This window comes from Trematomus bernacchii, unplaced genomic scaffold, assembly GCF_902827165.1.
Source record: "Trematomus bernacchii unplaced genomic scaffold, fTreBer1.1, whole genome shotgun sequence".
NCBI classification, from domain to species: Eukaryota; Metazoa; Chordata; class Actinopteri; order Perciformes; family Nototheniidae; genus Trematomus; species Trematomus bernacchii.
The window spans coordinates 619,916-764,094 of NW_022987602.1; the positions used below are offsets into that span (position 1 = coordinate 619,916).

Sequence of the window (144,179 nt, forward strand, 5' to 3'; positions counted from 1 at the left end):
ATTTTTTCCGGCTGTGTATTTTTAAATTCTAGCGCACTCGAGCTGGTTTCTCCAAAATGACCTACCCCACCTTTAAGTCTCAATAAAGGAAATAAAAGATAGTTTGTTTTAAGCTTAATCTATAAGAGGGACTAATAACACATGCAATACTAACCCATTCTACAAATTTAACCTATACTAGAGTATTCTCGTTTCTTTTAAACAATAAGTACATGCAACTAAGTCTGAAAACACTCTGTTATGAGCCTCCTAGTTGTGATTCTATGTTTTAGTTCTTAATGATGAAATCATTTATCCAATACGGAAAGAACTACAAAGAATGATAAAGACTATCTCTTGCAGTTAAATGTAAATTGAAAACGAATTAATACATATAGAATCAATAGCTACCGTTTGTATTTCCTTAAAATTTAAAATGCTACAAAACTAGCTAATTTTACTACAGGGTCAGCACTGTGGTCTAAACTGTGGCCAAATGATTACAAATATTTCAAAAATGTGTGGGTGAATAAAGATAACTACTGTTACAACATATATCCAGTAAAACACGATGTATCCACATCCCTTTAATATAATATTCATATCTAGAGTAACAACTGAAAAACGTAAAGGAATAGTTCAACATTCTGTAAAAACAAACGTATATTGACGAGAGTTAGCTAAGAGGGTTTATACCACTCACATGTCTGTAGAAGAAAATATGCTAGCGGTACCAGCTAGTTAGCTTAGCTGAGCAGAAAGACTGGACGCAGCGAGAAAAAGTTCAACTCATATCATCCTATAATTTCTATATAAATATATGTGGATTGTAGATGGATACAATTAACAAGATGTTAGTTGGTAAGATTAAAAGGTGATTTTGGTGAAATGTTTTAGCAACACAGCCAGGCTAGCCGTTGCCCCCTGCTTTCAGTCATGTGTTAAGCTAAGCTAATTGCTAAGAATGAAATAGTATGTCCAAAATATGCAAAAAAAGACATAGGATTGTATGATGCCATTTTCCGAAAAAACAACATAGTAAAGTATGATGGAAATTTCCATAAAAAACTAAATAATATATGGAAAGAAAATACATAGTATAGTATGTGGCTCAGTGGTTTAGTGCGCTGATCTTCAGAGCACTGGTTCAATCCCCACTGCAGTCAGCATGTTGCTGTGTCCTTGGGCAAGACACTTCACCCCAAATTGCTCCTGTGGGGACTGACCACAGTAGGCTACTAAGTAAGTTGCTTTGGGTAAAAGCGCCTAACAAGTGACATGTAATGTTATGTATAGTAGGCCCTATGTCGAAAATATCAGAATAAAGGACATAGTATAGTATGTCGAAAATATGCATCACAGTCATCATAGTTTCTTGACGAGCATCATCAGGACATCTCTCTTTGTCCAACCAGCTGAAGTTACCTCCCTGCCAACCGATGTGACCTACATTGTGATCTGTGACTCATCATGCTGGAGTGTGTGTCTTCTTTTTTTTTAATGTTCCAGCAAGAAGCTTAAACCCACTTTGATGAGCTGTGTCTCAGGCTTAACACACACACAACCAGACATCCTCCCTCAGTGGCTCAGAACAGATGAAGCAATGGAAGATAACTCTAAACGAAGAAACAATTAGAAGTTGGTTCACTACAACAATAATCTAGAATTGTATCAGTAGTATGTTTTCTTTGTGACATTAATGCAACACATGCGGACACTTTGTCACAGCCGTAAGGAAGGTGCAAAAATCCCTGAACCCAGCATGTGGACCAACGTAAACATTATGGTCTGTTAATATTCTCCCACCATCCTCAGCTTCAGAAGTCTGTCGGGCTACGTCATGTTGGTCCCACCTGCAGTGTGTCCCTTAGACTGCACTGACTCTGAGGAAACCACTGTTTCTGAGTGACAGGCGCACACACACACACACACACACACACACACACACACACACACACACACACACACACACACACACACACACACACACACACACACACACCACACACACACAGCTGCTGCTGCAGATATACAGGATGCATGGAGGGGTGGGGGTGCAAGAGGTTGCATTGTGATCAATAGCATGAATTCCGCTTCACAGATTTTACATCTAAAATGCAGTATTTTGTTGTTTCCTGGAGATAAATGGCACACAAACACACACGCGCGCGCATTCTACAGCATTGTTTTCAGTGCATGGTGCTGCACAGAATAGGCCTGTCATGCTCGGAAAATAAGAAATCAGTGTAATACATCCCTTAATTATAGGGAGTCAGAGGATGAGGGTGCAGGTGAGGATAGATGGAGCATTTATTCCGCAGCTCACCCTTCAGTTGTCTCCCATATGGAGGCTGTGGAGTCCGCCCTATCAGTGCAGGCTGCTGGGGAGCACACTTGGGGGTCTGAGCCGGGAGAAAGTCCTGGTCCTGGGCTCCGGGTCCGGTGAGAAGCCTCTGTGAGACGCCGAGCATCCTGCACACTGCTCCGGCTATGCGTCCTATTGTCTCCGCATCGCTCTGTCCTCTAGGAGGGGAGGAGAGGTGAGGGGAGGCGCGGAGGAGAGGAGTGCCTCTGCCAGGAGTGAGGCGAGCAGGGGGTGGGGGGAGATCAGCCCTCCCCCTCTCCGTTCTGGCCAATCGCCGCGCTGCTCCGCCGGGAGCCGCCGCTGCTCGCTGTCTCCGTACAGACTATGCTGCGTTCAGGGCCAGTCGGAAATATAATACAAATGCAGATAAATGGAGAGTTAGGGTGCACTTTAAAATATAACATAGCAGATTTGTTCTATCCTGTTCAATCTGTGTTAAAACATCATGTTGGCTCACACCATTTCTGTCAAGCAACATATGCTATTTTTGTGTTTTATATGTTATAATCATTATTAATGTTTCATTCATTTAATGTCCATGTGTTGGGATTCTTGTTAACACTTTTTACTTTATAATTATATATACGTATATATTTAAAACAATACACAGAACACAGAAGATGGTGAATACCTAAATGTATGTATTTACAAAATCACAATTACCTCCAACTTTTGCACTGCTTTTTTCATTATTCATATATTCCTTTTTGAATTGGGTTGATAACTTAAAGACCTCCAAGGGAAGGGTGCTAGGGGGTGTGGTTTGGAAAAAAGAAGCTCCCTAGTAGTCCTGTAATAAAAAATATATACCAAAAAGATTGATGTAGGGGTGTCAGCTAAATAAATGCTACTCTGGTATAGGTGTTATTGTCCTGCCATTAACCATCATTAGGTTACTTTGATATACAAAAGACCTCTACAAAATGTTAAATTTCATAGTTGAATTGACATCCATAGAAAAAATACAAATATTCCAATTCTTCTAGCTTTTCCCCCCAAAGCAATAACCTTGACGAGATGCAGCTTGACCCACTTTGTTCTATATATTAATAATGTACGTGTTCATGCATATGGAAGTAATAGCCATTGTTATGCTGATGATCGAGTAGTGTAGAGTAGTAGTAGCATTAGTAATTACTAAGTATTTTACTTGATGAATCACTTTATTTCAAGCAATATAATAATGAATAACAAATAATAACAAACTCCCCTACTTTATCTTTTTATCTTAATTGCCTTATTTAAAAACGATCTACGTTGAAAAATAAGTCTCCAACCTCAATATAACCTGTCACAGATTCATTTTTTTATTGAATCCAAAATCACTTCTTGACTCTTATTTGAATTTAGTTTTAGTATGCCTCATAAATCCAATACAAGGGGGGCATCTTTGAAGTACAAGAGGAGTCCCCCATCCAATATAAGAACAAAAAAAATGTCATCTGTTAATCATCGCTGTCCTCTCATGACTGTGGGTGTCTCTAACAAAACATGAAACAGTATTTATTCCTGTGGCTCACAACACTGCAGCAAATTAATAGTGATGTTATCTTTCTTTATTAGTTATTTTGTGTGAGATTTACATTAAATGGCCAGAGTTTCGATCAGAAATGTGCTGAAATTGTCATTCAGTATTATTCTGGTTATAAGTGGCGCATCACCCATGACTGGTAGAAAGCAGCCCTCTGGTTACCGGGAGGTTGCATTACAGGGTGAAAATAGGAGGTGCTGTCCCCAGAGGCTGTTTCTGATCCCTCCACCAACACCCATCACATGGCTAATAAGTGTCCTCTTTGCAACGATTACCCTCCTACAGCGAGAACATAACTGTGGGGGCCACCAGGGGCCAGAGAAATAAGAACATATTATTTTTTCACACCATATGATGAGAAAGAAAAATGCTGGGCTGCTTTTACTGTATTGCACTGACTCCATAATTACCAGGACTGATGGAAGCCTGTGAGGGACATGTCCAGTCAGCCCGCCTCCACTTGATTTAACTGAAGCTGTGATCACTTCATCAGTTAGTGAGGTTACTGTGACAGAACCCCTCATTACTAATGAAGTACTAGAAGCGCCTGTAAGCCTATTTAAAGAGGCCCTATTATGCTTTTGATGGTTTTCCCTCTCCTGTGTTGTGTTATATGTTATATGTAGGTTTGAGTGGATGTAAATGGTCTGCAAAGGCTCAAATCCCCCCAAAATTCCCTCCAGAGGGAGTTTCTCTCCTTTGCTTACTTCCATGACATAGTGACATCATTATGTAACACTTGCGCTTCCAATTGCTAGGACTCAAACACATTGTACCCTTTTAGAGAGAACATCTCTAAAAGGTTGACCAATCACAACAGAGCTGGCCAGCTAACCAATCAGAGCAGACTGGGCTCTGGTTTCAGACAGAGGGTGAAAAGAGGTGCTGCAGCACAGGCAGTATGAGAAAGATAAAGAGCTTTTTGAACATTAAAGCATGGAGACATGTCCCAGTAGAGACACTACACACAAATATGAACCTGAAAATAACCACAATATGTCCTCTCTGAGGAATAAAAACTAAATGAGTCAGGTTCCAGAAAAAGGATTTTATTCTAAAGGAATGCTAGAGTAAAGTGAGGTCATTAAAAAGGAATAAAAACATTCAGTATGTCCACTTTAAAATAGTACATTTTTAAAACAGTTAAAAAAATATTTTGGACAGAAAGAAAAAGGAATGGGCACTTGTTTTTCTCATTAGCTAGGAAAATAAAAAACCTACAAGAGATAGTGGCATAGGAACATTAAAACAAACACTATCAGTGCAATAAGGATCAACTGTGAGTACACGCTAGCCTGTGCTTGTGGTGTAAGTTGGTATAGTGCAAATATCTCCACAAACATTAAAAGGACTTATACAAACAGGTAAAGGGACAGGTCTTTAGTGTGGAGGTGCTGCGCCAGGTTCTGAATGCGACACAGGCGCACGTTGTGAGCGTCCCCGGCGCTGTACACTCTGAAGATGTGATAGCGCTCCTTCTCTTTCAGTGCGAAGTCCAGCTCGTTGGCGGAGAGGTTGATGAACGACTTCTCTTTCTTTATAGTCGACTTCACCTCCACGTACACCACCACCGGGCCCCCTTCAGGTCCGAACGTGAGCTTGAAGTCGTAGGGCGTCCCGCTCTCTCCGCTGTCGTTGCACCACAGGATGTGTGCGGGGCGCCCGGGGTCCGCGCTGTCTCTCCAGTGGCACAGGAAGGAGTTGACCAGCTGCTCCCCCCACTCTCCGATGGCTGACGCGTCCACCGGGTCTTCAGATAACACCACCTACGGGAGCAGAGCACAGTTTAGAAAATCAGGTCAACAGTGAGTGTGTGTGTGTGTGTGTGTGAGTGTGAGTAAAGAGGGTTGGTGTTGGGGGGCTGGGTGAGTATGAGTGGGGATGCAATATTATTTGATGACAACCATTTTTCATCTACCCTGTTGTTCTTTAACTGCTGATTTATTATTAGTGTTTCAAATACATTTCTTTATGTCTGACATTTCTTTTCTTTTTTCTTTCTATTGACTATATTCTATCTTATTTTTGGGAGGAAGTGAAATGTTGTGACATGTTGAAATGTTGGATGCAGTGTATTCAAAGCCTACTCATTCAGGAAAAGTCTAATCTAGTGTTTTAAACACTAAAAGGTGAATAAGCAGCACGTGTAACGTGCACATGAAGTGGATTATTGATTTAGATTAAGAGTGGACTATGCAGAAAAGCCTGCCACGGAGTTTTGGAGATTATATCATTTAGTTTGACTATTTTTAAGGAACTATATACTGCAAACACACCTTCACTCACGTGGGACTGACTGGTCATTTGAACTGTTGAATATATGATTTTGTTCTGCATTTAAAGAGATGTGTTTGCTCAAATGTGTGAAATGAGAAACAGTGAACTGGTTAAGAGGGGCATGTGCTTTAAGGTTCCCCTTTAGGGACCCTTTGTAGGGGTTTTGTCTAACCACTACAAGTGTATATACTGACGGTGGTGGGTCTCTGGCAGGTGAGCTCCATGTCCTCCAGGGTGGCATGAGGAGGCTGCAGTTTGTTCCAGAGGGGGAAGTCCAGGTTCAGAGGGGGACGCTGGGACTCTGCAGCCCCCTGGAACATGCTGGGGAGCACCACAGCGTCAGGGACAGCACTTATGGAGTCCATTTAGAGAGGAAAGAGGAAAAAGAACAAGGAGACATTTGGGATTAACAGCAGAAATCAACATTAGTTTTCTATGTAAATGCTTTGGGACGAGGGTAAGAGGCCTACAGGCTGTTTGGAGCAGGCTGCTGGTTGGCTGTCTCAGCAGGCGGTGCAGATTGAAGACTTGGTGCTGGTCTGGGAGCAGCCAGGCTTGCCTCACTCTGCTGGCTGCGCTCTGTAGGTGACAGACGACACCAAATGGAAGACTTGAGCACAGGACAGGCAGAATGAAGCTGAGCAGATACACCCACACCTCCCACAAACAACCACCCTCATATATTACATCACTCTTTGGCTCTTTAACTTGTGGATCTTGCAAGCATTCTTCCTCTTCAGCTCCACACACAGTGTTCAATGTTAATCTTTTTCATGTTTGGGGAGGGTCCTTTGACTCTTTGTAGAGGAATACAAATATGTGTATCAAATGTTTATTAGTTACCTATACACTTAATCAAATGATCTTTTATAGAAAAGTGAGTGAGAGTTGTGTGTTTTTATTTCTTGAAAATGTCCAATGTTGTGGTTTGTAACAACTAAAAACACATGATCGTAAAGATGTATTAACCCCTGTAGGGAACACCATGGGTAACTGACCGATGGAGCATGTGGGCAGCTTGACCCAAGGCTGCACTATTAATCCAAGTGTCCGCAATATGGACTAGTGCAATATACCAATATTTGGTAAGGGAAAAAACATGTGAACATTTAATTCTGTTATTTATTGTCTACAAATGATATTCTAAAGACTTAATAGAAATATCCTTTTCCGGTTTTTGAACAATAATGTTTAAAAAAAATGTAAGTTCCCTATACTAAATAAATATATATAAAATATAACAATTGCAATATTAGTCAAAATATACAATTAGTTCATTGTTCCATATTGTGTCGCCCTGCCTGAACCCAGTCTAATGGATTGATAAAATGAAAAATATTAACATATAACCCAATATGCAATTCATAGCTTATTACTTTGTAACTTTTGTAATAACCAATAACAAAAAATGCAACCCACCCAAGATCATTCTCACCAGTTTGATTTTGATCTCGTTATGATGTGATTTAAATCCTTGCCTTTAGATCAGACAGAGTAGGATCCATTATAAATAGTGCAGCCTTTATGTAAAACATTCTTCTGTGATGATTATATGAGCAGGGTTTCCCAAGTCACTTGAAACAGTATGCATGCTGCCAGTAAGAGACAGAAGGTGTTGGGTGTTTCACCTGAAGGTGGGAGTGTGTTGGGGGTCCCAGCAGCAGGGTGAGGGTGGCCTGATGGGCTGAGGACCCTCTGGGGGCCGGGCTGGTCTGACAGTCTGCTGATGCTCCTCTGGGACTGGTTGTCCTCGTAGCTGCTGGGACTCTTGGGGGGGCCATGGCTGCTTCCTCTGTCCAGTTCTGGGTCCCTGTCTTTAGGCCCAGCGGGAGGGGGCCACATCTTCATGACTGCATCCACCACACCGTTGTCTGTCTGACCTGTTGGTACATACAGGACATTAGAAATGTACGTTCCCATTTGAAAGAATGCCTAAACAAGCATGCTTCTCCCAGTACCAGTGCGGCTGCCTCCAGTGCTCTGTAAAGATGCTCTAGGGGGCCAGCAAGCCAGCGTTGGCTCCCCATCCTCCTGTGGGGGGCGAGGGGGCTCCTCTGTGGAACTCATGGAGGAGTAACTCCTTGATGGCACTGTAAAAACAACATTTTTAGGGCATTAAAACCTAAGGAGTATAAGACTAGAAGAAAGTTGTAAAGCACCGATCATATTAGCCTGGTTCAGTGCCGTAAAGAAGTCCTTTGATCATATTAATCCCTGTGTGTGTGTGTGTGTGTGTGTGTGTGTGTGTGTGTGTGTGTGTGTGTGTGTGTGTGTGTGTGTGTGTGTGTGTGTGTGCTCTTTGCTGCAGCGAGGGATCTGCTTCCCTCGCTCTTTGAGCCCTGGCAACAGCTGCTCTTTTATGTCACCGCACACAACAGTGAATAAACCTGAATTAGCATATGTGACGGCAGTTATCTATCTCTGAGTGTGTGTGTGTGTGTGTGTGTGTGTGTGTGTGTGTGTGTGTGTGTGTGTGTGTGTGTGTGTTTGGGCAGGGCTGCGACTGAGGAGAGACACACTTTGAATGTTATGAAATGATAATGGGAATTGGGACGCGTGTCACAGAGAGAATTGCAGATGTGAGATTTGACTAACAGAGACAGAGAGGAAGTCTTGTTGGGATTCATCTCATGCTCCAGATATAGCACAGAGCAGCATGATGTTCTGCACCACACTTATGTATTCTCCTCTTTATCTTCAGAACATTGTCAACACTTAATAATGGTCTGTATATATAAATGGGAAATTGAACTCCAACAAAACAATAATCGCCTGTAAATTAAATACATTAATGGATATTTCTGCTTCTACTGAAGACATTAATCTTTAAAATCTCACCCATAACGTTTATATTTCACTCTAATAGATTTGCAGTGTAGTATTGAAAGCTTGATATTTCTTATTTCTCTGTGGCAAAGAACCCCTTCATTATATACATGCTTTAATGTTCAAAAAGCTCTTTATCTTTCTCATACTGCAGCACCTCTTTTCACCCTCTGTCTGAAACCAGAGCCCAGTCTGCTCTGATTGGTTAGCTGGCCGGCTCTGTTTTGATTTGTCAACTGCTAAGAGATGTCCCACCCCTTAACCTATCACGTTCAATGTGTTGGAGGCTCGCTAGCCAATAAAACCCTAGTGTTACATAGTGATGTGATGAGAGAAAGTCCCTCTGGAGGGAACACAGGGACTTTAGCCTTTGTAGACCGTTTACATGCACTAAAACCTACGCATATAACACACTACAGGAGAGGGAAAACCACAAAAAGCATAAAAGGATTAGCATAAGAATGAACTTGTAATTTGTAATAGAATATTATTTTGTTTATCCTTCCTTGCTTTTAGTGCAGTGATGGCTATATTGTGAGTGTACCTCTTTCCAGGATAATCTCTGGTTTGGGGGGCTCGGGCACCTCCCACAGCTCCTCCTCACTGGGCAGCTCTCTGATGTCCTCCTTGGCCAAGTATCTCTTCAGAGATCTTTCGTCCTGCAGACACAAACACAATAATGACTGACACTCTCCAGCAACATTTGTATCTTATCTTGATGTAGGACATATCACTGTTTTTGTATTGAAGTCTTTCTTAATGCTGTATAAGAAGAGATATATAAAGCATCACACTTTGATAGTGACTTTTAGTCAGACATACACAAACTGAGGATTAACATGCAGTACGGATCCAGTCAGGATTTACTAAAAGATCTGCTGAGTAAGGATCAGAGCTGAGCAGATTTGGGTTTCTCGTCTCAGATTCTCTTGCCAATAAACGAATTGGCAGATGTTCCCAACCCTGATGCTTCAGAGACATCTCTGACCTGATAAACATCTGCTGCCATTAACTGTTTGATCAATTCCCTGGAAAAATATAAGCAGATATATTGAGTTAAGAGGAAGATCTGGACGCCAGTTCCCCTATATACTCAAGAGTATCAGGAATGCATGATTCAGAATCTTATCCAATATCAGTCAGAAATGCCAGTTTATTTACTTTGGTTAATCCAGACACACTGTTTTATATCTAGAATGTATTATTGATTTTATATTGCAACCCAGTTCTGCTGCTGCACAAAACAACACACATAAGATATTCCACACTGCTGATGTACCGCTCTACAGAGATGAGAGCAAATGGCCATGTAATGTAAACGTTACTCCCTCCAGGGAAATGGCCGATTTTTCTAGCTACAGTCAGCTCTGTGGTGCTAGGAGTGTGTGTGTGTGTGTGTGTGTGTGTGTGTGTGTGTGTGTGTGTGTGTGTGTGTGTGTGTGTGTGTGTGTGTGTGTGTGTGTGTGACAGGAAAGATGACAGGATGAAAGGCCGTGAGCAAGCGAGGAGCAACATCACTGGCTGTGGATTAGTGATCAATGTGAGGAGGGATCATTTATCACTCACATCGAGAGAGGTTATCAGGCCGCTCAGGAAATGCATCAGCTCTTTTCTGTGGCTGCTCTCTGTGCAGAACAGTTTCACCAGCTCCCTGAAACACACACACACACACACACACACACACACACACACACACACACACACACACACACACACACACACACACACACACACACACACACACACACACACACACACACACACACACACACACACACACACACACACACACACACACACACACACACACACACACACACACACACACACACACACACACACACACACACACACACACACACACACACACACACAGGAATACATATAAATTATCAGACTTATTCCCCCTTCTACGTTTCTCTTATTTTCCTACGATACTGTTATGATTGGCTGTGAATAAGTAAATATGAAGGACAGACCATCTATTTCTATGTATTTATTTATGTTGAGAAAGGGGCCGGTAATATATACGATTATTCTCTTCTCCCTGCTCCTTTCGGGTATGGTGTGTTTATAGAGACATCATTGTTATACATTAATTGTGTATACCATGAACGGAACAAATCAAAATGAAATGAAATGAAAGACTGGGTAACATTTACAAACTAACTTTGTATAGTCTTTACTTCAGTCCAGGATTTCTGCTGATACTCCTAACTGTCAATTTCATGCATAGAAAGAAACGACCCAGTGTCCAAGGGCTAAGTCAGAAGCTAAAGACAATACAGATTTTTATATTGAAAAAAAAAGAAAAAATGATGAATCACATCTGAAAGATATATACCCGATTTGCTTAATAAGGTTTGTTTGACTGTCTCTGTCATATTTTATCAGCGTTTGTATTGTTTCCATATTGAATGTATTATCATATACTAGTGCCAGCAGGACTTTTGGTACTTAAAGTGGACCTATCATGCTATATTTAAATGATATATTGTAGGGCCATACCTATATAAGGTATATTTATACGTTTCTGTTTTCAAAATACCAAACAGATCATGCATTTTAGCCATGCCTCATTTCGCTCTATGTGCTGTTTGCTGTCTACGGGTCTGATTCTGCTGACCACGCCCCCCTGCAGGAGAGGGGAGACGTGCTCTGATCAGCTGCTGGGCTGTCAGAAGAGGGGGAGAAAAAGAGATCTCCATCCTCCGTGTTTTATTATATAGAGTCGTTATTCATTTGTTTTAAAGCTCAATAAATAAACAAAGAAGACCTTTGACCGGCACTTTTCTAATTTTAGAAAATAGAGAGGGTTGTGTTTTCTGACACTTGGTGAGTTCCCTGGAACACCGGGGACACATATTCATGTATAAAAGACGTACAAAAGTGCATTTTGCATGATAGGTCCCCTTTAATAAAAGACAAAACTTGTCTCTATCTTAATTTCTTATTGGTCAAATATTGTTTTCTAAGCATTTTACTAATAAAATACATTTCATTTTAGTTAAGAACTTATTTAAAGAAAAGTGAAACGATTGTGAATCACATCGAAAATGTAAATGCCAACTTTTACATTTTTAAAATAAAGGTTGATTCAGCGCAACTGTACAAACACTTTGACCTTTACCCCAAACATATGCAGAGAACCTAACAGGAATAAGCATTGTATCTGTGTATAGTTGTTGGGAAATGTACAATTATATGTAAATACGTTGTAAGTATGTCAGAAGTGTGAATATTGTGAATATTGATGTGCTTATATTGATGTGGGAAAGTGCATTTGTTAGGGAGAGTTGGCATTTCTTTCCACACACACCTGCAGATGTCCAGCTTGGCTGAGAGGTGATCTTTCTGGATGTAGAGCTCCTTCTCGTCCTTCAGCAGACAGATCACATCCACCAGCTCCACCACCGGCTCCTCACTGTCAACCACATCCAGCTGGTAGAGGATGTACAGCTTGCCCACCTGTGGACAGGAAGGCAGGGTTGGGAGGGTTACTGTGTTTAAGTCATCTAACCTTATTACTTTCTGTGGATTCATAAATGGAGTTTAATACATGAATTGAAAAGCAAACACTGTTTTTTATTTTTTTTACAAAAGTAGCCTAAATGAAAACAAAAAGGAAATACAGGAAGTACGCTTACCAATTTTGTAGGGGATTACAAGCATGGGTAAGCATGTGCATCATAATAAATCGTATAACACACTACAGGAAGGGTTTACCGAATAAAAAGCATAATAGGGCTCCTTTTAGTAAACAAACCACATATGGAACCACCTCCAGGTGTTACAGCTCTAAAGCTAGGTGTGACTTTCTCACCTGTCCAAAGGAAAGTCTCTTGATTTTCTGTCCAATGTTGTTGGCGATCAGATCTGGGTAGAGTTCAGCCAGCTCGTCGTGGTGGTACAGGAACCTCTGGATGTAGGGTATCACAAAGTGCACCATGGACTGCATGGGCGGGCAGGGTCTCAGGTTCTCCGTCTGAGGCTCAGTCGTCACACACTGGGACAGCAGACGGATCCCACAGATCTCCAGAAACAAAAGTCGGTCCATCTCGTTGAATTTAAATGTGGTGTTAGCTCTTTCACCTGGAACTGTCTGACCTGGGAGGCAAACAAATACAACACAAGTCTTATTCTCCAGTCTGGGTTTGGTGAAATGTCATGAAGTACAATGCTAACATTGACAAATATACTCTGAACAGTACCAAACTTCCCAGCCTTGGTCCCGGGAGCCATCTTCTTCTCTGCTGGAGGCAGGTTGAGCAGACAGACCTGCTTGTGAGGTTTGAAGATCTTTTCCACCTCTCGGTTGTCAGCAATCATGGGTTTGCATGCCAGGCTCACCCAGCTGTTATCCTTGGTGGGGAAGACCCTTTTATCGGAAACCATACCTGAACACGGGTGGAAAGGACAACCACTGTCAGTTGAAGGCATTAGTCTCTAGAGTCTTTTCCAGATGACATCTACTCCTCCAGAATCATCGCAGGTGCACGGTTATGAGTTGTTGAATGCCTTTATTTCCTTATGATATTATTTTTCAATATTTGAGAAATATTTAAGGTCAGAAACTTCTACCCAACCATTATCTTGGTAATGACGATGTTAACATACCGTTTAAGTTTATGAATATGTATAGGTATCAATGTTAATGTCAGCCACGGACTAACAAGCAGAGAATGCTTCACCAGAGAATCCTGACTAGTTGTTCACAACTCATAACCCAAAAGGGTAATCAAAAATGATTTAGCTTATGCTTTTAAGTTGAACATACTATAAGCTGATTGAACCATATGGGCCATTTTAGGTCTATGATTTCTAAGCAGATTTATGGATGTTTCGGGTTAGGTTAGGGTTACACCTCATGCAGTGTCTTTGCCTCACCATCTGCATCCTCACTTACACACAGTTTGAAAGCCAGTATATACTCAGGCCAATACAATGACACATATCAACAACGGTACAGGGGTGGATTTGCAACATGAACGTGTATGCATTACTCACCCTTCAACGTGGAGCAGTACCTATCATTGAGCTGGGACTGAGGGGTGTTTTCCGGGTCACTAGACACTTGAATTTTACACTTCTGAGCTGTTAAAAGCAGAAAGATATTATATTATATTTCATTATGAGCTGCAGACAGTTGGGGCATTAAGAGTAAATACATGTGTGAGTCATACAGTGCGAGTCACTGGACAGAGACAGAGATATTTAAAAGTCCTTACCAAGTCTGGCATAGAGCACTGACACATCCTGTAGCACCTCAGCAGTTGGGATGGGAGATGATGAACAGATCACTTCCAACAGACCCACATACTGCTTCATGTTGGGACTGAGATCCACATTCAGCAGCTGAACATAAGATATGTCATCAAAGATGATGAAGGTGTATTTTGGTCTTAAATTTGGTTCTGGTGTTTTATTAAACTAGCATAAAAAACATTTTCCCCTTAAACTCCCAAAACCCTGCAATTACCATATGAATGTCTGAAAAACGAAATAGTACACAAACTCTAGTAATATCATTATAAGCTAAACAGCTACACAGGATATTGTTTGTTTATAACAAATATATTGTCGTTACGCTTTTATTACACTTAATATTTTGAGAACTGACTTAAACTTTGATACAAACATAATTTTTTATTTCTTCGTGATCAATTTGATACATTTTTGTTTTCTTTGCACATTTTTTTCTGCCTTTTTCTATTAAAATATAGAAAGATGATCATATTATAATAAATACATTTTACAACTCTTTTGTGCAATCTTAGGAGGCTAATCTCACTACACAGTTTTCTTAATATTATTTAAACATAAATAGGCCTATATAATATAATATAAAAAAATATATAAATAATATATAGCATATTTTTTTCACATGAGCTGATGTTACCCAGAGCCTTCACATCAAATTATGGGTATAGTATATAGTTAGTAAACATAAAAGACTTAAATCACATAAAATTCCCTGGTTCTCTGCAAATAGGGCGCTGAAAACCAGTGGAGTCAACAAACATTCTATACATAGGTACATGATGTGAGTTTACCCTGGTGAAGAAGGGTTTCATGCCCTCCAGCGGGTTGTAGAAGGGTCCCAGGACGTTGGGCTGCTGCACAGGGCTGTCTGGCCCCTGAGTCAGCGGTCTGTAGCGTTGGAACATCCCTGTGGGGTCACTCCAGCACACATCCTTCAGGTGGTAGAAACGCCCGGAACACCAGCCATCATTTCGCCTGGGGACGCAATTTAATGTATGGTTTCAGATGACAAAATGTTGGCATTAACCTGATAAAGTACGACGAAACAACTGAGGATTTACTTGTTGTGTTCCATAAATACAGCGGGGTTGTGCTGGAACAGCTCCTTCAGCTTGTTCGGGTTACAGTTCTCATGCAGATAGGTGTAGACGTTGTGGATGTGCTCCACAGTTGAAGTGAAATCCGCCCCCTCCAAATCCTGGCCATCCTCCTGATCTTTGACACACCATTTCTTCAGGTAGTTTATCAGATCATCCTCTGAGATGCTTTGTCTCATTCCTAAAAGAGAGGAAAAGACAGATATTTTACTAGGTAACTTTCTCAATATAACCAATTATAGGATAAACAAAAATGTGATGATGAACACATTTTTACCGAGAGTTCTGCTGAACTCGCTGGGGTCCATTTCCACATAACAGACGTGGGTGCCCAGCAGGCGGATGATCTCAGGTGAGGCCAAGTAGACGGAGTTTGGACGGAGGTACTTTCTGTCTTTCTGGTCTCCTTCCAGCGGGCGATAGGCTGGAACCCATTCGAGGTTACACAGGAAGTGGTAGAAGGAGGACTTGGTGCTTTTGACTGGGTGTCCGTCACTGTCTAGAACCTGAGCTTTGACGTACTGAGAGTAGCGGTGTCTAGAAGAAAAGTGATTGTAAGTCAAATCTGAAGTAGAATAATACATAACTCTCCAATCACATTCAGCAAACGATGAAAATGTACATGATAAAGAGGTCATGTCACTCCTGATCCTATGACTACAATGCATGGATTATAGCCTCTTGTGTTGTAGTTCAGTGATCTTGGTGTCACTTGTGACAATACAACAAAGTGGCAGGACTATGTGACCTACTGTACATTCCTGTGCAGATCAAAGAGCCCTCAGCAGCATCAGAGTTAAATGCACTGAGAAATCCTTATCTGCGCTTCAACTTGTGTCTAACTAACCAGTGTAATAGATGGCTCAACATGGCTTACAGAGCTGTTTTAAAAAAGTGTATTTTATTTTATACAGTGTTACCTTTTAAGTAAAAGTAGGAATTAAGATGATGGATGTATAGATCTTTTTTTTAACAATACAAGGTTCTTTCAATTTCAAAATAGTTACAAATAATGTTGCTGTAATGTTTGCAGCTTATTTCTCCCTTCTAGCCCTTCTAGTCTCAGTGCTGGGACGAACACCTGAAAGGCCCTATTTTCTTACAACCAGTCTTCTTAAATATATCTAATGACATGTTGGGGAATATTTAGTCATTCTGGCTTATTTTCAGGCAAAACAGTCACATTTTCGTAAAAAAGAGTTGCATCTAAAATCAAACACCTTGGAAAAAAAGCTGTGAAACCTGCAGCTCTGTTTTGAAAGAGAAACCCAGCCAGGAATAAACAGCAACAGAAATGATCTTTTATAAAGTCACTATACAGAAGCCCTCTGTTTAGCACTACAGCCCTACTATTGCAAAAACAGTGTTCATCCAAAAAAAAAGGTTGAATAGAAGGGTCTCACAGCCTCATTCATCTCTAACTTCTGTACTTGCACTGTTTACCAGTATGAGTATGCAAGCTTGGTTGACCTCCTTATCTGAATTGCTGTCCTCTACTCACACACATCTATACTAGTAACTCACAAGAGGGGACAGAGGTGAGAGCAACTCAATTAAGAGAACGCAATCCCCAGACTGATGTCTCTCTCAATGTCAAACAACTGATGTGTGACATTTCACGGTATAACAATGTCTCCACTTCACGTTACTGTGGTTTTCAGAAAGGATGAAATGTTTTCAAATAAAAAGGGCTTGGAGCATCTGCACAAAAACAGCAACGCTAAGAAATAAGACACAGGGTAAAGCACTTTTCTTTTTCCTCATTGAAACAATTGAAAAAAGACACCTGGCTCAGAAAATGGCACTATGTGGACACAGGCCACTAGTCCTAGCAGGATTTATGGGGATTATCACCTGACTAAAGCCAAAGCCATTATCTCTAGCCATTAGGTGTCCTAAAACAAACTACCTGCTTTTCAAATGGGACACTTGACAGAACAAACATAAAGGACTATAGCAGTGAGGGTGTCTTCTGTGTGTGTGTTCTGTGTGTGTGTGTGTGTGTGTTCTGTGTGTGTGTGTGTGTGTTCTGTGTGTGTGTGTGTGTTACCCTGTATCCCAGTTTGTCGCCAGCAGCTTCATCAGGGCCATCCTCTGCTGCAGCAGGAGGTGTTCGGGCAGCTGGGCGGAAGCCAGGGCATAAAACTCCTCACAGGGGTAGTCATCGAGCACAAAGCCCTCTCCTGGCTTCTGGTGCCACATTGCACTTTCCACAGACCATGGACTGGAAGCCTGGTTTGGGGGGGTTAAGAGAGGAGAGTTTATCATCATTTGAAATGAATATGAAGTATTACAGTTAATTCCCCATGACACCAGGATAATAAAAACATATTTTATGAAGGATAAGTCACACAATGACAGAGGTATCGTGACAAATCCACATGCTATCCCTGCTTGCTGTAGCCTGGGCTAAAAGAGGCAGCAGGAATGTTCGATGGGTCCCATCAGTCACCTGCTTTCCCTGCTCATCCTGAAAGCAGCCATTGTCTCTCTAGTCCTAGTGTGACTCACAATGATTCATATCTTCATCCTTTAATCTGTTTCACCATGACGAGTAACAGTTGGTGTCTGTGCAACCAGTAAATATTGTGTCCTTTCGCAACACATGCATTGTCCTTTATCATCTGCTCTCACAGGTGGGGCTGTCAGGACCTCGGCCTGCTCTTTTTGAGCCAGTATCATCGCATTTCTGCAGCATGAGTGGATTTTGATTCCTAAATTGGTGAGATAATAGTTCAGGGATGTCCTCCTCACCAGTTCTTTAGCAGTGAGGGTTTGTCGCTCTTTGCGGATGATGAGACCGTCTCGGATCCCCAGTGTGCTGAACAGCTCTCTCCAGCCTGCTACATCGCCGTCTGTCTGCACATAGCAGGGGCTCAGCAACACCCAATCACAGCCTGGTGGAGCAGAAGTAGACGGATAAACAGGAGGACAAAGAAGGGACTACTTTATAGGACACATGGCACATAGGAGACAAAATAGATGGGAAATAAATATGAAAAAGCATTGCAATGTTTATTTTTTTATACCAGTTAATCTTCAAATGAGGCTAACGAAGGGTAATAAATCAAATCTCACATAAAATCACACAAAATATAACATATTGGATTTACTTAATCGACTTATATAATGGTTTAGGGCTAAAATACATTTCTGACCTCCTGCAACATTATGAACTATCCAGAACTCTCAGGCCTTCTGGGAAGGGTCTGCTTTCTGTCAGTGATAACTAAACATGGAGAAGCAGCATTAAGTTCCAACTGTATTTAGTAAGATCAACTAAACTCTACCTTGTATTTTCAACTTTACTGAAACATGAAGAAACAAGTGTGATCAGCTGAGATAGCATCTTAAAGGTCCCCTATTGTTTTTCATCAATATATTATAGGTCTCAGATATATACAAAACATGTCTCCGAAGTGTTTGGCTCCAAATACCAAACAGATCATTGTAACGTCCCATAATCCCCTCTGTTTCAGCCCTGTTTCCAAAGTGCTGATTCTCTGTCTGTTACTTTAGATGAAAATAAGGAGCCCCTCCCCACGCCCCTCTGAGAGATATTTGGTTACAAAGAACACAATGGTGCTCTAGGAGGAGATTCAGGTGATAAGGGGGGGGGGGGGTTACCTTGGTTGGTTATTGGCTAATGGTTACACAAGCCAACAAATCATTATATCATAAGGTGGCCAAAATCTGATCAGCTCATTTTCAGTTTTTATTAGGGATGTATTAGCTGCTTCACACACGTTGCATACCGCAATTTTATTGTCATTTTCGGATACCTTAAAATACTGCCAGACTGGTGAAGCCATTTTGGCGAGCTTGTTTTGCCGTGCACAGAGAAAAGTGTCATGTATTTTTACGTCATGTGATCGGCTCTCCTGATCAGCTCTCCTGATCGGCCTTTATAGAGAGCACCGATCGATCGGCAGAGAGTGAATATCGGCTGATCACGATCGGCGGCCGATCGATTGGAGCATCCCTAGTTTTTATATAAATGGATCAGGACAAAAAGTGAGAGAATCTTTTTTCCTGAAACTTTCAGAATCTCTTCTGTAGGGGACACATGTTTATGTATAAAAGACATGAAAAAGTGGATTTTGCATAATAGGTCCCCTTTAAATGTCTGTTATACAATAAACTCTCTTCAATCCTCCAAGGGATATAATGCTCTCTTTGACCCTAACAATAGAAGCAGACCCTCACAAAAACGTTCCTCATGAAAACCACTCAACAAACAGGTAATGTCCACATTTCCGAGGAAGAAAAGGCAGCTAGGAACAGTAAGGAACAAGTCTTTTAGCTCGCTTTCTCGGGCCAAGACGAATACAGAACAATAGCTGGAGAAGTACACGCTTCATGCTCTGTTGCCTCCACCTGTGTCAGTATTAAGAACTTTCTCCTTACCAGGCAGGTTCTTGGGCAGGTTGATGTTTCCGTACTCTTCAGAGAAGTGCACCCTCTCATTGGCGGGGCACAGCAGACCCTTGGTGGTGAGGACGGGTACTGCAGTGTCTGAGTACTCCTGGCTGGAGGTGGAATGCAGCTTGATGAAAACCAGGTAACTCACCACCACTGCTTCAGGCTTTGACTGGTGAAGAACAATGAAATAAAGAGGGGGAGATAGAAAGAAACAGAAATTAGATTTGAGCCTAAAGATCCTTGTTTTTAAAGCATAAAACTTGTTATGTAAACTGAGCATAAAATAATTATTGTGACAGTTATTTTATACAGTATGGTACCTTCCATTTGTTGCTCTGTATGGTAGGGTAGATGTGCTGCTCCAGTAGCTGTTGAGGCTCCAGGTCGTGAACTCCAAGTCTTCTGAGCAGCTCCCGGACCTGCTGGCTCTCCAGAGGCTCCACACAGCTCAGCAGAGAGGGGTGGACCACATTTACATCCTTGTACAGTGCAGACAGAGGTCCTATGAAAAGACAACAAATGAGAGGAAAGCTTGTTAAACAACACCACAGACATTGCCGTATTTGTTGATTATTTTACAGCAGATTTATGAGAAGCATATAACTGCGTTTTATCATTTTGTGGAAGACTTTTTGAGTAATGATATGCAGTCTCATTTTCATCTGGCTTTGGAAAATGAAGTGCTTGTTGTGCTCGTGCTGATGCTTCTTGGGTTTTAAAGTGATTGATTTTTTCCCTATTAAGGGCTGAAATTATGTCACTAATTGAATTCATGAAACGTTACTGTTGTTAATCAATAACTGCCGGGAACACCATTAATTAGATAAATTGCACACCCATTAAGTTATTGGGCTCACAAGAGACAGATTAAGATACATTGATTAGATTCAATGCTAGACATTTTTACATTTCCACAGGCCAGGAAGGAGTCCCTATGAAGAGTCGACAAACGCCCACCTCATTTTGAATATATTAGTTCTTTAAAGTGGACCTATCATGCTATATTTAAATGATATATTGTAGGGCCATACCTATATAAGGTATATTTATACGTTTCTGTTTTCAAAATACCAAACAGATCATGCATTTTAGCCATGCCTCATTTCGCTCTATTTGCTGTTCTCCAGCCCTGTTTTTGCAGGGGGCTGATTCTGTGAGCTGCATCTGACCACGCCCCCCTGCAGGAGAGGGGAGCGTGCTCTGAACAGCTGCTGGGCTGTCAGAAGAGGGGGGAGATCTCCGTCCTCCGTGTTTTATTATAGCCTATTATTATATTGAGTCGTTATTCATTTGTTTTAAAGCTCAATAAATAACAAAGAAGACCTTTGACCGGCACTTTTCTAATTTTGTCCGGAAGATTTAAACTTTAACGGACATCTTGACCGGCGAAAGAAAACCTAACTGAAACTCTGCCGCACGGTCCCCTCGTTCCTTGGAAGAGGCGTAGAGGTGGGTGTTTGTCATCTGCTGGTGGACTAACCGGAGAGAATTACAGTGCTTGCCTCGACGGGGAGGGATTGCATTGAATTACAGCAGCAGGAGCAAACGCTTGCCTCGGGGAGGGAGAAAAAAAGCCACAGCGGAGAATAAACAGAAGGGTAACCATGGTAACCATGCGCGGGAAGTCTTCTTCGCTGCTTTTGTGGCAGACTACAGCGCCACTTACAGGCCTGGCATATGTACTACAGCGTCTCCAGCGCTTTCGAGCGGCAATGGCCGGCCGTGGCCCAACCCCACATTCCCCTGATAGGTGGAGAGTTGGCCCAATAGCCGTAGCGCCACCGTCCTGACGTCAGTGAAATGTTCAAATCTGGATCAGTTTTTATCAGATCCGTTGCAGCCCCTTTTTTAGAGATTTGGGTATGGAGGAAAATAGAGAGGGTTGTGTTTTCTGACACTTGGTGAGTTCCCTGGAACACCGGGGACACATATTCATGTATAAAAGACGTACAAAAGTGCATTTTGCATGATCGGTCCCCTTTAACTAAAGAGGTCCTATAATGCTTTTTGGTGTTCCCTCTCCTGTAGTGTGTTGTATAGGATTGTGTGTAAATGGTCTTCAAAGGCTCAAATCCCTGTGTTCCCTCCTTTTGAAGATGAGGACACATAACAACCTATAATGATCTGTCCTTTCATCCCACTGCTCTGCAGTCACGGACATCATTTTTCACACTGAATTCTTTATCATGCACATAAATATATGTAAAGCCACTCATTGACACATGTACTGCACGTTGCCAAGAATACATTTGTTTTCAAAAAGATTTTTATCGAGGGATAAGAAGAATTCTGTATCCTGATTAAAGAAGCCAGGTTTCCTATTTAAAAGATGACTGCAGTAAGCCAACTATAACTTTGTCTTTGCTTTTTGTTTTTTCTGAAAATATTAGTTTAAAAACTAATCCAATTTGAATATTGATAATTTGTTATCATTGAATAACATGTCACATATTGTCCTTGCCTCTTAAAAGTGGGATTTATGGCACTGTAGATCTATGGGCGTTGGACTGGTTGACATAAGAAAAACAGGCAGTGTGAAGATGTCCCTGTTTTTCCATATTTGTTAGACTAAATGAATCATTGATTATTTATTGACATTAAATGGTCAGTTAATAACAGAAAATATAACTGTATATGCCACATCTGTTCAGTAACTTCACCTGATTTTTTAAGTCCATAATAAGCACTATAAGCTGTTTATAAATACACAGAGCCACTTAAAATACACGACTATTAAAGCAGCATTGTGCAGCGGCAGGATGCTTACATCAGCGTGTGAAAATCAATTATTCATGCTTGGCATTCTAAACCTGTGCTTTGGGTACTGTTTTTAAATGTGATGACGCACAACACGGCCTCCGCTTCAGCGTGTTCTGAACTGAGGGGGTTGTACGTCTGCTTATTCTTAGAGACGTGAGAGTCTTAACAACCGGCTCTATTTATAGAACTTCTCAGACACTGGGGAAATATTTTACCTATTTAACAGCCAGAATAACAATGTCAGTTTATCACAAGAGAATAATAAGGTGTCATTTGTATTAATCTGTCGTATTCACACCTTCATTTTTCAGTTTCTTCAAGTTTAGTTCTTCACTGCTAAGGTTTATGAGCACAGATGGAAAGTGTTACATGTGCACCTCTCCCCATCGCCAAGGTGATAGATATTTATCTATTTTTGTTTTTCATCGGTTAGCCACATTTCTGTAAATTGAATACCTGTGAAACTGTACCGCACTATATCTGACTGCTTTTCCTGCTCTATCTGTTTTTTCTTGTTGTTGGCATGGCTGATTTAGCACTGTGTCATCAGTAGGCCCATGCACAGTGATTTATTATTTGCAGGTGCTGGGTAATAATAATCTGCACAGAAATATACTACACACTCACCTGTCTTGTTCAAAATTCACTTTAAATTCTACACGCACCTATATACTGTGTACTCGGCCTATTTTAATTATCCAGAGATCTCAGCTAATAGTTTATTGGAAAGCCAATGTCCCTCACTTGAAAAATAAAACAGTATATTTAAACGTTTACACACTTACACAAGTATATAGAAGTGTACCCACACACTTAACTTTATCAAGGATAGACCATGTGATTTGTCATATTGTCATGTTGAATAGAAGCAGTGTATCTTTTTTTGCGTTTTGGATTTAGCATTATGCCAAATTCAAACTTAAAGCAATCTAATCAAATGCTTTCAGAAACAGAGAACACCTGTTCATGTTTATGAGGCTAAATGAGTTGCCCTTGCCAGATGGAGCAATGGAAAGGGGGTTCCTGCCAAATTAGCATCTGAGATTTAAAATATCACTGTGAAAACTAACTATTATTAACTGTGGTAACATATTCATATACGTTTAAAAAAGAACTGCATTTTAATATAATTTACCAGTCTGAGCTTGACCTTTCTTTTTTTTGGTTTTGGTTTCCTCCATTGGAAAGAACACTCCTTCTCCACTTAGTGCAACCACACGTCCGTCAGCAAGGGGGATTATGGGTAAATCCCTGAGGGTTTTCAGGATGGAGTCTGCCTCTCCGTAGCCATGCTCCAGAGCTCGGTAGTTGCAAACCAGCAGCTTGGCAAGCTGATGCAGGTCACCGTCTAAAAGAAAGGGGGTTGGTGCCAGAAAAACGTATACATTTTACATCGCATTAAATAGTTTGGATGTTTTATTTAAAATGACAAAATGAATGGGTGTATGTATGTAACAAACGCACATCTACAGTACAAAACCATACACATTAAGTAAAAAGCAACAAGCGGTTGAGCTACAGTACTTAATTGTCGCTCCATTATGGTGGATATGTATCTACACTAACAAGTTCAATAGAGTGGTGCAGGGATTAAGTATTTTTTCAGCCCAACTCTTAAGAAATCATCAAAAATAAGATCTGTGGTAAACACACGTTTGTGATATCTTTATATTTTGTTGAGCAGGATCATCTCCAAATATTAACACCACTTTTATAACTGAAGAAGCATTAATGCAATCGAAAGAAGTAAATAGCTAATGATAGGCTATAGACAAACTATTTAACAGTTGCATGACATATTACATTCTGTCAGAAGTTATAACTCGGTTTGCTCTGCTATCATTTGAAGTGACATGGATTGACTTTCCATCACACACACCTGAATGGGTGCCTTCCATCAGCAGCTTGGCCATGGCTGTGGTTACCGAGGTAACATCAGATCCCCGAAGGTATCGGACTCCCAGGTGAGTGAGCAGGGAGGCGGGGGGGGCAGGGCTCAGACCCGGGTGAAGATAGGAGAGAGACAGATGCTTTTCCAGCTCGTCTCCACCAATCACGTCGCGGATCACAGCGTCCTGACAGACGGCCACTTGGGACGGCAGCTTGTACACAATCGTACCATCTGGGGAGGAATCATGGAGGGGAACATTCACAGGGTTAGAGACGATGAGTTCAAAGGCTAGTATACCAACGCAGAGATCACAGCATTGATAGAATATTTATTGTTTTGCCTTGTTTATGCTTTTTTTTGTGATTTTAAAATGTCAGAAGCTGCATTTGAAAGTAATACCTGAGCTGAGTGTAGGCAGGAAAGCCTTGCCCTTCAGCATTTGAATAATCTGCCCGGCGACAGGCTTGAAGAAATCCATCACCTCATCAGGCAGGGGGACAAACTGCAGGAACTGGCAGAGGCCCTTGAGACCTTTAAACTCTGGGTGGTCCTGGAAAAAAGAAGCACAATAACCAACCACTAATGAGTGATATTACTATTTATTAGTTTTTTCATTTTTCACAGTTGAGACACAAAATCTAACTTTGCCTAATCCTCTTTAAATCTTAAGATGTTTTTTCTTTTAAACAATAATGTTGATTGTTGCTTGTTCATAAGTTAGAAAGAAAATGTCAATATCTAACACCTCGTAAGATTTCAACTCGAATCATCAAGTGCTGGGTTCCATTAAACAGCCTATGGAAATACTGAATGAACAAAAGCATGCTGAATTTATTTAATCGCAAATCATTTCAACCATCAATATTTTGTCTTTTATTATATATAATGTAACTGTATTAATATACTCAAGTATATCCAGCTTTCCTAAAAGGGATCATTTCAGTGGTATTTCATCTTATTTGATCTTTTAGTGACATTTCCCAAAGCCCTGTAGATATAGCTTGTTCTTACAGTGAAGACATCCATGGCCTTCAGGAAGAGTTGTGGTATCTCAGATCGGAGCCACTGGTTCCACGAGCTGTCTCTGTCCACATCTTCACGAGAGGAAGGGATGTCAAAGTCCCCTGAAGAAAAGTACCATGAAGAAGAGTTCCAAATGAGTGTTAGATGTATTCTTCTTTATACAAACTGTGTGTCCATTAAAGCTTTATAAATCATACTCCAGTCTCACCTTGGATGATGAAACGGAAGCCGAAACTGCGCAGGGGCAGGTAAGCAAACACAGGTTGTTTCTGCGGCTGACACACAATGTCACCCTCTGTGATGTTGTTGTCGAGCTGGAAAGCCAGAGCAAGCTCGGTGGAGTCAACATTTTCTTTGATCTGAAGGAGAAACAGATCAAAGATTAAATTAAATGCTAATAAAATAAGCTATCATAAGCTGAGAAGGGGCTATACCTTTGTTTTCTAATTGTCTGTGCCTTATACTGTAGATTGTATTTGTGCTTTTGTTTGTGCTTTTGTGTCCGTTTTGTGTTTTTAGGTTAGTATAATGTGCTTTGAATTGGGAATATGTGCTTTAATATGTGCTGTAATTGTGCTTTACTGTGCTATTATTGGGCTCGTGTGTGGGAGAGAAACTCTCTCAGGGAACCTTTTACATTTACATGCACAACAACCTATAGAACACACTACAGGAAAGGGACAACTCCAGAAAGCAGAAGGGGACCCCTTTAAATAAATTAAGATAACAGTTGAATAGTAAGACAATGATAAGATAAAGAGTCATTAGAGTCTTACGTTGCAAGATAAAAGAGATGAAGCCCTCAGATAACATATAGTACTATAGACATATAAGTGACATTATTGCCAACATTGAAAAATATAACGGGAAAAGGAGGATATATGAGAGTATTGAAGGAGATAAATAAATTAAATGGAATGAGATAAATAAATACAAAATACAAATTGAGCATTACACACTCAGCCTACAAAGAAGCATAACTCAGAAATTGATATTGATGCCTGGAAAATGGCTGCTGGAAAGCTAAAGTACAGAATGTCTCAACAGATTTTCTCTCACTCAGCTGCATTTCTACTCTTTACATAACCTGACTGCCGGTAATAGGTAGCTGCCTCTGGGAAACCAAAGAAAAAAGGTAACTGAAGAAGAAAGAGAGGTAGGGTTTATAGCGTTGTTTCAGACTGACAGATCATTAACATCGTTTTCTGTCACACTGCATGACTTTTTTGTCATATATTCCCAAATTGATGTGGTAACATCAACCAAAGCCTGTCTAATGAGTGAGCTTCACGACATGGGGCAGGAAGGGAAATCATTTGACTGAGCGGAATGAGGAACAGTCCTTTCCTCCTAGAAAGAATAAATGTCCTTGAAAATGAAGCAAGAGAATGAGATTTGAACAAAGTGTGTCTGCTTACCTTCTTGGGCTGCACCACAGTTTTGACCACAAGCCAGCGCTCAATTCCCTCCGTGTGCTCCACCTCTAACATGTTGTGACTCAGGTCCTTCCGAGTCATTGTCACAAAGCGCTTCTCACTCTGCAGGTGGGGAAGGTATAGAAAAAAAGGGATTTTTTAAGACTTTCAACAATGACGTTTGTTTTGCATATATGTGAACAAATGAGTAAGTGTAGGCTACCTGGTTGTAGATGGAGATGGAGCGCAGGCGGTGCAGAAAGAGCAGCAGGGAGGGGTGCACGTCATGAAACAGGTTCCTGGTCTGATGGCTCTCGGAGCGCAGAGGAAGGCAGATCTTCGTGGTCCAGCTGATCACAGAACAACACACAGAGGTAGAACTAGTCGTTAGAAAATATCAATGCAGCCTTTATTAGGCATTCTGTTTATTCTGAAGCTCAATTAGACCCTCTCTAGAGGATTTTAGAAACGTAAAAGGAAATAAATATTGGCAATATATACTTTATTTTGAAAATGATTTTAAAGCTGCACCTTAACAATGGATCAGATGAATTGTAGTTCCACTCAGTTCTTTTAAAAAAGTAATATTTTTAAACGTATGGTTTAACGGCCCACATCTTCAACTGACTTAACAAATTGTAAGACAGAAAAAGTACGCGACTAGCTTGTAAAAATATGGGAACATTTAACATTTAAAGAGGCAGATATTTCACTGTACATTAACGGTATATAATCATGTTTAACACAAGAGTTATGGTTCTCAGCCATCGCACAAATGAACAAGTTGTAGCATTGTCACACAGATGCTATGGAAGGAATGCCTATTCATTTATTAACTTGCTGTATTGTTCATGTTTGTACTACTGTTTTTTAAAAGTTTTTAAATGTGATAGAGCACAGGGTTCTTTTTTTATTTATTAAGATTTTCCTGATGTCTGTGTTGTTTTAAAACGTGTGTCTAAATGGATCCCTCGTATTTTATCTGCAAACCAAATCCACCTACAGGTACAAATGTATATCGTGAACCTCTTGTGTGACACTATTCATCAGACATTGGAAAGAAACTTGTTTTCTTATATGGATGAACTGTTTTATAAGGACGTATACATTTAAATATCTTGCAAGAGACATTTGAGTCAACATTCCGTCATTTATAGTGGAAATGTTTTCTTCTTGATTTTCTCTACTCTTTTTTGAATGTTGTCTGAATCCTGTGCTTTAAGTCTTTTTTGAGTCATCAGATTATGTTCAGAACATTGCACACAATCTAGTCTGTGTGTGAAGGCGTTTGAGAGAGAAAGGGACAGAGAGATGGAGAAAGGGAGGGAAAGGGAAGGTTGAAAGTAAGCTTTGCGATATCACATGCTGTGCTGTATTGTTCACAAACACACTTCGTCAAGTTCTCATGAACAAAATGAACACTATTTTGTATATTTCTAAAATCAAATGTGATTCTGTTAAATTAATTAATTTGCTTAAAAGACCATTAATTTGTTAGACCATTCACTATTTTTCTATTTTTCATAGACAACCAATTTCAACTATGTTTTTCCTTCCATAATTAAGAAGTTTGAGTAAGATTGATTGGCATTATGGATGACATTTTTAAGTAGATGAAATAATTTCAATATTAAAATATGATGTTTTTGTTATGAATACACCTGTATCAGAGAACACACTTTGAAAAGCACAGGGGTAAATACAAAAAATGGCTGAGTTCCATTAAGCATCTGCGGTTTCAGGGTCCTAGTATTGTGCATCCTGGCTCACCATCTCCCCTTCATGTTTGTATTGGGACGCTCGAATAGAAAAGAGCCATCCATAATGTCCTTACTTACACTTCTTGCTACAATGACCAATCAAAATGTCTGCTACGACGACACACTGTTTCTCTATCTTCCAACCTGTGCTGATTGCCCAGCAGCTGTGTGTCCAGAGGCCTCTCCTCTTCCATCCAGTGGGGGAGGATGTATCCCATGGGGCCGCAGGACTTGTCGAAGCGCAGGTGGAAGCCATTGGAATGAATCTCTGGGCAATCCGTCACTTTAAACACTGATTTGAAGCCGATGCCCTTTTGACCTGTGATGAGTAGGGCAACCAAGATCATGTTAAAACAAAGTCCCATTTACTATTCTGGTCTCCTTCAAGGCACCACATACGTACTCACCTATGTATCCATATTTGTGTTTGCCCTTGGTGCTGCGACCCACATCACAGATGGCTTTGATGTTCCCGTCCTGGAAGCCGGTCTCGTTGTTGAGCACGGTGATGCAGTCTCTCTCCACCACAAAGGCAAGCGCTGGAACAACACCGACCTCTGATGGGTAACTGTTATCATCAGCATTCTGAAAAACACAAATAAATAACTCAATTAGACCTCATTTCAATTATTGATTTACCCTGAAGAGCCAATTTCAGGGTGAATATAGCGGATTTTTACTTTTACAGCATATAACATGTGACGTGATTATTGCCAAGTAGGTTTACTCATAGAAGGATGGAATAAAAAAATAAAACAATTAATAAAGAGATAATATTTAACATCAAAAAAGAAAGAGAAATATATAAACTGAACATAAATATATATTTTTAAAGTACAGTGAATATATGACAAATACAGTTGATTAGATTTTAAAGTTGAGGGTTGTGCAGATTTTAAGAGGTAGTGTTATAATGAATACAATATAAAGGACCATAAAGGAAAAATGTACTTCTAATCAGTTTCAGTTGTAATATAATTCTTTACTTATGCAGGGATGCAAACTCATCAGGTATGAAAAAGGTGACAAGGATCCGAGCCCCCCGACCCCACGGAATATCGGCTTTAAAATGAGGAATAACAGATTATTTTAGCAGTCAGAACAACTAAAGCAGTTAATAATAACAGAAACGCCAAAGAGTCACATCTAATAGAAATGTATCAAAGCATTTCTTTTAATTGTGTAGCAGTCAGTTTATAATGTTGGCAGCACTGTTGAGCATTTTGAAAATGTATTTTCATGCCTCTGTGCAAGGCTTAGTCTTTCTATCTTTATAGCCACTGGTGTAAAGTAACTTCAGTAAGTTCATAAACTCAAGTACTATACTTGTACTTTATTTAAGTATTTCAATGTTTTGCTACTTTGTTCTTCTACACCACTACAGTTCAGAGGTAAATGGTGTACTTTTACTCCACTACATGTATTTAATACCTTTAGTTACTTTACAGATGTGGATGAATGATGTGAAATATAATCAAGTGTTAAATCAGACTTTAGTTCCACCTGGAGTAAATCCACAAGCTACCCTGCAGTATACAAAGTCATTCAAACTAGCTGCACCTTTATCAGCTTTGAGAACACTTTCATGATCAATCATTATAAAACATATCATATATATTATTCTGAAATGGACCAATCTGCACAATGACTACTTTTACTTTTGGTACTCTAACTATATTTTGATGAGAATACTTTTACTTGAGGAACATTTTGAATGCAGTACTTTTACTGTAACAGAGTATTCCTACACTCTGGTACTTCTACTTTTACTCAAGTACAAGACCTGAGTACTTCTACTTTTACTCAAGTACAAGATCTGAGTACTTCTACTTTTAATTAAGTACAAGATCTGAGTACTTCTACTTTTACTCAAGTACAAGATCTATACTTATACCACCTCCGTTTATAGCCTATGAAAAAAACTATTAGAAAACGAAGGCTAAAGCTAACGTTAACAGATAGTGACAATGTATGCTAGTTAGCTAGCTCAACGATAATATTGCGACAGAAAAACTTTTCAGTGCACATCACGCTCTGCCGCTCCGACAGGGAGCTCTGCTCTGAACACCTGAACGGCCCGTTCTAACAGCTGTTCACCAGCGGTCCAGTCTGTGCCACAGTGACTCCGGACCGCACAGTTAATATTAACGAACACACCCGTAGGTAATGTAGCTGCTGAAGTTAGACCCTCATCCCGGAGCAGCAGAGCCTTATTATACATCCATGAGCAGAGCCGACAGGCAGGAAGACTCGAGCACACAGCTCGCGCTTCATTATATAAAAAAAGAACACCATGCGTGTCATGATGGCACATAACAGCTCGCGGCCGCAGATTACTCCGGGTTCCAGACCCCCCCCATACCCCAAAAATATTTTTATTGCAGATCTACATGAATCACACAAACGACCTATTTTGGATTCAAAACGGCGAATTTCGCCGAAAGGTGACAAGTTTGCATCTCCGTTATGTATTTTAAGCTTTTATGACAATATTTAGCTTGATTTCCCCCAGGATAAATAAAGAATTTTGACTCTTATTTCATATCTATAAATTATCAAAAATATTAAAGATGCAGAATTATCTTTTAGGGTGTAAAAACTAAAAACTCCACCTGAATGAGTTCCAGGACAAAGTGTGTGTCCTTGCTGTAGAGTTCTGTAGAGAGGCGGTCTAAGCTGCGACCCAGCCGCTCCGAAGCGACCTGCATCAGCTTCTGGCCTTCGGCGTTCAACTCTACACCGATACCAAACTCACTCTTCCTGTGCGGCAAAACAAGAGACAGAGGGAGAAAGAATAGATCAGCCATAGTTTTAAGAAGCTATATTTGGCAGAACAAAATCCGGACATATTTATGTTAATTGTAAAAGGAGACATTATGAGAACAAACCTGATGTCCTCAATGAGAGCTCTTTTGAGATCTGATGTGGTTTCTGATTGGCTGCCGGCAGCATCCTTTTCATTGGAATCAGACATTTCTGACTGCTGCTCCTCCTCTCCTCCTTCAGCCTCACTGCTGACGCCTGATATCTCTCCATTAGGCAGGGAGGCCAACTCATACATCTCCTCATCATCCTCCTCCTCAACCACTAGGTCTTCCTCGCCATTGACTAGGGGACAACATTGAGCAGATACAAAATGAAAAAAGGGAATAGAAAACGACTTTCTTTTCAGGGAGCATTTTCTTTCCTTGGAACCTAAACTTTCAATCTGTAATCACCTTGTTGTGTGCTCTGGTTGAGAGTGGAGGAGGCGAAGCTGTTGTCCATTACGTTGTCCTCTAGATACTCATCTTCACTCATATTCAGAGCTGACAGACTGCCGCTCTCAGAATCTGTCAAATTACACTGAAGACAAGGCAAAATCAAATTAGAAGCTAAACCAATAACAGTAATGATTTTTTACATGAAAATACATGTATCTCACAAAAGGATAAACCTGGCAAAATAAGACAAAAATAAAAATCTCATTCTAAAATGCATCCCTCACTGTGTTGCCTAGCAAATAACATCTTGGTGCTATTGTGCTATTCGAAAGATATACTGTATACTGTAAAGTAGGTAATGAGCCAAATCATCCCTTTTCAATGCAAATGAGCCTTTTTGAAAAAACAGTCAGATTTGCAAAGATCAGAGCAAAAAGCCACACTCATTTACAGTGACATTATTAACGTCTTCAAAGAGTTAGGGTATGAAGCTCATCTAAGAGTGGTGGCTCAAACTTGTTTCTTTTGGGATGCATCCGGTCACTGCATTGACACAGTGAAAGGATGCAATCAGCTTTGTCATGTAAGAGAAATGGATAAAGCTCCACTACATTTCATTTATAGAAATGCTAGAGATAAGTTCAATAAGTTAAAATAAAGAAATTAGATAAGATAGAAATCATTATATAATTGAATTCATATTATTAAGTAAAAGAAGATATGAACTGTTGATGAAGTATCTGGCACAAGGGAATAAAAGTAGCCCATTGACTTAGGTGCATATTATTTCTAACAAATTAATTTCTGTAAATAGTTCTAGGTCCTGATTCAGAATGATTAAGCTGATATGGAAAAACTATTGATATAATATGAATGAAAGTTGACTGGGTTAACGCAACTCCCAGATTACTGTTTTATTCAATTGATGCTGCTGATCAGAAATAAAACAATCCAACTTTGGGATCAAATAATTTTTCTCCGGAGAGAGAACAGTGTATGTTCATAATGAACAATATATGTACAAGGTTCATACATTTTATCAGCAGGACTACACTGATATTTATATCTTTCGGTCTAAACATGATCAAAATATTGATTTTACAATTTTCTTTTCTGACCTTGGCGTGTTTCAGCGGTGCTGTGTACGAGTTTTGGCTCTGTTGTGGGTTCAGTTTTTTCTGATAGTCTTTGACCCAGTCCGTGATGCCCAGGAGGATCCCGAGCCGATGCAGACAGTTCATGTGGCTCGGGTCAGACTGGGCCACAGTGATCAGGATCTGTTTGGACTTGGCCTGGCCCAACACCCGAGAAAAAGGCTCCAAAAACACCTGCAAGTCAATATCACACAAGAACACTCATTATTTCTTAATCTGAGAAATAACGCTTCTTACATCATCGTTTCGGGGAACATGTCCAAAGAAATTGCTGAAACTATGTTGTAACAGCAATTACAACAATTGGGTTGCAATAAGATGAGAGCTTTATGGCCTGAGTCTAATGGTAAGAAGATTGTTTGGACACATAAATCACCAATAAGCCAGGAGGCTGCTGTATCTATGTGACCAGTTTACTGTAAGAGTTTGTACTGAACCACATCCTCAGCAATTTAGGTTAGCAGAAATAATTTACTGGCTAGAGCTGCCCACTCTTTTTGACAAGGACACGCTTAAATGTTTTTGTTTATTAAAAGCTGTGCTCCATCTCACACCACAAAACACTTCCACTGTCCCTCTAGTCCCTCAGGATGTACCAATAAGAGGCTCAGGTGCAGAAACATTACGGCTGGCAGGAGGATCAGCACTGTTGTTGCAAATAAACATACATTTCTATCTCTTCTTGAGCCTACTTAAGGAGCCATGGGAGGAATTTAACAACATCCATTTGGACTGTTTGCTTTCACCATCTTTACTCTATAATCCAAACAATACTTCAATGTAACCTTCTCCAGAAACAACATAAAGTATATCACATGATCCTAAAATCTACATGGACAATGCAGTGTGACTGACCTGCTGCAAAAGAGCCCGGCAGGTTCTAGTAGGGATTCGTGTCAAACATGCCAAGAAGAATTTGGCCACTCTGCTGTAACACGACACGTTCTCTTCAGCCTGGGACAAATCTAAGAAACACAAACCTTATCTTAGTAATGATGACTCAATCATGCTGCATTAAGCACATTCAAAAAGACTTGAGGGAATTAAAAGTGAACCTTCTTGTGCCACAGCTGCTGCCAGGGAGCTCTGCATGTGATTGGCCAGGAGGGCTGTGGGAGCGTTGACGATGCCGTCAGCTACTACCATGGACACGAGGTGGCCGGCTGTGCCCACAGGGTCAAGGTTCATGGCGGCGCTGGAGAAATGCTTGTCTCCTGTGTGAGTGGTGATCCTGAGGAGCAAACCTGGTGTGACCTCTAACGCTGCTAGGCCTGTATTAGCTGTGTGGAAAGTAAAACAGTGGTTACTTGACAATCAAAAAACAAAGACATTTCAATTGTCATGTAATTCAATTTTCAGTGTGATGAACACTGGACATACAATTTCAATGTACATTTATCAAGAAAGCCCATGCACCAGAGTTTCCGTTAGCCGGTAATTACCGGACTATGACCGGTAAAATATGCTGAAGACCGGCAAATCTAAATCTCTCCGGTCAAAATAATTTCCCCTTAGCACAATACCGCATCAGTTGCGCCACTTATGTGACAGACAAGAAGAGTCAATACGCTACATGCACAGTCACTTCCTTTTTAATGTCTGACATTTAATGTGGAGAAAGAGATTTATCCTCCTGAAGGGGACATTTTGACCCCTCGTGTAAACAAATGCTTAATGCTGCGCTATACTTTTCCCGCCACACCCCCATTGCCAAGGAACGCTTATAGGTGTCCTTTGATACGCAGGCAGTCATATCATTAGCTAGAACTAGCTAGATCTGATCGATATGGACATATACGCGAGTGAAGTATAACCGGACGCGAGAGAGAGAGAGATCAGAGAGCAGATCAGCTGCTGCTGAAGGAGACACGCAGCTCTGCATGATCACAGCTCCGCCCGCTGTGACGGACCGGTGAGCGGAGCAAAACACACACTTCAAGTTAGACCTAACACACTTCGCTAGTTTATCTACCTCTGGAACATGGCGAATACAGTCGCTGTTGTATCTGTGTCTGTATCATGTTGTTGTGAATGTGGACGGAGCAGATACAACGTTAGCTTAGCCTGATCGATCCGATCTCCATTCAGAAAACACGCATTTTAAAAGGTTTTTCGCCTGCCGTCTGTCTGCACACTTGTCAAAGCATTAGTTCATGGTTTTTACTAACCATTATCAGTATTTTGTTACTTCGGCATCATTTTGAAACATGTATTACAATTAAATCACGGTCAAATATGTTCATTTTGTTGTAGTTGGTTTCTACCACAGTATAGAGGGAGGGAAAGATTATTATTATTATTTATTATGCCCGTGTTATTATCCAAAGTTACTGTACACTTTTGAATAATGTAGTTAATCTACTATAATTAGTTTGTTTAATATAGAGTCATTATGAATTTGTTTTAAAGCTCAATAAATAACAAAGAAGACCTTTGACCGGCACTTTTCTCATTTTGTGAGGAAGATTTCAACTTTAACGAACATGTTGACTGGCAAAAAAAAATTCAAATGGAAACTCTGCCATGCACAAACTCCTACCTGCGTTTCTTTCGATGAAATCTCTGAGGGAGCCATGAAGGGGTTTGAAGATCAGATCCCACTGGCTCCACTCACTCAGGTCCTCCAGCAGAGGGCAGGACAGCAGGCTGGCCAGGGCCTGGGCCTTGGACATCTCCCCGAGACGCCCCACTGCCTCACAGCCAGCTTCAGGACTGCTTACAGAACAGATGTGGGAGACAAGAGAAACCTTGATGTACATGCTACAAAAATCACATTCGAAATTGTGTTTTTTGGCAAATGGAAGCAATTTGTTTCAACAGGTGGCTAAATTAATCATGGTCTCTGCTGATAGTGCCGCTTTACACTGCTAACCTGGAATGGCTGTGTTTGGCAAACAGGGCCGACTCGTAGTAGACCTGGCTCAGTCCTCCTCCAGCTAATGCTCTCTGCCGCTGCACCAGGTCGGCCAGCATCTGCAGAGAGCCGTAGCCCAGCTCCCGGCTGTCCCTCAGCCTGTAGTGGGATCTCAGAGCTGACTCAATGTGGTAGAGCTGGGAAACAGAAAGGTGAAATATATTAATGTTCCTATCAATTACTAGAACATTGTACAGGGAAACAGACAAGACAATTATAACACAGACGGAGAAAGTGCTTTGTTTTTAGTAAATACAAGTGGATATGAATGTTTATACCATGGAGAAAATTATAGCCAAATTAATGTTAAAAAAATATGTTTGTTAAAAGGTTGTTCCAATTAATACAGGCCGATTAATACAGACAAATGAAGATGTATGTCCTTATGATGTCCAGAAGAGACATGAATGAATGTGTCCAAGGTGAAGCAAGTGTAATTCTGTTAGCATCTTCCCATGTACTTTGTGTTAAGTCTGCAAACAAAAAAGAAATGACTCACTGCATCTGGATCAGAAGGGTCAAAGTCCCCACACTGTGAGATGAACTCGAACATGTCTTGTCTGCTGGGTCTGAAACCACTGCCTGCAAGATCCATGCCGCTACTGCCCAGAATCAGAGTAGACCCCAGTGTTTCCTGCAGCAGCTGCACACAACCATAGACAAAACAACGGCATGATTGTGTAGAATATCAATGTATATGTATTTAGATCTTTGCTAAAAAAAAAGCCTTCTATTAATCTATTTCACAGAACCTGAGCCAAACAACCAGAAAAAAGATTTAATGGAGGAAAAAACGTGTACCTGAATGTGTTTAACCAGGAACTCCAGAAAGTTGCCTTGCTGTAAAGAGAGGAAATCCTTGACCTGGAAATGTTTGATCAACTTCCTCTCCAAAGCAGCCATGCTGGCCAAAGTGGTGGCTGTGCTCTGAGAGGACAGGCTGTCTTTAAGGAACTGCTTCACTTTGTCTGAAAGACACAGGACATAAAGTTCTAGTAATCGTAGACATGATCAGATTAGGTGATATGTGTGTGGTAGAAACACTAAATACTGCATTATACCTTCGCTGGGGAGGTATGTGGTGGTGTGGTTCTCATGATCTTTAGTTTGTTCTGTGGTGTTGGAAGTCTTATCTTTGGGCACCAGGTCCTGTGGGACAGCCAGAGAGCCTCCACAGATGGCCAGCTGAAACAGAGCCTTGGCCAGCCGGTTACATGACACCTGCAGCAGGAAGCTCTGGATGTGCTGGATTGGAAATCATACAAAGGTTTGAGTTACAGACGTGGTAATTAATCATTGCGTGAGAACAAGGTGTTCTCTGGTACCTCACCTCTAATTCAAATGTAATTGTTGTAAATGTGTAAACAGAGAAAAAAAAAATAACTTATATAAATTAGGTAATTAGCTAATGTCTGCCTGTAGGGTTGGTGCAGGAATGAGTCCTACAACCAGGAAATGAGTAATCATTTTACCACTTCCGGTACCCTTGTCTGAAACTCTTTTTTTCACACATTTTCACATTTTGTTCGACGTCATTAAAATAGGTAAGTTAATACCCCACCCTTGGATGGCCAAAGCTTCTATTTGTCTTAAAAACAGCAGATGCTAACAAGTGACTAAACGTCATCACACTGAACATTAGGCAAGGCAAGGCACATTTATTTATATAGCACCTTTCAACACAAGGCAATTCAAAGTGCTTTACAAAAATGAAAGACATTAAGAGCCTTAAAGGTGGGGTAGGTAATTTTGGAGAAACCAGCTCGAGTGCGCTGGAATTTGAAAATACACAACCGGAGAAAATCTGCCACTTCCTTACAGAGCCCCTCCTCCAACACACACGAACGCGCACATGACCAATGAGGGCACGAGATAAGTTTGTGCACAGATGGAAGGCTGACAGGCAGGTAGGCCATCCAGTTATTTTAGCCGGGCCGGCTAAAATGATTGGTCGTGCTTTTTACAGTATTACGGCTTCCACAGATGATATTTTTTTATGGATTTTTTGTCAAAGCACTTAAGATATTCATTGCTATCGGGATGTTAAGAGCATTCCATGGAATATAACAAAAAGTGTATCTCGAGCCGGTTTCTCAAACTTACCTACCCCACCTTTAAGAAACATATTATAAAATGATATCTAGAAACACTCATTTAAAAGCAATGATATAAAATGACATTTAAAAACACTCATTAGCCGCATTTAGCTTAGCGGTGTTGATGCGACTGGATGTAATTTGTTTGTAGCCTAGCTTTAGCTTTTTACTTCTGGCAATTTAATTTACCCTTAAAAAATCTCAAAGGGGTATTCATATTAGATTATGTTGAACAAAATATGTAAGTAATATAAACGTGATACCCAAAGAGTTTATTTTGTGCAATATTGTAAAATCGAATAGACTTTTCTTCTTTTTTTTTGTCAAGGGAGCCCTTTTGATGCTAACTTCCTGGTCGGGCTACATAATACGTCATCACTGATCCACTCTATTTGGACAGATGAATGCCTGCTTGTTGTTACTAACTCCCCCTGCTGGCCATGGAAGAAGGATCTGAAAACTGATCTCTGTTGCCATGGTGCTGGAAGCCCTGTAGCTTCTACACACATTTTTACAGTCCACAATTCTCTAGGATAAATATAATCCCAGAACATGTAGGAGAAGGCTGATGTTAAAATGAGTTAAGCCACACATCTAATGTCTCACCAGTTTTCATCAGCAAACTTTTTTTTTACGCCCTCATTAAGGATTAGGAGATTAATCGTGACATTTTGTTGATGAGTTCAGAACGTGAGAGCAGCTCTGTTATCCCGCAATATGGCTCTTGGTGGGAGGCTTAGTGGAATTAACACCCAGCAGATTAAGTAGTCATTTAAGGACTGGGTGTCATAATAATTTTGCTCCAAAAAAAGGGGACACAGAATTCCCAGACTGCCTCTGAACAAGTTTTTGTTGATGTATCGGATCATTAGTAGAAGACAGCTGTCAGTGTTTGAACCCACCTTAGCTATCTTGGAAGTGAACATTCCCTCAGCGTTAGAGAAGACTTCCAGCGTTACCTCTGCAGCAGGCATGGAAATGTACTTCTTCCTGAGGTCTAAGCTGCCACAGGAGGAGAAGGAACCTGGCATCTGCTCCATCACGCTCTTCTTTATCTTTCTCAGCCGATCGTAGGTCTCCTCCTCCATCTCTCTCTGGATCACCTCCCTGGCTTGCTCCAACACGGTGTGCTCACCTCGAGACACCTTGGATAAGATCTGAACAGGACAGAGAAGGATGTTGACAAAATATTCAAACAGTGCCACTATATGTCCACTAGATAGGCAACTGCGATTTGCTGAGGTGTCACTGCAATGGTAAAAAAGCATTTTGATTCAGTCACCCCGATTAATAGATACTGGTCAATCAAATATTATTTTTCTACCAAAATAGTTTTCACCAACAAACTGTTTTCACCTGGGATATGTTGAAGGAAATTGAGCTTTGCATAACTATGCATTTTATTTGTATTTAGAAAATATTTGTATTTGTGTTCATTTTCTTTTTTTAAACTTAGGTTTTATTATTTTCAGGAACAACAATACAAACAAAACAAACAAAAGTAGTAGTAGAAAGTAGTGTCAGAGATCAAATAATTATCTATACATAATGTAACTAAGGTCAGGGTTCACTGTGACTTAGTGAAGGGTCTTATAGGCAGTCCACTTGAACAGTTTCTTTTCAAATTCTGGTAGTTTCATTCTGAGCACATGGGTGAGTCTTTCCATATGGAGTATTTCTCCAACCACTTCCAACCAGTCATTGGCTGTCGGGGGTTCCTCCTGTAGCCATTTCCTGGTGATTGCTTTTTTCGTTGATGCTATCAGTATACGAACAAGATATTGGTCTCCGTATTGGACAATGCTCCTTGTGAGGTTTCCTAAATAGAGTACTTCAAAAGTGTTCGGGACCTCATATCCCAAAATCCGCTTGAGCACAGTCCATACATCATCCCAGTATCCCTTCATTTTCGCACATTCCCAAAAAACATGTGCATGTCCAACATTACTCACCTCACACAGTCTCCAGCATGCCTCTTGAGTATGTGCGTATTTACTATTTGTGTTCATTTTAACCATGCAACAACATGAAGCAGAGGGGTTAAGAAAGTTGAAAAATAGAAAGAGCAAGTTTCTTCAAACAGTGGGAGAAACTCCCTCTGGGGGGAACACAGGGATTTTAGCCTTTGCATACCATTTACATGCACAAAAACCTATATAACACACTACAGGAGAGGGAACCCCCAACACGGATAATAGGGCCCCTTTATGAGCAATGTTTTGAGTTGTTTAAAAATAAGGCACAAAAAAGCTTATTGTAAAGACAGTCCGGACGGGAGGCTTGAGCATCCCATGTAAATCGCTGTGAGATCATTATGGACCAAATATGAACCATACATAGAAATGTAAGTGAAAGTCTAATCGGTAACTGCAGCTGGTGAAAACATAATGAAATGAAATACAGTAGGAAATGACCTTATTGTTGCCATGATGTTATTCAAAAGTTGTGTGTGTCATAGTGACTCCATATGGGTGGGACTGTAATGGCACATGAACCCGTTTTTAAATCCCTCAACTGGCATCAGTCTTTCGATTACTGACCAAGAGACATTCTAAATGACAAGGAGCATAGCATGAAAGGTTTTAAAATAAGGGCAGAAGAAATATTATTTGTCTGCATTCTGAATCCACACCTTTCTTTTTATATATCTGTATTATGCTTGCCTTTACATCCAAGAATTACAATTTTAAAATCTTGAAAATTTATATTCTGATAAACGTTATGAGAAGCTTTGTTTTAAACATAATTTTATAAATTAAACTCACCAGAATTTAACATTCCATTACTATTGAATGTATTCTGCTGCCACCCTCAGGATAAACTTTCTGTTTTCAGTGTGGAGAATGTTTAAGCTATTTGAACAGCGAAAAATCATCAGTAATTTGTTTATGGTATTAAACTCTGATTGCCAGACAAGATCAGCTTATACCTAGAGGAAATTATGGATTTATAAAAGTGAAATCTGCTTAAAGTAACTAACTTTGGACAATACGAGGAAACTGAGCTCAGACTAGGTTACAAAAGGTAGAGATTGATAAAGGATGTAAATATTAGATAGACATATTTGGACCACTGGCCTTTTTTGACCAAGTAAGCCCTGTTGGTGAACACTACCGAAAATAGAATCAGTATAATTCACTGTAAAAATATTGTGCGTAAGTAAATAAATAGTACTGTTACATGATTCATGTGTAAACAGTGTTGGATGTTTTCAGTAGGTCATGTCTCTTACCGATATGGGCAGGCCAACACTCTTTATGATGATGCCCAGCTCGTAGGGAGAGTCACAGCTGTAGTGGTCCGCCAGATACTTCATGAACTCAGCCAGGTCTATTTTTGGCTTGGTCTGCTGCCTCCTAAAAACACGCAGTTGCTAAAGAATAGAACAAGAGAAGAAACATTCAGGAAAAACTATCAAAGCGGAAAAGTTCTGAAAAGACAAAATGATTTTTAACAGCTCATCAGCGGTCAGCACAAACTACATACAGTCTCTGGCTTTGGGATGGGAATGATTAAGCATTTATTGGAGACAGGTAAAGGTGGCATATGGTTTTTAAACAGGGGAAAGCCACAGGAAAGGCAGCAAAGCAATATGGGTAAAACCAGGGTTCGAGTTATGTGGGAGCCAATGGGAGCTGAGCTCCCATAAGGAGGGGCCTGAGCTCCCACGGACGCAGTGGAATCATACATCTGTGGAGGTCGCTAATACATTGCCAACAACCATTATTTTAATCACAAATAATTAGGGCTGTCAAGTTAACGCGTTAATAACGCGTTAACGCCACTAATTATTTTAACGCGATTAACGCATGTGTATTTTTTGTCCTCGGCCGCCCCGTAGTTTCAGAGCGCATCGAGTTTAAAATACCATCTACAAGCTGATGCTGACAGCCCTGCTCCTGCCGCCCACTTGTGGCAGACCACACTTCCACGCTCACCGGCAGGCCCGGACTGGCCATCGGGAGGACCGGGAGGGAGTGTGTATGTGTGGCGCGACTCGCGCGAGCGAGGCACACCTTACGTGTTGTTGTTGTTAGCATCTGGTGCTAGCTAGCTGCGCTAACGGATATAAGGAGCTGTTTCAATGACATTTCGCCGACAACTGCGCCGAGCACTTGACTTTATGCAGGTAGCCAGACAGTGGGACATTGTACGAAAAGTCAGCGCACTCAGCACGGATAGTACGCGCAACATTATTGCAGCGTCCAGGCAGCACACGTTCGAGCATATATGCCTTGAGCGGCACATAGCTCCAACGATCAATCACAGTGTCTCCACATTCTCACACACACACACACACACACACACACACACACACACACACACACACACACACACAACACACACACACACACACACACACACAACACACACACACACACACACACACACACACACACACACACACACACACACACACACACACACACACACACACACACACACACACACACACACACACACACACACACACACACACTGTATGAGAGAGGTTCCAGGTTGAATTGAGGCGAATATTTGTAATGTTCAGAGGTTGTTGTGTTTAATATTCATGAGAATATTTGTCATTGTTCAAATGATAATAAACAAACATATAAAGCATATTTGTCCACTCATATGTTGATAAGAGTATTAAAAACTTGAAAAATATCCCTCTAAGGTACATTTAGAACAGATAAAAAATGTGCGATTAATTTGCGATTAATCGCGATTAACTATGGACAATCATGCGATTAATCGCGATTAAATATTTTAATCGACTGACAGCCCTACAAATAATACATGTGTCAATGTAACGAGTATTATTTACGTTAACCAGGTAAATAGGCTAAAAGAAAAACATGTTTTCCAAAAGAACTACGCAGTCTCTTGAATGACAATATGCCTGCACTGCACCTCCAAGGTGCGCAATACATTATTGCCTGTGAGCGTCCTGCGCGAGCCGAGATGATGTGTGTGTGCGTAGTTGAACCTTTTCATATTTAAGTTTGTAGCAAGTAGAGGGCTACTGCTGTGTGTGTGTGTGTGTGTGTGTGTGTGTGTGTGTGTGTGTGTGTGTGTGTGTGTGTGTGTGTGTGTGTGTGTGTGTGTGTGTGTGTGTGTGTGTGTGTGTGTGTGTGTGTCAGTTTATAACTCGAACCCTGGGTAAAACCATTGTCCTTGTACTAGTGGATTATTAGAATAAAATCTACAAATCCACTGAGTAAGATTAGCTATCTGGTGCCTCAGCGATAGTTTTCATTTTCGTCCATCAAATACATCCTAAAGCGATTTGTCAGGTGAGTGCTACCTTTAAGATGTCGACCGTCTCGATCTGGTGAATATCATCGTCCTTAGTGTTACTGTCGATCTTGAACAGGCGGTGGATGAGGGGCAGCTTGCAGAGGGGCCCCAGGTGCAGCTCCTCATAGTGCTTCTTGTTCTTCAGGCCGGCCAGCGACTGGCCCAGCTCGTAGAGGGTACAGATGGATGCTGCTGCCTCACTGCACTGATAGAGGGAGAAGAATTCAGTAGCTAGTACACATCCAGATTATAACAACTATTGTTAAATAAATGTACCAACCTCTATGAACATGTGGATCTCTCTTATGATGTATTGAAGGTCTTTTAAAGCTTGAATATTCCGGGGATAAATCCTTCCTGCCTCCAAAGACGGAATCTGCATCAACACACACACCCTGGATACCACCTTGATATAGATAAAGAGACAATGAGAAAATGAGATGCATTAGATACAAAAACACATTTATGGTACGATTAACCTTTGGGCTAACAGTAAATATACATGTGTGAGGAGTTTGACTGCATTCAAGTATTTTAGTGAGGGTTGTCAACATTAACGCGTTAGCGCTTATCATTTCTTTTAGCCAAATTATTCACATTTGACCCAAACGCCCTCCCGTAATTCCAACGCAGATTTTTACCCGTGTGATTGTGGAACACAGATAACTTTTTTTTACAGTTTGTCATTCTATTTCTAATACAACACCACATGTGTATTTGCCGTAAAGTAAATACTAGTAAACTTGTGATTTATCATAATTTATCAAATATTACCATTGTGATTAACTGATTACATTTTTCCTCCTATCGACACCGTTATTTATTTGTGAACTCCCCCTACTCTAATACTTTGTAATTTTAATTCCCAAAATTCCTCGAAAAAGGTTACTACAATAGGCGCTTTCACACCGGAGTACTTTTCCCAGGAATAGTTCCGATAGTTCCTGGGATTTAGCGTTCACACCAAAAAATAACTTTACTGCCAGAAGTAAAAACCTTTTCACCCCTTTTCAGTCCCTGCTAGAGAGGTGGTACTTTCCTGGGAGAAAAAGGTTCCCATTTCTGATTGGCTGGGCGAATTGCAAACCACGCCCCGTAAAACTCCGACAAGTTTTGTGAAGCCGCCATTGTATTTGCTGGCATTAGCATTATTAGAATTAGCATTAGCCCAGCGAACCAACGGAGAGAGAATAACTTATGGCAACACAAAAAAAAAACATGGGAGCGGTGGAGATGAGGAGGTGTCGGCGTTCTGGCGATTTACTCGGAAGGCTTCAGGCCAGTCCCCAACTCCGGGGACTTCCGGCCGGGGAGTTGTTTGCGGCCTGCCAGTAAACCCAAAGCAGCAGAAGAAGAAGTGACGTCAGCGGCTTCATTTGCGTAATCCTCCCTCAGGGACTTATTCCGGTGTGAACGCGATCTGCTAGATAGTTCCGGGAACTAAAGAGTTCCGATGAACTAAGTACTGGGAACTAAGTACGGCAAAGTACTTGGTGTGAAAGCGCCTAATAATAAACTTGTCCGGCATTGGCTCAGTCTGTCGGGACTTGGCCTGTTCCAAGTCCCGACAGACCTAAATATGGAGTGTGGACTGGTACTTGGAGAGGTCCCAGTTCACCTCTTGGGCACTGCCGGGCGCTGTATAATAGCTGCCCACTGCTCCTAGTACTAGGATGGGTATAATGCAGAGGTCCAATTTCACTGTGTGTGCTGTGCTGTGTGCATGTTCATGTGTGACAAATAAAGAGGGTTTCATCCTCCGATTCTAAGCTCTAAAGTAAATTTAAGTGTGAGTGAAAGACCGTTAGTGGCTGAAAGGGAAGCTGGTCGGACCTGAGGACCCATGAGGAGTTTCATCAATAAAATGGTTTCCTCTTCCACCTCACCTTCTCTTTGGTGACCAGCTCTCCCTCTGCAGCGATGTCACGTATCACATCTTCCATCAGACTGTTGATGGAGTCATGATCCAGGACTCTTTTCCTCTTCGAGCCTGTGAACTCCTCCCCGTCCACCTGCAACGCCTCTACTGCCCGCATGTTATCTCCATGGACCTCCCTCAGCTGGGCATGATAAGCTTCTCTAAAGATGGAGCCTCTGCCCTCTTTCTTGGTCACATCTTTAGTTTTGCTCTTCTTCTGTCTGGTCACATCTTCTCCCAGCGCTGGAAAGTCAGAGAGGAAGTTGGACGCGATGGCCTGCTGCTGCTGTTCTTTCTCAGGCTCTTTTTTAATATCCCACGCTACTGTGGAAGATATGGCATCACATATGTGTTTAAAAGGCATAGAAAATAAATGTTTTATGCATTAAAGGAAATGTTGTCATGATTGTCTACCTGCAGTTGTCTTAGGCTCTGCTATTGGTTCTGATTGAGAAGGTACATTCCCAGTGCCAGATGCTAGCCGGCTGTCATACAGAGACATGTACAGGGTGAATGGAAGCTGTTCACCATAATCCTGAAAATAGCCCGTTTGGAGCTGGTCCATTGACGGAGCAGTCAGCTGGTACTTGCTCATAACCTGGAACACATCAATAAACTTGATTTACATACAGCACAAAGTATAATTATTTTGCCATAGTCAAAGGTCAGTTTTTATGTTAGATAAGCTCAATGAAGAAACGTACAGCTCTATACAACTTATTTTCTGTAGCTTTATATCTGTTAATGCTTTTATAGGTTTGTTTGCACCAGTACAAGCTTATAAAATATGATTGGTTGGTTTACCCTCAAATACCTTTTTTTTCTATCCATAACTTAAACTCTTTAATCACATTTGTTTACAAAGGCTAAATGTACCTTTTTAAGATGAAACACCATGCCTCCAGTTTCAGTAATCGGCCTGGATCTGCACTGTGTTTTCACTTGAGACGTTTCAAGTTTTTGTTTCCAAATGTTTTGCATGTTTCAGGGCCGTGGGCAGGGCACTACACTACTTCCCTCTGCATCAGAACACAAGTAAAGGACTGTTTCTCATGTGTCTTATTATAGCCTTAGTAGATGAATTAGGGTGTTGCCCTGTTGCATAACAAGTGACATGTAATGAATTAACTCTTTCTAAGCTTCTATGCTCACATTGTCTAACAGCCAAATGAACATGTGAGTGGGGGCCCTGGCCCCAAAAAACGGTGCTATTGATCCCCAATTGACCCCCATTCCTCCTATTCTCTCAGTGTAGTGTCCTTCTTTGCTTGCTTGGTATTGCTAGAGTTGATTTAGATTCAATCCTCAATCCAACAGATTGTACTACTGCATTAAATACTTACAGTGCCATGTGTGTTAATCCAGAACTGAGAAATAGTAAAAGTCCATACAAATACAGAACTTTTCCACTTGAAGTAATAGAAAAAATAGTGCCCATCTAATTTGGAATATTGCTGAATCTTTTTTAATTCTTTTTTTTACGTTTTGGGTTTTTCATATGGATTGTTACTGTGCCTTGCTAACAAGCTAGCTGCATCCTCAGAAGCATTGTGACTTGCGAAACTATTTCTCACCAATGTGAAATGTCTACATCAGGGGGGCCAAATCCTGCCCGCAACTTCATTTGATGTGGCCCGCAAGAGCTTGCAAAGAATATAATACGTTTATTATACGGTTACATGCCACTTTACAGAAGCAGGTTGCCCATAAACTACATGTCCCACAATGCATCTCGTTTGTGACATGCACACTGAAGAGACTTGCAATTATTTGCCCTGGCCTTCTGCTTTCAGACGTAGTTGGTAGTTAATTACTAAGTTATTATCCTATCCGATAATAATCCAATTCAGAGGCAATAGTGTAATATAATACATTATTTTATATATATTATATATTTATATATGTATATTTATATAGTTACAACCGGCCCTTTGAGTGCAACCATAATGCTAATGTGGCCCGCGATGAAATTTTGTTTGACACCCCTGGTCTACATGTTCACTACATGTATCAGCACTTTCCCTTTGCTGTAGGGACAGGGGACCAATGAAGGAAAAATACTATGTGGTCAATATGTGAATGTGTCTTCATAACTCACCTCCTTGACTCTCTGGAAGAGCTGCTCCTGGGTCAATTTCACCGATGGCTGGGTCGCAGTAAAGAGTGGGTTAACAGGGAGACAAGGAATCAGAGGAGGACCTAAAAGATGAACTGCTGTCTGAGTGGTAGGTACATAGTAAGAGCTGACATCCACCTGTGGTACTGTGACACGTGGAGAAGGGCTTCTCTTCCCAATAGTTGTTTCAGGTCTCTGTGGTGTTTCAGGTCTCTGTGGTGTTTCAGGTCTCTGTGGTGTTTCAGGTCTCTGTGGTGTTTCAGGTCTCTGTGGTGTTTCAGGTCTCTGTGGTGTTGCAGGTCTCTGTGGTGTTTCAGGTCTCTGTGGTGTTGCAGGTCTCTGTGGTGTTGCAGGTCTCTGTGGTGTTGCAGGTCTCTGTGGTGTTGCAGGTCTGCTGTCCTCTCTGGCTTTTGCTGTCTTCCCGGCTACAGGCTGATTTTGAGGCTGGAACATCTTATGGAACACCATGTCCCCTTTTACGACTAAATCTTCTTTTAAAGATTCTACCAAGCAGGAAATCGTTTTGAAGCCCAAAGAGGATAGGGCCATGTTGTGGTGGTATTTCTGGCTGTAGCATATAGCCACCATCCTCAGAAGAATCCCATGTGGTTGTTCTGTCATCATGGTCACGATATTTTCCAACGTTCTCCCTTTCTTCTCCTTATCATCTGACGCTTTTGCTGATGGCCCAGCTGCTGCCAGACGACTACTGGGATGGTTCTTGTAATGCACTACATCCCCCTCCAAAATCAGATCCCTGTGCATAGAGGCAACCAGGTTTGCGATAGAATCGAAGCCCAGGGAGGATAAAGTCAGGTTCTTGTGGTATGTCTGGTTGTAGGTTACAGCTAGCTTTTTAAGCGGGATCCCAGCTGGGTGCTGCTTTACCATGGCCACTATATCCTCCAAAACCTCCTCTATATTTTTGCTGTCTTCTGTAGCTTTTGTTAAAGCCCCAGCTCGCTTGGAACGCCTGTGAGTTTTGTGAAGCACTAGTTCCCCCTCCACAACTAGATCCCTATCTAAATAAGCTACCAGGCTAGCCACAGAGTCAAAGCCCAGGGTGGATAAAGTCAGGTTCTTGTGGTATGTCTGGTTGTAGGTCACAGCAAGCTTTTTCAGGGGGATCCCAGCTGGGTGCTGCTTCACCATCGCCACTATATTCTCCAGGACCTCCATTATGAGTGATGCTGTCGGGAAATAACAACACTATCAATAACAGATAAACACAATCAAAACCAAATTTGTATTTGATAAATATTTTATTTGAAATTATACCTTTTTTATTATTTCACATTATATATATAATTATTTATTTTCTTTATATTTCTTTATTCACTTATGTATATCTTTGTTGTACTTGTTTATTATACCCGTGTACCCCTGATGTCAAACATTTTTTTGTATATAATGTATGTCGTATTTTATATTTTCTTGAATAAAGAAAAACAATACATATACACTGCAAATGAGTTTAGCAGTAGTCTGTATTTTAATTATTAAAACTACATATATTAAACTAAGTAATGAGTTTTAAAATGCGCACACACCACACAAACGTATCCAGGGATGGGGAGCAAAAGATTTCATGTAATAGGATTATCAGGATACCAAATAAATGTAAATGTATTGCCTGGCTTACAGTTACAAATAAAAAAAAACGTAATCAAATTACCATTTAAAAATGAGGATTACTAGCAGGTTTACCATATAACAATTCATTTTAAAATAAAGGTCGATATATATTATAGGTAGAAGTACTGCCTGAATTTTCATTTTGGTTTTCCTTTTGGCTACTTTCATCGTTCTTTGTTTGAAATATCTTTTTGTAGTGCCATTAAACAAAGATACTGTGTTTGCTTTAAATTCAGGTATTAAACTAAAACAGCATTTGTAAGCTATACTATTCTGAAGGCATAGACTATCATTTAAGGTGACTAATTTATACTAAATATCTGGGTTTCTTCTTTGCTAAGGTTACATTGTTCTGTTGTCTTACATAATACACCTTATTGTTAGCCATCCTATTGTTATTTATTTGACATAAATAAAATAATGCGTTCTTTTATATGACATAAACCAAAAGTAATGGAAAGTAATCAGGTTGCATTACTTTTATCAGAACCTTTATTACATTAGGTTTCTGATTACATTCTTCTTACATGTTACTAGTCATTGTAAAAGAAAACATTTTAAAATTCACGTTCACAACCCTGTACATATCCAACAGAGAATGATCCTTAAAATAAAATAATACAAATAATAAATACATTTAAAAAAAATATATATATATATACCGGTATATGTATTTCAATATAAGGAATTTGTATTGTTTGAAATTTGGTGACGATTTAGAGAAATTGTGCAAATATATCAGCCAATTTTAGCTTATCATCAGCATATACAGTATACTAACTGACTACTAAAAATAAGTTACAACACAATAAATGGCAAAATGTATGTTTGTACATTTATGTAACAAACCTTACTTAAACACATGTGGTTTTTTTCCCATTGTATAAAGTTCCACACAGTAATATGGATACGTTTTGTACTTCCCTTGTTTTAAAGGCTGCATTATAGTGAAGTGGTGACATTTGAGCCAGATAACCAGACAGTGTCAGAGGCACACCCAATGAACCATGAATGTTTAAGCCTTGACAAAGCTGACAGACAGCATAACAAACAATGTTGTCACTGATACCAAAATGTTTAAAAGGTTAACACATATCTACACATCTTTGATATGACCCAAGCTTGTTATAAAATAAAATAAGTATACTGTATTTTCTTAATTTGTTAATTCATGGCATTGAAGGAAAGGTAGTTGTTGTCCTAAAATGTAAAAACAGAAACTCTTACGGATAGCATTCCTGACATATACAGAAACACATGGATAAACTCAAGTGAACAGCACAAATTTGCATGAAAAATTATAAAAAGATTGGCTCCATCTTACCTATTCTTTCAAATGCCAAGATATGTGGTTCATCTCCCTCAGAAGCTGAACTACTGTGTACAAACTAAAGCAGCAACCTTCCTGTTTGGGCTTATATACTCTACCCCCCTCCCCCGCTTTCCTTTCTGAGCAGTTACAGAGAAAGGAAACTGAAAGTAAGATCATTCATACAAGTCTATGGCTGTTAGTTACCAGAGGCAACACTCTCATATTCCTGGAAATGGTTACGCATCATGACACAAGTGTAATAAAAGGCACCAACAGCTGGGGTTGCGACAGAGCCCCAGATATTACATGCAGTAAATAATTTGTCTGCTGCAATCAGTCATTCAGGTTTTTATGGTAAATGGATATGTGCACAGACCAGATATTAAAGGAATTAAGTAAAGTAAAACCGGTTGTAAGGGGACATCAATAACAAACAGAAGAGGAAAAAAACACAGAATGTGAAGGAGTTAAGTGACTGAGGAAGGAAGAGGAGATAAATGGCTTTAAGTTTACACATTCCTGGCAGCCAATTCCCGTAAACAGTTGTGTAAAATGTGCACCTTAGGAAACGAAACTGAGCCAAAGAATGCCACTTCGGCACTGTGAACTCCTGAAAAACTGTCACATGCTAGCTTATCATCTCCTTCCGGTCCATAATGACAGATTAATGAACAACCTGTGAACCTTCACAATCAAATGACAACCAGCAGAATTAATGTAGCCTTCCAGTTTCCCTTGTTAAATCAAAGATGTAGCTGTCTTGTGCCTTAACTGGCCAATGGGATCAGGATACAGAAGTCTGTGTAGCAGGTTACACAGGGCTAACACCCACATACATTTTTCCCCTGAGGCAAAACAACAGGCTTAGTACTACTTTTTCAAATTAGCAGCAGTACTCCCTAAAACCCTACAGATTTTCACGTGTATAATCAGCAATTATCAGTGAAAACCTTGGTGTGCATTTAAAGGCACTATTATGGTCCTTTTCAGCTTAAGTATTGTATTTTGTGCCTTTACTGTGACATGTTTTCATGCTTTAATGTTGAATGTGCTTTCTAATAATGCCTGTGCTGCAGCACCTCCTTTCACCCTCTGTCTGTTAAGTCTTACATTGTGATGTCACTATCCAATCAAGGCGTATCCATTACATTACATGTCACTTGTTAGACGCTTTTATCCAAAGCGACTTACATACTCAATACTGTGGGCAATCCCCACAGGAGCAATTTGGGGTGAAGTGTCTCAGGGACACAAAGACATGCTGACTGCAGTGGGGTTTGAACCTGTGCTCCCCTTAACCCCACACCAAGGCTCTATCCACTGCGCCACACGCCCCCCTATCGTATCCGGCAGGGGGGGAGTGAGTGGTAGACTCTGGAGGGAACTTTGGGACTTTAGCCTTTGCAGACCATATACATGCACAAACAGGAAATGGAATACCCAAACAAGCATAATAGGGCCCCTTTAAGGAAAATCTATAATACAAATGGCAGAAGTCCACATACCTTGCTTTGGTCAATCTGAGACTTGTTGGTTAGTTCAGTCCTTTCCTCACAGTTAGGCCTGTTGTAGCTTACATCATGTGGAGAGCACATAAACTGATGATGAAGACAAAAATATAAGAGTGTAAATAGAGATTATGACATCTTGTATTTCGGTAAATCTTATTTAAATGTCGATTATATTTCATATCATTAATCCCAATCTGCAAAGTAACTAAAAGTATAAATGTAAAAGTACACTATTAACCTCTACATTTGTAGTGGGGTAGAATGACAAAATAGCAAGTAAAGTATTAGTATTTTAAAATTGTACTTAAGTAATAAGAGTGTACTTGAGTAAAAGTATTCAGGCAGTTTACACCACTGTAGATTAAGGGGGAAAACAATGACGCTCTGCCCCTCCCCTTCAGGCGGTAACGTATTTACACATTTATGTCAGAACGCGCGTGCAACCAGACAAAACGTATGGTTAAGGTTCACCAACTAAGTTAATATACGTGTTGACAATACGAAAAACTTAATAGCAACACTTATATTATCGAAAATACACGGTTAAGCACGAGTGACTGACTCTCCAGCTACCTGTTATGGTGCCCTTTAGCTGCAGTTGTCGAGTGTACATCTTCGCTTTCATTCAACATCCTCCGTCTCTGTGTGCTGAAGAAAATTACCATGGCAATAAAAAGCTAATGGGTTGATTTACTTTAGTTAGCGGAGCTGCTATTCCGGCTAACGTTAGTAAATAATACCAGAAGTAGTACTTAGCTCTAAATCAAACTGATCGATAAAAATATCCAATTTCACATTATAGTTCATTTGGTTTTGTACCACTGCTGCAATTAAGTGTCGCATGGTACGAAATTAAGGAGCTCAAATCAAATGATGCTTGTGTTGTTTGCAACATTAGCCTGCTACCGAGCTAATGTATGCTGCGTTCAGGTTGTAGGAAAAAAGTCGTAAATAAAATTCGACTATTGTTGAAAATGTTCGATTTTTAGAAACATTCTCATAAATATAAATTATTTCGAAAACAAAGAATGTTTATCGCAGCTTTATTCTAGTGCACGCTTCCTGATGATTGGGATGTTGTATTGTCATGTATTTTTGTTCGTGAAAGTTTGTCATAATTAGTAATCAAATGATATCTAAGGCTGTAGTTTGCTAAAGTCAATTCGTATCACCCATGGTATCACCCCTTTCATATTTCTAATATTTCAAGTGTGAACGGCAGTTTGGTTGCACACAAATAGACGAATAAACTAATATTAAACTATCGAGTTGATAGGTTTAATGGAGCGCTAAACTGAAGATCTTTTTCAAACGGTTTTTTTCCACCGGTAGCCTGAATGCAGCAATAGGTTAAAAGTGACATCAATGTTTGACTGGATTCTACATTGTAAACTGCCTTGTTAATAACTAACTGGAAATAGAGGTGCAATTATTCAATAAAGTAGAATGAAATACATTTGATTGCATATTAATATAACATACTTAAATATATGTAATTTCTAAGTTGGTTATTATAGTATATTTCAACATGCAGGGAAAGGCTTATATTTGTCTAAAGCACATTGTTTACATGTTAGGTTTTTTTTAAAGCATAAAACAGACTCACCAATATAAAGAGAAAACGAAAGAGAATGGTAAGCTAACTGCAGCTTAGGAAACAGAAACTCAGAGCCTTAAGAGAAATATTTATTTATTAATCAATATACATGATCGGTATTTAAAGATGCTATAATAAAGGAATGTCTGAAAGAAAAAAAAATGAACAAATTTCTCGCAAAGATACAAATAATACTGCTTACTTCAGTCAAAGGTGGTTTACCTGTTATTTTTGAGATAATGAATTGTCAGCTCAAGAGTGCAGAGTATATAACAACTAGAGAATGCAATTCCTGAAGAAATTGCAAGTGGGAATGCTTTATGCTGAAAATCTGACGCTAAAGTGCTATGCTGAAATGTAATGTGTAAGAAGAAAGTGAAGAATTTAGATTGAAATTATACATTGGGGGCTTGAATGTGTGATGAGAGAAGAAAAGAAAGTAAAAAGGCTTGGAAAAGCAACAGAATATTTGAACTGCAAACTTTTGAACTAACTTGATGGCGAATGATCTGTCGCCATGCCAACGGCATTTGATGACATCCCATAATACGCTTCAGTGTTTCCCCTAGGTTTACTGCTTTGGGGGGGTGCTGCCTGAGCGTGGGGGGGAGGGGGGGGGGGGGTATTGGGATATCTTTTTTTAATTCCTCTGGAGCAGAGAGAGGAGCTGTGGATTATTGTTATTGTTATTGATTAACTTAAAATGAAAACGTTTAATTTATTTAATAAAAGAGCACATGTTCAATGTGAAAAGTGACAGTAGATATAGATTAGTTGCAATTTGGTGCTATATATATATATTAAAACAATTAAAAAATAATAATAATAATACTTTTTTTTTTTTTTAAAACACCTTGAATTTCAGGGGGGGCTCCGTTACAGGTTTGGTAATGATGCAGCCATCAACGCATCTAAGCGTATAATGGGGTGTCATCAAATGCCGTTGCCATGGCGACAGACCACTCACCATGAAACACGATGTCGCTGTAAGTCCAATGGACCCGGTCCAATCGTCCCCCAATCTTCACTTGTATATCACCGGTCCATGCCTCAACAGCTCTACGCCAAATCTGAGATCTCACCATATGCTGTTTCCATGGAAACGCATCCCTCCAAGACAATGGTAGGGGAAGCACTGCGCTTAGATGCATTGATGGCTGCATCGTTACCAAACCTGTGAAGTTTTGGGCCATTTGGAGCATTTTCACTGAAGTTATGAGAAAACCGTGTTTCATGGCGGGCATTGTGTTGCCATGGCAACGGCATGTCCCGTAGATGTCTTCACGACTGGACTGTTAGCACACATGTGAAGTTTGAGCACTTTTTGAACATTTTCATAGGAGTTTGCGACATCGTGTTTTATGGTGAGGGATGCGTTTCCATGGAAACGGCATATGGTGAGATCTCAGATTTGGCGTAGAGCTGTTGAGGCAAGTCCATTGGACTTACAGCGACATCGTGTTTCATGGCGAGTGGTCTGTCGCCATGGCAACGGCATTTGATGACACCCCATAATACGCTTAGATGCGTTGATGGCTGCATCGTTACCAAACCTGTGAAGTTTTGGGCCGTTTGGAGCATTTTCACTGAAGTTATGAGAAAACGGTGTTTCATGGCGAGCATTGTGTTGCCATGGCAACGGCATTTGAAGAAATCTCAAAACTGTCCCGTAGATGTCTTCATGGCTGGACTGTTAGCACACATGTGAAGTTTGAGCACTTTTTGAACATTTTCATAGGTGTTAATGTATAGCGACATCGTCTTTTATGACGAGGGATGCGTTTCCATGGAAACGGCATATGATGACACCCCATAATTGACGTAGAGCTGTTGAGGGCATGTCAGTTGGAGTTATGACATCATCGTGTTCCATGACACAGGTGTTTATAGTTGAGCTAACGAGGTGTCCAGAGATCAAAGGTTTCCATTGTTCTGAATGAGAGATGAACCTCTTACATGTGAACGTTTTGTTGAAGAACCGTAACAGATATCGGTGAAATTTCAAAGCGTGAAGCATCTCAAGGACCTTGAGTATCTGAAGTGTGCTTTTTGTGTACTTTCAGGTCAATAATGTGGCCTTTTTGGCAGATTAACTAAAGGTGTGCGGCTGCTGCTGTGAGGAAATATCAGCCTGAAATTACAATGGGCTTTAATGGAGACATGTTGAACGTTTATGTCACTTCATGCCCTCAAGAGACATTTTGTTTAATTATTTTTTGCTTAATTATTTGTCATTTTTCAAGCTACGATATGTTTTCCTACGTTTGTCATGAAAAATTATGTCTCAGGAATGTAGGGTTTGGGAATTATGGTAGTTTTAAAAAGAATATGAAGGCACATTTCAAGATTTCCTACACTCTAGCTGTGACATCACGCACTCTAGTTAATGTTAAAATCTGAAGAAGGCCTCTGTACCAAGGTCTGAACAATGTTTAATATTTATAAAAGTATGAATCTGATTTAAAAGTTGTTTAATATGAATAATGTCAGAAAGATGTGTAACATTTTAAAGTTGGAATGAGGTTTCTGATTGAAAGTATGAAGGAACCGTTAGCAGTTGAAGTCGCATGAAGATTTGTTCAAGTCTGAAGATTTTCTCCATTGACTTCAATGGTTACAAATGTGATGAATTATGGGATATATCTCGGAAATTATGAAAGTTATGAATGAGAAAAGTAATAGCAATCGATTCCCGACCGAGCTGAACGTTTTGATGTTTGAACGGAGTTTGTGCGATGTGGAATGTGGGAGAAGAAGAGGGCCAAAATAACAGGCGGAATAATAAAGAATTTTGTGCGTAGAAGAACAGATAGTTGGAATGCTGTTAACAGCATTCCCACTAAAATATGATACAAAGGGGCTAATACACACTCATAACAATATAGAGGCATCATTATTGAATTGAGACTATTTCAAAACCAGTTTAAACTCATTGTCTAGACTAGACTTTTCTATTACTAGATGCATCACTCTAGTTTCATTTGATACACAGAAGCATTCTCCCTCAATGCACTCTCAAATTACATCTTGGGGATATAAGATCCTCATCAAGACTGTTTTTTCTCTTGTGATGGTGTGTGTGAGCACCACCGGGATAAACTAAAATACCACTTGACCAACCAGCCTAATATCTGTTGTGCTCAATTATGACTGCATGTTCAAGGACCTCTCCTTGCTGTGGTTATGTACTAGTTTAAAACATTTTTGACTGTTATTGACTCCTGATTCACCCATCCCTAACTCGCCAGTAGAGGCCGCTGCTTCACTGTTATGGAGAGATTGGTGACTAACAGCTAAATTGACAATATACTGTATATCAGACTGTTGTCTTTTTTAAACTAATAATGAAGTGATGTGCCTCTGAAGAACAAAACAATGTTAGTTTATTTGGATTTTTCTATTATACCAAAGGAACTTAAACAAACAGTGGTTAACTGAGATATAATCTGGATTTTATTTAAATGTATTATTTTTTCTCGAGGCTTACAAACAAAAAAAGCCTATTCATTTCCTTAACATTTTTATGTTGTTTATTTGGCCACCGACAACACACAACTCTAGATAATAACAATAGTAGAGTAACAGTATGTGAGACGATATGTCGGTTTTGGTCAACAATGTAAACTATCAAGAATTCTATATTGATTTACTTTTGTAAAAAAAATGGTATCCAACATTTACTCGTTCAAGTCTCAATTTATGTAGTTGTTTAATCCAAAAAAGCTGTATTGCTCGAGCATACTGTAATAGCATACTCTATTGTTAATTGCACAGTCAGTATGAAGTAAAAATAGATTGAGTAGGCAGTACGTTAGAAAGCACTTTTAAAAACACATTTTACCAGCCATGACAGTGACTTGGTTTTTTGTGCAATGCAAAATGTTCTCCTGGAGGTACCTACTGGAGTGTGAACACAAAGAGGGTTTAGAGCAGGGGTAGCCAACACGGTGCCCGCGGGCACTTGGTCGCCCGCAGGGGCAACGTGAGTCGCCCGCGGGGCATGTTCTGAAAATAGCTCGCCAAGCAAATCCAAAATGTATAAAATACACAAAACAAAAAAGGAAATGTAATTAAAAGAATCTACCCTATGCATAAACAAAACCTAAATCATAGCGAACTCTATCTACTTACTACAACTCTATATCTATCTAACACCCCTCCTCCCCCCACCCCCCACAATGAGTATCGACCAATCACGTTCTTGCTTGATTTGCGGGACCAGCGTTGCAGTCGGGAAGAAAAGCAATGTGGCACCTCCCCGCTGATTTCCCTTCTGGCAGAATCTACACAACACATCAGCCCCATTGAACACAGCCTAGTCGTGCCAGCCTATACAACACATGAGGGGTAGAGTTCTGTGTGTGTGTTGCAACTTGCATATATATTTATTGCACTTGACGCACACACACGCATGGCGTAATTTCCACTGGGGACATGTCCCCCGCTCTTTTCGAAATCCCGTTTGTGTCCCCCCACTTTACAAATATGTTTATTATTATTTTTTAACGCAAGCCGTCATCGCCACGGAGGAGCACACAGCCTCTGTGAGCGAGCGAGACAGAGGGAGAGAGAGAGAGCGAGCGAGCAAGAGAGCTAGGGAGGGAGGGAGGGAGAGAGAGAGAGAGAGAGCTAGGGAGAGCACACCTTTATCTATTTAATATAGATAAAGTAAGTAATCATTCCAATGTGTACTATAGGACAGTAAAAAAAAACAAAAAACAGTTTAAAGGGCAGTGATTAGTAAAATAAGCATAAATAAAAGGAAAGAATGCTAACTAGGTAACATAAGATAAGAATAAACCAGTTTAAATGATTTGTTATTGGTTGTGATCATATTCTAAAGATGTTTGGATTATTGAAAAGTATACAGCTCCCTTTCATCTGAGTGTTGAGAGCTGCATCAATTCATGTTGTGCTCAAAGTGCTCCAGATTGATGCATTTCACTTAACATGCCCCCGGACCCCCCTAGAGGAGGTGAGGCCCGTCCACCCCCAAATAAAGCAGGTTAAAATAATTAAATTGCATACATGTTATTTTAGTAAACACTGAAAATGGGTCCCACAGACCCAAACAGCACACAAAGGTTAAAGGTCAGCATATCATAATGTTAAAATGTGCTAAATATATACACTGCAAAAAACAAACAAAAGAGGAGTAAAAGTAGCCCCCGACTTGTTTTATTTTTTGAAAGTAGCCCTCACCCTAAAAGGTTGGTGACCCCTGGTTTAGAGTATCATTACAGAGAGGAATGACTTAATTATTTCCATTAAGTGTTTTTAAATCCCATACAAATTTACATTTCACATCTTTCATTTTGTCTTTGTAAACAGAATCAAAGTACGCTGCTTCTGCCACTGTTAGTTGGTTTTCCCAGTCTCCAGCAATTCCTGAAACACAGCATGGAGAAAAAAAGGAATCAGATCATTTGAAGGAAAGGTATGTGAAACTGTTGAAACAAGTTTTCCTCGTGTCTTTCAGCGGAATGCCTCTGAATCATAAGGGAATAGAAAGGAACTGGAGCACATGACTGAACTGCAGCCTTTTTATTACGTAACTGTGTCTTCATCAGAGTTTAAATAGACAAAGACAAACATATCAACCACTGGTTTTTGTTGTATTTATTTGTATTCATAAAAAAAAGGGAATTGCACCTATCAATGTTTTCAATCAAATACAGATACAGATAATACCAGGCTGAAGGCATTGCTGTATAAGTGTTTGTCATTATAAACATCATGTTTTGGAGGAACATTTCACCTTGTTGAAGAAATTAGTTTAAATTGTCTAAAAAATGTAAATGAATGCCACATGTAATGCGTTTGAGTTATATCAGGCTATATGCAGGAATTCTGAAGTCACATGTAATCCCTTTTAAGACCTTTTTTAAGACCCTTTCCATACATTTTAAGACCTCATCGCCACTTGGAGTTTTAATCGGTTACCTTGGCGACACACTTTACCTCACATTGACTATATACAGTATTGATTGTCCTTCCTCCTTATCTTCCAACCATTTGGACGCAGACTTGCATTTCCCCATAACGATGTTGTTTAACAACCGGCGTAAACGGGCCTTCGCGCTATCAAGCAGTGAGCGTGCGATGTCCTGTTCAGATGACGTCAGATCCAACGGGATGCCATAAATAAACTACACAGAATCACACTACACACCTACGCAATGATTACATTCAGGCAGACTGTAGAATACAACCTCTATGGACAATTCATATACTTATTGAAAACAAGCTACAACATGTAATACCTTGGAAAATGCCCTTTAATACTTTTTAATACTTTTTAATAGCCTTAATTTTCGCAAAATTGATTTATCTACTTTTAATACTTTTTAAGACCCCGCGGACACCCTGTATATTGTATTTGGTTGTCATTTCGATTATGTGATAATACAGACAAAACAACATTTAGTTTGGCTCTTCTCTTTATAGATCCAAATTGATAATACTGGAATTAAATGCGTACTGTATGTATTCATTATTAACACTCACCTTTCCTGAGAAACTCAGACTTTGTCTGGTCCATGAATTCACGAGGAACCGCAGAGTAGTTTGACATGTTGTTGTTCTTCATGTTCTTGAACAAACATCGGTCGGCTATCTTCTCTATCACCTCAGGGTCCAGAGATTTATTCAGGAACTGAGCGAGTCTGCTCACAGAGTCCTTCAGGTCCTGCAGAGAAACAGATAAGCTCTTAGTCCTGCAATGACTCTCACAGTATACAGACTGTATTCTTGTAAGGATTTGAGGATTGTTCCTGAGTCTCACCAATATCATCTCTTCATAGGAGATGTGCATGATGTGCTCTTTATCCTCAGCATTCAGCCAACTCTTCACATGGTCAAACCATGAGCCAAACATAACTGTAAAGCAAAGAAGACATTCTTTTTTCAAGTATTCAATTATTATGAATAATTATAACCATAACTATAATTGTAACTCTCCAAGAAATAAGGGTCAGCATTTCATCTCTACTACTGATATCAAAGTAATAATACTAACTAACAGCAGTAAAAGATTACATAAACATATCAAACGTGCTGAAATTCTGAGAGCTGGTAAAAAATAATATTTGTATAATTTAATTATAATATTTGTTGTCTCATTCAGTATTATTCAGTGCCAAATGTTATGTGCTAGGTGCCTGGCCCTATGAGGCTAAGTTATAATTATTGTTTACATTGTCAATGTTAATTATCTTCATGTTAATTTCAAAAGGTGTTATGTCAAATGGTATATTGATGATATTGTTTTGACTATGTTTATTTTAAGACCTTTGTCACTTTTCTAGCATTCAGATATCTTATTTCAATCATTCTTATTTCAAGATGTTTCATTAAGTTGAATTATTTCATTGTACTGGCAGATTATCACACTTGTTTCAAATCTGTATCTACTCAAATAACATTTCTTGTTAGGGTTTTAGCAGTGAGCAAGAATATGTAAAATAATCAAGACTGCTGAAAATCTGAGAGCAGGTCAGATAATAACACTGCTATATTCCAATCTTCACATGTGGCATCAGCCCATTTGAGCACTTTTGACCAAAAAAGAATCAAACTGAACATGGACCTAGGTGTATTGTAGCCACTCAAAGCAGCTCTCTTTCTTTGTCCCCCTCATGTTCAAAACTATAATTCTTGCCATATCTTACACATTGCATCTTTAATAAATATGAATAGCATTATAGGGCGCGTTCACACCGGAGTACTTTTACCCGTACTTTTCCCGTTTAGTTCCGATAGTGCCTGGAATTTTGCGTTCACACCAAAAAGAGTACTTAGTTCCGAGAACTTTTACCCCCATCTTTAGTGCCTGCTAGAGAGGTGGGACTATCCTGGGGAGAAAAAAGTACCAATTTCGATTGGCTGGGCGAATTGCAAACCATGCCCCGTAAAACTCTGAAAAGTTTTGTGAAGCCGCCATTGTATTTGCTGGCATTAGCATTATTAGCATTAGCCCCGCGCACCAACGGAGAGAGACTAACTTATGGCAACACAAAAAAAAACATGGGAGCGGTGGAGATGAGGAGGTGTCGGCGTTCTGGCGATTTACTCAGAAGGCTTCAGTAGAAGCCAGTCCCCAACTCCGGGGACTTCCAGCCGGGGACTTCGGGTGGCAGTGTACGCCGTGAAGTTGTTTGCGGCCTGCCAGTAAACCCAAAGCAGAAGAAGAAGAAGAAGTGACGTCAGCGGCTTCATTTACGTAATCTTCCCTCAGGGAACTTATTCCGGTGTGAACGCGATCTGTACTTAGTTCCATGGGGGTACTAAGTGCTGGGCACTAAGTGCTGGGCACTAATGGCGCATTTCCATTGCAGCGCGTAGCTCGCTTTAAGCGTGCCGTGTCGTGCCGTCCCCTTTTTTGGTTGTGCTTCCACTAGGCCTCGTTCCGGCGCGGGGCCACTTTTTCCCCTCTTTTCTGGCCCTAGAAAATTGTGGTTCTATCGGGGCCAACAAACAGGGCTGAGTCGGGCTGAGTATGCTAAACTAGAGAGAGGAGCGCTGGCAAGAGGGCTAGAACTACAACAAGATGGACATATTTGACCGTGATTTAATTGTAATACACGTTTCAAAATGATGCCGAAGTAACAACATACTGATACCGGTTAGTAAAAACCATGAATTAATGCTTTGTCAAGTCTGCAGACAGACGGCAGGCGAAAAACCTTTTAAAATTCGTGTTTTTCTAGATGGAGATTGGCTAAGCTAACGCAGTATATGCCCCGACCGTCCACACTCACAACAACGGCCTATACAGACATAAATTAAGCAGCGACTGTATTCACCATGACACAGGCAGTCTGTGGTGTGTACTTGTTTAACTTTTGTCGAGTTTCTGAACATATATAAGGAGCTGTGAGCTCTGAGTGCTCACAGCTAACGGCTGTGTTGTGTTTCTGGATTTCTCATTGAAGATGACGTCACGGCTCCGCCTACACTGCGTTACTACCCAGTTCCTAAACTGTAATGGAAGCGCAGCATGAAGTGAGTCGGCCCTGTTAAGGCCCAACGCGGCCAAGCCGTACCGAGCCGTACCGAGTGTGGCCGAGGCCGACCGTGTAGTGGAAATGCGCCATAAGTGCGGCAAAGTACTTGGTGTGAAAGCGGCTAGTGGTGACAAGTGACAACAACCTTTTCCATCAAGGAACTTGTGGAGGAACTCGGTCTGTGGGCCTGGGTTTACCAGGAAGGAAGCCGTCATATGATAAAAAAAGGTAGATACAAACACATCTTTGGGGTTCCTCATCACATAGATGACCTGCAGAGATAATACAACATCCATTAATTAAATGATGGATCTATGAAGACACTTTTCTTCAAACAAACTGTGTGTGATATTTTAATCTGTTCCGTTAAGAATTTCCTCATAGCATTCATGGCTCATTTACTGCCTAGACAAAAAGTACATGATCTTTGACGGCTGTGTCAAAAAAGACGACGCTGTCTGTTGGAGCTATATATTATTTAATAGTTTAACATTTGTTTTCTTGTTGTTTTTGTGTATAGTAAATGTTCTATTATTTAGTGATATTATTGTAGTTAGTTAAAGTAGTTTTATGCTTTTATTTTGAAGGCATCTTTGGGCACTGGGTGATTAGGGCACCTGGTATAATTGTATATATTGGAGACAGGTGGTGGTGGGAGCCAGAGCACTAGTAGAGCATAACTTTTCTATCAGGGCGATTCAAGCAAGCAAGAAAGAAAGCCATAGGGAAAGCTTAAGGAAAATAAACCTGTTCATTGTACCTTTGTGATAGGAATAAAATGCACAGAACTGGTGATCTTGTCTGGACTTGGATAATTCCCTGCGTAAGATTCGCTATCTGGTGCCTCAGCGTAGGACTGCTCGATTATGGCAAAAATCATAATCTCGATTATTTGGGTCAATAATTGATATCACGATTATTAAAAACGATTATCCATTTACTTTGAAAACATCAATTTATTGGAGAAAAAATGTTTTAACAGTATGTTTTTAACAGTTGACTACCCTGAACTTTAAGTATAATTCAACTGAAAAACCAATTAAAAAAATAATTAATTAAAAAAAAAAGAAAAAGAAAATTAATAATAATAATAAAAACATAATCGTTTTATTTCGATTACGTTGTTTTCGTAATCGTTGCAAGCCATAATCGTAATTGCGATTAAAATACGATTAATTGAGCAGCCCTACCTCAGCGGCAATCATACTTTTAAACTATGATTTTGGCCACTACACTGTCCAAGGTACGGATCATTTTAGACTCTGGGTGCGTCTCACTTCGGTTAGTTTTCATTTCCTCGCTCCTCGGGCTCGGTATCACCGGAAGTTGATTTGTCTGCGCCATCTTGAGTAGCGTCCCAGTGGCCTTATTTTTGCCGGAGGACCGAGGAGTGATAACGGAGGAGCGATAATCGAGGAACTACCAGACCATCCTCCTGTGAAATCCTCAGACACTCGCCCCGCCCCCTTACTGTGTATCGCTCACTGATTGGACGATGCAGCGCATGCACTGATCTGGCTGCTGTCAGACGATCAGCTGTGCGGCGTCATCACAAACGGACGTCGCTTCACGTGACGCTCCGGAGAAAACGACGTCCCATTGCTCTTAAAACTCATTTCCCTGCTTCTCGTGGTTTCCTTGCGTCTCTCCATGCTTCCCTGGTGGGAGGGACTAGTCGCAGGGAAACTACACAAGTGAGGGGCGCAAGGAATCCATTTAACCGAAGTGAGATGCAGCCTATGTGTCCCACCCACTCCATGACATCCTGGTCAGGCAAACCTAAATTAAAGAGTCATTTCACGAAGATGCACCACAGAGCGCCACAGGAAGTCCATCAGACTGAGCGTCAGGCCCTCTGAGTCAATCTGGCACCTGACTTGTTATCTTTAATTGGACATTTCACTTTAATTCTGATGGTTATATATCTTGTTTATTTGTTATTGGACATTTTACTTTAATTCTTAAATATCATATTTGATCTTTTATTGGACATTTAACTTTGGTTCTTATATGTGCTATTTGATATTTTATTGGACATTTTACTTTCATTCTTATCCTATTTTATCTTTTAAAACCATTGTCGCCCTGAGATTATATAAGTATTTCCGATTCTGATACCTTGGGCTTCACTTCAAAGAAGGATGGAGGCATCATGTTGTACGGGGAGTGTGTGGTTAACATTCGTGGAGACGCCCTCTGTTCAAGGTTAAATGTGCAGGCCTGAATTTCCTCCAGCCAGGGAACACGTTCCCAGTTAGGAAGAGTCTCCACAGATGCTGGATCTCCTCCACTCATGATCAGAGGGACAATCTCCTGCGTCCATGTCGTACCTAAACAAAGAAAACAAGAGGTAAATGCACAGGTATAGTTACATTAATAAAAAGTTAATCATCCTTTTTTTGTTTAACATTGTTTTTTGGGCTATAATGCTTGATTTGACAGTGGAGACAGACAGAAAATGTAGAAGAGGGTAAAAGAATGACACAGCGAATTTTCAGACAAGCCAGCACTTGAACTGTGGATGATTATGTTGGCCTTCTGAAATAAGTGCTGCTGAGATGTAATATTACAATAATAACTGGGGAATTAAATGAAATGCATAAACTGTACATGAAAGTTCATGAAAATGATGAAGCACATATTAAAAGGAAAACAAAGAAGGGTGTTTGAGGGCAACATTTTCTGTCTTTTTCTTAGAATCACGTTAAAGGGGACCTATCATGCAAAATGCACTTTTGTACGTCTTTTATACATGAATATGTGTCCCCGGTGTTCCAGGGAACTCACCAAGTGTCAGAAAACACAACCCTCTCTCTTTTCCTCCATACCCAAATCTCTAAAAAAGGGGCTGCAACGGATCTGATAAAAACTGATCCAGATTTGAACACTTCACTGACGTCACAGAAGTGGCGCTACGGCTATTGGGCCAACTCTCCACCTATCAGGGGAATGTGGGGTTGGGCCACGGCCGGCCATTGCCGCTCGAAAGCGCTGGAGACGCTGTAGTACATATGCCAGGCCTGTAAGTGGCGCTGTAGTCTGCCACAAAAGCAGCGAAGAAGACTTCCCGCCCATAGTTACCATGGTTACCCTTCTGTTTATTCTCCGCTGTGGCTTTTTTCTCCCTCCCCGAGGCAAGGGTTTGCTCCCGTTGCTTTAATTCAATGCAATCCCTCCCCGTCGAGGCAAGCACTGTAATTCTCTCCGGTTAGTCCACCAGCAGATGACAAACACCCACCTCTCCGCCTCTTCCAAGGAACGAGGGGACCGTGCGGCAGAGTTTCAGTTTCAGTTTCTTTCGCCGGTCAAGATGTCCGTTAAAGTTTAAATCTTCCGGACAAAATTAGAAAAGTGCCGGTCAAAGGTCTTCTTTGTTATTTATTGAGCTTTAAAACAAATGAATAACGACTCTATAGGCCTATAATAATATAATAAAACACGGAGGACGGAGATCTTTTTTTCAACCCCTCTTGACTTGATCAGAGCACGGCTCCCCTCTCCTGCAGGGGGGCGTGGTCAGCTGCAGCTCACAGAATCAGCCCCGTAGACAGCAAACAGCACATAGAGCGAAATGAGGCATGGCTAAATTGCATGATCTGTTTGGTATTTTGAAAACAGAAATGTATAAATATACCTTATATAGGTATGGCCCTACAATATATCATTTAAATATAGCATGATAGGTCCACTTTAATATTTTTTGGCTGATATAAGTTGGCTCCCCTTTTATTTCTTGGCAGTCAGGCTGCACCTTTTTGTTCCCCTCAGGCCAGCAGTAGAGACAGAGGAAGCAGAAAATAATGCTACTCAAATAGTGAGGAACAAAGTACACCTACAATATGTAGCTTAAAGCACAGCAGACGTTATGTGTTCCAGGTGCTGATAGTTGTTTTGATTTTTTTTTAAAGCTACCTTTTTCCACATACTGCCATTATGCACTGGTGTAAGAAGCTAAGTACATTTACTCAAGTGCTGTACAGTTTTGAGGCTTTACTTGAGTATTTCAATTTGTTGCCACTTTGTACTTCTACCTCAGATGTAAATAGTGTACTTTTCCTCCACTACATTTATTTATTACCTTTAGTTACTTTGCCGATTTGGATCAAAAACAACTCTTAAAATCAGACTTTAGTTCCACCTGGAGTAAATTCACAAGCTACCCTGCAGTATACAAAGTCATTAAAACTAGCTGCACTTTTACCAGCTTTGAGAACACTTTAATGATCAATAATGATAACACATATATTATTCTGAAATGGACCAATCTGCACAATGACTACTTTTACTTTTGGTACTTTAACTATGTTTTGATTCTTATACTTTTGTATTTTTACTTGAGTAACTTTTTGAAATCACAACTTTTCTCTCTGGTTCTTCCTCTTTGACTCAAGTACACGGTCTGAGTACTTCTCCCTCCTCTGCCTTTATGTAACTAGACTTTTATGATCAAATGGGTATAACGAGAAAGTTAGTCCAAACAATTCAAGTAGCCTAGAGTAAGCGACTTACAAAGTGTAATGTTCTGGTTACATGTGAATAAAAGCGAGTCGAACACACCTTTAACTATGTTTCGGGAGCCGACATCTTGTCCAAGAAAAAAGGGTGTTTACCATGACAAGTACACGTTACTTTTCTATGTGACGTCTTTAAACTGAAATAGATTCCAAACGGTAGTATTGAATACATGGTGCCCACTGATCAATTTAGCGTGACAACTGACCTGACTTGGGATACGTTACAATGATGATATCGTCAGGGCGAAAAACAAACTCTTCAAAGTATTTCAGACTCTCTGGCGTGTGCAGCAAGGAGGGCACGAGGAGCCCCTTGTACACCGAGTACATCTCTGCCTCAGTCATACTCCTAGAAACTTCTTAAAAAGAGCAAATGTATACCAAATACAGTCTATAAAGGCTTCTCAGGCCCAATCCCAAACCGCCCCCTACACCCTACCCCTACACACTATCCCTCCGATTGCGCGTTCGCGCGGAGGGTCCGCCACATTAAGTGCTGTTCCAAACCAACGAGTGTGGAGAGGTGTGGAGGGGGAGTGGGTTATCAAGCCCTCAAACAGCGAGTCTGCAGCGGTACTGACTGGAGACCGGGGGTCCTTCTCAGGTCGACTATTTTCATTTCCTCGGTCCTCGGTCCTCGGTATCACCGGAAGTTGATTTGTCTGCGCCATCTTGAGTAGCGTCCCATGGCTCTTATTTCTGCCGGAGGACCGAGGATCGAGGAGCGAGGAGCGATAATGGAGGAGCGATAACCGAGGAACCACCAGACCATCCTCCGGTGAAATCCTCAGACACTCGCCCCGCCCCCTTACTGTGTATCGCTCACTGATTGGACGATGCAGCGCATGCACTGATCTGATGCTTCTTGACATGAGAGCAGAGTTTCCCAGCGGAGTGAAGAAAACACATGAAACTCACGGGACTCACTCCTCAGTTTATACTGTGTTTTGTTTCAATGAATGCATCATTCAGTTACAAATATGTGATATATCTGAACAACAAAGTGGTCAAAAATTATTTTATTCATTTATTGGAAACATTTTCATGATCGCTTTTTCGTTTTACATTTTCATTTATTGTCATTTCCATTCAGTCAGTCAGTCATTAAGTGCTATTTAACATGTTAATTTGCTACATATCCACACAAACAAAGTGTGCAATCCAATGATTAATGAATGTTAATCTAACTGGGTTTTGATAGATAACATATCTCTTTTTCTTCTCTGAATTATTTTATTTCTATTGTGCACTCTAATCAATATTAATCCAACTATTGTTCGTTTATACATTTTAAGAATGGCGTTTATCTTTTTTGAGAATGAGTTCTTATTTTATTTAATGTATTTGGGTCTACAACAGATGATACAAATGTTTGTGTCAGTAAATGTGTACTAACAGAGGCGAGGGTGTTCGTGAAAATAACGGGGACAGAGCTGCTGTCAGACGAACAGCTGTGCGGTGTCATCACAAACGGACGTCGCTTCACGTGACGCTCCGGAAGAAAGGACGTGCCATTGCTCTAAACTCATTTCCCTGCTTCTCGTGGTTTCCTTGCGTCTCTCCATGCTTCCCTGGTGGGAGGGACTAAACGCAGGGACACGACGCAAGTGAGGGGCGCAAGGATTCCATTTAATCGACCTGAGAAGGACCCCGGGGCTGCGTTTCACTTCTCTTATTTTTCATTTCCTCGCTCCTCGGTCTCGGTCTCACCGGAAGTTGATTTGTCTGCGCCATCTTGAGTAGCGTCCCAATGGCCTTATTTTTGCCGGAGGACCGAGGAGCGAGGAGCGAGGAGCGATAACGGAGGAGCTATAATCGAGGAACCACCAGACCATCCTTCGATGAAATCCTCAGACACTCGCCCCGCCCCCTTACTGTGTATCGCTCACTGATTGGACGATGCAGCGCATGCACTGATCTGATGCTTCTTGACATGAGAGCAGTTTCCCAGCGGAGTGAAGAAAACACATGAAACTCACGGGACTCACTCCTCAGTTCATACCGTGTTTTGTTTCAATTAATGTATCATTCAGTTACAAATATGTGATATATCTGAACAACAAAGTGGTCAAAAATCATTTTATTCATTTATTGGAAACATTTTCATGATTGCTTTTTTCAGGGTTCGAGTTATAAACTGAGCTCTATGGGGGTCTTTGAAACTAATGCGCACACACACACACACACACACACACACACACACACACACACACACACACACACACACACACCAATAATAAACATATGGACAGGGGTTACTATTTAAAAAAAATTGCAAATGTATTTGGGAACCTATCCATGTGAACATATTTTGGGGGTGGACCTCAAATCCTCTAGGGGGGTCCGGGGGCATGCCCCCCCTGGTAAGATATTTTTTTAATTTTGGAGTTAAATGCATCAATCTGGTGCATTTTGAGGGGAAAATAAAGAGACTAGATCTATGGAAACACCCATATGAAACAGATGCCACATCATGTAGACAGACAGTCACCCTGTGTGAGGCAAACCCACATTTGCGCAGCGTTGCGTTCACAATAGCCTACATTAAGGCCATCGGGAAACCTCCCGGCCCTCCCGATGGCCAGTCTGGGCCTGCCAGCAGCCCTCTACTCGCTACAAACTTAAATATGAAAACATAGCCGTGGGAACATGTTTCAAATGGGAGGTGCTGTGGGGATGACACCAGGGCCGGTTCTGACCAATTTGCTGCCCTAGGCAAGATTTTTGCTGGTTCATTTATATCTTATTTTATCAGTTAACATTTATTTATTCATCCATATTTTTTAATCTCTCCAGTTTTAAAGGAGACTATAACTATGTAAATGTATCCTGTAAATATAATGTATGATTTCCTTTATTGTTTTATGTTTCATGTGGAACCTATATGCTGCAGGTCTCCCTTGAAAAAGAGATCTATGATCTCAATGGGACCAATCTGGTTAAATAAAGGTTTGAAATGAAATGAAATGACATTGGAATGATTTCAAACCTGTTTTTATTTATCCTAATAATTATAAAGGTGTGCCTTGGAAATATTTGTTTACATAAATTGTGATAAAACCGTTTGAGACACACTGAGATAACTTAGACTAAAGTGAACTATCTAAACACTCAGAGTCCTTTACCTCACTGAGCCTCTCAGGGCAAATGGAAAATGTAACCGGGGTGAAAAGGGTGTTATCTTTACTTAATTATGAATGTGAACATCAAGGCCGAAAATTATTATTTTTTGTATTATATTTGTATTATATTTCCATTTAATCTTGTGGACGTGCAGATTCCCTGTCCTCCATCAGGGGGTGCTGCAAGCACCCTCAGCACCCCTACTTACCACGGCCCTGTATGAAAAGGTTCAACTACGCACACACACATGATCTCGGCTCGCGCAGCACGCTCACAGGCATAGATTGTGCAAGAGGTGCAGTGCAGGCATATTGTTATTCAAGAGATGCGTTGTTCTTTTGGAAAACATGTTTTTCTTTTCAATAATACTCATTACATTGACACATGCATTATTTGTGATTAAAATAATGGTTGTTGGTAATGTATTAGCGACCCCCACAGATGTATGATTTCACTGCGTCCGTGGGAGCTCAGACCCCTCCTTATGGGAGCTCAGCTCCCATTGGCTCCCACATAACTCGAACCCTGGCTTTTTTCATTTAACATTTTCATTTATTGTCATTTCCATTCAGTCAGTCATTAAGTGCTATTTAAAATGTTAATTTGCTACATATCCACACAAACAAACAAAGTGTGCAATCCAATGAATGTTAATCTAACTGGGTTTTGATAGATAACATATCTCTTTTTCTTCTCTCAATTATTTTATTTCTATTGTGCACTCTAATCAATATTAATCCAACTATTGTTCGTTTATACATTTTAAGAATGGCGTTTATCTTTTTTGAGAATGAGTTCTTATTTTATTTTATTTATTTGGGTCTACAACAGATGATACAAATGTTTGTGTCAGTAAATGTGTACTAACAGAGGCGGGTGTGTGTGTGAAGAGCTGGTTGCTGTCAGACGATCAGCTGTGCAGCGTCATCACAAACGGACATCGCTTCACGTGACGCTCCGGAGGAAAGGATGTCCCATTGCTCTTAAAACTCATTTCCCTGCTTCTCGTGGTTTCCTTGCGTCTCTCCATGCTTCCCTGGTGGGAGGGACTAAACGCAGGGAAACAACGCAAGTGAGGGACGCAAGGAATCCATTTAACCGAAGTGAAACGCAGCCCAGTTGTATCTACCTGACCGGAGTCAAGCTGTGTGTGTCCGTCAGGAAACACTGGCCGTTTCTCAATCGCGAGGATATTGGCTTCCAAGCCAATATTTCAAGGATGCTACGTCATCGAGTGCTGCCGAAGGACTGTTCCAATCTCCAGCATACTTGGAATTCCACCGAGGCCGCGTCCTTGGTTTGGGGGAAATTTCGAGGCTGCACATGGGTAAACTTCGCGTCCTTAAAATCCCCACAATGCTTTGCGCATGGACCAATTTCCCCAAATCTGGCGGAAGATGTAAGGCGGGGCCTCTCATATGACGCACACCTGCACACTTGCTAGCCTGTTCCACTCTTCGTTTTCCGAATGCCAGGAAGTATTCTTGCCTTGCTTCTGAAGCAAGATGCTCGGCTCGGCTGTGCTACCAAGCCAGCATCCTCGCGATTGAGAAACGGCCACGCTGTTTACAAACAGTTCTTCTTCTTCTTCTTCTTCTTCTTCTTCTTCTTCTCTTCGTTTTTGGCGGATTGCAAACAACTTAAAAGGTGCATACCGCCACCTACTGTACATGAGTATGAATCATCATATCATACCAACTCTTTAACCTATGATCTAATAAAAATAAATAAATAAATCAACAAAAAAAACATGAAATAAATAAAACAAAAATAAAAATCTATGTTCTTTCCTGACCTAATGTTAAATAATTGTTCCTATCCCAGTTTCACTCAAGAATGTAAACAGTGCCTTTCTGGTAGCTCTTACTCCCTCTCCTTTTGTTGCCAAAACACCAACCACACTCCACTCCCTCTCTGCCTCTAAAACTTTAGCCTTTAGTTTTTCTCTTTCCGCTTTAAAGATGTCACAATGTAACAAGATATGTTCCACATCTTCTTTTACTCCACAGTTCCCACACTTGTCACTGTCACTTTTCCCCATGACATACAGAGTACCATTCAAACTTTGTGATTTATTCTGAGTCTAGCGATCGTGATTTCCTCCCTTCTGTTTCTTTCTTTATAAATATGAATTGTAATTGTCTTTTGCACTTGATGATACTCTTTGCCTTTCTGGTCTTTCTCCCACCTTTTCTGCCAGATCTCCATCCCTTTTTTCTTAATTACTGCTTTTCCTTCTCCTTTTCCAAGTTGAACTGGTAATGTGATTTCCTTTTGTAGTGCACTTTTTTCTAATTTATCAGCACACTCGTTCCCTTTCACCCCCTCATGTGCAGGCACCCAGCAGAACTGCAGATCTATACCGCCTCTGTGAAGTCTTAACAGGCTATGATTCAGTTCTATGAGAATGTCTTCTCTGGCAGTTGTTGTTGACTGTATGCTTTGTAATATGGACAATGAATCTGTGCACATCACCACCCTATCTGGTCTGACCGCTTCAACCCACTGTAATCCTATTATTACTGCCAGCATTTCTGCTGTGTACACTGATAATTGATCAGACGCTCTTTTTGAAATAGATATTTTAAAGTCTGGGATGTATATACCAACTCCAACACACTCTTCCTTGTTCTTAGAACCATCTGTGTACATTTGTAGGTAATTGTAGTACTTTTCATTCAGATACATACTTGTTTTAATTCCCACTTCATTTATTTGCCACTCTTTTTTCCTTTCTACAATACTCATATCTATTTTAGCTTCTGGGAAAAGCCATGGGGGAACACTACTAAATGGGGTTGCTTTGGCAAACGTGATATTCTCCACTCCATATGCCCTCGTTCTCTCCTTACTTGTCCAGCCAAACCCACGTCCCTGGAATTTTGCATATTCCCAGCAATCCTGTAATATTCTGTTTGAAATATCTTCTTCTCCACTTCCTTGTAGTCTGACCCAGTATGACAGAGCAAGTTTCTCTCTTCTGATCTCCAGAGGTGTCTCTCCTGCTTCTATCAGAACTGCATTGATAGGGGATGACTTTATCGCTCCAATACACAACCGCAATGCTTTATATTGTATTCTATCCATTTAAAAGCGATGTTTTTTCTGCTGCTCCATACACTATACAACCATAGTCTATTGTGGACCTCATAATTGATCTGTAAATGTCTATTAATGCTTGTTTGTCTGCGCCCCAGTTGCATCCAGCTACAGCTCGCAATAAATGTAATACTTTTTTGCATTTTGTTTCCACTTGATTAATATGCATTTTTCATGTATATTTGCAATCAAACCACAGTCCTAGGTATTTGAACTCCTTCACCTTTGTCATTGGACGATTATATAGTGTTAGCTGTTGGCCATCAATCTTGCGTTTATTTGTAAATGCCATGTAGCATGACTTGCTTTCTGACATTTTGAATCCCCAGTTATATGACCACCTCTCCACTTTTTTAATCGCTCTAGCTATATTCTCCATTACATATGGGGCATTTCTTCCCCTCATCCAAATAGCCCCATCATCTGCGTATAGAGCCGATTGGATGCATGTGTCTAAACATGTAAATATATCATTAATCATGATGTTAAATAATATTGGACTGACTGCACTCCCTTGGGGAATACCATTTTCTATTTCAAAATAATTGGAAATATCTGCTCCAACCTTTACTATAAATGTCCTGTCTGTTAAAAAGGCCCTTACCCAATTGTACATTCTCCCTCCAATACCCATTCTACTCAATTTGATCAGTAACCCATCCCTCCACATACAGTCATACGCCTTTTCAATGTCAAAGAACACTATTGCCATTATCTCTTTCATTTTCAATGTTTTTTCCACATCATTACTCACTCTTACATCTATTGTGGACCGCCCTTTACGAAATCCGCTCTGAAAACTACTCAGCAGCCCTTTCTGCTCCAGTACATGTGAGAGCCTATGGACAATGATCTTTTCCATCCATTTACATAGGTGTGATGTAAGAGCTATTGGTCTGTAGTTACTAGGGTTAGCTGTATCTTTCCCTGGCTTATTGAATGGTAGCACGACTGCTGTTTTCCACAAACTTGGCATATCTCCTTCTCTCCAGATTTTATTGAACAGACTCAGCACCATTGTCATAGTTTCCATAGGTAACTGTCTAAACGCATAGCATAGCTGGTCTTGTCCTGGGGCTGTATATCCTGTACCTTGTAAGGCTATTTTGAGTTCTGACATTGTAAATTCCACATCAAGAGCTGACCTATTATCCTGTCTCTTCTCCTTCACGTTTTCATTCTCTGCTAGTAACTGCTGTTTTTGCTGCCTATGAATATCACTGAGATGCTCCCCGCTACCCAGCTAGAAATGTTTGGTTCTAAAAACATTCTGAGAATGTTTTCAGCGGGAAGTTTTCTTTTGGTTCCCAGAACGTTCTTCTGAAAGGTAGGATAACGTTCTCTAAAAACATTCTTAAAATGTTTGGTGATAACATTGTTAGAACATTATGCCCTCCTATTCTTAAAACGTTTTCAGCGGGAAGTTTTTGTTTGGTTCCCAGAATGTTCTTGTGAAAGGTAGGATAACGTTCTCTAAAAACATTCTTAAAATGTTTGGTGATAACCTTCTTAAAATGTTTTTGATAACATTGTTAGAACATTATGCCCTACTATTCTTAAAACGTTTTCAGCAGAAGCTTTTATTTTGGTTCCCAGAATGTTCTTCAGAAAGGTAGGATAACGTTCTTTAAAAACATTCTTAAAATGTTTGGTGATAACCTTCCTAAAATGTTTTTGATAACATTGTTAGAACATTATGCCCTACTATTCTTAAAACGTTTTCAGCAGAAGCTTTTATTTTGGTTCCCAGAATGTTCTTCTGAAAGGTAGGATAATGTTCTCTAAAAACATTCTTAAAATGTTTTTGATAACATTGTTAGAACATTATGCCCTACTGTTCTTAAAATGTTTTCAGCTGCAAGTTAAATTTGTTTATGTTGCCAGAATGTTATTATTTTAGAGAACGATAACATGCTTTATGTTTAAAGGGCCCATGTCATGGCCATTTCCACTGATCATAATTACATTGTTGAGGTATACTAAAATAGATTTATACTGTGCAATTTTCCAAACTCACATTGGTTTCGCATACAGCATCTCTGTAAAGTATGTGTATTCAGCAGTATTCACTCTCTCCACTAAACGACTCGTTGGAGCTCTTGCCCCCCCCCCTCCCTGTGAGCCTAGTGTGCTCCGATTGGTCAGCTCGGCCACTCTGTTCTGATTAGTCAACCACCAGAGAGGCTCCGCCCATGTCTAACAGTGCTTTTTTCGGCTCGCTCTCGGAACATCAGTCTTATAATGGCGTCGGTACAGCCATATATTTTATACGCTAACTAACCGAACTGTACCTACAACTGTTGTTATAGAAGAGTGTGACGGCCCCAGGGCCTTTGTGCAGGTGTGTTGCAGGTCTTACGATGGGGTGGAGCTGAAGAGGCTAATCAGCGCGATCACGGACACCTGGCCGGAGCCGAGGTGCTATTAAGCCCAGCTGCCCGGAGTCACACGGCGGCCCCTGTCTCTCTCCAAAGCGGTTGCAGAAGGACGAACTCGGCGATCCTCTCCCCTCGACCACCTATCTCTGCATTTACCACAATAAATGTGCCGTGGTTTTGTAAACTCGTGTATGTCTCCTTGTCTTTCCGTTGTGGCCTACGAGCCGGTCATAACAAAGAGTAAGTTATTTTTACCTGTAATAAACTACTACTGTTTGATGAGAAATCAAATCATGGTTTGCTATATATGAATGATATGTTATAGGAGCAAATAATTCAGGGAAGAAAGGATAGGCCTACTAAGTATTTCCATTAAACTTTATTTTTAGAAATATACAAAATGAACATAAATATACATATATACACGGTATATCATCCATTCCTCCCCGTTGTCGGCATCTTGCCTATCGCAGCCGGGGCTTTTTAGGACGATGCATCAGTGTGGTAGTCCCGTCCCTGTCATGTATTGTCCGGCAGGATCTGGCTGGACGAAATCAAATGCAAATCACAAAATATTAGAGAAACTTAGTTGTTTTAGATTCGTTAGTAGTAGTTGTGGTAGGAGTGTGGATCTATCTAATCCATCTATCTAATCAACACAGTAAACTTGCCAGCTAATATGCTAACCTAGCTTTCTTGTTTACTTTGGTAGCTAACACGATATGAACGCTAGCTCGGAGGAACGGCAACTATAATGTAGTGTAATAAAACTACTATGAACAAAAGCTAGTGGTTCATATTAGGCTAGCAATAACGTGTTTATAATTGCAATCTTATACGGGTAGTCTGCTACGTTCGGTCATTCATTGTAACTGGCATGAATACATTGTTTTGCGCTAGCATGTATAGCTAGCCTCGTTAGCTATACATGCAGTATGTACATGTACTGTCACAATGTACGGTAAATCACCCGGAGTATACTGTATGAGTATTCCGTGTGTGACTGCAGACATTCTCCTGCCATGACAAACATGTAAGGCCATCTGTTGACATTGTAGTTGATATATTTAAACGTTAGCAACGTCGTTAGCCCAGTAAGCTGGGCTTGTTTAGTGTAATAAAACCACTATGAACAAAAGCTAGTGATTCATATTAGGCTAGCAAGAACGTGTTTACAATTGCAATCTTATACGGGTAGTCTGCTACATTCATTGTAGCTGGCATAAGAAAAATGTTTTCCCGAGCAAACCCATGTCTAGCTCCGTTGGTTAGCTCGGTAGCATACACGCTATGCCAGCTATAATGTAATTACGTTTCGCGACTGACCATACGGCAAATCACCTGGAGTATACTGTCTATGAGTATTTCGTGTGTGAATGCAGACATTCTCCTGCTATGAGATACATGTATGCAAGGCCATCTGCTGATATTAGAGTTGATATATGGAAACGCTAGCAACTTAGTTAGCACAGTTAGCACTGTGTCAATGGCTTAGCAGTCCGACACAGTTTACACATTTAAACAGTCTTGTTTGATAAATACACAAATAACAATGCAAATTTACAGGTTGTGTACCCGAATCTTCCCCTGCTCCAAACGGTCCAAACAAACTAGGAATAGCATCGTCCTTCAGTTTCAAATGCTGTGCATATCAAACTGGGCAATGTTTTGGAAGCTTTCGTCTGTGAAATGCCGGTTCTTCGAACCTCTGAAGGAACAGTGTTAAAAAGAAATTTCAACCACTGACTTCGTCGTGGTTCTTCCGTCGGTAGGACAAACAGCTCAGATTTCTCCTCACATTTCAGGAAACAGGTCCTTGGCATTGGCATGACTGGATCGATTGTGAACTGAACCAGAGCTTCCAACAGTAAATGTTAGGCTGGCAGAGGGTGCGGCCAGCGCCGCTGGGTGTGGCCATAGCTCTTCCGGATTGGTCCATTTTGTTCCGGGTACCGCATGACATCATGCGGTACCCGGAAGAATCACATGGACAGTGACTTATCTCCAACGAGGTGTTTTGGGGAGGTATTTTCTGTGTTAGAGTTTTACTCGCTACAGGGTGTACTTTGAGGGTTTTGACTCTGCACACCGTTTACATGCATAAAAACCTTCATAACACACAAGGGGACGGGTAATAACCGGAAAAGCATGACATGGGAGCTTTAAGGCCTGAGATGACAGAACGTTTTTTTATAAAACGTTCCTTTAATGTGATATGTTAACAAAGGTGGAACGTTTTGCCTGCAACATTCTAAGGATGTGTTTTGGACGTTGTTGGGTAACACATTAAAGATGTTCTTTATAAAACGTTCCCTCAATGTTACATGATAACAAAAGAAGAACATTCTCCAAGCAACATTCTGAAAATGTTTTCAGGATGTTATTGAGGCCTGAGATGGCAGAAAGTGTTGTATAAAATGTTCCTTTAATGTGATATGTTAACAAAGGTGGAACGTTTTGCCTGCAACATTCTAAGGATGTGTTTTGGACGTTGTTGGGTAACACATTAAAGATGTTCTTTATAAAACGTTCCCTCAATGTTACATGATAACAAATGAAGAACATTTTCAAAGCAACATTCTGAAAATGTTTTCAGGATGTTATTGAGGCCTGAGATGACAGAAAGGGTTTTATAAAATGTTCCTTTAATGTGATATGTTAACAAAGGTGGAACGTTTTGCCTGCAACATTCTAAGGATGTGTTTTGGACGTTGTTGGGTAACACATTAAAGATGTTCTTTATAAAACGTTCCCTCAATGTTACATGATAACAAATGAAGAAAATTTTCAAAGCAACATTCTGAAAATGTTTTCAGGATGTTATTGAGGCCTGAGATGACAGAAAGGGTTTTATAAAATGTTCCTTTAATGTGATATGTTAACAAAGGTGGAACGTTTTGCCTGCAACATTCTAAGGATGTGTTTTGGACGTTGTTGGGTAACACATTAAAGATGTTCTTTATAAAACGTTCCCTCAATGTTACATGATAACCAAAGAAGAACATTCTCCAAGAAACATTCTGAAAATGTTTTCAGGATGTTATTCTTTTTTTATAAAACGTTCCTGTTATGGCAAATATTAACACGGTCATGGTCAACGAGCGCTTTTTAAAAAACAAACTTGTTGCATTTGTTTGAAAAGGATGTTTTAAAAAAAATCTGATGTCACCATATTTTCCTTTTGAAAAAAACAAACAGGCACGTAATTCATGATAAACTGTAAGCAGATATTGCATGTTTGCGGTGGCATGTGTGAGTTTCCAGCTAGAAATGTTTGTTACCATTCGTTGTTCTAGGAATGTTTTCAGCGGGACGTTTTATTTTGGTTCCCAGAATGTTCTTCTGAAAGGTAGGATAACGTTCTTTAAAAACATTCTTGAAATGTTTGGTGATAACCTTCTTAAGATGTTTTTGATAACCTTCTTAAGATGTTTTTGATAACATTGTTAGAACATTATGCCCTACTGTTCTTAAAACGTTTTCAGCAGGACGTTTTAGTTTGGTTCCCAGAATGTTCTTCTGAAAGGTAGGATAACGTTCTTTAAAAACATTCTTGAAATGTTTGGTGATAACCTTCTTAAGATGTTTTTGATAACCTTAAGATGTTTTTGATAACATTGTTAGAACATTATGCCCTACTGTTCTTAAAACGTTTTCAGCGGGACGTTTTATTTTGGTTCCCAGAATGTTCTTCTGAAAGGTAGGATAACGTTCTCTAAAAACATTCTTAACATTTTTGGTGATAACTTTCTTAAGATGTATGAGCGCATTGAGACAATGAATAGGACGTATAAAAACGAATTTATGCATGCCAATATTCACTCACATGCACTTATAATCACACGAAGGTATGTAGGCCCACAGTATTCATAATTTCATATGTGTAAAAAATCCGAAAATAATCACACTTTTTTCTGACTATAAAGGTTGTGTCTCGTATGTAGGTTCTAACTGTTCGATAAGCTATCTGGCCGTGTGTGGTTTGTGAGGGCTGCGTATAAACAGTGTCCTCTGTTTATGCATATTGGATAAAAATCGTTATTGCACCCTTTAGATTTGAGACCGACAGACATATAGAGGAACGGACCGACTATCACTGCCCGTCCCTGAAACCCCTGTTAGTGTTTGTATGTGTTTGTTTCTACTGTGTGTCTCTGGGTGTTTCTCAATCGCGAGTACGCTTGCTTGGTAGCACATGTCTGCCGAGTATCTTGCTTCAGAAGCGAGTCAAGAATACTTCCTGGCATTCGGAAAACGAAGTGTGGAACACGCTAGCAAGTGTGCAGGTGTGCGTCATATGAGAGGCCCCGCCTTACATCTTCCGCCACAGATTTGGGGAAATTGGTCCGTGCTGAAGTAAAAGGATATGATTCTACACTGTATTGAAGTAAACATGTATTATTTTGAATTGTATTTTAGTGAACATGTATTGTTTGAACTGTTTTAGGTAATCACAACGGGTTTGGGTAATCACTTTATAATAGGAATGTTATTCTCACTTTTAAACTCACTGACCCAGAGATCCTGTGTCATACACACACACTGTCCCCTTCACCTCCACACACAGATGTTGTTTTAAGGTCATTAAAGACATCATTTCACCGCTCCTTTTTACCCCTCCACAACAGATGTTGTTTTTAAAGTCGTTAAAGACCTCCTTAAATATGTGGAGAAATGTTAAAATGTCTGAAAAAGGATAGTTTATGTGAAAAACTCTCATGGAAAAGGAATGGAGTTAAGATTGGGGGAGATAAGGGTTGACTTTTGACCTTGTGAAACTTAGGATCTCACGTTCTGGTCGGAACACTGATTCGCTGTATTGAACCCGACCAGAAGTAAATCCAACCAGTAAAAACATTTGGGGGATGTGACCAGCTCACACAGCTCCTCCTCACAGACTCTCCCATTCGCTTTGGAATAAAAGGGGAGGGGAGAAGTTAACACATCTCCGCCCCAAAATAAGGATATGAATACTGATGTTTTATGTATGTAAAAATGCTTTTTTGGTTTGGTGAGTTGGTTGGTCCTGATATCTGTGTCCGCATCGCATCACAAACCTGAAGTCAATTTCTTTTTGTTTGATGAGTTGGTTTGGTCCTGACACCTTTATCCGCATCGCATCACAAACCTGAAGTCCGGAGTACTCTGTATAACTTGTATACTTGTTCTATTTCCTACCAGTAAACTCAGATAATTGTTATAACTTTTGATTCCGGTGTTTTCAATTCCTTTCTGATTTAATAGAGACCAGCCTCATTCAACGAACGGCGCGGAGAGGGGGCTATCAGCCACCAGATAAGTGTTCAACTCCAACAGTGCGCAAAGCATTGTGGGGATTTTAAGACCGCAAAGTCTACTCATGTGCAGACTCGATATTTCTCCAAACGGAGTACGCCGGGCTCGGTAGATTTCCAAGTATACTGGAGATTGGAACAGTACTTCGGCGGCACTCGATGACGTAGTATGCTTGAAATAGTGGCTCTGAAGCAGCTTTACTCGCGATTGAGAAACACCCTCTCTCTCTGCCTGCTGGTCTGCTCGACACGGCTGGGAGCAATCTCCAATCAACCACACCTGCAACCTGCTCATCAGCCACACTATGAAAGCCTGCAGTCTGCACTCATTCCCTGCCGGATTGTTGCCGTGGACGGTTTGTTGCGTGCCGCTCTAGCTTTCTACCAGCATATTCTTTGACAACTTTGTCTGCTTTTGCCTCACACTCATTTTTATGTCTCTCCCAGGAGGAATCCAAGGCCTTCCACACTCCCAAGACCAGCCAGGCCTCTCCACCCTGGAACAACTGTTTCCCACTGCTGCCATAACCAACCTCCACTCCCAGCTTCCCTTTTCTAATAAACAAATGTTACTTTCACCAGCTGATTCCGATTCATCCTTTTACATGTGTTAATAGTCAAATTCCAAGAGTTAAGTAAACTATCAAAATCATCCTAATGACCACAGTGGTCAGTCCACTTACCCAGGAATTTTGAGTTGAACAATTACAGGAATATTATGTCTTTATGTTCTAATAATGTAAACATATTTTAGTAAATTGTTACCACAGAACATTTGCATAATGTTTTAAAGGGCCCATGTCATGCTTTTCCGGTTATTACCCGTCCCCTTGTGTGTTATGAAGGTTTTTATGCATGTAAACGGTGTGCAGAGTCAAAACCCTCAAAGTACACCCTGTAGCGAGTAAAACTCTAACACAGAAAATACCTCCCCAAAACGCCTCGTTGGAGATACATCACTGTCCATTTGATTCTTCCGGGTACCGCATGATGTCATGCGGTACCCGGAACAAAATGGACCAATCCGGAAGAGCTATGGCCACACCCAGCGGCGCTGGCCGCACCCTCTGCCAGCTTAACATTTACTTTTGGAAGCTCTGGTTCAGTTCACAATCGATCCAGTCATGCCAATGCCAAGGACCTGTTTCCTGAAATGTGAGGAGAAATCTGAGCTGTTTGTCCTACCGACGGAAGAACCACGACGAAGTCAGTGGTTGAAATTTCTTTTTAACACTGTTCCTTCAGAGGTTCGAAGAACGTTACTGTGTACGCGGCATTTCACAGACGAAAGCTTCCAAAACATTGCCCAGTTTGAGGCCGGATATGCACAGCATTTGAAACTGAAGGACGATGCTATTCCTAGTTTGTTTGGACCGTTTGGAGCAGGGGAAGATTTGGGTACACAACCTGTAAGTTTGCATTGTTATTTGTGTATTTATCAAACAAGACTGTTTAAATGTGTAAACTGTGGTGGACTGCTAAGCCATTGACACAGTGCTAACTGTGCTAACTAAGTTGCTAGCGTTTCCATATATCAACTCTAATATCAGCAGATGGCCTTACATACATGTATCTCATAGCAGGAGGATGTCTGCATTCACACACGAAATACTCATAGACAGTATACTCCGGGTGATTTGCCGTACGGTCAGTCGCGAAACGTAATTACATTATAGCTGGCGTAGCGTGTATGCTACCAAGCTAACCAACGGAGCTAGACATGGGTTTGCTCGGGAAAACATTTTTGTTATGCCAGCTACAATGAATGTAGCAGACTACCCGTATAAGATTGCAATTGTAAACACGTTCTTGCTAGCCTAATATGAACCACTAGCTTTTGTTCATAGTGGTTTTATTACACTAAACAAGCCCAGCTTACTGGGCTAACGACGTTGCTAGCGTTTAAATATATCAACTACAATGTCAGCAGATGGCCTTACATGTTTGTCATGGCAGGAGAATGTCTGCAGTCTGTTGGAGCAGAACACCTCTGCTACGCGCCGTTCGTTGGATGAGGCTGGATCTCTATTAAATTAAGAAAGGAATTGAAAACACCGGAATCAAAGTTATAACAAATTATCTGAGTTTACTTCTAGTAGGAAACCAAACACATATACAAGTTATACAGAGTACTCGAGCACTCCGGACTTTCAGATTTGTGATGCGATGCGGATAAAGGCGTCAGGACCATCAAACTCATCAAACCAAAAAGAAATTGGACTTCAGGTTTGTGATGCGATGCGGACACAGATATCAGGACCAACAAACTCACCAAACCAAAAAGCGACTTCACACTCAAAAACATCAGTATTCATATCTATCTTTGGGGCGGAGATTTGTCGACTCTTCCTTCCCATTTTTCTCCCAAGCGAATCAGAGTTCCGTGAGGAGGAGCTGTGTAAGCTGATCACCTCCCCCAAGTGTCCTGATTGGCTGGATTCACTTCTGGTTGAGGTCAATCAGAGTTCCGAACAGAGAGTGAGATCCTAAATTTCACCAGGTCAAAAGTCAACGTTTATCTCCACCCTATCTACCTCACATTCCCTTCCCACGGGGTTTCCCCCTATTTAACGATGTCTTTAACGACTTAAAAACAGCATCTGGCTTTTAGAGGTGATAAGGAGCGATGTTGGTGTGTGACACACAGAATCTCTGGATCAGTGAGTTGTGATTACATAAAACAGTTCAAACAATACATGTTCACTAAAATACAATTCAAAATAATACATGTTTACTTCAATACAGTGTAGAATCATATCTTTTTACTTCAAGTCACACACGGAATACTCATACAGTATACTCCGGGTGATTTACCGTACATTGTGACAGTACATGTACATACTGCATGTATAGCTAACGAGGCTAGCTATACATGCTAGCGGAAAACATTGTTACTGTTCCCCTTACTTTCTTTATTGCTTCTGCGTATGAAACTTTGTTTGTAATCTTAACTCTCTGCACTTCTCTGGCCTCTCTCTGCACTTCACATCCTCCAAACGCAGCACTGTGATCTCCTCCGGAGTTACAACATTTAACCTTTGCATCCTTTTCACATTTTACATACGCATGTTGTCCTCCGCATCTCGCACACCTTAGCTGTCCTTTACACTCCTGCGCTGTGTGCTCCATTCGTTGACATGCGTAGCACCTGAGAGGTTTGGGGATGTACTCCCTAACCATGAAGTTCAAATATCCCATTTGTACTGCCTTAGGTAAGGTTCTCTCAAACTGAATGAGAACTGATAATGTTTCTTTGAGTGTACCATCCCGTTTGCTTTTAAAGTGGACCTATCATGCTATATTTAAATGATATATTGTAGGGCCATACCTATATAAGGTATATTTATACGTTTCTGTTTTCAAAATACCAAACAGATCATGCATTTTAGCCATGCCTCATTTCGCTCTATGTGCTGTTTGCTGTCTACGGGTCTGATTATGCTGACCACGCCCCCCTGCAGGAGAGGTGAGCCGTCCTCTGATCAGCTGCTGGGCTGTCAGAAGAGGGGGAGAAAAAGAGATCTCCGTCCTCCGTGTTTTATTATATAGAGTCGTTATCCATTTGTTTTAAAGCTCAATAAATAACAAAGAAGACCTTTGACCGGCACTTTTCAAATTTTGTCCGGAAGATTTAAACTTTAACGGACATCTTGACCGGCGAAAGTAACTGAAACTGAAACTCTGCCGCACGGTCCCCTCGTTCCTTGGAAGAGGCGGAGAGGTGGGTGTTTGTCATCTGCTGGTGGACTAACCGGAGATAATTACAGTGCTTGCCTCGACGGGGAGGGATTGCATTGAATTAAAGCAGCGGGAGCAAACGCTTGCCTCGGGGAGGGAGAAAAAAAGCCACAGCGGAGAATAAACAGAAGGGTAACCATGGTAACTATGGGCGGGAAGTCTGCTTCGCTGCTTTTGTGGCAGACTACAGCGCCACTTACAGGCCTGGCATATGTACTACAGCGTCTCCAGCGCTTTCGAGCGGCAATGGCCGGCCGTGGCCCAACCCCACATTCCCCTGATAGGTGGAGAGTTGGCCCAATAGCTGTAGCGCCACCGTCCTGACGTCAGGACAGTGTTCAAATCTGGATCAGTTTTTATCAGATCCGTTGCAGCCCCTTTTTTAGAGATTTGGGTATGGAGGAAAATAGAGAGGGTTGTGTTGTCTGACACTTGGTGAGTTCCCTGGAACACCGGGGACACATATTCATGTATAAAAGACGTACAAAAGTGCATTTTGCATGATATGTCCCCTTTAAGCCTTGTGACGTCCACTATTTTGCCTCCTTTTAATTCACTTTTAACATCTTCCATTGACATGTCCAATGGTACTCCTGAGATTAATCCTTTCAGTTTTGCCATTGCTCCTGGGACATGCGCCTTCATTTTCTCCCCATTCAGTGAGTTCATTCCCAGAATCTTTTCCTGCTGCTGTTTGTTATTGGCATGTATCAATACCCGCTTGTTGTTCATGAATTTAGCTAATTTAATTTTTCCAATCTCTTTTTCAATTGCTTTGGTAAGTTTATTCGGGTGGTAATGCCCACCATCCTGATTGAATTCTATTACAACTTTCCACTCGTGTTCTAGTTCTTTATTCAACATTGCTTGGCTGTCATTTTGACTGACTCTTGATTTTTTGCTTTGATTAGCCTTGTCTGCTTCACCTGACCAACTTCGAGCTCTTACTGAACTATCTCTTTCTGTCAAAGATCTTTTCTTCCTCGCAGCTTTGGATATCATCCATTCCATATTGTTTCTTTGGCTACCATCTGAGCTGGTTGACATGATGAAACAGTCAATGTACAGTTTATGCAAATCCGCCAAAATAACAGTCCAATGCTACCGTTTCTGTATGTATCAGAGTTTTCCGATTCTCTCTGAGCTTTCTGCCACGCGTCTCCAACTTCACTTCCTTCTTCCGGCTTCCTCCCTTTACAAACAGTTCCAGCAAACATCCGCTGATAAATGCGATGTTAACAACCTCATGATAACCTCATATTTTTTTAACTTAGGATCATATACCTGTGTTTAGTCTAGAAAAAGGTAAATGTGTGCATTTTATTATAAAGTTGTGTATATTTACAGATTGTTGCAAAAACTAAGAAGCTTATAAAAATCAGGTTTAAAACTAATAGAGCTTTACAGAAAAAGTAACACAATTAAAGATGTTTGGAATTTTATTTGAGTTCTTAATTTACATTTTTGGTCTAAGAGATGCTGATTTGAAACCGTTGTTACATACAGTTGCGGCATTTCCTGCTTCTGCCGGAGAGAGGGGAGGCCGTCCCAATGCGGTGTGCTGTATTTATACCCTTAACCCTTAACCTGTTCCACTCTGAGCCTGTTTTTCAGGTCTCAGGCTCGAAAATGACATTCCCAGAACAAATGACCATATCTTCCCTTCTAAAAGGGTTAAATTAATAATCTTTTTTCTCAAAGTAATGATAAACCTGTGAGTTGGATGTAGAAGTGTCAGAATCAATATAAATGTTTTTTATTTTAAAGAAAATTCAGATTTTACATAGTAAAAAACTGTAAATTATAGTGTCCGTCCAAAAATTATTTTTTACAGATAGTGAAAACTACCCTTGGATGATGGGTTAGTAGACTAAAAGCTTTAGGAATCCAAAGTACAACATATAATAAGTACCCTGTATCAAGATTGATGCAAAACAAGTGAAATTTGACCTTTTTAGAGAGATTTAGCCAAAAACTGGGCCATCTGGGGTCATTTGGGTGGATTTGACCTATCTCTGGCCCCCCTTGCTCGATTTGGTTGGTTGACATACCCTTGTGACCGTTAGAGCCAATAGAATCGAAGGGGGAGGACAACACCCACACAAGCTGTAAAGAAAAAATGTGGGCGCTTCGCGTGTGGAAAACGAAACCAAACTGGAGGAATGTCTCCTTCTGGAGTTTGGAAACTAAAACGCAGTTGTATTGCTTATGGATTATCAGAAATAATTTCAAAGAAGGCACAGACACATAGGATGAACCTATGGATTAACTGCAGCATCGTTTTTTTATCGTTTTAATGCCATTGAAGACCACTTTTGACCAAGGTAAGCCATATTTACGTGTTTAGCTTCTTAGCTCCACATGTGATGATGTACGCTTTCGTTGATAGCGTCGCGAATGTTTATCACTGAGTGTTGAGGTGGGCACCGGTAGATTCAGTGTCTCCAGGACACCAAAAACGAGTGGTTGGCTGTGCATCTAGGATAAGTAATAAGGGAGTTATGAGTGAGTTTAAGTGCCTTTGTAGGTCCCGTTTTTTCGATCGAGGCTAATTCAGAGGCTGAGTGCTAGCATTGTGGGGTTTTTTTGAAAAAAAAAATTAAAAAGATCAGTTAGCTGAGTTTCTTCCCGTTACATGGATATAACACATTCATAGTTTTATTCAATATTAAGATTCCTTAGACGTTGTTTCCTGCAAATGACGCGTTTATCCGTCCGGTACCGGGGGGAAGGTGTGAAACAGGTTAATGGAGGGAACTTCATTCAGCTGCGAGTGTGGCTACAGACGGAGTTCACTCCATCACGGAGGGGTAGGGTCGAGGGAGTGGTTTGGGATTGGGCCTCAATTCTCTAATTTCCCCTCAGGGGCTGCATCTCAGGTCGATTAAATGGAATCCTTGCGTCCCTCACTTGCGTCGTTTCCCTGCGTTTAGTCCCTCCCACCAGGGAAGCATGGAGAGACGCAAGGAAACCACGAGAAGCAGGGAAATGAGTTTTAAGAGCAATGGGACGTCCTTTCCTCCGGAGCGCCTTGTGAAGCGACGTCCGTTTGTGATGACGCCGCACAGCTGATGTCTGACAGCAGCTCTGTCCCCGTTGTTTTCACACACACCCCCGCCTCTGTTAGTACACATTTAATGACATATACATTTGTATCATCTGTTGTAGACCCAAATAAATAAAATAAAATAAGAACTCATTCTCAAAAAAGATAAACGCCATTCTTAAAATGTATAAACGAAAAAAGTGATCATGAAAATGTTTCCAATAAATGAATAAAATAATTTTTGACCACTTTGTTGTTCAGATATATCACATATTTGTAACTGAATGATGCATTCATTGAAACAAAACACAGTATAGACTGAGGAGTGACTCTCGTGAGTTTCATGTATTTCCTTCACTCCGCTGGGAAACTGCTCTCATGTCAAGAAGCATCAGATCAGTGCATGCGCTGCATCGTCCAATCAGTGAGCGATACACAGTAAGGGGGCGGAGCGAGTATCTGAGGATTTCATCGGAGGATGGTCTGGTGGTTCCTCGGTTATCGCTCCTCCATTATCGCTCCTCGCTCCTCGATCCTCGGTCCTCCGGCAGAATTAAGAGCCATGGGACGCTACTCAAGATGGCGCAGACAAATCAACTTCCTGTGATACCAACGACCGACGACCGAGGAAATGAAAATAGTCGACCTGAGACGCAGCCCTCGATTCCCATCCTCGTGTCTTAGTCCCGCCCACAGGAGATGCGAACGGAGGAGTCGAGGAGGGGAACCGAGGAGAGAGGAGTGAAAGCAGCAGGCGTTTAGAGAAATGAGAACTCCTCTCCTCTGAGCGGTCATTTTAAAGAGACGTCCGTTAATGATGACAGGAGGCACAGCCCTCTGTCTGATGGACAGAACTGTGTTCATGACCACTTATATATTTACTTTTAATTCATTCACAGTGCGGTATAATGAGACAATAACAGGCTATAGATGCGGACATATACTGTACATACACACACACGCACACACACACACACACATATATATGTATATGAATACAGTATATACAATTTCAGATTGTCGCTACAATGAGGAAAATAAATTACAGGCCAAAAGTTTCATTTACAAGTATTAAAAGTAAGCAGAGGACACCAAACCAACTGAAACCTGTCTGTCCGCCACATCTACGCACACACATACACACACTGTACCACACGCACCTACACACTCTAGGCTACAATATATGGAAAGCCAAAAGTGCCATAATACGCGCGTATATTCGCGCGTATTTTCGCGTGAATATACGGACCTCGGCGAAAATACGGGCGAATATACGCGCGAACATACGAGCGAAATATACGGGCGAAAATACGCGTGAATATACGCACGTATTTTTTATGATAATGAGCCCCTCCTTCTGATTTCCATAGCCAATAAGTTCAAAGTTTCTTCAACCAATCAGTGAAGGGTAAAGCCAGACCAAAACAATCTGTAGATGAAAAGTTCCTGACATTGTGAGGCTGTGCTGTAAATTGCACATTATTCCAGATTCAGGGGACTAAGTATTAATTAGCCTTTGAATATAATAAATATATCAATCAATATATCAATATAACCTGCCTTCATTGTCTTTTAAAATAAAATCGCCTTACCCTTTTCCTTAACCTGTTACGTACCCCCGGTACCGGGCGGATAAACGCGTCATTTGCAGGAAACAACGTCTAAGGAATCTTAATATTTAATAAACTATGAATGTTTTATATCCATGTAACGGGAAGAAACTCAGCTAACTGATCTTTTTAATTTTTTTTCTCCAAAAAAACCCCACAATGCTAACACTCAGCCTCTGAATTAGCCACGAGCGAAAAAATGTAACCTATCTCTGCACCTAAACTCACTCATAACTCCCTTATTACTTATCCTAGATGCACAGCCAACCACTTGTTTTGCATCACCTGGAGACACAGAATCTGGGGGTGCCCACCTCAACACTCAGTGATAAACATTTGCGACGATCATAACATGTGGAGCTAGGTAGCTAGAAACGCTAACATGGCTTACCTTGGTCAAAACTGGTCTTCAATGGCATTAAAACGATAAAAAAACAATGCTGCAGTTAATCCATAGGTTAATCCAATGTGTCTGTGTCCTCTTTGAAATGATTTCTGATAATCCATAAGCAATAAAACTGCTTTTTCATTTCCAAATGTCAGAGCGAGAGATCGGTCCACTCTGCTGCAAAATTACATGCGCGAAGCACCCACCTCTTCTCTTCACAACGTGTGTGTGGGGGGGCCTCCCCCTTCGATTCTATTGGCTCTAACGGTCAGAAAGAGGTGTCAACCATCAAAATCGAGCAAGGGGGGCCAGAGATATGGAAAAAAAACATTTTCACCCAAATCACCTCAGAGGTGGGGTGGTTTTGGCTAAACCTCTCTAAAAAGGTCAAATGTCACTTGTTTTTGCATCAATCTTGATACAGGGTACTTATTATATGTTGTACTTTGGATTCCTAAAGCTTTTAGTCTACTAACCCATCATCCAAGGGTAGTTTTCACTATCTGTAAAAAAGAATATTTGGACGGACACTATAATTTACAGTTTTTTACTATGTAAAATCTGAATTTTCTTTAAAATAAAAAACATCTATATTGATTCTGACACTTCTACATCCAACTCACAGATGTAACCTTGCTTTGATAAAAGAAATTATTCATATAACCCTTTTAGAAGTTAAGTTGTAGTCATTTGTTTTGGGCATGTCATTTTCGAGCCTGAAACATGAAAAACAGGCTTGGTGCTTAACAGGTTAACCCTCTGGAGTGTGAAGTGAAGGGTATTTTCTCAATTTTTAGATGTCTCCTTAAATCACCTTTTAAATGTACTTCTTATAACATGGCATGGTGTTACATATCAAAATGTTCAGTACAGTCTCTGGTCTTGCTAGAAATGCAAAGTCACTCACCTTAGAGCACTGTTTTATGAGATACTTAGCTTAGAAATCCGATTTTTGGAAAACTTCAAAACTCTTGTGAAACACTGATTTACTCATGTCATCCATTATTTTTGGTGTTTCAGATTTGGTTTACCAAAGTCTTTGGTTCACAAAAGTAGTGAAATATATGAATTACACTATAGGCCTATATAAATGTGTTGTTCATGTCTAAAATGAAAATGTGTAAATTATGATTTGGAGTAAAATTGTTCTATCACTTTCACCACAGAAAAGTTACATCAGGACTGAATAATGACTTCATATTCCATACCAAGGTTCATTTGATGTGTACAAATTGAGCATTAAAACTTTTTTTTTCAAACAACTATTTATGTTAACATAAGAAACTGTCAAATCTCAATATTTCCAATATCAGACCTTTTTCAACCAACTATTCATTATAAATGTAAAGACAGGGGGAGCAGGGCCATGGTCTTTGTCTGTCTTCCAAGACAGTGGGTCTGGCTGCTGTGTAGGTGGGGGTGATGGTGCATGGGCTGCTGGTGGCTGTGTCGGAGGGAGGTAGGTGTGATTGTCCCGGTTGATGCTGGTGGCTGTGTGGGAGGTACGTGTGCTAGGCGAGACTTCTTTACTGGCTGGGTTGATCGTGATGGCTGTGGTGGAGGCCTTTGTACCTAGGTGTATCTTCATCTTGTGGCAGGCACAGATGGAGGTGGAAGCCGCTGCAGTGATGTTGGTCCTCTGGTCCTTGGTGGTGATGGCTGTGGTGGAGGTCTTTGAGCCACGGTAGATCTTGACCTGGGGGCCGGCCGGCACAGATGAAGGTTCTGGCTGCTGGATAAACTCCGCCTGTGGGCCACTAGGCCCAGGCAGCTGTGAAATCTGAAAAAAAAACATACCTTTACATTTAGCAAATCAAAAATAACTGTATGACGTATTTGTCTCGGTAACACTTTACAATAAGGTACACAAAATGTGCTTAGTTACTGAGGAACGACTAGATAGTTAATGGTTAGTTAATAAGTATAGTTCCTCAGTGACTGCGATTGAAGAACTGATGGTTAGTTACTGGTAAACAGACTGGGGGGTACTGTATTAATGAATCATTCGTTAATGGTTACTTAATGAGTAGTTCCTCAGTGACTGCGATGGATGGTTAGTTACTGGCAGAGGTGGGGACTCGAGTCACATGACTTGACTCGAGTCAGACTCGAGTCGCATATATTTTGACTTGAGACTTGCTTGACTAACATTGATAAAAGACTTGACTTGACTTTGACTTGGTATTCATGACTTGAGACTTGACTTAAGCTTGAGACAGATGACTTGAAAGGACTTGACTGTTTAAAATTAAATATTTGCGTTTGTTTTTGTATTGAGATCTTACGTTTAGTTTTTTCGAAAAACGTGATTGGGTGATTATAGCGCCGTGCGCGCAAACCTGGCAACCCACTAGATGGCAGGAGTGTCAGTTAACATGGCAGCGGCTAGCGTTACTCCAAAAATAGTGAAGTTTGGATTCAAGGATTATGTTGTCGATGACGCTAATAAGAAGAGAACAGCGGTATGCAGGGTCTGCAGCATAAAGATCAGTGACACGACCACCACAACATCCAACTTCATTCGTCACTACAAAAAAACCCACAGAGAAAGGTGCGTGAATGTGTTGTGTTAGCTAGTAAGCTAACGTTAAGTTTAAGCTACGTTAGACTTGGTTTCAAATCGATTAAGCATTGCAAAGAGAAGACAAAACGGTAAATTAACACTAGAACCGCCAAGGGATTCATTTGTACTAACCCTGATACTGACGGGCTGTCAGGAGAGGGAGAGAGAGAGAGAGAGAGAGGAAAAGAGATGCCTCGTTTATTTCCCCTGTGTTATTATCAGAAGTTACTGTAAACTGTTGAATAATGTAGTTCATCTACTTTTAGTAGTTTGTTTAAATGTTTTAATGATGTTGTTTTTGTTTGTAGAAGTGCATCATTCCTTGATTTATTGTAAAATGAATCTGAACATTTTGATCTGTTATGATGATAAACTGAAGCAATTTCTAAATTAACCCAATTAACTGAGTTTTAAATTGTCCTACTTAGTTTATAAGGAAATTATGAAGAGGAACATGGAAATGATTTGAAAATGATATCTATGTAGGTGCTGATGCTGTTGGCGGTTCTAGTGTTAACAGAAATGTAAATTAAATATGTGTAATGGCAAATGCCATATACGATTTTCTTACCTGGAATTCTGCCTTTTTGAACAGACTTTTTGACTGAGTCCTAGCTATATTGTCTGCAGTTCTAGGGTTAATATGAATCTAATATGATTGTCATCGGTCTAAATCAGATTTCAAATGATTAACCTCTTAAGCACGGCGGTCCCCCCATTGGACCCCTCCCACCTTTTTGTTTTCGAGATAATGTCTCAGGGCTTCTTAACATTTATGAAACTATTAATGTGTAGCACCAGATTAACGGGAAGAATCTCAGCTAACTGAAGATATGAACCATTTTTACCAAAACAAAACACAAGTCTCATAAGAAGGGTCTAAATGACCCCTGAGCGAAAAAATTCGAACGCACTGCGGCACACAATTCAAGATAAAGATACCCTTATTACTTATCGTAGCTGCACATACAATATAGCCTATTAAAGCTGAGACTCCACTGATTATTTAGGTATAGTATCATCACTGAGCGATCCGAACTTGCGACAGGGGAAGCAAACACAGACATCACAACACGTACCTTTACGGAGCTTTTACGGCAGATCGTCTCACCGTAGCTGTCAATTAGGTCAAAAGACGTGTTCAATGGCATTAAAACGAAAAAAAGAATTTCTACAACTGTTGATCCATAGGTTGATAATGTACCTGTACCTTTTAAAAAATTATTTATAATCCATAATTCAATTTTTTATGTAAAAATCGGAGCGGAAAAGTTAGCTGCTAATGGTAGCCACCAGAGTGTATGCAGCTTCCGGTTTTGGTAACGTCACTCTCACTCCTTATTTGTTAACGTTTTGGTGTGTATATAACTTTCCCTCGATTCCATTGGCTCTAGCGGTTATAAAGAGCTTTCATTCATCAAAATCGACCACGGGGGGCCAGAGATAGGTCAAATCCACCCAAATGACCCCAGAAGTGGGGGTTTTTGGCAAAATCTCTCTAAAAAGGTCAAATTTCACTTGTTTTGCATCAATCTTGATACAGGGTACTTATTATATGTTGTACTTTGGATTCCTACAGCTTTTAGTCTACTAACCCATCATCCAAGGGTAGTTTTCACTATAAGTAAAAAATTATTTTTGGACGGACACTATAATTTACAGTTTTTTACTATGTAAAATCTGAATTTTCTTTAAAATAAAAAACATCTATATTGATTCTGACTTTTCTACATCCAACTCACAGGTTTATCATTACTTTGAGAATAAAGATTATTAATTTAACCCTTTTAGAAGGGAAGATATGGTCATTTGTTCTGGGAATGTCATTTTCGAGCCTGAGACCTGAAAAACAGGCTCAGGGCTTAAGAGGTTAACTGTGTATGTAATGAAGATCATAGTGTGGGTTAAATCCATTTTCATAACCACTGTCTTTTAACTGATTTAAATGCGGAAACTGGGCTTATTCATCATAATTTCGTATGACTTGACTTGACTTGACCTGAGCAATGACTTGACTTGACTTGCTTGACTCTCACCACAGTGACTTGGGACTTGCTTGATACTTGTAGGTCAAGACTTGAGACTTGTTCATGACTTGCACATGTAGGACTTACTCCCACCTCTGGTTACTGGTAAACAGACTGGGGGGTACTGTATTAATGAATCATTCGTTAATGGTTAGTTAATGAGGAGTTCCTGGGAGACTTAGATTGAAGCAATGGTCCGCTGCAGCAGGGCACTTTTAAACCTGCCATCTTCGGCTGGCTTGGGTCCCACACTGGATCAACTGGTGGAGGTGGATCCGACTCACGTTTTACTGCTTAAGTCATCATTATTTACCTTACCATTACTTAGGCCGTTTGGGTACGGTAAACTCAAGGAACGCAAACAAAAACAGTAGTTACCCATTACCTAATGATTACCTTACCATTCCTTAAGCAGTGTGTGTCCCCTCAAGTAAAGTAATGTTGTGTCTCGTCAGATTTGTTAGTATTATTTCTCTGTTTAGTTTATATTGTCAAGTCCACGTCTGCTAACCCTTTTTTGTTGTCTGTCATTTCCTGTTTTACTTTGTGAATCTCTTCTCTCATTTCAGGTAGTTTGACTCCTACCTTGTCCTCGGTGTGTTAATTGACCTGATTACCTGCCCCGCCCTTATTGTTTGCACCTGTAGAGTCCCTTGTGTGTGTATTTTCTCTGTGCCAAGTGCCAGATCGTTTGTATGGAGCTAATTTCCTGCCATAACTCCACAAACAAACTAAACAGGTTTTACAAATGCCTCATGATTCACTAACAAACACAATGTGGTTTGCAAATACAAAACACCATCTACAAACTAATGCATTTAGTTTTGCAAAGAAAAAACGTATCTATCAAATAAACACATACCATTTTTCTAATAAATCATGTTTCAGAGACAAATTCAGCATAGGTTTTACAAGTACACACATTTTTTTTACAACTACAACACTTATTTTTACAAGTACAAAACTTGTTTTTACAACTACAACACTTTTTTTTTAAAGTACAAAACTTTTTCTTCTCACGGCGGAATATTACTGCCAAAAGTCACGTGAGTGAGTCACGTGACTTTTGGCAGTAATATTCCGCCGTGGTTGTGCTTGTCACTACCCGATCGGTCCACCTGCCCGATCTGTACTGCGTACAACTCTTTTTATTGGGTTCTTTTATTTGGGGTTAAGTATAAGCTATATGCCATACATTTTTGCATACATTCAGAGTAAATATTTATTCAGTATGATAGCTGTCTAACAGAAGTTAAATCCATTTCTCACTTATTCTAACAATGTACTTAACCCCAAATAAAAGAACCCAATAAAAAGAGTTGTTAAATAATAGTGAAGTCACGTTGTAATAACAATAACTCATCTCTATCAGTTCTTTTTCTGCTTTGCCAAAAGCCACTGTGTCAAGTGTCCTATTAGAGTTGCCGTATGTAGTTGTCCAATATGGCGGACCATCTCGCACATGCGCAGTACCGATCGGGCAGGTGGACCGATCGGGTAGTGACCATGGATGTATATTAAGAACTGGATACAGCGTGGGAGGCGGGGCCTCATTCATTCCTATGACGGTACGTCTACACAGCAGCGTTAAAAAAATCTTGGAGGTGGGCGTATCTGAAGCTTGGGGATTTTTTGCGAACAACCAATCACATGAATCTCCCGCCCGCGACATACGATGCAAAAAAGCCAGAAGTAAACTGGATATAAACTCCCCAAAACAGGCGAAAACATACCACTGTCTCTGCCACCTCCCTCCATGCCTGGCTCCTCTGGTTTATATCCCGGTAGGTCTGGTCATAAAGCACCGGGTGATTGATTCGCTACCGCTAATTTCTCCTCCATTTTTTGGAATATGAGGAAATGACCTGCGGTATGTCTCTCCCAGCATACACGCCGTTTGATTGGCTAGAGCTTGAACTGTCAGATTTGCGTACACAGGATTTGATTGGCTGACGCTTCCACCTCAGCCTCAAAAGTTGAACATTGTTCAACTTTGAATCCTGAAAATCCTGAAAATCTCCGCTCGCCTGCCCACAATGCATTTCGGCGAAAAGTGAGGGAAAGTGACGTCACCCCATTCAAAGTGAATGGGCAGAAGCGTTTCAAGATTTTTTTAACGCTGCTGTGTAGACGCACCGTGAGAGTTGCTCATTCGCGCATGATGATAAAATGGCCCAACTTTTGAGAGAGCGAAACGTCACAGATTACCCGGCATGCCTGAGAAGTACCCGTATGCAGGGGTTAAATTGGGCCGGGGCTGTCCGGGGCTAAGCCCCGGCACATAGGACGATGCTCTGACTTAATCACCCTCGCACATTTGTATTCCAAAAACGATATGTTAAAACTTTTCTTGTTCTTAATATAGACTATATTTAGGGTCGATATGTGTTGACTTTATTTTAAAATAGCAGATCTCTATGACCGGATATAGTTTTTCGGCTTAGTGAACGTGTCTCTGCTCCGATAAGGAGCTGCAGCCCGCAGCCCCCCCCGCCCGGACTCCGCTGCTCCTCCGTGCAGAGAGTCTGCAGCGGTGCCGCGAAACCCCCGACCCGTCCTGTAACACGGAGCCTGTTTCCTAAACCATTCTAAATGTGTGTGTGTGTGTGTGTGTGTGTGTGTGTGTGTGTGTGTGTGTGTGTGTGTGTGTGTGTGTGTGTGTGTGTGTGTGTGTGTGTGTGTGTGTGTGTGTGTGTGTGTGTGTGTGTGTGTGTGTGTGTGTGTGTGTGTGTGTGCGTGCATAAAGAGTGATGATCGGTCATAATAACACCAAATTTGGTGATGATTCAATCGTTTACAGTGAAATGTACAGCATACTTTTGGCCATAATCTCGCAGCCCTACAAATGAACTGAGATTTCCACACAAATATTCTTTAGCAAGTGTGCAGAGCAATTTTGATTTAAAATAGCAATTTGAAGGTTAGATATGTGTATACATTTTTGTGTGTACATTAATAATTTAAGATATAAATTAATTCCAATTTATTTGTAGTACTTTCTATTTGTATTGTGTCATTTGGTGGCATCAATGTGTGCATTTGATACAGATAATGGAGCAGTTCCTTTAGGGCCTCATATACAGTATAGCCCTCAAGGTCTAATAATGAGATCCTCGACCCCCCCCCCCCCTCCCCTCCACACAGAGCCCCCCCACATATCAAATCCCAATTTAACCCCTGCCCGTATGTGCGCTCATAGCGCATGCGCAACTTTAACCATGCCCCCCAAAATGCTCGTTCACATCAAGCACGTCAATTTGCGTACACGTAACAGCACCGCACGTTCATGACAGCATGGTAATGGTTTGTTATTATGATAGATTTGATATTAACGAGGCGGCAGTTAGCAGCTAGCGGTTAGCTAGTAATTATGCTAATTTACACATCAATCGTTATGTACTTTTATATTACGCTGTAACAGGATCTAGTGATATCCAAGCAACAGAGCTTCATTTAGCATGAAAGAATTATTGCACTGTATATATATATATACAGTGCGGTCCCGTGGGTTAGATGCGCGTTCATAATGCAGAGGGAAATAACTCACAGAATAACGTTATTAGCACATTTTTACAACTTGAGGAACGAATGTTTTTAATAAGTGCTATACAAGTGTTCATACTGGGTAGTTTATTTAGTTTAAAAAAAATTATCCAACGATTTACAGACCACTCTTTCCCCATGTAAGTCAATGGGAAAAAGTGTTTCCGGGCCTGGCAACCAAAAGGAAGTGTAGTACCGCCGTTTGGCCAGCACGAATATTTTCATCTGAGTCCGGCGCACTTCCTGGGGGCTTGGTAGTGACAGTGCTCATACACACTGGGTGTTTCTCAATCGCGAGTAAAGCTGCTTCAGAGCCACTATTTCAAGCATACTACGTCATCGAGTGCCGCCGAAGTGCTGTTCCAACCTCCAGCATACTTGGAAATCTACCGAGCCCGGCGTACTCCGTTTGGAGAAATATCGAGGCTGCACATGAGTAGACTCCGCGGTCTTAAAATCCCCACAATGCTTTGCGCACGGACCAATTTCCCCAAATCTGTGGCGGAAGATGTAAGGCGGGGCCTCTCATATGACGCACACCTGCACACTTGCTAGCCTGTTCCACTCTTCGTTTTCCGAATGCCAGGAAGTATTCTTGACTCGCTTCTGAAGCAAGATGCTCGGCAGACATGTGCTACCAAGCAAGCGTACTCGCGATTGAGAAACACCCACACACACATGCTCACTCACACATGCTCCACGGCAGCAGGGGGCACTACTGAGTCCATTGGGAAGGCGGGAGGTTGAGCAGAGCATGGAACAGCCCTTGCCAGCCTGATGACAGCGGTGTTTCTAGCGATCCAGCGATCTGAATTTAGCGATCACAACGAAAACAGCCAAGACACATATTGAGCCCAGAAAATGAATGTTATTAGGGCTGTAAATATAATAAGCCTTTGTCTAAAATGGACAACATTGTAACTAAGGAGATTTAAACTATACAGCGATTCTGCACTCGGTCAATCAGCTGCTCTTCATTTTCTTTCCTGCTATATTCAATGAGTGATACAAATATTCAGTGCAGTTCTAACTGCCGTGCCATTTCACAGAGTGGGCCTCGCTCGTGTGGAGGCTACTGCCAACTGTCATCGCCGGCGCCGAGCACCCACGGCCCGGTGTGTTTTCCTGCGGAGGTGTGTTTTCCTGCGGAGGACCGAGCCCCGTTCAACTCACCAGCAACACAGAGTGGGCCTCGCACGTGTGGAGGCTACTGCCAACTGTCATCGCCGGCGCCGAGCCCTGCAAGGCCAGTAGTCCGGGCCCCGTCTATCCAGGACGGGCTTCCATCGGCGGATCGGGTAGGCCTATGCTTACCTGCTGAGTGGATCTTGCCCCGCTCTTCCCCTCTGGCTATTACGATGGCGTATTTTCCTGTGTTCCTCTGCCTTGTCGTGGCATGGAGTTTTAGCGGCTATGCTATCGGCAACCCAGACTCCTTACGCCCGCGGCTGGTTACCACAGATGGTGTGACATCCACACTGGGCCATGAACATAATGGATGGTTGTCGCATGTGATTAGTTTTGGAAATGTTTCTCATTTGAATTACTGCCCCTGGGTTCGCAAGATCTGTTGTTTTCCTGGGGCCTTCACCGTGGGAAACCCTACAGATGCCCTTTGCCAGTATTCTTCTTCTAACTCTTCTAGTCTCCCGACTATAACGAAATTTAAGCAGAAGTGCTTAATCATGTTGCTTCTTCTTCTGTCTGGTATTCAGCCTAATCCTGGTCCTTTAATGGCATGTAATACCCCGACAGACTTTAAGAACCTGTCTGGGTTACACATCATCCATGTAAATGCTCGCAGCTTGCTTCCCAAAATGGATATGTTGCGAATTTGGTCAAAGTCAACTGGAGCTGATCTAATTATTGTTTCTGAGACTTGGCTTTCAAAGAAAATATTGGATAAAGATGTCGGAATTGACGGCTTCAATATTTATCGTTCGGACCGCCCCAGGAAAGGTGGTGGCATGGCGATTTACGTAAAACATAATCTTGCTGCACAGGTCATCTTCTCCAAATCTGCTGTTAAGCAGTTTGAAATTTTAGCACTAAAGATTGATTTATCTGGTGGTCAGTTTTTAACTGTTGTTGGTTGCTATCGGCCCCCTTCTGCTACAAACGACACATTATCCTCGCTAATGCAGCTTTTATCTCAACTACAGTTTAAGGAAATCATCCTGGTAGGTGATTTTAACTGGGACTGGCTTTCACCAGTGTCTGATGATTTTAAAGCTCATTGTATGTTAACACCAGGTGTCTAGAAAAATCATCTCTTATCGATCTTTTAATTACTAATCAACCCCATAAATATACTGCAACCGGGGTCTTTGCTAATGACCTAAGTGATCATTGTCTAGTTGGTGCTATTAGGGATACCAAAATCCCCCGTACTAAACCCTGTGTTGTTCTGAAAAGAAATGTTAAGCACTTTATAGAGCAAGCCTTTCTTCATGACTTCATATTTATATAAATGATGTGGGTCAAAGTATTGATGCCTCTGTACATCTATATGCAGATGATACTGTTGTGTACTGTTGTGCTAGCACTGTTGCCCTTGCATTTGAACGTCTGCAGTCTGCTTTTGACACTTTTCAGTCACATCTGTTCCACCTTAGGTTGGTGTTAAATTCAGATAAGACAAAAGTCATGTTGTTTTCCAATAAGAAAAGGTTACCAACTGTTCTTCCCTGCATCATGTCTGCACAGCATAACCCCATTGAAGCTGTTAACACCTACAGATACTTAGGCATTACTATAGATGACAATCTCTGCTTCAAACCACATATTGACAATCTCTTAAGGAAATTGAAATTAAAACTGGGATTCTTTTTTAGAAATAAGGCCTGCTTCTCCACAAGTGCGAGGAAACGGCTTGTAGCTGCCACATTTTTGCCGCTCTTGGACTACGGGGATGTTGTGTACATGAACGCCTCAGCTCACTCCCTTCATCTGCTGGACGCTGTCTACCATGGGGCTCTGAGGTTCATAACCAACTGTAAACCCCTCACACACCATTGCACGCTGTACTCTTTAGTCAACTGGATATCATTATCAATGCGCAGATCACTGCACTGGTACAAACTCATCTATACCGCTATGCTTGGACTGCTGCCCCTCTACATATCCACTTACATATCACACAAACAGTACAGCTATAGCCTACGATCTCAAAATTACATCACTCTGTCCGTCCCCTCAGTACGCACGGTGCTTGGGAAAAAAGCCATATCATACTCTGCCCCCTCGACCTGGAACACACTTCAGCAGGAACTTAAGCTGACCAGTTTGATACCCATCACGGATTTTAAACTAATTTGAAAAAAGCTGGAGAAATCATCTGTGGGTGTTTGCACCTGCTATATCTGAATACTTTATATGGATTTCAATGACTACTTTTTTTACGATGTTGTATTTTATTGTTGCCTCTGTGTTTAGTGTCCTGTCTGTCTGTACTGTAACTTTGTGTGGTAGTGTTACCACTGACAGGTCTCTCTTGCAAATGAGACCTTGTGTCTCAATCATAGACTGTATATATAAATGGACGTAGGGTTCGTGACGTCACCCATAGGATTCTGCAGAGTTGCCGAGAAGCCCTTAGTAGGCGGAGTCGGCCACTAACGGCTCGACAGTGACGTCTGAGTCTAACTCCCGCCTGCTCCAAATAAGGGCAAAGAGGCGGAGCCGAGGCGGGACCTCCTGCCTCCAGCTGGGAAGTAACAGAGCTAGCTCAAGCTAAGAAGCTAAGCTAACATGCTTCCCCATCTGCACACTGCCGTCACATTTTACGTTTCTAAGGTAAGCGGACATGAAACTATTCAGCAAAACTATAAATAATAATCTAAGTTATTGAGTTTTTAGCATAATACTTCAGAATCTTAAAATCCCTTAACGTTTGTATGCAATGTGCTAAATGCAACACTGGAATCAAGCAAATATTAATATGTTTGCATGACATTAGTTATTTATATTTTGCTATCACTTAATTATACGTTTAATACATTTAAGTCAAGCTAAGGTACAGTACATGTGATGGTAGCTAGTTAGTGCTCTTACCTGTGAGGCCTCCTCCAAACAGCATTATAACCAGACTGTATCATTAAAACTATAAGTACCAGTTCTAGATCCTTGACTTTAGACAAACAATTCAAAAGACAAAATGTATTTAAAGACCAATCTTTATTTGAAGGTGCCTCTTAACCTGAGATATTAGTTATACAGTAATAGTATTGACAATCTAAAAAAACTGAGCAACTTAACAGTCAACTTTATATTTCTTATTGTCTAAAGCATTTATTATTTTCATTTTCCCCCTCTCATATTCAGTGTGGACGGATTGAGACAGCGTGGTGTCCAGAGAGCTGCAGAGACTTCAGGGAGAAACCTCCGTGTGATGGACGTCCAGTCTGTTGGTTTGGAGAGGACTGAGGGTCTTTCCTCTGCGAGGAGGACCAGGCCTGATGGAGGAGCCCATGCTGGGCATAGCTGATACCAACTGCACAGGCCTTGTCTGTCACTTTATTTGACTAAATGTGTTTACTTATACATTTAATAGGTTTACACCTTCTGTCCATATGTGCTTTTTTATTTAAAACATGTTTGATTAACTTTTGGTTCAGATTTCAATAAATTGAATTTGTATTTGCACTCCTTTTGTCCATTATTCTTACTGAAAATGTTAGATTACACATTCACATCCGACTGAAGATTGGCCCCATTTATTTGTGACGTTGCAAACTCTGCGGTACAAGGTACAGGTGATGTGAAGCTCATAAAGTGAGGCAAATAGAATTAATCAGCTGATGGAGTGTAGATGTGGAAATAGGTGTATTCGATCAGCTGACTTCACAATAAAAGTAGTTTCTTAGTGAATGTCCTGTACTGGTCTTAAAATCTCATAACATCAGCTTTTAATTTTCCTCTTGGATGTTCTTCTTGACCCTCGGAGAAGGAGAAAATGTTGAGTCGTGTCTTTCAGGCATGTCCTTTCCTAACAAAAATTACAGGAAACATAAAACATATTATTGCAGAACAAGTGTGTTATTTATGAAAGAGGTGTGCTTGTGTTTAGGGGCTGTAGATATAATTATTTTGTAATTGTAATGTTTTATTTTATTTCAACAGTGAGCTACAAAGACAATCAGATTATGAATGAACAGTATGAAATTCATCAACATTGAAATATATTTTATTATCAAAATAATATTTAACTGTTATCAAAACTTAGTGCAACTGTAGAAGCTTGCTCTGTTCTCTCACTGAAATCATAACTTTTACGACGTTTTTTACAGACAATATTGAGAGATAAATAGCAGTTGTCACTAATAGCTTTGCCTTCAATACCTTAAATTAGAAAGCTGACAAAGTAATATTGCTTGTTAACATGTAACCCTTTGCATGGAAAAACCCCTCAACTTCACTGATGTGTAGGTGATCTAGTATTTAGTATTGTTTAATGGAATGTATATCAGTGTATTAAAGTCAATACTTCATTTATTTAAACCAATATCTTTCTTGATTCTTTGTACAGTATGAAAAAAGAGTATTTGCACCTGTGCTGAAGTTCACTGCTGTGAGGAGTCCAGTTCTGTCTCTCACTCTCTGGTCCAGCCTGTCTGCATCACCTGGGCACTTTAAACAAACAGATATATATGTAAAGAACCATGTGTACAAACAATATAACTTATTCTCTTCTGTTGAACATGTTGGATTGTGTATTGTCCGAGTCAGGGTCCTTTTTATTTTACTGTAGCTTTGGAAGTTGTGTTACCAATGCTTACTGTTTATTTGATACCAATTTGGTAATGCAATTAATAAAAACAACAACGTTTGGGTTCGTTCTTCAGATGACTGTGACGTTAACGTGTAAGCTCAATAATGAACTCCAGCTCAACCAACCATATTGTAATATCTAAGTAATCATCTTGAAATATGACATTAATAATTGTAATATACACACATCTTATTGTGAGGTTGATTTCACATACACTACTTCGACGTTAGCTTGTCTACATACTTGAGCATAGCCAATTTAAATGAACCTTAGCGATGCATACAGTTCCTATCTACATAATAAAATAGTTATATAACTATAAATGTAAGTTACAAGGATGACCTTATTTTATCAACCTCAAACAGAAGCCTTTTGTTCTACAGTACTATCTCACTTAACGCTTAACACTTGTCTATTTCATTTTAACCTTTATATATACAGTCTATGGTTTTAAGTTAACTTGGAGGATACGATTAGCATCGTTAGCACCGATGTAGCTACCACTCGCTTACACGCTAACCCAAGCCTTAACATTCATTACGTAGCTGATTAAAATCATAAACACATAAATAAAGTACTCGAATTTCACTTACCGCAAAACGGCATTCATGCACCGTCTGTTTTAACCGCAGAGCGAGTCACAATAGTCCGATATATAAGCATGAAGAACAAACAAACACGGCCGGGGTCAAGTTGTGTTTCCTGGATGAACTGGGCAGGCAGAGTCCCTGTAACTTCACGGACGGAGCAACTAGCAGAGAGACAAGAAGCTAACAGCAGCAGTCACTTGACAGAGCTGTCACTCAATGTGACCACGCCCTAATTTATGCAAAAACTTTAAGACCTAATATAAATAAAAGGGTCATGTTAGAAAACAATTCACTCACAGATCCATAATCATGAAGGTGGAGTCTAACTATATCTATAATAATATTTATTGGATCCATGGGTAGAAACATGTTTTTTTAGGCTGTAAAATTGGGCATTTTAACATTGGGGTCTATGGAAATTGCTCCTTTCTGCAGTCAGCGCCTATCGGCCAATATATGAACTGCAGTTTGTGGCACTTCCGTATTGGCGTCCCGGCTCTTCCCCAGAGTTTGCCGCTTGGTCTCAATGAGATTTTACACCTGTATAAATAAAGGCTAAAAAAAAAAATTAAAAAAAAATTCCTCTCAGATTCTTCCATCAGCCCCAGTCATTGCATGTCTGTCAATAGAGCTTGGAAAAATGTGTCCAATTCAACAAAATGTTTTTGTGAAGGTCAGAGCTAAATTATAGATTGTTTGATTGTGTACATGTATACCATCATTAGAATGGCAAAAGTAGGAAGTCCTGTGTAGAACCGCACACGGTCATCATCGCCCTTAAATGTACTCTCTGAAATGGTGGACTTTACAAGCTTTTCTTTTAATTTAACATTTTCTGTTGTTACATTATTAATTTCAAATGACATTTTGTCAATCATTTCACCAGTCAAATCAGTCTGAGTTGCAGTGCCAGTCTCTTGTTCAATCAGTCCTTCTTCTTCCCCAGTGGCTCCCAGGACTGGTGCGGGCTCTTCTAGAGATGGTATATCAGATACCATGCTGTAGAGATCAAGTAGTGCGATGGATGACCTTTTTCTGGCGCGTTTATACCTGGCATGTGTAGCAGGGGAAGGTGCTGTCATTTTCTCGTGGCCCAATTTGACAGTCAGGATGATTTTTGTCAAAAAGTGCCACTGGTTTACCTGCAAATAAATCAGATTGTAGGTCAGTTATATCCTGGGTGAACTGTTAATTAATACAAATTTGACCTCTTTTGACAGGACAAGTCAGACTTTAGATATATTTAAAATGCTGGTGTCAAGACATTGGAACATGACAAATAATTGAGGAAACCAAAAGCCTCTGAAAAGGTGCCAGGGACTGTACAGCCTTTACTGTTTACATATAATCAAATGGCCAGTATGGGGAGGCCACTTTAAATTACAGTTAAACGAAGCACTGCAGGGGATTGACAGACTGGTGTGAAGATGACCTGAGCCAAGGGATGACTTTACTTGGTAGATACTCCACAATCTGATATGTCGATCGATGACACAGACTCCAGGATTCCTATTTCCTTGTTAAGATACATGTCTTAGTACGTGGGTTATATGTTCATTTTGAATGTTTGTATGTAAAACCCGACACTTACCTGACGTGAAATGATCCCCACAAACGCGAGTATAGTTGTGGTTGGATGGTTTGAGATCCTCCCGTCCGATCCTATTGAGCCATTTTTCCCGGCGACGCTTTGAAAGTTCATGTGTTGCTTCACCCTGGTGTGTTATATAACCGCCGGCAGCCTGTAAAATGACTTCGGCCCCCTGTTTCGATCACCTCTGTTGCCGCAGCCAACAATGGCAGGTCTCCCTTGAAAAAGAGATCTATGATCTCAAGGGACAATCTGGTTAAATAAAGGTTTGAAATGAAATGAAATGGCACAGAAGTTAACCATTGTATGTCCGGTAAAAAAAAAACATTGAACAGGTATGACGTAATACGGTGTCTGTTTTGGTACTCCAGTATGGCCGTTTGCGCTGACGTCACGTTACCCATGATGTCATATGCAAAGCCTCTATACTGCCCTCTGCTGTTTGTATTGATATACAATATTTAACATAAACATGCCTTGGAGAGTATAACTTCATTTATACAAGACAATATACATTGAAAATGCGACCACATATTTATGCGGTTATCTGAATCATATTTCTACCCCTTATTTCTGCTTCTATTTCATTGTATGCTTCAGAATAGTATTATATATTGATATATAGTGCTTGTGAAGGACACACGTATAAATATATATATATATATATATATATATATATTATAAAACAAGAGGGACATAATATCACAAAAAATTAATGATGATGATTATTTCAGAATATTGTATATATCTACGAGATTTAAAGTAATAATAATAACAATAATTCCCTGCAAAAGCACTAATAATAATAAAATAATGGCAAAAATTGCAATTCGATATATAGTACAAATCAATCATTGTCATGTCAAGCAAGGAGTGGTTGGACCCAAATGCAGAGACTGGAGACAGCAGAAAACTTCCCAAAAATTATATTTAACAGGCAGAACAGGAACTCAAGTAACAACAATCAACACGGAAAAAACAGAACTTCATGACATAGACAAACAAGGAACCGACAAGAACAGGACAGAAAACCAGGACTAATATACAAACAGCACCCAGCACCCTAACCCTAAACCCTAACAGTACTATTCTCCACAGCGTAAAAACTTGAATATTCTGCACCTACTCTTACTTGTATTTTTCTGTCCAGTAAAACATTCATAACCCAATTATATGCCTTTTCAATATCAAAGAAGACTGCAATCACTACTTCCTTGTTGGTGTGTGCTTTCCTGATATATGATTCTAAGCACAAAATAGAATCCATTGTATTCCTACCCCTCTGGAACCCACTTTGATATGCTGATAACAGAGCTTTACTTTCTAAGATATACGTTAACCTTTCTGTAACCATTCTTTCCATGATTTTGCATAAATGCGATGTCAGGGCAATAGGTCTGTAGCTGGATGGATCTGAAGGGTCTTTCCCTGGCTTTAGGATGGGCATTATTATTGATTGTTTCCACACTGATGGAAGTTGACCAGTATCCCACACCCTGTTAAACAATCTTAACACAATGGCTAGAGAGTTATCTGTCATGTGTTCCAACATTTTATAACAAACACCATCTTTCCCAGGAGTGGTTTGGCGAGCACTAATTATTGCTCTTCTCAGCTCAAACATACTAAAATGCAGGTCCAACTGATCCCCTAACACTTTACTCTATCCAATATTCTCGGGTTTTCCATTAGTGTATTGTTTCTGCACTGCCTGGCTTCCACTGTAAGGTTATCTGAACTGTTTGAGCTAGGAGTTCAGCCTTTCCGAAGTTTGTGACCGCACAATTATGTTGTTTTTCCGGTTTAGTAGGAAAAAAGTAAACAATGAATTATATTTAGGAAGAGTGCTTTGTAATAACTCTCAGTACCAGATTAATTACATTATTATTATTATTATTATTATTATTATTATTATTATTATTATTATTATTATTATTATTATTATTATTATTATCCAATACCCCATGGTTTAACCTGCAGTGTGGGCCTGTGTCTACCTATCTGCCAGTAATTACAAAAACACTGTTGATGTGTTTTTTGTCTTTTTACAACAAGGTTTAAAAAGCTGTCAACGCTAAGCAAAGTATTCACACTTCCTTTCTAAAATGGAACAAAAAACACAAAATGATGCAATGTGCAAGTGCACTGAAAAGAAACAAATTCGAATACAATTTCTTTTTTTAATTTATAAATTAATACATCTGAGGCTGATACATTCCCATTTCTTTGCTGTGAAACATGAACGCAGGCGACAGGCTACCACCTTAATCCAATCAAATCATATGCCAGTACAAGCTCTAGCCAATCAAACCGCTGCTTGTGTGTCAGGGGCGGGAGATTCATGTGATTGGTTGTTGGTCGAGCTTCAGACACGCCCGCCGGCAAGCTTTTTCCAAAGCCGCTGTGTGGACGGGCCGTTACTCTACAGAAGATTGTAGGTGATTCAGTTTGAAAGATATAACTCTGGAGTCCACCCACGCAGTGCAGCGTCGAAGTGCGCATATTTTACGTATTTAATCATATCTTTTCGAATATAAGGGGTAGAAATATGATTCAGATAACCGCATAAATATGTGGTTACATTTTCAATTTATATTGTCTTGTATAAATGAAGTTATACTCTCCAAGGCATGTTTATGTTAAATATTGTATATCAATACAAACAGCAGAGGGCAGTATAGGACACGGAAAGGCCTCAGTGAACATGCCGTAAAGGGAATGTGTTGCTGAGCGCATGCCGTAAAGTAAGTGTTGTTATTATGGGTGTTTCTCAATCGTGAGTACGCTTGCTTGGTAGCACATGTCTGCCGAGCATCTTGCTTCAGAAGCGAGGCAAGAATACTTCCTGGCATTCGGAAAACAAAGAGTGGAACAGGCTAGCAAGTGTGCAGGTGTGCGTCATATGAGAGGTCCCGCCTTACATTTTCCGCCACAGATTTGGGGAAATTGGTCCGTGCGCAAAGCATTGTGGGGATTTTAAGACCGCGGAGTCTACACATGTGCAGCCTCGAAATTTCTCGCTACGAAGTACGCCGGGCTCGGTAGATTTCCAAGTATGCTGAAGATTGGAACAGTACTTCGGCGGCACTCGATGACGTAGTATGCTTGAAATAGTGGCTCTGAAGCAGCTTTACTCGCGATTGAGAAACACCCTATGTGTCTGCCGCAGACTTGGCATTCTGGCTAGAACGGCAGCAACTTTCCCTCTGCTTCATTTATTTCTCCTGTTCAACAGGTTAGTAGTGTGTACAAAGATTATGTCATATTTCGATCTAAGAAGTGTGTTTGAAACTGTTCTTTATGTGTAGTTTAATGTCATTCTGTGAGCTAGTTCGGCTCCACTACAGTGGCTAATGGCGTCCGCTAGCTTCTTTAGCACAGGCTATCACTCCCTCAATGATGTAGGGCTCAAACTACTATGTTAGGTTCAAGGTTCAAGGTTCAAGGTTCTTTATTGTCAATCTGACATAGTTACAGAGTAATTATGTAGTTGAAAATCTTATGTCACAGGCTTCTCCAACAATGCAACATAATAACATAATAACAATAAGAGCAAGAGCAATACAAAAAGAATAATAGTTATAAAATAAAATAAAGTTATGATGTGGAATAGTGCAATAGAGTCTATATACAAGTTATTGGAATGATATATATATATATTAGGTATTAGATACATACTACTGAGTAGCAGATGAATGTTTGAAGTTGTTTCAACAGTTCAATTTTTTAACAGTCTCACTGCCCGCGGGAAGAAACTGTTACTAGGTGTATGACTCCCGTGCACTAGTTTGGTTTACATTTCAAGTGTATTCTGCTTGTATAAATATGTGAAATGCTGGTCTGAGTTCATAATTGTTCATATTATTGAAATGCTAATAGCGCTAATGCTATGCTAATATTGTGCCTATCAGTGTACAACAGAGCCAGGTTAAAGTGAGTACAGTCAACCGGGTTGTGTGTGTTATCACTGTATTATATACTGTAAATGAAGAAGGCTTTAATCCTTCATAAAAGTCATAATATGGCATGTGAATTTATTTCCATTTTTTATTAGAGACAAATACGTCATACAGTTTGATTTGATAAATGTAAAGGTGTGTTTTTTTTCAGATTTCACAGCTGCCTGGGCCTAGTGGCCCACAGGCGGTGTTTATCCAGCAGCTAGAACCTTCATCTGTGCCGGCCGGCCCCCAGGTCAAGATCTACCGTGGCTCAAAGACCACCACAGCCATCACCACCAAGGACGAGAGGACCAGCATCACTGCAGCGGCTACCACCTCCATCTGTGCCTGCCACAAGATTAAGATACACCTCGGTACAAAGGCCTCCACCACAGCCATCACGATCAACCCAGCCAGCAAAGAAGTCTCGCCTAGCACACGTACCTCCCACACAGCCACCAGCATCAACCGGGACAATCACACCTACCTCCCTCTGACACAGCCACCAGCAGCCCATGCACCATCACCCCCACCTACACAGCAGCCAGACCCACTGTCTTGGAAGACAGACACAGACCATGCCACTGCTCCCCCTGTCTTTACATTGATAATGAATAGTTGGTTGAAAAAGGTCTGATATTGGAAATATTGAGATTTGACAGTTTCTTATGTTAACATAAATAGTTGGTTGAAAAAAAGTTGTAATGCTCAATTTGTATTTGTACACATCACATGAACCTTGGTATGGAATATGAAGTCATTATTCAGTCCTGATGTAACTTTTCTGTGGTGAAAGTAGAGTGATAGAACAATTTTACTCCAATTATAATTTACACATTTTCATTTTAGACATGAACAACACACTTATATAGGCCTATAGTGTAAATCATACTGTATATTTCACTACTTTTGTGAACCAAAGACTTTGGTAAACCAAATCTGAAACACCAAAAATAATGGATGACATGAGTAAATCAGTGTTTCACAAGAGTTTTGAAGTTTTCCAAAAATCGGATTTCTAAGCTAAGTATCTCATAAAACAGTGCTCTAAGGCAGGGGTTCCCAACCTTTATTGTGCCAAGGACCGGCAGATACATATAAAAAAAATCGCGGACCGGTTGTCAATTTTAACTGATTTTAATATTTACTCACCAGCAGGTAGCAACAGAGACTAATTGTATGTAACAGCCTGAACAAATACTAGAACAATATGCACCCAAAACATATTAACAACGGAAAAACAGAAAAACGGAAAACCAAAAAAACGACGTTATTCAGTTTTTAAACCAAAACGGGAAAACAGATAAATCAACGTTTTGGTTTTGTTTGTATGATTTACGGATAATCCAGTGAATGCTGGGAAAACGAGGAGAAGGCGCATTATGAAGGAGATGTCCGGTCGCCAGGGTGTGTGTGTGTGTGTGTGTGTGTGTGTGTGTGTGTGTGTGTGTGTGTGTGTGTGTGTGTGTGTGTGTGTGTGTGTGTGTGTGTGTGTGTGTGTGTGTGTGTGTGTGTGTGTGTGTGTGTGTGTGTGGTTAACACGTAGCAGCCTGCAGTCACTCTTAAGCTGTTCTGAAGAAGGTAAACACAGTGAAGGCGGTGTCCCGCTGCCTCCTGATGCTGCAGCCATTTCATGAAGTGAAGGAGGTTTTCCTTATATAAAACAGCTGTGTATGAGGGGCCGTACAGGCCGTAATTCATACCTCTCACGCACATACATTCTCCTTTTACATACATATATTTTCACTCTTACACACATATATTCTCCTTTTACATACATACATTTTCACTCTTACACACATATATTCTCCTTTTACATACATACATTTTCACTCTTACACACATATATTCTCCTTTTACATACATACATTTTCACTCTTACATACATACATTCTCCTTTTACATACATACATTTTCACTCTTACATACATACATTCTCCTTTTACATACATACATTTTCACTCTTACATACATACATTCTCCTTTTATATACATACATTTTCACTCACACACGTATATATTTACACTCACACATTCATACATTCTGCTCTCATATTATCATATTTCAATGCACACATTCATACATTGTCACTCACACATTTATACGTTTTTCACTCACACATTTTTACATTTTGTTCTCATATTCATATATTTTAATGCTCATATTTATACATTTTGCTCTCATGCACATTCATTCAATGTTTACATTTAATATTATAAATAATATATGCATGTATGAAGACAATATATGTATGCAAGAGAAGAATACATGTATGTGTGAGAGAAAGTATAGTGGAAACGGAAGGAGTATGGTTGAAACGGAAGGCAGGTCATTATCGCGCTGTGATTGGCTTCGAAGGTCGAGCGGGGCGGGCTCATGTTCAGAACTTCTGATTCAAATCAACATGATGGAGGGAGATGAATCCGTGTATCTACAGACCATTTGTTTTTCTTTATTAAACAAGTAAACGGAAGAGTGTCTGCGAGGCGTTTTTGCTTTTAGTTTTTTACCTTACTAAATGGTCTAACGGGCCGTCTCCACAGCAGCGTTAAAAAATCTTGAAACGCTTCTGCCCATTGACTTTGAATGGGGTGACGTCACTTTCCCTCACTTTTCGCCGAAATGCATTGTGGGCAGGCGAGCGGAGATTCTCAGGATTTTCAAGATTCAAAGTTGAACAATGTTCAACTTTTGAAGCTGAGGTGGAAGCGGCAGCCAATCAAATCCCGTGTACGCAAATCTGGCAGTTCAAGCTCTAGCCAATCAAACGGCGTGTATGCTGGGAGAGACATACCGCAGGTCATTTCCTCATATTCCAAAAAATGGAGGAGAAATTAGCGGTAGCGAATCAATCACCCGGTGCTTTATGACCAGACCTACCGGGATATAAACCGGAGGAGCCAGGCATGGAGGGAGGTGGCAGAGACAGTGGTATGTTTTCGCCTGTTTTGGGGAGTTTATATCCAGTTTACTTCGGGCTTTTTGGCTTCGTATGTCGCGGGCGGGAGATTCATGTGATTGGTTGATCGCAAAAAAATCCCCAAGCCTCAGATACGCCCACCTCCAAGATTTTTTTAACGCTGCTGTGGAGACGGTCCGTAATGGTCATTGTAGCGAGGGGGGAGGGGGAGGGGAAGGGGGGGCCGCGAAACTCGCGGAAGTGATTTCAAAACAAAAGCACTCGTTTGCTTGGAACGTTGATAATATTATAAACAAGGGGAAACAAGGTGAATTTAGCGATCACAACGAAAACGGCCAAGACACACATTGAGCCCAGAAAATGAATGTTATTAAGGACTGTAATGTAAATATAATAAGTCTATGTCTAAGATGGACAACATTGTTAGGAGATTTAAACTATAGGCTACAGCGATTCTGCACTGCGGTCACTCAGCCGTCTCTCCACGTTGTTTTTTCAAATCAGCTGCTCTTCATTTTTTTTTACAAATATTTTTTACCGCAAGTTCTTAATAAAACTGACACTGTTGGACTCGGTATTATTTTGACTGCTACCAACAATAAAATGAAGTACTTTTTTTTTAGTAATCCTCTGTCAAAGTCCCCTCCTGAGTACTAGAATGCATGTTTCTCTACTATTTTGAATAAGCGTTAAAACACCTTTCTTCATGAGACTTATATTGTTGGACAGAGTATTTTAAGAGGATGGTAGACATGATATCAGCACTAGTACTGCAGCAGCAGCATTTTACACCATGCAAAGTCTTTAGAGTCTGGCCTGGACAGCTGGTCTATCCTTCAGCAAAGAGACACACCCTTGTGACTCTTGTTGGCTGCTGTCTTTTAAAATATGATTATTTCTCTGCTCCTAGTTAATTCCTCGCAGATTCTTCCACCAGTCCCAGTCATTGCATGTCAGAGCTTCGAAAAATGTGTCCAATTCAACTAAATGTTTTTTTGTGAGTGAAGGCCAGAGCTAAATTATAGATTGTTTGATTGTGTACGGTGAGAGAAAATAATTCCACATCCTCCTATGAAACTTTTTTTATTTACTTTTCCATTATACTTATACTTACTTGTATTAGACAGGGTTCTTACGGTCATTAAAAACCTGGAAAAGTCATGGAAATTCAAAATGCTAATTCCAGGCCCTGGAAAAGTTATGGAAAACAATATTTTCCCCAAAGTTTTGGAAAAGTCATGGAAATGTGACTAAAATTGCATGAAATATAATTTATATTTTATCTAATCGCCAAAATAGTAATACTATAATGATAATAAATACTGTATCGTATAGTAATGAAACGTAAACTGACGAGGTATTTTGCTGGTGAGAGATTTTAGTTGCTTTAGCCTGTAGAAGCTAGTAAGCCTACTATTGGATTTGTTTTAGAAAGGGACAACATGTTTCAGACCCTATTTTCCTGTTCCATGTTCAAATAAACCATTTTCAGTGGTACCGCTGAGACAGAGTAATGTTTTTGGTCATGGAAAATTAGGTATAGGTCATGGAGAAGCATTGGTGAAAAAGTGTATGAACCCTGATTAGAACATTTGCATGTTGAACTACATGCTGGATATCTTCCCCAGCCTCAAGGAAATACAATAAAATAAATGGATTCATAATTTTAAACAATTGATAAAAATGTATAAATTAATAATGTTTGGTGCAAACATTTCAAATTTAAATACAAAAGGAAAAAAAAGTTTACTTTTGAAATGATTTCTCACAAAAACCTTTCTAAATAGTAAATTATTAAAAAGCGTGTAGTCAATAGACGTGTTTCTGCCTAAAATAGTTGAAATTGAACGTAAACTATATCAAACACCACATCCATGGCAATTAACCCATTTTTGCCCGCTATTTGAATTGACTTTGGTTGAAGTTAATACAAATATTCATATTATATATATATATATATATATATATATATATATATATATATATATAGCATATCATTGATGCAGTCTTTCTGAACACTTTTAAAATAAAATACTGCAAATGAAGAATATTTGTAACCCTTTAACAGCCAGCGCCACCATTTGGTAGAGCTCATTTTGTGTCTTGATATCTTGTTGAAAAATAAAGAAAAAAGTTTTACTCCATCTGATTCAGCCAGCTCTACAATTTGGTTGACATATTATGCACAAAACAACCTCTAGATGTCACTGTGGTTCGAATAGAAAGCCCTTCAGCTTGCTTCAACTTGTATTTATATATACAGTCTATGGCTTCAACTGAGAAAGTTGGCATGCTAAAAATCACTGCTGACGAAATCACTCTTTTTGGTCAACTTTTGTAAGGTAACCATGTCATTTTTGACATATTTTAGTGTCAGAGCACTGAGTGAACATAATCAGATAACTTGATGCACAAAAAAAGTTTTAACAAGGGTGTAATTATTTTTTTGAAAATATGCTCAACCAACCGGTCGAATTGGCCTTTTATGGTAAACTAGCAATATGACTTTTTCAGAGTTTCAGAGATGTTTTTCAATAAAATATGGTAAATAAATGGCTAGATTTGTGGTAATATTACTACATCTAGTACTGCCTTATGATTCTCAGAGTGAAAGAGTGATAATAATTCATAAAGCAGCTTTCATGCATAGCATTCAGCCCGAAGTTGCACACAGATGAGCAAGTTAGGCCAACACAGGATATAGACATTTGCTGTTAGGCCAGTGGTTTCTTGTTAGGCCAATTCAGCATATACAGTAAGATGAGCAAGTATTTTTTTTATTATGAAAAACACTTAACATTACTTTTTTCCTTTTTTTTACAATTATAATTTATTTTCTTTTATGAATATATCTATATATTGCTAATTTTCCATAAAATAATATTTTTTATTTCAGTTTGTGTTTTATTTGAGTTTGATGCATACAAATACTGTACTGTATGATGATTGTTGAAAATGCACTTTTACCATAGAAGGCCAGCTCGACCAGTTGGTAGTCTGGCTCAAAAAAACAAAACTGTGTGGTCAGTCAAAAAAAAAGAAATGTGTTTGTGGTTAGTTGTGGCCCATTTGATAAAAAAATGCAAACAAATAATTGTTCCATAGCTTTTTTCTTGGTCTGGCAGTTAAAAGGTTCATGTTCTGCACAGATAGTGCCTTAACTTGAATTTGAAAACACGTGGCAACTTTATTAATACAGCAGATGAAAAGATTTGTGGAAGGATAAATTCTTCATGGGCTTCAATGGCTCTCGAGATAAAGGGCGTTTTATGGTTGCTTGTATTATCCTCAGATAGTGGTTTGTTTAAATAACTAGTGACATTTTAATAAATATTGCAAAAAAGGGCATATATATAACCTGGCCGGCTTAACCAGTCTGTATTTCTTCAAGCACCACAAGATTCAGAGTTTATAAAGTAACTACACAGTAAAAGTACTTCATAGTACTTGTGGGGGTTTCACTAGTACTGAGTCCAACAGTATCAATCTCACGAAGAACTAATGACAACAAAAAATAATTCCCTCATCAAACTTAGCAGAAGTGGCTTGCTTTTGTTCTCAGGAGGGGACTTTGACAGGGTATTTCTCAAAAAATACACAGTAAAAGTACTTCAATGTATTGTTAGTAGCAGGCAAACTAATACCGAGTCCAACAGTGTCAGTTTTATTAAGAACTTGTGGTAAAAAATATTTGTAAAAAAAAAATGAAGAGCAGCTGATTTGAAAAAACAACGTGGAGAGACGGCTGAGTGACCAGTGCAGAATCGCTGTATAGTTTAAATCTCCTAACAATGTTGTCCATTTTAGACATAGACTTATTATATTTACAGCCCTTAATAACATTCATTTTCTGGGCTCAATGTGTGTCTTGGCCGTTTTCGTTGTGATCGCTAAATTCACCTTGTTTCCCCTCGTTTATAATATTATCAACGTTCCAAGCAAAGGAGTGCTTTTGTTTTGAAATCACTTCCGCGAGTTTTAAATATGAGCATTAAAATATAGGAATATGAGAACAAAATGTAAAAATGTGTGAGTGAAAAACGTATAAATGTGCGAGTGACAATGTATGAATGTGTGCATTGAAATATGATAATATGAGAGCAGAATGTATGAATGTGTGAGTGTAAATATATACGTGTGTGAGAGTGAAAATGTATGTATGTAAAAGGAGAATGTATGTATGTAAGAGTGAAAATATATGTATGTAAAAGGAGAATATATGTGTGTAAGAGTGAAAATATATGTATGTAAAAGGAGAATGTACGTGTGTAAGAGTGAAAATGTATGTATGTAAAAGGAGAATATATGTGTGTAAGAGGGAAAATATATGTATGTAAAAGGAGAATATATGTGCGTGAGAGGACCAGTATGAATTACGGCCTGTACGGCCCCTCATAGCTGTGTGCAGCAGACACTGTGAGAGTCCCGGACATGAATTCCTAGCTCAAGGCAGACTGGTTTACAGACTCTCCTGTTTTGCCAATCCGGTGCTTAAACAAATAGCTCTACACCCCTGGCCGACATGTCCTTAAAATGAAGTCCGAGTTTGAAATATATCTCAAATAATGTATGCACTGCCATTTCGCCACATAAACATAACAGTCTGCAATGAAACGGTTGTCTCCTGTGTGCTCCTCTTCCTACTTGTCGCACCGGTAACTTTCTTGTGCGCACGAGAGGCTGAGACCTTAGGCTGAGCCGCCGAATCCCTCGGAACATCATAAGCCATTTTCAACTGTTTTCTGGTGAAAGTTTAACTAGGCTACTGGATGAAATAATATGACTGGTATAGGTGCGAAAATTAAACAGTTTTTGAAAAAAAATATTATGATAAAATATTTTATATATTTATAATTCTGCAAATATTACGATAAACTCACAGCTATTTCTGCCGCGGCCCGGGGGTTGGGAACCCCTGCTCTAAGGTGAGTGACTTTGCATTTCTAGCAAGACCAGAGACTGTACTGAACATTTTGATATGTAACACCATGCCATGTTATAAGAAGTACATTTAAAAGGTGATTTAAGGAGACATCTAAAAATTGAGAAAATACCCTTCACTTCACACTCCAGAGGGTAAGGTAATCAGAAGGAGGGGCTCATTATCATATGAAAAACCGCGCGAATATTCACACGTATGTTCGCCCGTATTTTCGCGGAGGTCCGTATATTCGCGCGTATATTCGCGCGTATATACGGCCGTTTTTACAAAAAAAAACGGGCGAAATATACGCGTGTATTATGGCACTTTGGGCTTTCCATAATAACACGCACAGCTCCTAAAGCATATAATATATCAGGATACAGCCGTTGTGTATTTTATTATGTGAAGCACTAAATGGTTTTAGAAAAATATCGACTCTTTGTTTGTAGATATCTACTAAACTAAAGCATACAAATAAAGAAAGTAATGTAGGCCTGTTATCAGAGGTGGGACCAAGTCATTGTTTTGCAAGTCCGAGTTAAGTCTCAAGTCTTTGCGCTCAAGTCCAAGTCAAGTCTCAAGTCAGGATGGGCAAGTTCAAGTCAAGTCCAAGTCCTAAACTTTGACAAAACGAGTCTTAAACAAGTCCTTATGTGCTTTTCAACAAATGTAATGACATCGATCAACAGAAAAATACTTAATAATCAAACTGCTCTTTATTAGTCACATTAATCATTTAATAATCCATTTTCTCTCTGCTGGTAAAGTAACGTGTTTTTTTGTATTTTAAGAGGGATCAGTAAGGTTAGGCTACCGTGACGGTTTGATTCAGAAGGAGTTCAACTGCAACTTCTACAGGTGCACGATAGAGAGTATCCTGACTGGCAGCATGACGGCCTGGTACGGCAGCTGCACCGACCTCGATCGTAAGGCTTTACAGAGGGTGGTGAAAACTGCACAGCACATCACCAGGACGGAGCTGCCATCCATGGAGGACCTTTACTCCCAGCGGCTCAGGAAGAAATCACTACGGATTATCAAAGACCCCCATCACCCCAGCCACAAACTGTTCTTTCTGTTGCCGTCTGGCAGACGTTACCGCAGCATCCTGGCAAGGACAAGAAGATTCGGAGACAGTTTCTTCCCGCGGGCAGTGAGACTGTTAAAAAATTGAACTGTTGAAACAACTTCAAACATTCATCTGCTACTCAGTAGTACAGATGAAGCGTCTTATTTTGGACAGTTTAAAGTGCGAGGGTCGTGATCGGTTCATGCACGTTCCGTGATGGCCGGCCGGCCCCCAGTCAGACTTGATACCGCCCCCATGATAAATACATTTAATTATTGTGAAGCCAGCTGCAATGGATCATTGATCCACCAGGGGGTGCAGTGGGGTTCCACACTGGAGTCATGTGAAATCAACTTCTAAATAATAGATGTTGTTTAGTCGGAAAAAACGAACGAGCCGGCTCTCCCGATTTTTAATCCTAATTTAATCATCATCATTGATGTTTATGTTCGCCGAATTGACATGAAATCACTGACAAATATGAATATTCTGTATTCAACTTCATTGAAACGATCAGGATGGGTGTTATTTTTCCCCACAATGACCAAGTCGCTGCAAATGATCCCATGTATTACATGTACATGGCCACATTCTCAACAAAGTTACGTAACGAAACATTCTGTATTCCTTGCTTACTTTTTATTTAATGCTTTATAACAGCTGGAATAGTTCGTTTAGAACAGGCACCTCACTCGCAATCTGCTCCTCCGCAACGCCTACCACCTACCTCCGGCTGAAATTATGAATGTACAGTAAGGCATAGTAATCATAGATAACACGGCAGGCTCCGTTACAGTTTGTTTTCATCTGATTTCAAATATTTCAAATGTCTGAAGTTAATAAATACATTCTCAGTGTTCAAGTCAATAATAGTCATATAAGAAAAGTACTGATCTAATAACAGAGATTTTATAAGGACTTTTCAATGTTCGACATCGCTCATGTGAAATACATTAAACTGGATGTTGTGGTGCCGAGAGGCGGGGTATCAAAAGTACAAGCTAAACTTTTATTTAGCATCTGAACACACTTGTAAACAACGTGATGCCCGGGAAGCGAAGACCCGGCGGAAACAGCTGGTCTGGTTCACTAAAATGTCCGTGTACAGTATATCTGGTACTAATGTATAGCGGATCTTTGTTAAGATCCATATGTCACGGATAGAACTATATATTGAGTTTTAAAACAAATGATATATATTATAATAAAATAAACACCGGCTGTTGTTATGCCTGCTGTAACGTTTACTTTCTCCGTTCTCCGCTTAAGTAATTATTACTTCCTGGTTAGCTTTCCGCTCAAAATTTAAATCTGAAAATGGCAAAATAACGGAGAAAAAAACGTTCACAGAGAAGACGACAACAATTGTCACTTGCACTTGTCATTTAGCATCTGAACACACTTGTAAACAACGTGATGCCCGGGAAGCGAAGACCCGGCGGAAACAGCTGGTCTGGTTCACTAAAATGTCCGTGTACAGTATATCTGGTACTAATGTATAGCGGATCTTTGTTAAGATCCATATGTCAGTAGAGATGGGATGGCAGAAGGTGCTATATATATATATATATATATATATATATATATATATATAATTCCAAAGCTGGTAAAGACCTTTCAAATTTAGCAATAATAGTCATATAAGAAAAGTACTGATTTGTTCTTGAATCAACTTTTTTATGGAAAATGTAAAAATGTGAAAATGTAATTTTATTTCATTTTAAATAAAATGAAAGACATTCACAGTTAATGTAATTAGATATACATTATTAATGCCATACATTTTTAAATGTAATTAGATATACATTATTAATGCCATACATTTTTGCATAAATATTTATTCAGTATGATAGCTGTCTAACAGAAGTTAAATCCATTTCTCACTTATTCTGACAATGTACTTAACCCCAAATAAAAGAACCCAATAAAAATAGTTGTTAAATAATAGTGAAGTCACGTTGTAATAACAATAACTCATCTCTCTCGGTTTTTTTTGTTTTCTTTGTGTGCTTTGCCAAAAGCCACTGTGTCAAGTGTCCTAGTTGGGTTACCGTAACGAACAGCAGCCGGCTCTCGATTTTTAATCCTAATTTAATCGTTTATGTTCGCCGAATTGACATGAAATCACTGACAAATATGAATATACTGTATTCAACTTCATTAAAATGTTATTAACGTGCCTAAACTCAGTAATTCCTCTCTGCACGGAGGAGCCGCGGAGAAGTGAATCACAGTGATCTGCTATTTTAAAGTAAATTCAACACATATCGACCCTAAATATAGCATATATTAAGAACGAGAAAGTGTTAACATCGTTTTTTGTAAACATATGACCAATGTGCGAGGGTGATGACATCAGAGCATCGTCCTATGGGCTTAGCCCCGGACAGGTACAACAGGTATTCACTCAGAGGGGGGTAGTTACCCATTTACATGTCAAAAAGCAACATACAGTAGGCGGGTGGGGGATGGTGAACGTTTACATTTCTCTACAGCAGTGGTTCCCAAACTTTTTGTGCCCAAGGCACACCAAAGGACAAGTAAAAATCTCAAGGCACACCTATTGTGCGAAATAGCCCTTATAACACGTGTTATCACTCATATCATGTAAAATATCTGTAAATGTGCATAATTATTTACTAATGCCAAATAAAATGTATAGATAGAACAATCAGTGGTTCAAGTTAGTATATTCCTCAGTGTAACATATCCACTAGTTGCAAAGCTTAAACATTTTTATATATTTTTTTATTTTAAGGGAAAGGATGTTTTCACTACTCAGTTTGTCAACTATGTTACGGACAAACTTGATGTCATTACAATCATTTGATTAAGTCCTGCACTTCAAGTAAAATCAAATTTGAAAGGCTCATGAGTCTATTCTACCATATATCCAAAGATTTTTGAAAGTTTAAAAAATAATTGTATTAAAGTTTTGTTTTTTCATGTGATATGTTCAGCACTGTCATTAAGTTTAGGGATATTTTGTATTATAAAACTACCATACAGGTCATTTTGATAGTTTTAAGAGATGTCATGTAAAACTCCAACCTGTGTAGATATACATTATACTATAAAGGATATCAGAAGCACTATTTTAGATATTTTAAATTTGAAAAAATGAGGTGCAACATAGTTGACAATGAAAGTCAAACATTTGACGCAAATAACATAGTTGACTGGACACATTATTAACCATCAGCACTATGTTAATTTCAAGGCAGAAGTGCAAAATTCCATTGATAATGATGTGTAATGACGTCTACATGTCGTACAAATTGTCAACTAGGTTACCTGTCAACTAAGTTACTACAGTTATTACAGTACTGGGTAACTCAGTTGACAGGTAACCTAGTTGACAATTTCCCTATTTTGACCCATCATTTCAATGGTAGGCCTTGCCTGGATGACCACATGTCATTTTCTTGAACAGGTTAACATCACATTTGCACATATAATTGAATTAAAATCATTAAACAATTGTAAACCATAACAATGTACGTAACATTGTTGATTGTCAATGAGTATATTAATTGACCATGTGCTATTATACATAAAATATTGTAAAAATGTAGAGGACAATCACCACAGTGTGTTCAAAATGTCTGCCAAAGAGGAACATGGCATCATGTGATGCTGGTGACATGGTATTGGGACAAACAATTTTTGAGTTAAAGGGGCAAGTTCTGTTAGTAACATAGTTGACAGAACTTTTGCGGACATTCATATATTAAGATATTTAAATTATTTAAAGGGGGAAATCAATTAAAAATATGTTATTATTCTTTAGTATTTAGACTTTTGAAATAAATGAATCATTTTTTAAATGTACTTTAATGGTTTTTATTCATTATTTTGAATCCAAGACACCCTCAACTGAAAAACGGACATAGCAGAAACTGACAATTTAAGAACATCATGACACATTTCAAGCTAAATAAAGCATAGGATGCACATAATGTTTGTGTGATATTATAACATGCTTTCCAATAATAGGCAAAATATGATATTTTTGAAGAAAATAGTTAGTTAATTTAATTTAATTTTAATTTAATTAGTTAATTATAATTATCATCAATGGACATCAATGGACATGGAATGTACCCTAAATTGTAGAATCACTCAGCAGTTACATACACCAAACCTTCCAGTTATATTCTTATCAATATTATGAAGGCTTTTACAGAAGGGTTTGGTCATATATAATTCATAGCCTGAATTATATAACATTTTATACCTAAAAACATGGTGAAAATTGATATTTTAGGGCTGTTGACAGTATTTTCTGATTTATGGAGTGATACAAAGAGATATCCAAAATCCGTTCTGTAAAAGCCTTAGATACTAATATGACTACAAAATGAAACAATAATTTTGATCCTGGCTTTATCCAAAGTTCAGATTTCGGTTCCTGAAATGTGTTAAAATATGCGCATATTTCATGAGATAATGGTTCATTTGGATATTTAAACATGCTATTTCAGAAAACTTGTAATACAAAAAACAATTGCCTTATTGTAAGTAATTAACTGGAGAAATATTTAGCTGATATCTTTAAGTTAAAAATACCCTATTCACCTGGGGTGTCTCGCCTTAATTAGATGTTTGATAAGTGCAGATCACATAGTAAAACACGTACACAGATACATTATTTTGTATTTTTATTAAATTCGACAATGTCAATTTCACTTTCCACTATGTCCACCGTTGTTTTTCACAACCAATGGCAGAACTTTATTGAGGCCTGTAATTAGTCAACTACAGGTCTCTTGAGTCAGTCTTTTTCTTCCAAAAAGCTTGTGACAAGATGTTATTGCTCTTGGGGCATTAAAAACAAGATTTTAACTTTAGTTTTTTATATAATATCTGCATTTTCTATTGTGAAAAACTAAGTCTTAGTTATTTAATATATAGCGCCATCTCCTGGTTAAACCCTGAAATTGGAGAATAGTGGGAGGGCCTAACATTCCTGAATACTGGTCTTTGGCAGGCAACTGGCTGGCAACTGGCTGGCAGTCGGCAGGAAGCTGTATGCTGGGGTCCAAAATAAGAGGCTCCATCTGTATGTATCTAATACCTAATATATATATATCATTCCAATAACTTGTATATAGACTCGTACTGCACTATTCCACATCATCACTTTATTTTATTTTATAACTATTATTCTTTTTGTATTGCTCTTGCTCTTATTGTTATTATGTTATTATGTTGCATTGTTGGAGAAGCCTGTGACATAAGATTTTCAACTACATAATTACTCTGTAACTATGTCAGATTGACAATAAAGAACCTTGAACCTTGAACCTTGATAAGAGCGCTGATGTTGAGGTAACCAGAATGTTTATTTCCACTGTGTACAACATGTGATAAGGGACCCACAATCTATCTTTATGCAAGGGATAATGTGCAGCGAGGCGGTCTTTATGCGGAAAAGAACACCTGAATCTAGATCCCTCTGCAGGTGGTACTTTAACTATATTTTGATGATAATACTTTTCTACTTTTACTTGTAACATTTTGAATGCAGGACTTTTTATTGTAACCGAGTATTCCTACACTCTGGTACTTTTACTCAAGTACAAGATCTGAACTTCTCCCACCTCTGACAATAAATCCTGAGTGAAAACAAAACCCTGCTCTGAAGGCTATTTTCATTTGACAAATCCTGCACTCAGCTTTGCTTTCTCCAATATCATTGAAATGCAGCCAGATGCTGCTTCTTTTTTTGGTTTTCGCTCATTTCTTGACTTTTTCCGACGCGCTTGCATTTAAATCCGTCTCCCCGTCGCTCTGTGTAGCTGGCCTGTACCACTACACCTGCTGTCTTTGGAGCGTCTGCCCCCCACCCTTCTTTCACATAATGGTATGATCCTAGTGTGTCCTCGCATATGATTGGACGCATGGTGGCTCAGCAAAATAAAGACCCGCCCCTGCCTGCATGGATTCACAGCAAGAGTTGGAGCGGCTGAAGATTCTGCTCTCCCCGACGCGAGTCTGCTCTTCTGAACGGCAGCTCGCGATCGGCGTGTTGGAGACCTCTGAATTAAATTATCAAGTCACCTCAAGTCAGAAGGCTCAAGTCCAAGTCAAGTCCCGAGTCATTAGTGTTCAAGTCCAAGTCGAGTCGCAAGTGTTTTGTGATTTTGTCAAGTCGAGTCCAAAGTCATCAAATTGGTGACTCGAGTCTGACTCGAGTCCAAGTCATGTAACTCGAGTCCACACCTCTGCCTGTTATACTGAGTGATATATATTGTACACACTGCTTTGCTTTCTTCACGGACCTCACAGCTGTTCTCACTGTAAACATCGCGTCGCGATGAAAGCAGTTAATAAAATAATATCCAGGGGATGCATGCTGAGCTGTCATTGGCTGAGATAAGTCCGGCCGTGCGTCACGACGATATACAGTCTATGGCAGGGATGGGCAAATGGCGGCCCTCCTCTTTTTGCGGCCCTCAGATAAATTTATAAATAATTGATAATCCATGAAATGGCGTTTCATCACCGCAGAATCTGCCGGTAGAATCTCCCTCATGAGCTCAGCCCCCTCCTTTTTTTTTATCAACTTTTGAAACAGGAAGTGAAATAGAGGGATATGAGGCATGGCTAGAATGGGTGATCTGTTTGGTATTTAGAGCAAAACACTTCATAGACATGTTTTTTTTTTTTTTTTTATATATATATCTGAGACCTATGCTATTGCCTAAAAATAGCATGATAGGTCCACTTTAAGTTACCACTTTTACATTGTAAAAAGAAAACTGTCAATCTTACATGTGCTGTGGCTCTTGCTGGCACAATAATGTCTGTCTAAAGGTAAAACAAATTTCATTTGGATTATAAACTATGGCCTTGAGTGATTCCTGGGGATTATTGACAGTGTAGGCTAAATATTTACTCAATGCCTTTCTATGAAACAGGGAACGAGCACGCAGCCACTATATAAGTTCCCTCATCCACAGAGATTCTGCTCCTTTTGCTTAAACTATGACGGAGGAAGAGTTATACACGGTGTACAAGGGGGTCTACATGGTCTCATCTGTGCACACGCCAGAGAGTCTGAAATACTTTGAAGAGTTTGTTTTTCGCCCAGATGATATCATCATCGTGACGTATCCCAGATCAGGTGAGTTGTTAGGTGTTGAATGTGTGCACCACTACTCAAGAGAATATTTTATTATTTTATTTGTAAAATAAATGTAAAATGAAAAGGAAGACATTTTCTGTGGCTTTGTATTTATGTGATGTGTTGGGAGCCAGATGAGACAAAAGCAAGTCAAAATAATTCATAAGCACTGATATTTGTTGCCATTCGCACGATATTAGTCCTGGTGCAGCAGTTCAACAACAGAGAGTTTTACATGCAGTTAGGGAAAACCGAAGGTTGCCGCACCCCTGATACCGGGGGGAAAAACGCGTCATCTGCAGGAAACAGTGTCTGAGGGCATCTTAATATTCAATAAACTATGAATGTTTTATATCCATGTAACGGGAAGAAACTCAGCTAACTGATCTTTTTTTTTTTTTTTTTTTTTTAAACCCACAAAGCTAGCGCAGAGCCTCTGAATTAGCTACGAGCGAAACAATCTTAAGGCCGTTAGCACAGAACTCTAGCTACACTGATCAATATACTTATTGGATCTGCACAAACAAGCTTAGATAACATCATGAGAGTCCACAGATTATAGAAATATAAGGATCATCACTGAGCGATCAGAACTCGTGATAAGGGAAGCAAATACAGACAACACACGAGTAGCTTTAGGTAGCAAAACACGGAGATATGCTCACCTTAGCTGTTATTCCAACACACTCTCACTCCCTAAACGTCCAGGAGCGACGCTTGGTCAGGGTCCCGTGGCGTGCAGTTGGGACTCGCCGAGGCTCCTTCAGCTTCATAAACGGACGCAAAGAGCTTTCAACTGATTGCAATGTATTCCCATCGGCGGCGGTATTTGACGCTCATGGAAGCACCGCATCCGATTATGTCGGCAGCTGTTTAAAGGCAATGTGAGCGTCCATTCCCATTGGATAACGGAGGATTTTACACTAGTAACTATTCTCCTTACTGTCGATTGATTTTACAGTGATATCTGCACTACTCATCAACTCAAAAACACCAGATTATCCTTGTTAATTACACAACATTGATTGGATTAAATTGTGTACAATGCTTTTGTATTTTTCCCCTTCGATTCGGAGAAACAAATATTTTTTCGGAGTTTAGGAAGACACTACACTACCCAGAATCCTCAGCTATCGTTTAGGACTACACCATGTGCTTTGTTTGACAAACCCCGTGATTAGTTCTCAAGCTCTGTGATTGGTTGACCTCCAACTGCATTCCACATGAAAAAAAAACGTTTCGTAAAAGATCAAATCATTCTTTATTCAGCAGTGCTTGCTTTACTCTTTGAAAGTCATCACATGAATGCATTGTAATAAATGGTTTGGCTGCATTACATATTACACATCTGTCGTAGATCTTTACTTATCTACAGAGATCGGGCCTCAGAATAAACCGGAAACTATTCTTTTACCGTTCTGTTTTAATTTCACAATAAAGTTAGTAGTAATATTTTGTTTTGATATTATTGTTTTTTATTAACTACTAGACCGCTGGGTCATGTTAAGACCATCTTTTCTGTGTTGCTGTGGGTTTTTTACATCGCTTTTGTGTTACAAATATCAAAACAATAACAAAATATATCCGTCGTAAACTAAACCAGAAACAGCAGTATATTTTATTTTGTTAACACTGTAAACTTGACAGCTTTTTAACCCAAACCACCTACTGGTTAAAGCACGTTATTACACGTTTAGAGTAATTGCAGGAAGATTGTGTTGCTTTTTAATGACTGTTTAAAATGCCTTTTTCTTAATGTCTTTCATTTTTGTAAAGCACTTTTGAATGTGTTATATTCTATGAAAACATTTAAATATTAAGAGTATATACAAAATAGGAGGAAAGTAGAAGGTCAATGATAGAAATATAGAATAGAAAATATCAAGAAGATACTGTAAATGGTATCTAGAATAAAACAGTTTAGTGCCGGATGTACAAAGATATTAATAGGAGGATGTGCAAAACAGACAAACTAATTAGGCTTTATTTAAACATGAAATAATACTTTAGGTTAAGGTCTTCTTTTAAATACATGTAAGCAAAAAGCTTTGGGGGTATCTATATTAAGCCTGACAAAGTACTTAACGTTTAATATATTGCATGGTTTGTTTTGGGACTTGACAATCAACTTTCCTGAAATGTTAACTATGTTGAAGCACTTATTTTTACCGATATTATACATATTTATTATACTCTTATAAGATGTATGTAGATAGAATAAGAAATGTGCAGAATATGACAGTGTAATTGTGGAGGTATACACATATTGATAGATGTCTTGTTGAGGAACCTATGACCCAAGTTTGTCATCATTGCATAACTACACCGTAGTTGTGTATATTTCAATAAACCTTTGAAAATCTTGACATTTTGAAAGGGATGTGCAAAATAGCCATTATATACAGTTTTTGATGAACAATTAGAGGATAACGAGTAATGAATATGCTTTATAGGGATCTGCAGATACATTTTTTGTCTTCTCAAGCACCAACTATCAAATATCTCGCCTGATTGTTTGCACTTGACAATCACCTTCACTGAATTTTACTCAGGTGTAACTAAAGTCTGATTTAAGGGTTGTTTATATTTCACATCATTAATCCAAATCTGTAAAGTAACTAAAATAAATGTAGTAAAGATACCAGGTTAACCTTAAAGAAAGCCCTCAGGATTATAAAAGACCCCCATCACCCCAGCCACAAACTGTTCTGTCTGCTGCCGTCTGGCAGGCGGTACCGCAGCATCCGGACTAAAACCACCAGACTCAGGGACAGCTTCATCCCACAGGCCAGAAGACTATTAAACACCTGAACTTAGAAACAACATAACATAACATTCATCTGGCTGCTACTTAGAAATCATTTGTCTAATATATCATATTCCAATCACTTGTATATAGACTCGTATTGCACTATTTTACTTTTTACTATTTTACTATTTTTCTTTTTGTATTTACTAGCACCATTTTTTCTGTGTATATTTTCTGGGGGAGGGGTGGGGAGTAGGACACGTTCGAGTCTTGATTTGGATAGTGTTCCGTTGATGGGTTTCATTCCATTTCAAAGTGCTGTTTCACGCGGTGTAAACTTTGCGCACTGCCACTCCAACATCCAATCACAGAGCTTGAGAACTAATCACGGGGTTTGTCAAACAAAGCACATGGTGTAGTCCCAAACGATAGCTGAGGATTCTGGGTAGTGTAGTGTCTTCTGTCATCCTAAACTCAGAAAAAATATTTGTTTCTCCGAATCGAAGGGGAAAAATACAAAAGCATTGCACACAATTTAAACCAATCAATGTTGTGTAATTAACAAGGATAATCTGGTGTTTTTGAGTTGATGAGTAGTGCAGATATCACTGTAAAATCAATCGACAGTAAAGAGAATACTTACTTCCGGGTGTAAAATCCTCCGTTATCCAATGGAGTTATCCGCTCACATTGCCTTTAACTGCTGCCGACATGGACCGATGCGATGCTTCCATGAGCGTCAAATACCGCCGCCGATGGGAATACATTGCAATCAGTTGAAAGCTCTTTGATGATCCTTATATTTCTATAATCTGTGGACTCTCATGATGTTATCTAAGCTTGTTTGTGCAGATCCAATAAGTATATCGATCAGTGGAGCGTCACCCCTGGACGTGTAGGGAGTGAGAGTGTGTTGGTTATTCTGATCAAAAGTCGTGTTCAATGGCATTAAAACGAGAAAAAACGCGGCTGAAGGTTAATCCATAGGTTATAGCAATGTGTCTGTCACTTTGAAAAAATTATTGATAATCCATAATTCCATTTTTATGCAAAAATCGGAGAAGAAAGATTTGCTGCTAATGGTAACCACCAGAGTTTAGCGCAGCTTCCGGTTTTTCTACGCGTCTCTCTCACTCCTTATTTGGTTAGCTGTGTGTGTATGTGGAACTTTCCCTCGATTCCATTGGCTCTGACGGTTAGAAAGAGATGTCAATCAGCAAAATCGACCAAGGGGAGCCAGAGATATGGAAAATCCACCCAAATGACCCCAGAAGTGGTTTCTTTTTGCTTAACCTCTCTAAAAAGGTCAAATGTCACTTGTTTTGCATCAATCTTGATACAGGGTACTTATTATATGTTGTAATTTGGATTCCTAAAGCTTTTAGTCTACCTTATCAAATCAAATCAGGTTTTATTTATATAGCACATTTAAAAGCGATTTTTGGTCGAGCCAAAGTGCTGTACATGTAATAAAAACACATTACTACAATCACAATAAACGAAGCTAGTAGGAACCTTACCATCATCCAAGGGTAGTTTTCAAGTACAAAAGATTTTTTGGACGGACACTATAATTTACAGTTTTTTACTATGTTCAATCTGAATTTTCTTTAAAATAAAAAACATCTATATTGATTCTGACTTTTCTACATCCAACTCACAGGTTTATCATTACTTTGAGAAAAAAGATTATTAATTTAACCCTTTTAGAAGGGAAGATATGGTCATTTGTTCTGGGAATGTCATTTTCGAGCCTGAGACCTGAAAAACAGGCTCAGGGCTTAAGAGGTTAAAATCAAACAATTCGAAATGTTGTTTATCACTGCTAAAACATAGCCATTTTTCCAGCGTTCTCGTGAGGTAGTGTCCAAAAGTATAATTTAAATATAATGCCTATAAAACCCTGCCTGCCGTCATTGTTTTTGTTTTTTTAACACTTTCGTTAAACACTAGACCCCATGTCTCTCAAAATATACTTCATCGATAATTGCAGTGTAGATATATGTACTGGGTTGTCTGTGACTGTAAAAGATGGGCTTTTTAGCTATAGCTAGCTAATTTTTCAGATGGGTCCGTTGGGTTGTCATTAGGCAGTGTTCCTTTGAACCCAGTCATCCGGGGTCAAGGCCTACAGCAGTACCATGATTTCTCTGTCCATGCTCTGAGGTCCGGTTGAGGACAATGACCCTACTACTGTATGCCAATGATCCAAGTATCAGCAAGTTAGTTCTTCTGTTTTTGATGTGAAATGGTATAAAACAATTCATTACTTACTTAATGTTTTAACTTGTTTCTAATTTTGTGTCCCTTCATGTATTGAATCAACCCAAAACATTTAGAAATAGCTACAAAGCAATGTTTTTACTGGTGATTCAACACAATATCCAAACGGCATAGTAACATTTCTTGTCAAATCAAATGAAATAAGAAGTTAACTTGAGACAGAGTGGAGATTGACATTTGGCCAGAGATTGTTATCACTTTTCAATAATAGTTTAACCATCTTTTGGATGGTTTGTTTGGGCATGTGTATGAAGTATTACATTTGGCAAGCACACAAGATAAGAAAAACCCCACCCTCCTTGTTGGTTATCGCCTGTAACTTTTTGAATGTTTTCTTAGTATTAACAATTCATCAGTAATGAATGAGTGGTTATCTTATTCTGAAGGCCGCATTTAAATACAAGCAAACAAAAGTAAGGGGGTGAAAATGGGTATAATTTCACCTCACACCAAGTTTTGCAAGGGCTAATAAATACATATTTAAGAAAATATACTTTGTTTGTTTTTGTTTAGGTACAAACTGGATGAGGGAGATTGTCCCTCTGATCATGAGTGGAGGAGATCCAGCACCTGTTGACACTATTGTTAACTGGAAACGTGTTCCCTGGCTTGAAGTGCAGCAGACCGCCTCCCTCAAACTTGAACAGAGGCCGTCTCCACGACTGTTGACTACACACTTCCATTACAACATGATGCCACCATCTTTCTTTGAAGTAAAGCCAAAGGTAAACCTATCAACTAAGGCAGACCAGATTCAATGTGATAAACGCATCACAGACACAGTTTGAAGGAAAGGGTCTGACGTCATGTCATCACTGCAGGTCATCTATGTGACGAGGAACCCCAAAGATGTGTTTACATCGTTTTTTCATCTTCATGAGGCGGCTTCCTTCCTGGTAAACCCAGGCCCACAGACCGAGTTCCTCCACAAGTTCCTTGATGGAAAAGGTTTTTCTGATTGTTACACCTGTGTTTAGAATGTGTTCATAACACCATACATATCAGTAAGTGGGACGAAAACTCTTAAAACACTTTTTACCTGGTAACATGATTTAAAGGGGACTTATCATGAACATTCTTAATTGTGTTTTGGGATTTTTGTAGCCCATGATAACAAACTTTAATGTTCAAAAAACACATTCTTGTTCTTATAAATTCTCTGAAAATGCTCATTTTAAGCACCTGTCTTTTTAAAGCAACCCAAAATACAAGCAAGAGTAAAATAGAGAAGATGGTCCATTCTTATACATTGTGGGTCGCTAGCACACCATGGATAAATGTTTATCTTGCAAAGCAGTGCATTTTGCATTATATGTAGCCTTTAACAAGGGAGATCTTGAAAGATACTAATACTAAGTTATGATAACCTCTTATTAATGGAATACTTGTGTCTTCTGTTCCTTACAGTTCTGTTTGGCTCGTGGTTTGATCATGTAAAGAGCTGGCTGAATGCTGAAGACAAAGAGCACATCATGCACATCTCCTATGAAGAGATGACAATGGTGAGATTCAGGAACAATCCTCAAATATGCCTCAAATCACTTTTCCAAATATTTTCCCAACAATTCTGACCTTGATTTAGTAATCATCTTCAAATTCCTTCTACTAAAATATTGTATACTGGGAGAGCCACTGCAGGACTATGAGCTGATCTATGTGTGTCTGCAGGATCTGAAGGACTCTGTGGGCAGAATGGCTCAGTTCCTGCAGAAATCTCTGGACGATGAAGCGATAGAGAAGATAGCCGACCGATGTTTGTTCAAGAACATGAAGAAGAACAACATGTCAAACTACTCAACTGCTTCTCCTAAATTACTTGACCAGACAAAGTCTGAGTTTCTCAGGAAAGGTGAGTGTCATTAAATAACACATACAGTACAAAAGATGTGGCTTATTTGAATCTGGAGGAGCTATAACCATGGATACACTGATGTATCTTCCGGGGATTTATTTCCTGCAACAGTGATGTTTAAAAGAGGCGTGACGCACAGCTGGACTTATCTCAACCAATGACAGCTCTGCAAATTGTTCCCATTTCAAATATAAGTTATTTAAGATGATCAAGTTTGCATCAAACGTCCTGCCCTTTACTGTTTGTTTGCTCACTGATGACATATTAGGGTACTTGTGTTTTAACTGCTTTAATCGTGACGTGATGTTTACACGTGAGAACAGCTGCTAAGGTCGTGCAGAAAGCAGAACAGTGTGTATAATACACTGTTCTACTGTGTATATATATACAGTACCAGTCAAAAGTTTGGACACACCTTCTCATTTGAAGGTTTTTATTGATTTATATTTTAATTATCTTCTACATTGTAGACTAATACTGAAGACATCAAAACTATAAAAGAACACTTATGGAATTATCTAGTAAAAAAAAAGTGATGAACAATCCAGAATATGATTTATATTTTAGATTCTTCAGAGTAGCCCCCTTCTGCCTTGATGACAGCTCCATTACAGTTGCAGGACCCACTAGATCTCTATACATACTCAACTCTGCTGCATACAACTGACATATTTTCTAAAAGAACAAAAATACTGTAAAAATGATATAGTAAAATGACTTGAAAAAAATGGAAATACATTTGATTTGTTGTTATTGTCAAAATACTTAAACAACGTTTTGGGTTGTTGATTTATAGTCAGGTTAATATCCTAATTTTAGAGGATTTCTCACGTAATTTAAAAAAACATGTTTATTAGGTTCAAATGTACTGTTATTTTATGCACTGGGAACGATGCTAGCCAGTTTTGCTAGCCAGTCTACTGGTGTTGTGGGGGCACATGGCTCTTTTGCAGAAAGAGCATTTTTGCTGGAAGTGGCAGTTGGAAGGGAAGCCCTCGAGTTTGTTTAGGTATAGTTGCGCACAATCCTGCCTCCCCAATGGAGAATTGGCCCATCATGCGTAGTGGATTGATTAAAAATAAATTATTGCAAAAATAGTTTACAGCATTTTACAAAACCTTCTTTGCTCGCTTTACATTTCTGTTAGTAAGAACTGAATTGAATATCATAGACAAAGCACTTCTACGATGTAGCCCGAACTCGTGGTCAACTGACCCTTGTTGAGTCTATTTTTATATAACATTACAAGGTTGATTCTTATTATTACATTATATGCTTATTGTGCTCATGAGATGTTGCTATGACTATGGTATGGAATAAATAGACACAATCACTAATCCCAGGTTCTGATGGGTTGGATACGAAACGAAGGGAATAGTCATAGAACAAAGTTTAGCTGCATTTAGAAATGTTGCAAATGCCAGGTAGAGACAAAAAGTTATTGAAAACAGGAGATCGTCCTGGCCTTGAACAGTGTGTGTGTGCTCAACGCCTACGCATAACTGGGAATCAGTATAATGGAGGATTCCAATATCTATTGCAGAAGCTTTAGCAAAACAAATATGTAGGATAGCGACTAGAGTAGGGAGGGAACCTTCACAGGCCGGCCGAATGCTGATTGGAGTTTGTGTTGCCAAGAGACTTTGTCTAAGTCTGTGCACCAACAAGGGAGGCCAAAGTCTAAACCACGGTCCTCCCTTTCTAGTCTCAACCAATCATAAATGTACGGGCAGCACCCTGAATAATAAAACGTATGTGCGCACGAAGTTCAAGGCTTTTTCCGTAAATAGAGTTACAGATTACAGCTCTGCTGCCTGTGATTTCTATGACCTGAACTCCGTTACCTTGGCCAAGTAAATATATATTTTGCTCTCTTTTAATAAATAGTTGAACTTAGAAGTTGTTTGTCTTTCCTGGAATAAAAGAACACAACACTCTATAGCCCCTGCCACGTGAGCAGTAGCAGAAAAATCATGCAAATTGACAGCATGCCATTTAGTAGAATGATTATAGTGATGTAATATTGCATTTGTAATGCAACAATTAACACATCAAAATACAACAACCAAAAGAATGCAAATACTGTATACCTGAAATGATCTGTTCATGAAATACATAATGATGTTTATGAAGAGTTTTCTGGGCTTTATTGTTTTATTTTCTCACTAATAATATACTATCTAGTCATGGTCATATCATGTATTTTGGGGTAGGGCATTCATTGGTGCTGAGTCATCTTTGGTGGATGGTATCAGGACCATTAAGTGAATCATCACATAGAAACTGACATACTGTATTTCTAAATAGCAACAACATATTTGTCTATTCAAAATAAGATAGAAAGGTGCACATATTTCTACAACTGAATAATGATTTCCTTTTTTTCCCATGTTGTGTTTCAGGAATTGCTGGAGACTGGAAAAACCAGCTAACCACGGCAGAAGCAGCGTACTTTGACGCTGTTTACAAAGACAAAATGAAAGACGTCAAATATACATTTGTATGGGATTAAATGGGAATACTTTAACATTATCTCCTGCAGCATACCATGATGCTCAGAAACTAATAAGGCAAATTCAACTAATTGATTTTCACTTAAAGGAGAGGTGTCATGCTTTTCCGGTTATTACCCGTCCCCTTGTGTGTTATGAAGGTTTTTATGCATGTAAACGGTGTGCAGAGTCAAAACCCTCAAAGTACACCCTGTAGCGAGTAAAACTCTAACACAGAAAATACCTCCCCAAAACGCCTCGTTGGAGATACGTCACTGTCCATTTGATTCTTCCGGGACGGCATGATGTCAAGCCGTACCCGGAACGAAATGGACCAATCCGTGGAGCCGTTACGTTACGTCCGCGGAGCCGTTACGTTAAGCCCCCGCTGATTGGTCCAAATTGACCAATCCACGGACTTCCTCACACACACATCTGTGTGCAGGGAGCAGGCAGCTCAGCTGATTTCCCCTCCCTGGCTGCAGGCTGATAACAGACAGTTGGGATCGCGGCGAAATTCTCTCTGCAGACCCATTCTCACAGCGTTTATCAACCTTTTTCTTACTCAATATCAAGCCACACTTATTGTTTTTACTTCGGCTGTGACTTTGTGTGTGCTCAGGATGAGTTTGGCTGTGTTTCGCTATGTATCGCTAACAAGGAAACAACACCTCCACGGAGCTCAGCGCGATTCACAATGTCCCGACCAATCAGAGCACACTGTGCTCACAGGGAGGGTGGGGGCTGGAGCTTTTGGAGCTACAACGAGCCGTTAAAGGCAGAGAGTGAAATTCAGTGAATACAAGTAGTTTACAGAGATGCTGTATGAGAAACCAATGTGAGTTTGGAAAAATGCACAATATAAATCTATTTTAGTACACCTCAACAATGGAATTATGATCAGTGGAAATGGCCATGACACCTCTCCTTTAAAACTTCTGTTTGGTTAATGAGGTTTGTGGCAGCAGAATTGGAGAAAGACCAACAAACCTTCTTTAAGTCCTCTTATTAGATTCAACTGTTTTATCATTTTCATAGACAGACGATCAGAGTCTAATCAAAGATGATGCGTTTTAAGTACTAGGCATGAGCAACCCTCTCTCTAACTTCTTGATTTGTTAATATAACACTGCCTTAACAGAGTTTTTGTTGTGTGACCTAGAAGTGTTCACCTTTGCTGGTTTGTGTTATGGCCAAACCGATTATTGATTTACCATAAGTCATGTAGTATTTCATTAAAGCTTCATGCATTACCAGGCTGCATATTTGATGTAAAAAATCTGTAATTAAGTCAACCTTCACTTGAACTAGTAACACATAAACCCAATGAGCCTCAGGTGACCTTACTTGAATATGTTAATGTGTAACAATGCAAATGTGATATCAGACACATACCAAAACCTAAAAGCAACATGAAACTGCTTGCCTTATAGAGAATGGATGAAGATCACAATGATTAATAAAACATTTCATTTCCAATAAAAAGTTTCTGCTTCAAATTTTGTAACTAAATCACAGAATGTTTTGCTCCTCCTTAATTTTTACAATATTTGTATTTGTATTTTTTGAGTTTCATTTAATCTATTCATCTGCCCTGCTTTTACATATCCTCATCTTTGCATTTACGTTTATTTTATATAAAGATGGTGAATATGTCATATATGTTTGTTATTACATACAGTATTGACCTAATTCTTTACCTAATCTTGGGCACTTCTGCATTGCATACATTTATTTGTCTTACTTCCGTAAGAGTGGAAAGGGTGAAAAACGTAAAGAATGTGACACAATGACTGGGACTCAAATGCAACAACTCGACAGCAAAAGTACAAAAACAAAAGTCTTTACAAAATGTAGGAACAAAAGTTCAAAGGCAAATTGCAAATAATACAAGACGTAATTAACGTGGCTCTCCAACAAATAAGAAAATTAGTGTGTTTACTTAAATGTCGAACTCTATCTACTACATAGACCAGACTATTGTTCATCATAAAAGCGTCTAACATGTAATGTAATGTAATGTAATGTAATGTAATGTATCCCAGGTCAGGTGAGTTGTAAGTGTTAGGTGTTGAATGTGTGCACCACTACTCAAGATACGTTTTTATTATTGTATTTGTAAAATAAATGTAAAATGAAAAGGAAGACATTTCCTGTGGCTTTGTATTTATGTGATGTGTTGGGAGCCAGATGAGACAAGAGCAAGTCAAAATAATTCACAAGCACTGATATCTTTTTCCATTCGCACGATATTAGTCCTGGTGCAGCAGTTCAACAACAGAGAGTTTTACGAGTAGCATGAAGCTGCAGCGTCGGAGACTGTACTCTCAGGACCGCACTCTCAGTACCGCACTCCCAGGACCCTATTTTTTCGTGACACTGCCACCTAGCGAGCAGGAGACCTGAATATGAATGACAACGCAGAGAGTGTGAGTAATGTGAAGTGCTTTTAAAGTTTTATTTGTTTAACATAAATAACAATTCCGGTGTCTTGAAATGAAGTGTGATTAGCTAACATTAACTATGATAGTCTTAAGGCAATACAAACAAACATCTGTTAGCTTATGATAGCTTCTAACAGTATTAAAGGCACTAAAAACAATTATTCGTTAGCTATAGCTTTCGGTAAAAGCATTATTAGCAAAAGCATTAGTTTCATTAGCATATTTGATTATTTGTTTAATGAAACTGTAGCGTGATTTTGGCAAGCCCAACTAGGTGTCCTACATTAATTGTTGATTTAATCACTAATTACAGTAAGAGTGTGAGTAATGTGAATCATGTTGTTTGTTTAAAGTTAACAACTATTCTGGTGTATTCAATTGGACAGCAATACAAGCAACACGTGCTAAATGTCATCTGTTTATCTTTTGCAGCCTGGTGCATAAACACACTAACAGTTGTTTTTCAGTAATCTAGCACCTCTTCAAAGACACATTTGATTTGATTTATTTTGAACGTGTAATACAATAAAAAAATATATATAATAAATGTATGTCTACATACAATATACATTTACAATTATAAATAGATTATATCATTATTACTACAATATATATATATTTACGTTGTATGTCAAATTTGATAAGACAAATATAAAAGACTATCTTTTTACATCTGACATACAAAATACATTTGATATTAACAACAAATTGTTGTTGTAAAAAATAAATAAAATAAACAATAATAAATATAATAATAATAATAAAAACATATTTTCATGCATGTAAATGTCTACTTTTGCGATTTTCATGCATTTTTAGATGGTTAATAACAAGCATTACAATGTCTACTTTTGCGGTCATCCAATCCGCTAGGTGGCGATGTTGCAAAACCACTAGGGTCCTGGGAGTGCGGTCCTGAGAGTGCAGCCTCCGACGCTGCAGCTTCATACTATTGAGTTTTACAGGCAGTTAGAGAAAAGGTTCTATAAAAATCAAACAATTCGAAATGTTGTTTATCACTGCTAAAACATAGCTATTTCCCATCGTTCCTGTGACGTAGTGTCCAAGGTATAGTTTAAATATAATGCCAATAAAACCCTGCCTGCCGTCATTGTTTTGTTTTTTAACACTTTCGTTAATAGACCCCATGTCTTTCGAAATATACTTCATCGATAATTGCAGTGTAGATATATGTACTGGGTTGTCTGTGACTGTAAAAGATGGGCTTTTTAGCTATAGCTAGCTAATTTTTCAGATGGGTCCGTTGGGTTGTCATTAGGCAGTGTTCAAAGCCCCAGTCATCCGGGGTCAAGGCAGAAGTGCAGAAAGACAAACTTTCATTAAACTTCTCTAATTAGATTTGATTGTTTCGTAGATGATTGGTGTCATTGATATTATGCCAGAGCAACTTTCTCACCTCTTCATTTGTCAATTCACTTCTTAAGATTTCGATTGTGCTTGACTGACCTAGAGGTCTTAACCTTCTTTGTGTTACGGCCAAACTGATGATAGATTTACGAGGAGTGTGTATTTTTACATTCAAGCTAACAGCATTACCACCAGACTTAGATAGTAGACTCTAGATATTTGATGTAGAAAACTTTAGATCAACTTTTACTTGGCATTATAAAAGAATAAACTTGATGAGCCTCAGGTCTCCTTACTTGTATATGTACGTTTATAACAACACAAATGAGATATCAGACCTGGTCATACCAATAATTGAAAGTGACAATGAAATGACTTTGCCTTATAGAGAATGTATGAAGATGACAATGACTAATAAAACATTTCAAGTTAACGTAAGCAGTCTGAAATCAATATTCTGTATTCACTTGAGCACAAACTCAAATATAGACATCAATATATCATGTTACAATGTAAAAGAAAACGCTTCAAGACTACATTAAGCAAATACAAACTAGTACTAAATACAAGGACAGGACATGACTCATTTTATAGTGCATTTTTATCTTTACATCACCCATACAGTAAACTTATATTACGGCACATGTCCTGAGCTTGAATGTTGAGCAAGATCTTATAGTTATCTTCAAGTGCGCTGATGGAGTCTTGGTTAAAAGAAACAATAAAAAAAGGCCGTCAGCATTCAGTCTGTACAGCCTTAGTCATCCAGTCAGATCTGGCCAGCAGTAACCTCAGTCTGTCCCCTGATGACTGGATCAGATCCTTCCCACTGAAAGAGATACAACAGAGACACAGAGGTGTAGAAGACAACAACCTGTATTTTATATTTAAATATGAGTTTGCTCAGATTTTTATATTTCTTACCTGTGGTAGTCCAGTCCAAGCAGACTGACTCCATTAACAGCCAGGATCCTGTCTCCTGGCAGCAGCTTCTGACAGCGTGCTGCAGGAGAGTCTGGCACTACAGCACGGATAAAGATGCCTTTCACCTTCAAGGGCGTGTCCTGGAAGGAAAATGCAAAGTGTCATAAAAAAGCAGGAAAATGGGCTACTGTTTTGTATGTTGGTCTACATCTCTTTCAGTCACCCTTGTGTCAACCAGAGCAAGACCGAGTCCTCTTTCCCCTCGCTCCAGCTCCAAGCTAAAAACCTCATCATTATTGTCGTCATAATGGTCATCCTCCTCCATTTCTTCTTTCAGTTCAACACATCTCTCCATCCTGGGGCAATCTGAATTAAAACGGTCTACTTTAAGAGCAGACAGACATTCAAACACCAATCCACCTAAGGAGAAAATAAAACATGTTTAGTTTTTTGTTACTGCTGACAAACAGGAGACAATCATGAACGATGATGTAGCTGTACCTTCATCATGTGCATCTACATCCGAGGTGAGAAGTTTCTCACTTTCCCCATTCATCCATCTTTCCTGGTGTGACCTCACCAAATGAACACGATCTACGATGTGGGGGGTGTTGGGCGGGGTGAGGAGACAGGATGTTTCCAGAGCTGACCTTGTCTCACTGCTTCCACCAGTCTGCAGCTCCAGATTTCTGAGCTTCTGGGACAAAAGGATGGCACCTGAGGAGATGAACTCATCCAGGTATTGCGTGGATGACGGTGAGGGAGGGGATGGAGGTGATGGAGGTAAGGCACCAAAGGTGGTAGAAGGGTGGTCAAAGACAATAGCCTCAACTGAAGATGCATCCAAGGTTTCCAGACTGGCTTTTGGAAGGATATCCATCTGAATGACAAATACAACAATCTTACTAGGGTCGAAGTAGTCTCTGTCTGTCTGTCCTTTGAGTATCTTGACAACCATTTCAGGACTTCAGACTTGGCGGATGTATTTTTGCGAACCTACTGACGGGTGGTGTTGAGTGGGGAGTTGTTCAAGTTAGCAGTTCTTGAAAAAGTACCCAACACTAAACCCTGGTTTAGATCAAATAGAAAACCAATTTGTAGAATTGGCCAACTTAAAGGGGAATGCAACCAATTTTATGCATACAATTGTCAGGGGCGGCGCCAGGGGGTAGCTTGGAGTTGCTATAGCAACTCCAACAATTGGCCTAGTAACGGCTTAGCAACCCCATTGTTTTGTTATGAAAATGTATCTATATATATTTATACACACTCTCGCGAGATCTACCAGGGGTCATTGTAAGTTAAAGCGCGAACTGTTACTTGGCTAATGTTGTTATAATTCTCAGTATGTGAACACAGATCGAAAATGGAAAGATTTCTCACAAGTCAGCGTAAACGGCCGCGATCTCCAACGGAGCCCTGTGTGTGTGTGTGTGTGTGTGTGTGTGTGTGTGTGTGTGTGTGTGTGTGTGTGTGTGTGTGTGTGTGTGTGTGTATGTGTGTGTGTGTGTGTGTGTTTGTGTGTGTGTGTGTTTGTGTGTGTGTGTGTTTGTGTGTGTGTGTGTCTGTCTGTTTGCGGTGTGGTGATGAGGTTAAATGCCACAGCATGCCAGTTGAAACAGTGAACGATCGCTATTGTGTACGCTTAGGGTGTAATGGTATTATACACAAATATTGTAGGAGCACAGAAACAGTGTTCAAATTCTGCTTTTACAAACTTATTTTGGTTGTGTTGCAAAGTAATGTTATAAGTGTCAAAGGAATCTTTTAATGTAAATATTAATGATAATATTGTAGCGTGTCCAAGTTAATAGTTATTTCAGTTATCAGATGTGCACAGTTTAGTACATTTGTAAAGTTATTTAGGCAATGTTGTTGGCGGGAGTTAGGGAGAGACCGCCCCTTCCAGGTGTGTGTGTGCGTTTTCCGGTGTGTGTGTGTAGGGAGTACGAGACGGTAGGAGTTGTGTTCGAGTGTGGGGAAAAGTCATAATGAGTGTTATACTATTGATTGGCTCTGTAAGGCGTGGCTGTGGCCGTCAATACCATAAAATAAAGAGAACGTTTTCGACATTGAAGGCTCGTGGTCTGTGATCTGGAATAGCGGTGAACGCTACAATATGAACAGGCTCGTGCTTGGCCCACTGGTATTGTTTGTTTATTTATTTTGAAAATTAACTAGCAACGCCGTGCTGTCATATAGCAACTGCTAAGCTACTGCAGCAAAAAAATCCTGGCGTCGCCTGGACCTGAAAACATTCGGGGCTTAGCCCACAGTGGCGGCGGCACTACAGTGGCATTTTTTACTTCAACACTCCCCACACGTACACACACAATACACCCGCGACTGTTACAATGAAGGCTCGATAATCAGCTCAGGCATATAGGCAGGGGTAAAGTGGTATTTTTTATGAGTGGGGGGCTCACCTCCTCTAGGGGGGTCCGGGGGGATGCTCCCCTGGGAAGATTTTTTTTTAAATATTATAAGTTAAATGCATCAATCTGGTGCACTTTGAGAGCAAAATGAAGAGATCTATGGATACCTCTCTCAACACCCATATGAAGCAGAACTGTAAACAGATGTACTTTTTCTTTATGGATATTTTACAAATCACTCCTCTTTTAAACTCTAATCTTGTTTTACTGCCATATAGTATTTCATAACTTTTTTTCCTTTATTCTCTTTTTTTTAATAACTATAATGATCATATGAAGGTGTGCCGAGGTGTGCCGCGGAAATAATCTTTTGAATAATTTGTGACCAAACCGTTTGAGACCCACTGAGATAACTTAGACTAAAGTTAAGTATCTAAACACTCAGACAGTCCTTTAGCTCACCTGAGTCTCTCAGTCTGAGAGGAGAGGACTCTCCTCCAGCTTCTTGTGGAACAAACAGCTCCTTATGTCCGTTAGCGCAGCTAGCTAACCAGATGCTAACAACACGGTCCATGCTGACACCGGTCCCTCTCTCCCCCTCTCTCCCTCTCTCTCTCTCTCTATCACACTAAATGCGCTATTGCCACACACACACACACAGAGCCGAGCTTCAATGACACAAGCACACGTTTATTTCCATGCAACTCTCTGATTGGTCTGGTGTCATGCCTCTGTTGCATTCACTGAACACGGGAAATTACAGTGCTGCCGTCCTCTCTTGTGTCATGATGAGGTTCACGTAAAGCACGGTTAATGTATTATATTATTGAGGGAGAATTGTCCGGGGCTACAGAAAAAACATTCGGGGCTAAAGCCCCGGATGCCCAGGCCAGGCGACGCCACTGGCGCCGCCCATGACAATTGTGCTTGCAGGTCTGGGGCAGTACTAATGCATGTGAAGTTGTAATGAACCTTTTTTGTCACCAGAGGGAGCTGTTTAAAGTCTAATACATTTGTGATGTCATGAGTTTTGTCCAAAGTACAGCCTTTATGTCAATCTTACATTAATCATATTACCAATTTTTCCTGAGAAAAATAGACTGCATTTGTATAAAACACTTTTACAGTATTGCGAACAGTCTCAAGGCGCACAGTCACACACCGTTGGCAATACCATTGGGAGCAATATAGTGTTGGAGACTGTATCATGCCCAATAATACTTTGAAAGTCGGTCCCCCCGAATAGCTGACAATCACTCTACCTCCCTATTAGTATTATTTATATTCTTCAGTATAGTTATTCAAAATCCAACAATATTAATGTTTTACCTCTTGTTCCTTGGTAGCTGGGGCCTGATTGGACTTTGAGTTAGAAAGGCTAGACATGAACTCTTTGAGCTTGTCCAGCTGTTCCCTCACAGCTGAATCTGTTACCTGTCCGCCCAGCTCAAACTGGTAACCCCCATCAGGCAGCACCAGAGGGTGGTGGGTGTCAAAACTCTCCAGTATATCAGCTGAGGAAAACATGACATTAAATTAACAAAAGATTAGGGGAAAAACTCATGTGATCTTGTGGATTATCATATTGTCATGTTTTTGACCTCTTACCAGTTTGGTGTGCTGCAGCCTGGTCCTGAACAGAGGGAGTCCAGCTGTGTCTGCAGGGAGATGCCGGGCCGTAGAGACTCAGGAGGTGGTGCAGTTGGGCCGGACTCAGGGCGGGGTATTCAGAGCGCAAAGACACCCAAGATGTCTACACACACAAATACAACATCACTTAAGGGGAATTAACATCTAACCCTAAACCTAACCCTGACAAACCATAACCACTAGATACCGAAACCTAAACCTATCCATAAACCAAGTATTCAACCTAGAATGTAATGATTCATTTTAATTTTCCCAAAAGGAAGGCGAGTCCCCACATGTGACAGTGTTAACATATGTATGTCCCCACAACACGGGCTATACATATTGTTCTGTGTTCTCTCTCTCTCTGTTCTCCTTCACACAGACATAAGGTCTCTGACAAGGACCATATCTGAATAAACTTTGAGCTCCTGGATCAATGCCTGCATGCTT

General features: G+C 39.9%; 5 protein-coding genes across 13 annotated transcripts in view; 1 reads left to right on the top strand and 4 right to left on the bottom strand.

Annotated features, from left to right (window-relative positions):
• bsk146 (brain specific kinase 146) overlaps positions 1-2,699 on the bottom strand; it is an 11,991-nt gene extending 9,292 nt beyond the window's left edge. For all 3 annotated transcript variants that reach the window (XM_034130744.1, XM_034130743.1, XM_034130742.1), the window contains exon 1: positions 2,306-2,699. The gene's annotated coding sequence lies outside the window, so the exon portion shown is untranslated. The remainder of the gene's footprint in view (positions 1-2,305) is intronic.
• Positions 2,700-4,908: 2,209 nt separating this feature from the next.
• On the bottom strand, positions 4,909-52,622 carry wu:fj29h11 (protein NO VEIN). Of its 5 annotated transcripts, none has more exons than XM_034130751.1 (48): positions 52,324-52,622; positions 51,745-51,837; positions 47,275-48,482; positions 45,591-45,774; positions 45,145-45,500; positions 43,539-43,664; positions 43,266-43,463; positions 41,208-41,348; positions 38,878-39,132; positions 36,941-37,124; positions 36,681-36,847; positions 36,379-36,522; positions 35,838-36,016; positions 35,505-35,680; positions 34,021-34,245; positions 33,821-33,930; positions 32,930-33,139; positions 31,827-31,953; positions 31,497-31,716; positions 31,221-31,368; positions 29,016-29,193; positions 28,753-28,927; positions 27,072-27,198; positions 26,852-26,971; positions 25,642-25,792; positions 25,422-25,534; positions 24,810-24,960; positions 24,399-24,641; positions 23,655-23,867; positions 20,080-20,261; positions 19,745-19,928; positions 18,092-18,234; positions 17,388-17,569; positions 15,615-15,874; positions 15,302-15,518; positions 15,032-15,215; positions 14,207-14,333; positions 13,986-14,072; positions 13,190-13,375; positions 12,802-13,085; positions 12,298-12,446; positions 10,545-10,629; positions 9,523-9,637; positions 8,111-8,242; positions 7,781-8,032; positions 6,623-6,731; positions 6,347-6,503; positions 4,909-5,641 (listed from the first exon to the last, which is right to left on the bottom strand). In XM_034130751.1, the coding sequence occupies exons 3-48, from the start codon at positions 48,469-48,471 to the stop codon at positions 5,228-5,230; spliced, it is 9,267 nt and encodes a 3,088-aa protein (XP_033986642.1). In that variant the 5' UTR covers positions 48,472-48,482; positions 51,745-51,837; positions 52,324-52,622; the 3' UTR covers positions 4,909-5,227. The 5 variants fall into 5 exon arrangements, with proteins under 5 accessions (XP_033986642.1, XP_033986645.1, XP_033986644.1 ...); XM_034130754.1 differs by lacking the exons at positions 51,745-51,837; positions 52,324-52,622 and adding an exon at positions 50,252-50,333 and having other exon boundaries at positions 47,275-47,322; positions 47,431-48,482; XM_034130753.1 differs by lacking the exons at positions 51,745-51,837; positions 52,324-52,622 and adding an exon at positions 50,252-50,333 and having other exon boundaries at positions 45,145-45,497.
• A 5,874-nt stretch (positions 52,623-58,496) lies between these two features.
• Positions 58,497-67,347, bottom strand: LOC117482605 (sulfotransferase 2B1-like). Of its 2 annotated transcripts, XM_034130755.1 has the most exons (7): positions 67,073-67,347; positions 66,910-66,936; positions 64,471-64,682; positions 62,498-62,624; positions 60,132-60,226; positions 59,855-60,035; positions 58,497-58,735 (listed from the first exon to the last, which is right to left on the bottom strand). In XM_034130755.1, the coding sequence occupies exons 1-7, from the start codon at positions 67,209-67,211 to the stop codon at positions 58,602-58,604; spliced, it is 915 nt and encodes a 304-aa protein (XP_033986646.1). In that variant the 5' UTR covers positions 67,212-67,347; the 3' UTR covers positions 58,497-58,601. The 2 variants fall into 2 exon arrangements, with proteins under 2 accessions (XP_033986646.1, XP_033986647.1); XM_034130756.1 differs by lacking the exon at positions 66,910-66,936.
• Positions 67,348-125,412: 58,065 nt separating this feature from the next.
• LOC117482602 (sulfotransferase 2B1-like) lies at positions 125,413-135,120 on the top strand. The gene is made up of 6 exons (XM_034130747.1): positions 125,413-125,610; positions 131,156-131,367; positions 131,464-131,590; positions 132,050-132,144; positions 132,311-132,491; positions 134,897-135,120. The coding sequence occupies exons 1-6, from the start codon at positions 125,472-125,474 to the stop codon at positions 135,004-135,006; spliced, it is 864 nt and encodes a 287-aa protein (XP_033986638.1). The 5' UTR covers positions 125,413-125,471; the 3' UTR covers positions 135,007-135,120.
• Positions 135,121-139,093: 3,973 nt separating this feature from the next.
• si:ch211-176g6.2 (ras-associating and dilute domain-containing protein) overlaps positions 139,094-144,179 on the bottom strand; it is a 27,979-nt gene continuing 22,893 nt past the window's right edge. Inside the window, exons 13-18 of one of the 2 annotated variants that reach the window (XM_034130719.1) lie at positions 143,706-143,850; positions 143,427-143,611; positions 140,224-140,602; positions 139,946-140,142; positions 139,723-139,862; positions 139,094-139,627 (exon numbers count right to left, since the gene is read on the bottom strand). In XM_034130719.1, coding sequence (XP_033986610.1) covers positions 139,534-139,627; positions 139,723-139,862; positions 139,946-140,142; positions 140,224-140,602; positions 143,427-143,611; positions 143,706-143,850 — 1,140 coding nt within the window. In that variant the 3' untranslated portion in view covers positions 139,094-139,533. The remainder of the gene's footprint in view (positions 139,628-139,722; positions 139,863-139,945; positions 140,143-140,223; positions 140,603-143,426; positions 143,612-143,705; positions 143,851-144,179) is intronic. The other variant, XM_034130718.1, reaches the window with a different exon arrangement.

Bases quoted from the DNA above. Each gene is read 5' to 3' on its own strand.
- LOC117482605 (XM_034130755.1), bottom strand. From the start codon at position 67,211: ATGACTGAGGCAGAGATGTACTCGGTGTACAAGGGGCTCCTCGTGCCC. The intron at 64,683-66,909 runs GTGTGTTCGACT...TTCTTTGTTTAG, and splicing joins CTCCCGAAACATAGTTAAAG to GTACGACATGGACGCAGGAG. The intron at 60,036-60,131 runs GTGAGACTCAGG...GTTTCTCTGCAG, and splicing joins CCTATGAAGAGATGATATTG to GACCTGAAGGACTCTGTGAG.
- wu:fj29h11 (XM_034130751.1), bottom strand. From the start codon at position 48,471: ATGGAGGTCCTGGAGAATATAGTGGCGATGGTGAAGCAGCACCCAGCT. The intron at 36,017-36,378 runs GTGAGTCATTTC...TCTGTTTCCCAG, and splicing joins ACCCTTCTGATCCAGATGCA to CTCTACCACATTGAGTCAGC. The intron at 25,535-25,641 runs GTGAGACTGGAG...ACTTTTCTTCAG, and splicing joins CTTCCGTTTCATCATCCAAG to GGGACTTTGACATCCCTTCC.
- LOC117482602 (XM_034130747.1), top strand. From the start codon at position 125,472: ATGACGGAGGAAGAGTTATACACGGTGTACAAGGGGGTCTACATGGTC. The intron at 131,591-132,049 runs GTTTTTCTGATT...TGTTCCTTACAG, and splicing joins CAAGTTCCTTGATGGAAAAG to TTCTGTTTGGCTCGTGGTTT. The intron at 132,145-132,310 runs GTGAGATTCAGG...GTGTGTCTGCAG, and splicing joins CCTATGAAGAGATGACAATG to GATCTGAAGGACTCTGTGGG.